General features: G+C 38.1%; 4 protein-coding genes across 13 annotated transcripts; 3 read left to right on the forward strand and 1 right to left on the reverse strand.

Annotated features, from left to right (window-relative positions):
- Positions 1-14,993: 14,993 nt before the first annotated feature.
- Positions 14,994-34,950, reverse strand: arhgef7a (Rho guanine nucleotide exchange factor (GEF) 7a). Of its 5 annotated transcripts, none has more exons than XM_079427800.1 (22): positions 34,441-34,950; positions 30,551-30,634; positions 26,821-26,905; positions 26,426-26,574; positions 25,393-25,594; positions 25,209-25,297; positions 24,951-25,045; positions 24,602-24,697; positions 23,371-23,493; positions 23,150-23,288; positions 22,995-23,054; positions 22,720-22,866; positions 21,049-21,135; positions 20,805-20,883; positions 20,566-20,705; positions 19,337-19,558; positions 18,981-19,074; positions 18,809-18,898; positions 18,207-18,377; positions 16,477-16,576; positions 16,285-16,339; positions 14,995-16,175 (listed from the first exon to the last, which is right to left on the reverse strand). In XM_079427800.1, exons 1-22 carry the CDS (start codon positions 34,603-34,605, stop codon positions 16,053-16,055), a joined length of 2,595 nt encoding a protein of 864 aa, XP_079283926.1. In that variant the 5' UTR covers positions 34,606-34,950; the 3' UTR covers positions 14,995-16,052. The 5 variants fall into 5 exon arrangements, 4 of the variants coding, with proteins under 4 accessions (XP_079283924.1, XP_079283926.1, XP_079283923.1 ...); XR_013784837.1 differs by lacking the exon at positions 18,207-18,377 and adding an exon at positions 16,698-16,757 and having other exon boundaries at positions 15,007-16,175; XM_079427798.1 differs by lacking the exon at positions 18,207-18,377 and having other exon boundaries at positions 14,994-16,175; positions 26,441-26,574; positions 34,441-34,799.
- A 7,742-nt stretch (positions 34,951-42,692) lies between these two features.
- On the forward strand, positions 42,693-62,990 carry aff3 (AF4/FMR2 family, member 3; the record flags this gene model as incomplete). The annotated part of the gene is made up of 18 exons (XM_079426415.1): positions 42,693-42,761; positions 49,262-49,372; positions 49,799-49,832; positions 50,808-50,865; positions 51,443-51,494; positions 52,973-53,010; positions 53,371-53,563; positions 55,405-57,456; positions 57,581-57,690; positions 58,108-58,267; positions 58,492-58,625; positions 60,077-60,140; positions 60,586-60,722; positions 61,046-61,117; positions 61,218-61,311; positions 61,416-61,465; positions 61,559-61,752; positions 62,015-62,990. 18 exons carry the CDS (start codon positions 42,693-42,695, stop codon positions 62,134-62,136), a joined length of 3,744 nt encoding a protein of 1,247 aa, XP_079282541.1. The 3' UTR covers positions 62,137-62,990.
- Positions 62,991-64,191: 1,201 nt separating this feature from the next.
- LOC306875723 (uncharacterized protein) lies at positions 64,192-95,411 on the forward strand. 2 transcript variants are annotated; one of them, XM_079426431.1, is made up of 14 exons: positions 64,192-64,538; positions 84,388-84,537; positions 84,661-85,689; positions 86,359-86,449; positions 86,534-87,016; positions 88,862-88,984; positions 89,140-89,228; positions 89,632-89,772; positions 89,890-89,976; positions 90,981-91,135; positions 91,255-91,412; positions 91,502-91,626; positions 91,730-91,813; positions 94,139-95,411. In XM_079426431.1, exons 1-14 carry the CDS (start codon positions 64,440-64,442, stop codon positions 94,178-94,180), a joined length of 2,856 nt encoding a protein of 951 aa, XP_079282557.1. In that variant the 5' UTR covers positions 64,192-64,439; the 3' UTR covers positions 94,181-95,411. The 2 variants fall into 2 exon arrangements, with proteins under 2 accessions (XP_079282557.1, XP_079282558.1); XM_079426432.1 differs by having other exon boundaries at positions 64,253-64,538; positions 84,664-85,689.
- A 2,166-nt stretch (positions 95,412-97,577) lies between these two features.
- On the forward strand, positions 97,578-119,505 carry zmym2 (zinc finger, MYM-type 2). 5 transcript variants are annotated; one of them, XM_079427275.1, is made up of 23 exons: positions 97,578-97,726; positions 101,829-102,675; positions 104,274-104,562; positions 104,698-104,863; positions 107,817-108,029; positions 108,503-108,650; positions 108,971-109,086; positions 109,250-109,372; positions 109,631-109,781; positions 109,991-110,163; positions 110,435-110,600; positions 110,683-110,714; positions 110,832-110,961; positions 111,053-111,180; positions 111,954-112,116; positions 112,353-112,487; positions 112,683-112,792; positions 112,979-113,165; positions 113,541-113,671; positions 114,122-114,236; positions 114,468-114,710; positions 116,396-116,531; positions 118,238-119,505. In XM_079427275.1, exons 2-23 carry the CDS (start codon positions 101,844-101,846, stop codon positions 118,422-118,424), a joined length of 4,074 nt encoding a protein of 1,357 aa, XP_079283401.1. In that variant the 5' UTR covers positions 97,578-97,726; positions 101,829-101,843; the 3' UTR covers positions 118,425-119,505. The 5 variants fall into 5 exon arrangements, with proteins under 5 accessions (XP_079283401.1, XP_079283398.1, XP_079283399.1 ...); XM_079427272.1 differs by having other exon boundaries at positions 97,587-97,726; positions 110,820-110,961; XM_079427273.1 differs by having other exon boundaries at positions 97,721-97,990; positions 110,820-110,961.
- The last annotated feature ends 2,391 nt before the right edge of the window (positions 119,506-121,896 follow it).

The following is a 121,896-nucleotide window of genomic DNA, read 5'->3' on the forward strand; positions in this document are numbered from 1 at the left end:
ACACACAGCAATGTTGTTCCATTCACTGAGCTCACAATAGAGCATGAACAATGGCAAAAAATCTACAGAAAAGAAAGAGGACAAAATTGCCAGAAAACATTTCTAGTGTACTGTAGAAACCAAGGTAAAAGACAGACAGCGGCTGAGCATTGCAGCAAGGTTACTGTTGATGTTTATTATATGTAGAGAACATGCTTTCAGTTGTAGATGTGTGGCAAATCAAATAACGGTCATTAATAGTTCACTGAACTGCAAACAACCTGTATTTCTAAGGATGGGGCAGCAAGGTGCTCGGTTCAAACTCTGTGCCGGTCAAGGTGAAACTGTTCCTCATGAGGCAATGTGTGTTGAGATGAAGGGAGAGATACTGTGCGCTATTGAAAAACAAGGAGAAAGAGAAAGCATTCAAGGACCAGATGAGTGTGCCCCGTGACAGGATCTCCCCAGGGTCAGGAAACAATGTCACCTCCCACACAAAAACACTCTTGGGGTCAGCAGAAAATACACCAGGCTGGCCAACATTTGTCTGACAAATACAAGATGATGGTGGGAGAATGTAAGTGAAAGTTGAACAAATTAGAAAATGGGAACAGAAATGGTGTACAGAAATGAGCAAAGCATCATGTGGCGTATGAAAACACCAGATTTCCATGAATTGCCATGCTGGTTTATGGATCAACTGAGCGTCCACAATAATAATAAGGGAAACTTTTTGAAAATCAGATTAGAAACTTCCATTCTAACATATATGCACACACACACCTATATACAGTATATATATATATATATATATATATATATATATATCAGATTTTATGACCCTCAATATATATGGAAGTGAAATTTAATTTTCAATTTAAAAAAAAAAAAACTTGCTCACTTGCTCACTTGCTCATGGTGTTTTATGCTGTTTTGAATACATTAATATAAGCATACAAAAAAGTGAGCATGATGTTATACTTAGTGGACTAAAAAAGCATGGCTGACCATGCTTAGAAGTCAGTCTAGAGAAGTCATCTTGGCAGAGCTAAAGTCTGAGAGGACTGAAGGAAACGGAGATGATGGAAATGAGAAAGGGTGGAGATGAATAGGTGGGACGGAGAGGGCAGAGAAAATGAACTTCGGAGATGGAGAGAAAGAGGGACAGGTGTGCTGCGGAGAATAAAATGACAATGATGGAGCCACAGAGTGATGGAGGGAAACGCTAGATAAAAAAGGGAGTGAAAGGAGAAAAGAGTGATGGGTAGAAAGCTGATTTACATCAAGATGGGCATGACTGTAAATGAGAGGCTCCTCTAGGGATTGTGACTAATTAAAGTGTCCTCTTTTAAAGGGACTGAGATCAGACTGACAGGCAGCTGTTGGGAAATGCTCAGTGTCAGAGGAAACATCCCATTATGCATTGCTTTCAAAGACCATCCAACCCGATCCCTAATTACAGTCTGGCCCAGTCAATGTCACTCAGATTCATAAGTGCCAGCACTAATGTGCCATACACACATACATTTATACATATAAACACGCAAACATATATACTCTATATGTGCACTCAGACACTTGTCACTCAACTCATGGGAAATCAATTTAAAAACGACCACAGCTAAACAAACACACACCGGCATACAAACACAGGGTTGTTATGATACGTTATGGTTCTTCATCTCTTTCTGCTGACCTCCGAGCGGAGCGGGTTCAAAAGGACCTGCACACAATCTCGCACAATCTAGAAAAGCTGAAACTAGAGGGGAATTGGATCACCTCTGAGCTGACCCAACCACGGTGACCTCCAGCTCTGTGTGCCCTCTGGCGTTTCAGGGCATCCAATCCTGACCCCTCGTCGTCACCTCACTCGCTCCCCTGTCTGGTCTGTGCCCGAATCTCCATAAGATCCTGTCAGATCCCCAGTGCTGATGAACCATCTCTAGCGGCTTCCTAAATGCTCAAATAGGCAGAAAACATCCTGTCTCTTGGGCCACACACCGAAAAGTCATTACGTGTAGTTATATTGTCTTTCACCTAAATACACTCTCATACACGCACACACACCTCCTCTTAGTATGCAGCCAACAACAACATCATTTTCATCTGCATGCCAACGCAACAATCAATATGCATGAGAGGACTTTTTGATCAGCATGCTAGCTAATACTTCACATAGCCCATGTCGTCCTTCACAGTATCAAGCAGATGTTTTGTCAATCAGATACTGTTACAAACTTATCAGATTGCACACATATGGAGCTATGAATATTCAAAAGGCTTTAAGAGAGGATTACCTTATATAGCATACAGTATGATTAGATATGCATAATGCTGTTTCATTTCAACACTTGCATGGGCAGGGAAATGGAATCCATATATATATATATATATGCTTCAGATGTGCTTCAGATTATTAACATAACAGTAACTAAGAAAAAGGAATATTCAATTACAATACTAGTGAAACTTAATCAATAACATAATGCTGATTAGCGCAAAAATCTAACAAAATTAGATTTTGTCCCTCGTTTTCTTAAAAAAAATAAAAAATAAAATAGGTTTCAGTGAGGCATTTACCACAGAAGTGAATGGGGGCATTTTTTGAGGATTTAAACAAAAATTTGAAGCTTAACTTAATATAAGCACTTACATTCATTCTTCTGTTATGCAAGCTCATTTTTAAGGTTGTTTTAAGGTTTTAGGCAATGGGTTGCCATGTCAACAAAGTTGTAGAATGTAATATACTGATTTTGTAATGTAGTTCTTTTTTTCACACTAAAATATGTAAGCATGAATATTGGTTCCGTGTGTGTCTATACTGTTGAAATGGAGCATTTTAACATTTATGGACTGGCCCCATTCACTTCCATTGTATGTGTTTCACTGTAACCCAGATTTTAGCTCCTTCTTCTCTTCCTTTTTTTTAAAGAAAATGAGAGATGTCAAAATTATGCGGAGGATTGAGCGCAACTTCGAACATTCATCTAAGAGTCAATTTTCAAAACTTTAGAAAAGAAGCCCCCCAAAAATCATTTGTCCCACCATGGACCCTTTCAGAGCAACTCGCAACTCTCCAAGCGACCGAAAGCTCCCTCTGTACTCACATGCTTGCCTTTAATAATCCGAATGAATGGTAGGCTGGTAATAAAACGGGATAGGTGCAATACATGGAGATACAGTCACCTCGAAGGTCAGAGCGCTAATATGTTTTCTGCGCTGCTCTACATATTCAACAAACCTCATAAAATGAAAGAGAGATGGAAGATAAAGGGCCGAGCACAGGCAGTTCAGCATTCATCCCGTCATTAACGCCGGCGCTTTGAATGCGAGCTTTCGCACAGAAAGATGGATCCTCTCGAAAAATCTGGCAAAAACTAATTCCATTAAAAAAACAATTACAGAACTGAATCCATGTCCCGCTCTGAGGTCATAACTGCCGCTCACCTCTCCATGGTTACTGTTTGTCTGCACGTTGAGGTAATTATGGGCTGTTTAGGCGAGACCCCAGTGTTTGTGTAGCAGGCCTCAGTCTCTGCATCTGCATGTTACCACGGCTACCCCTGCGGCTTTGTCTCACCATGACCTGTATAATGAGTGTCACATTAGCAACACAACAAATCAAAACCCACAGCTGTCAGCCATATTGTGTCATCCTCTTTTAATTAATATGATAAGTAATGCTTATTAGACGAGTCTGCTTCTTTATCGCTTTTCAATTTGCTCAAATTTAGGCAAGGCTCGAAAAAAGGGGAAGCAGGGCTTTAGGAAAAAGAGCGTCAATACGTGCTGATGTTTTACACCATCCATTACCCTCCACAAACACACGCGTAACGCCAGCATTAGCGCTCATTCAGAGCCATCCCTCAATGAAAACTTCCCATTTCCTGCAAATTGGGAATTCTTGTTTTTCATGCGGCAGGAAAAGTTGCTGGAGCTAATCGCGCCTCATTTTTCTGGATGACATCCTGATGTCTTTGAGGAGACGGAAACGTAATCACTGGCCTGTGTCACCTCCACGCTGACACCCGAACCTTTGCTCCTCGAAAAGGAGTGGAGAGCAAGCCCCAGCTGACAGCGGCACATGAGCTTATGAGAGACTGTGATTAAGCGAACGCTGCTAATCAATGGAACATTCACTTGGTTTCCTGCTCCACGGCTCATTCCCGACTCGGCCTTAATTGTCCTATTCTCTGGTAAATAAGATGAGTTTGTATCCCACTTCAGCAATTGGCAAAATCACTCACATCTCTGTCTCCCCACCCCATGCGTGCACGTCGAAACATACAAACATTGGTCTATATACTGGATCTGCATCAGTTCTTCGCAGAGAAACTTCCTAGCGTGGAGGGAAAGAGGGAGAAAATGAGAGCTAAAATAAAGTGTATATTTACTTTGGAGGTCAAATTGAATTTGATTATTGATCAAAAACTAAGGGCCGCTTCATATGGCAACGTTTGTGCAAACAATAGAGAGAAAATGTGATCTGAGGTAAGGACGAAATGAAGTTAAATTAAGGCCTCCTTGAAATTAGATTTCAGCTGGCAAAGGCTCTGAAAATATTCCATAATGGAGTCTACTGTAAATTCTCTTCCAGGCCAAATGCACAGCTAAAGCACCACCTACAAACAGAAATAAGAACTGCACAACTGCACATGGCTTATCATCTTCATATATTTCCCTTACTACTTCAATTAATCCTCATGGTCCAACTAGTGCACTTGCAGCTTTATCTAATCACTGACAAATTCCTTACACACTTAGATTGTCCTGATTTATTCATTTATTTAAAAAAAACTTTAAAATACAACCCATACATACAATGACTTAAATATGCCTATTCTATTAAGAGCTTGTTTTAAATTTCTATATAAAAAAATCAATTTTATATTATTAGGGGACATAAAATTTAAAATTGTCAAGACCATCTTAATAATGAAAAATAATAATTAAAAGAATATTAGGTCTCACTTTATATTAAGTGGCCTTAACTACTATGTACTTACAGCACTTTTGCTACTACTGAGGTGGGATACAGGTAAGGTTAGGGACAGGTTTGGTGGTATGGGTAGGTTTAAGGGTGGGTTAAGGTGTAAGGGATGGGTCAACAGTGCATGTAACTATAAATATAATTAATCACAGATTTAGTATAAGTGCAATGTAAATACATGCATGTACATAATAAGTGCATTGTATCAAATGATTTATTTGAATGTAAGTACATTGTAGTTAAGGCCACTTAATACATAGTGGGACTGAATATTATTTTTGAAACGAAAACCTTATGAAGTATTTTGGCATCATATTTTGTTATGATTTCTAAATAAATAAAATATTTGACTGTGTCAAGCTCAATAAGTGTCTTACAATATCAGACAATTTGACCTTTTTATGACAAGGAAGTTAGATCAGGTTTTAAAATGTGATATGGTGCAACTCATGAATAAATGAATAAATCATTTGGGATACTTAATTATTAAGATGTGTACACTCCATGTATTCATTGTGTAAGGAAAATGCATTATTATTACATATTACTTAGACACAAAACACAGTTGTTTTAGAGTCACTGAAACTCTTCTTGAAAACAATATAAAAGTTTTTCAAAACCAACATAAACACAAAAAAATACATTTCTAAGAAGCATTTTAAATTACTTTTTCTTTTTCTTTATCTGGGCACTGTCATTATGTGCCACTGACCCTTTGACCAAAACAATTTGGTTTAAGACTGACTCAAAAGTTCTTCAACCAAATAAAACCATTTAGCTTAATGTGAGCAAAACGTCCAAGCCATCAATTAAACTCCATGTTGTTAAACCAGTTTTGAGATAAACAAATAAATGAAGCGACAGTCACCGAATCCTTTAAATTGCACTGTCTGTGCTGCAGTGACAGAAATGTAAGTGTCACTCAATTTAAGAGAACAGCACTTGTGTCGAAATAGACGCCATTACAGGCCTCTCCATGTAGCACCATTGACTCAAAGCGTCCTCTCTGACAGGTTTGTGTGTGTGCATGTGTGTGGATGTGTGTATTCGCACTGACAGGTAAAGTGATGGCAGCGCACACCTCCCCTCTCACTGTCAACAACCCTCAGTATTCAAGAGCACACTAAACACCATTACAGATAAAACACACGTAAATATTAGTGCAGTGAGTGTGAGTATATGTGGGGTGCCCAGCGCACTGAGCCGAAACAAAACACTGGCAGACTGGAAGGTCCACGCAAGTAAAACCCCTCTGTTAAATATCTTACTGAGCTTAGTTTCTTTAAGCAGGTCAGTGTCAAACTCTATAGCAGAGCTTCAGTGGAAGTTGTGGGTGTTGATATAGTGATATTATTCCAAATAATAAGATAGCTTCAGCTAAACATGTTATGAACAATTTTGGACCATTTTCCATCGATTTCCTCTTTTCAGCTCTTTGATATGGGCTTTGCTGAATTTCTGCCACTTGCACTTAATAAAGGCTTTCTCCGTTTTCACTCTCATACGCAAAAGGCAAGCCGACAAAAAAAGAAATAACTTTTCAAATTTATAAAGCCACATTTGTATTAAAACATACCTTTTCAAATTTGCTGAATGATATCTAATTTCAGAAGAGGAAAGAAAACATTACAGCACATTCAGAAAAATAAAGCAAAGGACATCCAGGTTGACCATCTGTAAAACTTGCCTAATGATCAGATTGTGAACTCCAGGCTGATTTCAAAATGCTTAATTGACTGTACTTTGAATGCCAGATTCAGTGTTCATGTGAATGAACAGAAGACAGATTTTAGTAAGAAAAACACTTACACTGGTGTCAGACTGCTGTAATATTTTCTAGCATGAATAACAAAGCAGAGCAGGTATTTGCCTGAAATAGCATGAATAACACTGGGGGAAAACATGATTAATATTAACACCTTTGTGTGAGCTCTTATTAAAATGACTGTCCTTGAAAAATAAATAAATTATTTAAAAACGGCAAAGGCAAGTGCCATTCAAAAACTAAAAGAGAAATGTACCACTCTTGTTCTCACTCTTTCGTGTTAAAAAACATTTTGCTTGAACTCTCTGATCTCTCACCATATATATAATATACACATACTACTGTATGTGGGTGCGTTGTAAATTTATACAATTTATCAGCTTTAATATTTTTTATCTTTTACATTTTGCTGTTTCATAAGTTCAACTGCGACAAATCACCCCATAGAGTGACAACATGCACCTGCTATGTCAACATGTTTGTATATATATATATATATATATATATAAAACTGCCTTCCTAGGCAATAACAGTGGAAATATTTGATAGCTTCTTTTTGTAGACAAAATATATGCAAGAAAATTACAAATCTATCCTGAGTGAGATATATCTTTGTTACATATATTTACCTACTTAAGTACATTTTAATATATCGATCAATTTGAATGCACAAATTATCGTGTATTAGAAAGAATCAAAAAGAGTTAACATTATGTCTACGATTATGCCATTATAGATAGAAAAATTATATTGCACACTGAAAAAAAAATCTTAAAAACACTAAATGGAAAAAAAAAGGAACATGGAATGTGTGGCTGAAACAGATAAACCTGTAACTCATTGTGTTAACAGACAGAAGAAAAAGTACTAATACACCTCATCCCATACCATCTCAACCACAAGAGAAGAGACAAATTAAGGAACCAATTCACACAAACTGGCAAATAATGCTATCAAAATCACATCAGAAAGTCAGCAGACCTCCACTAATTCTTTCCCTAAATACGAAAAGACAGACAAAAGGAGATAAATGTTAGCGAGGTAATAGTCATACATCATCTCCTTTGCGTACACACGCCGTCAATAGGACTGCAAGGACTTGACACTAATCACTACTGTTAGATAAAACTGTGAGGGTTAATGGTCCATATGGCCCTGCAGCACATGAAGGATCAAGATAGCAGCCAAGCCTCTGTATCACTGCCCTCAACAAATCCATCACACGCTCTCTCAGTGTTGGAGGACAGAGGACTTGTTAGGTGGGGGCAATCGATTCAAGCAGAGAGCACTCTTTTACAGCCTAACATTCAAAGCTGCAAAACTTATTGTAAAGTCAGCGGGTGAAAGGGAGGGAGTCTCGCCCTAAAGCGCTCCCTTTTGTAACCCTGTCACCTTCGTTCCAGATTTATAATGCTCTATTACAAAAGTGTGCATCGAAGCCCTATTCAATTAGCCTATCAAATTCTTTATGGCCAGATTGTGAATGGGTTATCAGAGCTGGAGATAAGAGAATTTACAGAGCTTGTAATGATTCACAACAAAAGGGTTTACGCACGCTGTGTGCTGCCTGCGTCTATATTAAAAAAAACAAATAACCTGCCCAAAATAAAATCATGCATAATATGCTTTAAAGCATAATAAAGCCACATTACGTAACGGTTACATACAAATTTGACCTCCTTCATTTGAGCTGCAAATTAGAAGTCTTCAATATAAAATACACACACACATATGTAAAATGTATAGAATTTCTACAATACTATGTATATAAATATATAAAATACTAAAAATAAAATTTTATATATATAATATACCCTCAAAATCATTATGTAAAGATATTATTAATAAAATACACACACAAAGTTATATATATTGAATGTATATAAGTATATACAATACTTATTCTGTCATTCAAATTATGTAAAGATAAATAAAACACACACACAATTTAAACATGTATATTAAATTCTAATATGCTATTTAATATCAGATACTATATATCAGATATTAAGGTAAATAACAATTTAATATACATTATTAACTGACCTTCTTAATTTGAACAGCATATTAGATGTCCTGTGTGTGTCTGTTTATGTACTGTATATTCAATAATACATATACAAGATGCATAAATATCAAGTATTTTATATATTATAAATATTTTATTATTTAGTATTTTATAATATGTGTGTGTGTGTGTGTGTGTGTGTGTCTGTGTGTGTGTGTGTGTGTGTGTGTCTGTGTGTGTGTGTGTGTCTGTGTGTGTTTCTGTACACAAACACACACACACAATTTATATATGTATATACTATACTTAATTCTAATATGCTATTTGAATTACAATGTAAGCATATCAATAAAACTTAATAGCATATAGTGTCATAGTATATTATGCTGAATATCGTACATGGAATTCTCTCTCTCCAATAATACAAAAATACGTACTCTGGGCTACTTAGAATATACATACACATACACATTCATAAATAACTGCTCCAAATATTCTTATATATATACACACACACAGATATATGGCCAGCTTTGACATACATAATTCAAACCATAGACCTGCATATCTCAATTCTGAATGACAAATAGATTGTGACGACTAGAAAATAGCACTCAATTTCCTTTTCACTAATGCAGCCAATACACTGTCCCCTGGATCGATGGAGATGCGCTGTGAGACGCTGACCATTACTGTGATTGAATCTCCACTTTGACGCTCTAATATGGAAGAGACTGTGGTACTTTAAGTACAGCGCCTCTTTTAGGCCGAGGAGATGGATTAATACAGTCCTTTTGCTATAAAAGATGGCCCAGCTCTGTATAGTGGATCTGTCTCTGCTAATGCGAATCACATATAAAAATACACTCGCTAAGTAAAGCAGCGAGCTGGCAGTCAGAGCCGATGTCAATTCAAAAAGAAGTAAAAGCACATACAAACACTCATGCCAAAAAAAAAAGTGTGCATGACCTGTGACCCTGCCAAGCTGCATACGGTGTGTGCAAGTGAAGGATAAAAAATGAAAACGCAAAACGCCTGGACTGTTTACCTGAGAGGGAGTGGCTGACATTTGGACATCTGTCAATCAAATATTCAATAGTAGAGGTTGGTAGTGGGCATGGGACTTTGTTGTCATGGATACGGCTGAAGGTAAAAATGTGCAGCCTGCTGGGTCATTCCCTTTGACTGCAGAGGCCCTGCGTCCTCATTCAGGTAGCAGCCAGGGCCATGTTCCCATGCCAACGCCCATCTATTTGTGAAATGTAAAACCAGGTGGTAAGAAATAAGACGATTCTTTCCTTTCACCCACGTCTGTAAGTCACGTCCTGTGTTCAGCATTTTTTTTTTTATATCTATGAGTGTGTGATGAGAAGCCATGTCGCAGACAGAGATAAAAGGGAGGTGGCAGTGAACAATTGTGCATATAATGGTGAGAGAATTTTCTATCATTATACTTGTTATTTTTGAATAAATATAATCTAGAGTTAAACATATATTAAGATTATTGTTCAGCTAATGCATGGCTGAATGTTGGGAAATTTAAGGAGCTTTAATTAAATCTGTTTTCTCCTGATAGTCTATTCATTTGTTTTAAGGCACAGTGTTTGTTTGCGGGATTATTGATTCCGCTTTTGATGTTTAATTGTAAAATAAATCTCATTTTAATTAAACACAGTGATGACATTTGCACTTTTGGTAATGTTTGTTGTGTTATTTTTGCTGGATAAACAAAGTGAAACAGTGTTTGTACCTGGGTTGATGTATTAATTATAGTGCAACAATGTTTATTTTTACAGGCTTTTTCTATATAAAAATACAATTAAATCTGAGTTTTAATTAATTACTCTGTGTTTAAAGTGTATATGCAGTCCATTTTAAAATGAGCATTTGCCAAATATAAACTGTTCAAGCTTTGTAAAGCGAGTTTGTTCAGCGCGCAGCTCGGATATGTGAACAATGTTATAACGGTCTCGCGCGCCCTCTAGAGGACAAAGACAGCTACTGCACATTACTAGTTCACAACAACAACAACAACAACAACAAAAAGACAATTCTGACAATTTACTCACTCACATGCTGTTCCAAACCTTGACTTTCTTCCCAGCTCAAAAGGATAATTCACTTTCGCTGTGTGGAAAATAGATGCAATGAAAATTAACGATGACTGAGGGAGCCAGTGCATAAGATCTGTATTTGTGTTTAGGTTTGAAACTGCATGAGGGTAACAAATCATGGCAGAATAATCATTTGTGTGAGCTGTCCCTTTAACATATAGACATAGATGTAGATTTTAAAAAGTACTATATTTCTTTAAAAAGCGCCATTTGTAGTAGGCCGAGAGGCAGACAAAAATGTTAGTTTTTATGAAACTCAGAAGTCTACATAGATATAAGTAAAGTTCAAATGTCAGGACAAAAAATGTATAAATTCATGTAAAAAGTCTAAAACATGCTTTACTACTTAGTTTGAGGGCTACAGCGGTGGCACAAATGCATTTACAGACATTTAATTTGCACAAAACTGCACAAAAATATGAAAAGATTCGTGAAATATAAAATTACATCTTTGCACTGTATCTGGAGAGGGTGCAGTATTAACTTGCCTGTGTCAAACTATTACTATTTTCCAACCTGCTGCTGTTTGCATCCTCTACTGTCTGATGGAGTAACGCTGCCACCTGCTGTTGAGCTGCAGTACTGCCTCTGACTCTGCGCCTATATTCATTACAATTTATGGATTTCACGAGAAAACAAGTAATGGACGGTTGAAAATCATATTTAATTATTGATGTTAATGATGTACAATGTATATAACTTAGTTATGTCTGCCTTGTATCTACAACTGTGTTTTTATATATATATATATATATAATATATGTCTTAATATTGTTCATTTAAAGCCTGCTTTGTTTTTTTGTTTTTTTCATTAATAAAAAAAATAAATTATAAAAAATAAAATAAATTGTTATAAAACATTATGTAAATAAAGATTAATGACAGTTAAATCACACCAACTGACATGCTATTCTAGGATATAATTAAGAGAGAGGTTCAGAAAATACAACGTGTGGTCGTCAGACATACAGGTTATGGTCTGACAGGAAAATTACCTTCGAGACGTCTCGGTCTTAATCATCGTTAACTTCACGTAATTACGCAAAGTCAGATATTTATCTGAACTTGAAATAACCATCCTTAATTTTTAAATTGTTAAATTTGTACCTAAAGTTTGCAAAGTTGTAAAATAAACTACTTGAAAACTAGACGAGTGGGCGGAGAAATGACGCTTCGCTTGAAGAACTGCTGTCAATAAAGGAAATTAGCTGGCGCTTATTTCAATGCCTCAGCGTCATTGAAGTATTCAATGGCGTAAAGAGGTACCTTTGATTAAGAGTAAACCAACTTCACAGATTTTCTTCCGTCATTTTTAACCTCTAAATCAAATGAAGTTGCCAAACTCTTTTGAAAACTCAGGTAATTAGCTTTTTAAGTACGCACAAATCGAGAAAACTCTCAATATCACCACAAAAGGCTGAAAGACTCACGTACTGTTGATAGCTGATGATTTATTTGAGTGTCATCAAGCAGCATCATCAGAAGTTCTTCACCAGTTGCACTGCAGTAGCTGCTCTCAATTTTAAGCAGTTAACAGCTGAAAACTTGATAAATGTTTGTGCCACACGGACATCCCACTGAGTTCTTGTTTTTTTTTTTTTAAGTATCCAAGATGGAAACAGCCTTGACAAAATCTGCCATAAACATTTATCTCCACGACTAATAACTAAGTAGAAAAGCAAGTGATGATAGCAAATTCACGTTGAAAAATGTCCAAATGACACGACAGATGTCCAGGTCCACCGACAATATAAAACTAATCCTTAATAATCAAGTAGACACTTTATGTTTTGGTCAACGGCAATCCTCTCCTGGTCCTGAGGTTCAAGATCAAACTCGCTGGTGTCCAGTTGCCCTCTGACCGCAACTCTTCACGCACATACATCGAATAATCCACTACTTTTCCCAAGAGAGAAGAGTTTGGGAGCAGAATCCAACACCGTCCAGAAGTTCTCAAGAATATATAGCTTTGCTCAGATTAAAGAAGAGGGGAGGGGAATGTGAGAGCAAACGAAAACCTGACAGGAGGAACATAGGGGAAGAGCGAGAGGCCTTTGAGAAAGGTCGAAACGAGCCAGCAACTGCAGGAAGGAGAAAGATGGAAACGAAAGAATCGTTGAAGAAATGAGGAGCATGAGAGAAATGGAGAGAGACTGAGTGAAACTGGTGGTTACCAGTACCACCCACTGTGCAGACTGCAAATGAAGAGTCCAGGACCAATCCTTCCCTCCCCTCAATCACAGAGCCATAGTCCTGCACTGCCTTCTAGCCTTTCCACAGCATGAATATATTACTAGCTACACAATGACGTTGCTTATTGTTTATGAATTACTGGCCTGCCTGACAACAAAGGCTATTTTCATAAGAAAACTCTAATTCATTTCAGTTCCTATTTGATTAGAGGCAGAAGAAAAGAAGCCCTTCGGTCATGGCCCCCAGAGGACTGTTTTTATTCAGTCCGTATGAATAGGGCTTTATTGCTCTTCTTTTCAAAAGCTGACGGGGAAAAGCTTTTAGAGTTAAACATTGACGAAAAATTATTGGGCGGCTGTTTTTTGTGCAATAACAAACCCCTTCAAAAGGACACTGAGCTCTTATCCTTCCACCACTCACTCACTCTTTTCTCTTTCTTTTTTGGCAAATTGTAAAGCCTGGAAATTAATGACAGACAGTAGCAAAAGAGGGGGAGAGAGAGCGCAAAAGAGAGAGACCAGCTCAGCCACAATGCATGTCAAATCTAAATGATCACAGGCTACTGAATAGACCAAAGGAGAGAAAGAAAGGGAAAGACAGGGTCTTAGACAAGCGACTGTGTGTGCGTGTGTATGTGTGTATAGACTGGTCAAAAGCTAATTGATTCCATGTCCACAGAGTCCTGCCGTCCCTTTTGCATTTCAGCGACAGGTTGTGTGCTTTAGCCGTTACTGTGAAGAGGCTGTTAGTACCTGGGAGTCAAACTTTTTAACAGTAACAGATTGTTAAACTGCACAGCTGTTGTGTTGGGCTTCAGACCGATAATGAAGGTCTAAGGCATTTTAAGTGACAAATTGTGATATATTATACTGATGATGGCAAGGCAGCGCTAGATGTGTCCTTTCCACAAAACCAAAGCGCCACTAAAAGCGACACCAATCTTCCAAACTCGATATGCTGTAAAAGGGGAAGCGAACCTCAGAGAACAAAAATGAAAAGGCCAACCTGGCATTTATCTGCAGGTTTTATCTATACACTAAAGGATAAATCGGGATAAATCAGGGCTTCCTTTTATCAGGAGGGCATTATGCTCCTTTGTATTTATGCAGGAATATTTAACAGGAGACAAAAGGTGACTTTCTCCTTATTCATCTGCGAACAAGGCAATGCTGGCATTCTGAAAAGCCTGACATTTGAGCTTTTTGCCAACACCAGCAAAATTATATCCTTTCCATTGTAAATCAATGAAGTAGAATCATCGCCCACAAAGGGACTTGATTGCCTTGTCACTGTAATAGAGCCTGGCGCATGCACAACCTTCACCCAGAACTGTTGTGTGCAGACGAAAGACAAGGGCATAAAGTCACCCTTGTCGTTGTGCCCTTCCCCTTGACAGAGTACAGAAACTTAAAGCTTAAACTCCTGAGTTGGCCTAGAGGCTCAACTTTTTCTCAGTGGAAAAAACGCCTACGGTTATAATTATAGTGAAGTATAAATGAAAAATAAATGTGAGGATGCATTAAATTGATCAAAACAGTGAAAGTAAAGACATTTTTTGAACTTTCTATTCATCACAGAAAACTGAAATATTAAGCAGCAACTGTTTTTACCATTGCCAATAAAAATAAATGTTTCTTGAGCAGCAAATCAGAATAAGCGAATGATTTCTGAATGAAAATGTGAAGACTGGAGTAATGGCTGCTGAAAATTCAGCTTTGCCATCACTAGAAAAAAAAACTACTACTTGTTTTTAAGTACATTAAAATAGAAGAGTTAGTTTAAAAATTTATATTATTTCACAGTATTATAATTAAAAGATTTGACTGATTAAAACAAATAAATGCAGCCTTGGTGAGCATAACAGACTTCTTTCAAAAACAAAAAATATCTTTAAAAAAAATTGTATTATGGTGTAATTTTAAAGCCCAACTGATGCCAACAAAGTAGAGAAGCAAATAAACAACTGTCTTTATTTACAGAATTAATTTACAGTAACATGGAGCTGAGGTAAAGAACGCTAAATAAATATCCAACATGAATTCTGATGAGGCTATTCTATTAGTGTTGTGTAAGAGCTATAGAAATAAATGTCAAGTACAGTAATAAGTCACAGACAGTAAAGTCCATAAATAAGTGTTTGGCTTTTGTTTTGGTCTCACTAAGTAAGTGACACTGAAATATATATAGACATAACTTGCATGATTAAAAAAATAATCCTGGGAATCATAAAATTTAACTTCTGTCACAGCTTGAATTACAAGGGCACATAAAACATGTACTAAACATACTGACATATAAGCATAAGCGTCAAGTCCCGCATTCAACATTTAGCTTGACATGTGCTATGCTTGTACACTCACTCTGTTGATTTAATGATTAAGTATCAACATTTGAGTCATTTGTAAACGATAATTAAATGGAATGAAAAAGTTCTCGGTAACACATCATGGAAATATTCACAGATTCAACATCTTAAAGCAGAGAGCATCTGAATAAAATGTATTTTAAAATGAAACGTAACAGTAAAATATGATGATCTCTTGAACCTTTGTAATGACAAAGGTAATACAGAAAAACAGGACACTCAAAATCCCAAACATTAGTGGGATGTGTAGACTGAGGTACTGTCTATCTCAACACCTTAACATCAGGGAAATTCACAGGTTACACTCATGCCACCCAACCAGATTTAGCTACGACTTCAAGCAAGCAAGTCTCGTCATGATTGTTCAGCTAGAAACTAGTGGTTTTAAATTTCTTTGGAATTTTGCGAGCCAAATAAAAAAAATGAAATAAAAATCTGCTTGGTGTAGATGCACTAAAAGACCATCTTTTAGAGTTTGGACATCAGAATGAGACATATACGGTCAAATATGTAACATTATGTTAGTACAGACTCCTTACTCACAAACATCAAAAGTGGTTTCAATGTAAGAAAAGGTTCTGGATGAACTTCAAGGTCATTTTAACCATTAATGTAAAAGAACGAAAACTAATAAGTTATCATAAATTGGTCTCATCCCAAGAAGGATCGTTTACATTCTTTAACATTTTTCTAACTATCCTCTCCAGATCTTTCCGGGCTCTCTGTTCTTCCTCCAGGGATTTCTTCATTTTTTTATAGTCCTGTTAGAATGGTAAAATCACGTAAGCAGGAAATGGGGAAATATTAAATATAGTTTTTTATGAATTTAACTATTAGGAAAAACCTCCTCCGACCCTCACAGACACTCACCTGTTTAAGTTCTTGTACCTCATCTCTCAGAGCATAAACAACATCCACAAGGCTCCTAGGAAACATTGAATATCAAATATGTCAGTAAATATCTTTTTAATCCATATCGTAGCTCTATTCATTTTACTCTATTCATCCTTTTTATTCCCATTATAAACCCTGCTCTGGGAATGGACAAATATGTGGTCTTACTTTTCCTCCGGAAGAGTCTGACCATTGCTCTTCAACTCGTCTACACTGAACTTCTCCTCCCCAGGAACTATCAGTGCTGGACTGGCATCTTTCCACTGTCCTGTTTCAAAAGAGAAGCCCCGCAGATTGATTTCAGGAGGTTTAGTTAAGTTGGACTAATTGATTAGGTCAGTACAGGACCACTGTGCCTCAGAAAATGGTTTGGACTGGATCAAACTTACACAGGACTGTGCGTGAGTGAGACAGGAGTTAGTCATGCAGAGAGGGATCATCCAAGAAAACTAAAAGCATTCAAAAAGCAGAGGATCAACAGTTTCCTGAAGGGCCGTAAAACTAACCACAAAACAAAACCCGAACAAGACAAAACAAGAAACAAAACCCATTCATTGAAAATAAGCAGTAAATTTATACAAAATCAAACAAAAACCAAACTTTTTGTTATAAGAGATCAATTTTTGAAAAGATAAACATACTGTACAAAACAACCCAAGATTTATTCAAAATGTATATTACAATGTTTGTGGTATTTTGTCATATATTTGACTCTGCATATATATAACAAACACAATGTCTTAATTTCAAACCACGTAAACATCACTGAATTATCTCTGTTGAACGGTTTTAAGAATAACTGAATGAAACGACCGACAAAAAGGTAGTAAATTCATATTTTCTTGTTCTTTTTTTAACCACAGAATAGAACTTGGTCACAAGAAATCACATAACATGAGGAATTATACTCTTTGTCATTATTGAAATAATTGGCAAGTCGATTTTCTTGTTTGTCTCATAAACACGTCATACATAAAAGAGGAAAAGCATCAAACACTGAGGCTTTGACAGAGTCTCGATGAACGGCGAAGAACTCTTGACTATTACATCCACACACCTGATTTGAATGGATCCTAATAGAATTTAAACCAACATTAAAATTCAACTTTTTTTGTAAACTTCCATACGTTTTTAACCATAGACACCACTATAAACTTACATGTTAGATACAAGCATACAAAAAGTCCAAAATCATTCAAAATACATTTACAAATTGAAAATAAATACATTTATATCACATAAGTATGAACAAAACGTTCCCAGTAATACTGTCCGTGGTGCCATCTGAGAACCATAGTTATGAATTCCTCTCATTCATGAAGCTCTCTGGTAAAAGACCCAACTTCTCATTTCAATCTAATGTTCACATTCAGTAAACAAAGTCCAAGTTAATACCACACATTTCAGATGAATACAATACTCTAATATTTACAGAAACATTAAGAGATTTTAGCATCTTTTTTCTTTTACAGCAGAACCTGTCCTTGTTGCCTTCGGAGTGCATCGTACCTTCAACAGCATTAATAATTCAACACATTCAGGAATGAGGCAATGAACATCATTTTTTTAAAGGACACTTAAATAAATACCAAATGCGAGGTAAACAAATAAAATAAAACACAAACTCAGTTAGGTGAGGTTGGTGGTTTTAGGGGGAGTTAAGATGTCAAGGCAACAGGGAACTGCTTTGGGAAAGTGCATATATATATGCAGAAAATAACGATGAGGTGCGATTAATACAACACTAAAAAAATCAATAAATTAAAATGAATCAAATAAATAGGCATTACAGTGACAGATCATTAAATAAATAAATACTCTCAAATAAATATAAAGTCACATGAAATAAGAGGAGTGAGGGGTAGTTTAATTTTGGTGGGAGATGTAGGAGCTCTTACGGGAAACAGAGCCCATCCTGTAACTGTGGGCCGTCCATATACTGTCATAGTCAGAGTCCTCTGAGAGGTCCGAGGTGGCCTCGGGCCTTGAGATGCTGCTACGGCGGCCCAGAGAGTCCACACTGGATTGATCCAAAACGTGGTTATGCATGAGATCAGTGCCTTGCCATGCTGAAGAGGCCATCCGTTCGCAGATGATGAGAGGGGGATCAAATCATATGAATGAAGGGACGGAGGGAGAATTGCAAATGGAAAGAATGGATGTGGATTGTGCAACCACACAGATGGGAGAAGCAATTATACCCCAAGACAGTAAATGAGTTTTATTAATAAATGATTAAATAAAACATTATGTGTGAAGATGTCAAAATCAAAATATGGGGAGGAGGGGGGTCATGAAAAATAAATGAACATTAAGTATGATGAGGAAAAAAGAGAGAGGATATTGTTATAAGAGATCCCAGAATTATTGTTAATCTTGTTAAGATCAACAGGCTTTAGTTTATTTCTATGTTACACACAGAAAAGTAGGTATGAATGAAGAATGTCTTAAGACTAGAGGAAACGAGACGGAGGTGAACAGGCCCGCATACGAGACTTACTTGAATTCAGAGTCTGTCTGGTTTTGGCACTCGTGCAGTAGGCCTCGATCACTTTCAGGATCTGAGCATCTTCCTCCAAAGCTACAGTACCTGCACAGGTCAGAGGTTACATCAGACGCACAATCTTTCACAAACTCTTAATATCAGTAACAATTTAAATCAGCTGACTTACTCTTCCTCAGTGCAAACTCCTCATCGGACGGCTTCCTCTCTGGCTTCCTCTTGGGCAGCAGCTTTTTCATAGTTTTGGGGCTTTTACTGAGGTCCTGGAAGAAGAGAAGAAACAGAAATAATAGAAAAGGGACACAGAAGCTGGTAATACTTAGACTTACAGAGCCATGAGAAAGTGTATGATGTTATTTAGTTGTGTTAGTGTTCATATATTATTATCAAAATAATAGTGACCACAATATCAAGGGAAATAATCAACAGTTACGATGTTTGTATTATGTTAAACTACATTTAATATTTTTACAATATTTTATTTAGAAGACCAGCATTCTGCATAATCTGCTTTAATCTGAATACCTCTTTATAGCAGAGAGCAGCTGAGGGCCTGAGTGGGGGTGCTGGACGCAAGCAGCTCAGGCTCCAGGGCTTCTGGGTTTTGGGGGGCTCCAGGGGGCCCCACATCATGGTGCTGTGAGGGGCCCCATGAGAGGAGGGGTGTGGTAAGGTGTGGTAGGCAGGAGCAACTGTCAGGCCCCGGCTTTCTGCATGTCTGGACGGCGTCAGAGGGTGAGACGGGAGCTGGAGGGGTAAAAATTAACTTAACCTTTAAGTTGAAGATAATGGACAGGTAAAACCTAAACCCTAAATAAATTAATCAATTAATTTAGTGTGTTCTATTAGACTTGAATATATTTTGTGTTCTTCATGTCTGTGTTTACAAATCTGTTTTTACTTTTTTGCAAAGCTCTTTGTGCACCTTTAAAAGCGTAAAATAAAGACAGACAGACAGACAGACAGACAGACAGACAGACAGACAGACAGACAGACAGACAGACAGACAGACAGACAGACAGACAGACAGACAGACAGACAGACAGACAGACAGACAGACAGACAGACAGACAGACAGACAGACAGATAGATAGATAGATAGATAGATAGATAGATAGATAGATAGATAGATAGATAGATAGATAGATAGATAGATAGACAGACAGACAGACAGACAGACAGACAGACAGACAAGGGTTAGATGACATAGCGTAAACTCCAGTGAGAATATGCTAGTCTCGCGAGAACCAAGTTTTGTTTACAGGAGCAAAGGAAGCAAAGATTCCTTGTTTTGCTCTCTCCGCTGCGCTTCCACATTCATCACTTCTCAGCGGACCTTATGCAATGCTTACATCCTATGTCATCTGCTGGAGCGTGCATAAGAGTTAGCGGAAGCTAAAGATTACATTTCTAAAGTTTTATATATGGATATTTCTCTTACAAAAATGCATCGATTCACTTCAGGAGGCCTTTATTAACCCCCAGGAGCACTTTTTTATGATGGACAAATGCGCTTTGTTGGACTTCTATTGGACTATAAAATATCAACATCCATTCACTTCCATTATAAAGCTTGGAAGAGCGAAGACATTTTTTTAATACAACTCCGATTGAATTTGTCTGAAAGAAGAAAATCATTTACACCTAAAATGATGAAAATCACCCCAAGGGGTAATTTTCTTTTTTGGGTGAACTATCCCTTTAAATACTATATATGTGGTTTTCTAAGATGTGATGTTAAACAGGTGACTCACTGTGTGGCAGGGAACAGTGAGGGGCTTCATGCTGGGAGCCGCCATGGTGGTGTGCTTAGTCTGTCGGTTCAGATGCTCGAGCCAGTCCTGCAGATCCTGTTTGTTATAGCAGATCACCTGAAGTCTCTCAAACATGCTTCCTGTTGAATGGACACAAAGCAGAGTCAATGAATGACTAAGAATGATCAAAAACACTTGACTGTGTCCTGAACACAAAAGATCTGTCAGTTTGTCCTTACCTGAGAGTTCAAAAGCATTTTTATGACTTTCACAGTCTTCTAATGGGGTCACCGTCATCCCGCTCAAAGGCAGCTTGCCCTGAGAGAAACAAAGCAGACATTTTCTCTTTGTGTTAGAGCCGCAAGTGCCATTTTAATGTTTGAAAAGCTGCGGTTTGAGTGGATTTTAGGGGGTGGTGGAGCGAGGACAGTGAGAATTATTTGGCTGTGTACTAATCATTTCTGACAGCAGCTGGTTTCTGACCTGGTAGATGAAGCCACTCATCCTTGGACTGGCAGACAGGATGAGCAAAACATGAGGAAACAGCAGAAGGTAACGTTCATGCTTATCCTAAAAAAAAAAAAAAAACAATATGAAAAAAATTGTAATACCACACAGCCATTATAACTGTAAGACTGAAATCACAGAGAAAAACTATTGTCATTTTTGTCAATATGAGTCAGCAACAGGTCTTATTGAAACATGTTATTTACTTGTAATGCACTTGTGCTGTAAATAACATGTTTCCACGACTCAGGGCAACTCTTTTTTTTTTTTTTTATACAGAAAATGAAACATGATTGATTCGTACGGAATTCTGAGCCATAAAAACCCACTGCACAAACACATCACTACTTACCGAGTCAGTGTTTACAAATGTGCGGAAGGAGGACCATATACACATATTCAAATGTCTTTGTGTCAGTTTATCGTTTAAAATGCCCATTTGTCCGTATCCTGGGTGTTTTAATATTAAAAAGCCTACTGACTCGGTACTTCCGCCTACCTCAACCGTGACCTTTTCAACGTCATTGCGTATTACGTGACTTCGCGAACGCGCATCACAGAACAGAGCAAGGCGAGCATTTGTGCTTATAAAACAAACTTTTTTATTTATTTTTGAAATGACCGATCGTTTCGCTAGATAAGACCCTTATTCATCGTCTGGTGTCGTTTAAAGCCCTTTGAAGCTGCACTGAAACTGTCATTTGGACCTTGAACCGTTTGGGTCCCAATGAAGTCCATTATATGGAGAAATGTTTTCATCAAAAACCTTAATTTCTTTTCGACTGAAGAAAGAAAGACATGGACATCTTGGATGACATGGGGGTGAGTAAATTATCAGCAAAAGTTTTTTAAAAAGTGAACTAATCCTTTAAAGTGTTAGTTCACCCCAAAATGAAAATTCTGTCATTAATTACTCACCCTCATGTCGTTTCAAACCCTCAAGACCTTCATTCATCTTCAGAACACAAATTAAGATATTTTTGATGAAATCTGAAGTTGCATTTATTTGTAAAAAAAAAAAAACAGTAATATTGTGAAATATTATTGCAATTTCTAATATTGGTATTGGTAATATACTTTAAAATATAAATTTTCTAAAGGCTGAATTTTCATTAGCCTTTACTCCTTATTTATCAAAGAATCCTGGAAAAGAAGTATCACAGGTCCCAAAAAATATTAAGCAGCACAAGTTTCCAACACTGATTATAAATCATCATATTAGAATGATTTCTGAAGGATCATGTGACACTAAAGACTGGAGTAATGATGCTGAAAATTTAGCTTTCCTTCACAGGAGTAAATTATTTTGTAAAGTATATTAAAATAGAAAACTGTTACTTTAAATTGCAATAATGTTTCACAAAATTACTGTATTTTTGATCAAATAAATGCAGCCTTGATGAGCATAAGAAACTTATTTAAAAAAAAAAAAACATTACAAATCTTACTTTTACATTTTTGAATAGCACTGTGACCAAAGAGAACTCTGATGTTTCACTGGAAGATTGATTTATGACATTTTTATTAAACATTGTCAAAAAAATTTAATCAAAACCTGCATGAATTAAACATTCACAATATGATTAATAACATGCACTTAGAAAAGGGTGAATTTTCATTTCATGCACTGAGCTACTGAGACCTCACCTCACAGCCGTGGTTCTGAACCATGGCCTGGCTCATATACAGCACTGAACCCAGGGTCTTAATGTCTTCCCCTTCCCACAGGCGAATGGCCTCAGTCAGGATCTGAAGCTCGAGCTCCTTGCGCTTCCGCACCTCCTGACATTGTGCCTGTAACCACAGAAACACAATACGGTAAGAAGGCTGGTTGCTATGAGAGTGATCCACACCTAACTGCAGCAGCAAAGCCACGGGACGCCAGTCTGCTTTAGCATATTAACTAGGCATTTAACACTCACAGAGAGATTCTTGAAAGCCGCCATACATTTCTGAATTTCTGTCCTGTCTGGATGACCCTGCTGAAGAGGAAAGAAGACAGTGTCACATTGAAATGCCACCAACCATTAAAATATTAACAGAAATCACATAAATTCAATCTCTCTCTCTCTCCTACCTCCATGTGTCTCTCCAGTTCCTTAAGTAATGTGGGATATTTGTCAAGTCTCATGAAGGGTTTGCTGAGGCCAGAGGTCAGCGTGAGAATACCTGGTATCGACGCACCCCTCCCCTCCATGAACTCCCCGAGTTCCTCACTGCAGGGACAGAAATGAGAAGTTATCACAGTTATCAGTGTAGAGTTTCTCTGTGAAAACAGGACACAGTGTGGTGATGTACCTGTGATCGGTGAGAATACTGACTGTCGATGGGTGGTTGGAGCAGTAAGACACATAAAGAGACCTCATCTGGGGCATGAGATTCAGGAAGAACCCTCCCACTTTCTGCTGTAGCTCTGGAAGCCTTAAATCACAGAACATTTAGGAGAATAATTACACAAATATTGTGCTAATATTCTTCAAATATTCTACTTAGGATTTTTCCGAACCTAGGATATAAATCTAAATTCCCAATATTAACAACACATTCTGCAATTAATTAATCCCAAACATCTTAAATTTAAAGTCTCCAATTATTTTGTAGATAATTCACCAGTCCAAAGTTTGGAGTCAGTAGGAGTTTTTGAAAGAAAGAAATTAATACTTTTATTCAGCAAGGATGCATTAAATTGATCAAAAGTGGCAGCAAAGATATGTATAACATTACAAAAGATTTATATTTCAAATGCATGCTGATAAACTTTCTATTCATCAAAAAAAATTATCTTGCAATTTATAATCAATGCATTTTAATATATTCAAATAGAAAACCTATTTTAAATTGCAGCAATGTTTCATAATTTTACTCTATCTCTGATCAAAATAAATGCAGCCTTGGTGAGCATATGATAATTCTTTCAAAAACATTAAAAAATTATTACTGTCCCCACATTTTTGAATGGTAGTGTACTTTCGGTCTCAGTTTTGATATCTATATTTGGTTTTTGCAAACAGGACTCAACAGGGCATGGTAAAATTTAGAATAATATAATAATGTAAAGTTAAAATTAATATAACATCTAATTTTTATTCATGCATTTTAATAGTTATATGTATTATTTTACATGTTATTTTTTCTTTGATCTTAGACAAAATCATTAAGTCTAAATTTTCTACCAAAAAAAAAGCCTAACATTAATTTACTTTAATATGCTCAATTTACTTTCTTTGAGAGGTATAAATTCATAAATAGTTTTGCTGGTAAACTCAGTTAGCATTTTCCAAACTTATTGAAGGATTTACCACTAGAGGTCAGTGTAAACATTAAAAACCTCTAGTGATATTCAAATCCTTTTAATGGACCTCAGGTTACTGCCCAGGTCTATTTTCATCATCTAAGAGTCGAAACTTGATGCATTTGATTGAGTCTCAGTTTCACTAAGTGCTTCAGCCCTCCTGTCGTAAATTACTCAGGGGCTATTAAGAGAGGGGCCGGGAATCACATGGCTGCTCACGGTTAGCACAATACTCACTTGGTAGTGTCCTCCAGTGACTGGACCAGAGTCTGCTGGAAAGTGCTGATTTCCTCCAGGTTCCCGAGAATGATGCTTACATCTGAGGGGCTCAGTCTATGAGAAACAATAAGAACTATAAATTTGTGCTCAAACATTACTTTACGCAAATGCTAAGAAAACTTCAGAGGGCATGATTACATTTTTTTTAATCACATTACTTTCTTAATTAATTACACTAAATTAACACTTTACACCCAAAGGCCAGTCAGAGAACACAGAATAAACATGAATTTTAAAAATAAATTTTGATAAAATCTTATGTTTTATTGGTTGTGTGTTTCTTCAGGGGAAAAGCAAAGCTTTTTACTTTTCTGCCATCTGTAGAGGTCTCAGGTAGTTGGTCAAAAGGGTCTGGAGCTCCTTTGAATACTCTGTTTCAGTTTCTAAAATGTTCTGTAGCACCTGAAGACAAACAATCAGCAGCTATTTTTAGATAAGATATTTTTAACACAATCATTACAAATCAACTGCGCTCATTCACAAATCAATTGAGTCTGATTACTGTTTATGCACAAAATTAAGCCTGGTGAGCCTTGAAAATGGTAAGTGATGGAAATGTGCTTACCAGGTTGTAGTAGGTTTTACTGATGGATGTGGTATCAAAACCTTTGGGAGGGCTTTTAAGAGTTCCAGATTTAGGGGACACTTGTTTGTCTGTAAAGACAGAGAGTTTTAATAATGGTTCACTGTGGATCGAGAGAGGACCGTGTTTATATATTTATAATGGTCCACAGCAAACTGACACTTACCAGACCCTTTAACCTCTCTGACATAATTACTTGGAAACCAGCCTGTCTTGCCATTGAGGGATCCTTCCCACCAACCCCCTTCTTCTGTGCGAGTAACATTGATGATGTCACCCTTACTGAAAGAAAGCTCGTCCTCATTGGTCTGCTGGAAGTTGAAGCGAGCTTTAACCACTAACTGAGCATTACTGTTCTCCGTCATGTCCTATGAGAGAGAGAGTACTTATGTTTACATGATGCAGACTTATAGTGTGCTGACAAGTTCCAGAAATCAAAACTGACCCATTTACATGAATTAATATGTTTACGCAAGACACTGGTTTCTGGACACTGTCACCTCAACGCCAACTATTTAATTTAGAAACATCAAACGAAAGACATCTTTGCTTTTCTACTGTAGTTAAAAATACAGCAACAAGACAATTACGCACTGGGGTGTCAAGCTGCTCTCAGAAATGTGATTTACTATTGTTCAAATTTTGGGATCAATAATTATTTTTGAAAGAAATGAGTAAGAATTAAATTGATCAAAAGGAACAGTAAAGACTTTTATAATGTTACAAAAGATTTCTATTTGAATAACTTTCTATTCATCAAGGAATCCTGAGAAAAAAAAAATTATCAAATGTGTCCAAAAAAAATATTAAGCAGCACAGCAGAGCTGTTTTCAATATTGATAATAATAAGAAATGTTTCTTGAGCACCAAATTAACATATTAGAATGATTCATGAAGGATCATGTCACTCTGAAGACTGGAGTAATGGCAGCTAAAAATTCAGCTTTGCATTAGAGGAATAAATTACATTTTAAAACAAATTCAGATAGATGATGTTATTTGAAATTGTAATAATATTTTACAATATTACTGTTTATCCTGTATTTTTAAGCAAATAAATGCAGCCCTGGTCAGTATAAGACACTTCTTTCAAAATATTTAAAAATTGTATTGACCCCTAACTTTGGTAGGGTAGATGTAACGCACATGTAAATTAATATTTTGATTGAGATCCACTGTGGCTGGTTAAGTGTTCTCACCCCAGTTTTACTCACAAGGCTGCGGAACTGGTTATGGAGCAATTTAGAAGATCGGCCCAGTGAGGACTGGGAGGCCAGTGATTCGAACGACTTGATCCGGTGGGCAGAAGAGTGACGGGTACATACAGAGTCGCTGCCTATGCCAATATCTACACCAACAGAGAGAACACAGAGGAGAATAATAACCAATGGGAACATCTGTAACACTGCCACACACTATAAGAGCAGCACATTAGCAACTTTGAACACATTTGAAACTGTTGATAACACTGCGATTTTAGGCTTTAAAGTCAGAGTTTATTGTTTCTTTGTTTTTTTGTGTTTTGTTTTTTAATATCATGTCTTTTAAAATGACTCAATTTATATTATGAAAATCTAAATAGGATAATTCTTACCTGCAGTAACTTTATTGAGGGCAACCAGTGTAGTAAGGACTCTGCTGAAGTTGTGGCCCTGAAACAGGTCACCAGCCTCAAAAGGCTACAGAGAGAGAAAAACATTATATAACATCATTAATGAAGACCATCTATGTGTCAGTTAAAACCGTGAGAGAACCATATAGGACTCTAGCCTATTTCAAGCACTTAAAGCTTATGGGAAATTTCTTTAGTTGTGCTACATACACTTTACAAGTTTGACACACTATTTAAGCCATGCGCACACTTTATTTACAAGGGCAGGGCCATTTAGAAAAAGGAAAATACATCAACACTGTACTCTAAAACACAATATCAAAGAACAAGGAAAAATCTAGTTTTAAATAATATATGTTTTTCACTATATGGACACAATAGCGATCTTTATTCTTACCAATATATCAAACCCGTTGTAAGCATAAATACCAAATTTACCAATGTATGTTTTTATAAAAACATTTAATTTTAAGAAAAATTCTTGAGAAGGATCCCAAAACTAATCTAGACTTCCAAAACATAATGGACAAATAAAAGTCAATTTGTGATAAAATTGTCATATTCACAATATTGCTTGCCAGTGAAAATGATGAATATTTCATATATATCATCCAGACCTGTTATGAACAATAAAAGAGTCCATTGCATCTATTGGAAGCAATCATCTTTGTGTGTGCCGTTTGGCCTCTGAGCAGGTGGTGTGGTTAGCTAGAGGTCACTGAAGTCTCTTTGCTCATGAAGTGAGAAATCTGATTTGTTCAGCTCTATATGGGCTGTCCTGTGTTGATCTTTGCCAGTATTATAACTGTTTGATGGACAGTTATGTGTACTTCTATCAGTGGCAGTGTGCATGAGAACTTCAGGAGAAAATATCAGCTTCTGCTCTGATTACAGTTTATGCCCTGAGAGAAGCAAAAACAAGTGTGTGTGGATGTGAATAAGAGGACAATGCCTCATCTTGAGCGCTTTGCCTTTCAAAGTAATACTGCTCCTTCAGTGATTTACTAAATCACTGTAGGAATATATCTGTTTTAGACAATGACCTACTTCTTCAGCTAACATATAAGAACATCCATCATAGGTTTCACCACCATAAACCAATGAAAAACGTGCAGTTCCAATTATTTTGGTAATTGTAATCAGAAACAAGTTTGGGGTCAGTAACTTTGAAAAAAACAAAACTAATACTTTTATTTAGTAAGCATGCATTAAATTGATTAAAAGTTACATTATCAAAATTTATAATGTTACAACATATTCATATAAATATACTTTTTTATAAATGCTGTTCTTCAGACATTTGTATTTATCGATCCTGAAAAAAAATGTGTCACAGCTTCCACAAAAATATAAAGTATCACAATTGTTATCAATATATTAATAATAAGATAACAATAGGAATCAGTATATTAGACAGATTTATGAAGGATTGTGTGACACAGAAGACTAATGGCTGCTGAAAATTCACCCTCACATGAATGAATTATATTTTAAAATCTGTTAAAATAGAAAACATTTATTTTTGACTTGTAATAATATTTCACAATATTCCAGTTTGTAATGTTTTTTTTTTTAAATGCAGACTTCAAAAACATCAACAAAAAAAAAATGCAACCAAACCCAAACCTTTGAACAGTATTGTGTATGACACAATAAGAGCCTTTTATCATATTTTTCACATTTATAATACATTACAGTTTCAAATGTGAAGGCGGACTTATTCATTTCACATCACACATGCTTGTTTGTTTCCAATAAATTCCAAGACAAACAAACACAAACAAAGAATTAATTAAAATCTCTCTTATGTATTGCATATAACTCACTAGATTAAAGAATTATATATTTTGATATCACTGTGCATCATTTAATTCCAGCAAAAACTATACGATTTTAGCCCTACTGTGGCGTGATCGCATTAAGAGTGAAATCAAACATTAACAACAGTGGGAGTTGCGTGATAGAGTCTGAGCAAAATTTACAGCCAGACTGGAGATCTGAAAATGCCATCATGTAGTTAAGCTTGAGATCACATCATCACAGCTGAATGAGCTCAGTGCTTCATGGTGAAGGAGCTTCAGAAGAGGCTGCTCATAAGGCAGAGCGAACTGGACACAGATTAGCGAAAATCCTGTAAACCACAAATATGGAGCAAGAGGATAAGCTTTCATCCCCAGAGGTCAAAGAGTCTTACTTTAATACAAAAAAAGTACAAAAACTCAATTAAAAAAGCCATTCAATCAGGCCTAGTTATATCACATAACATGTAAGGTTACATTTGGGAATGTGCATACAAATCATGGGCTGGAGGCATGACAACAATAACACGTCCTTGCAATATCTGTGACAAGCACACATAAGACTAAAAATAAGTATTTACTAACAGCTCATTTCTATTCCAAAATTTAGCACACTGTGATGGTGCAGCGTTGAACCCCAATGGAGCCTTGGGCACTGCCAGGTCAAACGAATACCTTTAAACAGGTCAGAGAGGAGCAAATTACTGTTACAGAGGTGCAACCGCAAACTCAAAAGCAAGAATGCTCCATATGAGAAAACTCAAACCTAAACCCACACAAAGCGAACTGTGGGAAAGTATACAAATGCGAACAAACCCTGAGATGAATTCATTAACACAATCTCCAGCAGAACAAACAGCCCAGAGATCACAGAGTAGAAGCAGACTTAGAGGCACACCAGGCACAGCATTAATCTTAAAGATGGAGTAATGATATCCACTGAACTTGAGAAAAGGGTATCTTTTCCCAAGATATTGTCAGTACTTGTTTAGATAAAGCATCACACATTATGCGGCTACCAAGAGCTCCATATGTGACATGGGCCTCAACCTCACCACATCTAGATACACTTGACAATAAATTAGCATTACCCTGAACCATCTGTTCCTTAATAAATGCGCATTGATCAAAATCCCACTAGCCCTTTGTATGTCTTTATGTCCACATTTGTGAAATTGTAAACAATTAGGCCATTAAGTTTCTAACAGTGGACAGAAAAATACTGTAAAAAATGGAGTTAACATAATTCACATTATAATACGATCAATAATAAAGTATAACTTAATATTATAATTAGTTTTATCGTACAACAGCACTGACAAATAAAACTCAAATGTTTAATTTTGCAAGCAACATGTCTATAACACAACGCTTAATATTTTTCCCATACTGTATAGACCTAAAAATATCTGTATGCATTAAAATATATATTTGCCTTTATATTTTTGGAAGGACATGCCTCACAAAATGATCATAATACTGGGGGTACAAAAAAGTTGAAACACATTATTAGTCACTTTTGTTGAAGTTAACCAAGCAGAAAACAAAGCTTGAATCTATACCACAGCTTCAAATTCATGCAGACTCAAATTAAACAAACTGTAACTTACATGAAAGGACAAAGCCACGCCATTCATAGATGCTGTAGCGCACAAACTCGCCAGCAAAATCACAATATTGACAAAATTAAAACCACAATCAAATAAACCCTAGCGACATTTTCATAACATTATCGCGCTTTTCTCCCATCAGACTGTGACAATGAACCGATGTGCAGGGCATGATCTCGCTCACATCGGTCCAGAGTTGCGTCTCCTGTGTCTACTGCATGTCTCTTTTGTTGATTGTTTTCATTGTGGCGCCAATGCAGCAACATACAGTAGAGTTAGAGGACCATAAATACACCAACTTACCTCGACGCGAAACACCGCGCAGCCCTTGAGAAACTCCGTGATGTTGCTCAAGCACTCGCTGTCGTTCTTGGGATCTTGGTAGATCTAAGGGAAGAGCAGTTGAAAAGTGTGAAAGCTTTGGGAGTGAAGGACTGGCTCCACTATCCTGTATTAGAGTCCACGGGCTGACTGCCTGCCTGACTACAACCTCCACATCTCGAAACAGATCTGCAGCACCGTGGAGATGGACAGCAGGAAGCGGGAGGAAGTGACGTCTGCAGATGGACGCCGAACACAATGGGACGTGATCAACACACCCCTGCTCTGGCGGGGGAAATTAAAACGGGTCCGTCAGTCAGAGCAGGTGCTTTGAGAGGTAAATGAGGGGAATGTATTCTGATATACACAGCAGGCATTTGTATGTGTGACCCTGGACCACAAAACCAGTCATAAGGGTCAATTTTTTTAAATTGAGATTTATACATCATCTGAAAGCTGAATAAATAAGCTTTCCATTGACGTATGGTTTGTTAGAATAGGGCAATACTTGGCTGAGGTACAACTATTTGAAAATCTGGAATCTGAGGGTGCCAAAAAATCTAAATATTCAGAAAATCGCCTTTAAAATTGTCCAAATGAAGTTTTTAGCAATGCATATCCTACTAGTCAAAAATTAAGTTTTTTATAGTTGGAAATTTACAAAATATCTTAACGGAAAATATCTTGACTTGTACTTAATATCCTAATGATTTTTGGCATAAAAGAAGAATGGATAATTTTGACCCGAGCGACTTATGACTGGTTTTGTGGTCCAGGGTCACATATCACATTTTGGGTTCTGACAGTGTATTTGCTGCTCTGTGAAGCATTTTTTTAAAGGAAAATGTCTGGTCGTCAAATTTAAAATAGACAAAACTCCAGCGTGCTTGTCAGTGACTACATTTTTTGTATACTGCAGCATTAAAAGGCGTATGACATATGTTGACAATATGTTGTGAGCTGACCAACATACACTACAGAAAGGAAAACACGTGGTGGATTGGCCCTGAAATGTGTCTGGGTGGAACCAGAAAGAATTAAGTCAATATATTATTTTATCTCTGTAAAAAAAAAAAAAGTAACCATTTGGGTTGTCAGATTGAAACCTATAGGCACTGAGGATCACTATAGGCACCTTTTAAACTAGCTAGCTTGGATATCTTAATGTGCTTGATAATGAACTTCAAAGACATATTTTAAGTGCCTCAAAGTCTTTCCCTTTTACTGGGGGTTACAGTTTTTAAGTTCTTTCAGGAACTGCAGTGTGCTCCATTTTGTAGGCTCCCCAGAGACGTGTGCCTAGAGGTTCTCCAGAGGGTTCTGCCAGTGTGGCAATCTGTTTCTCTTTTTTTCACTACAAAATTATCAGACCGGGATAAAATGAATTCTTGTACATTTTTAATGGAAGGTGCCTGACAACCCACTCATTTAACACATACATATAACAAACGTGTTTTGTAGATTTTAACATTTACATGTGCAGTGTGAGTTAAACACAGTTCATCATATCATTTAAGAAGGGGCAGTTCACCAAAACCTAAAAGTCTGTCATCCCTTACTCACCCTCATGTCGTCCAAACCCATATGTCTGTTTTTCGTCTTTGAATCCCAAATTAAGATATTTGTAGGCCTATGAAACCTGAGGGGTATCTGTCCTACTATTGAAAGTCCATTCAACCTAACATTTTGATGGTTTAAAAATTTCATACAGTCATTATAAAAGAGATGCATATGAATCAAGTAATTTCATCAAGTCTACTGAAAGTCTCAGGTTTCATTAAAAATATCTTCATCTGCATTCTGAAAATGAACAAATGTTTTATGGGTTATGGGTTTTGACATGCGGGAGAGTTATTGATGACAAAATTTTCATTTTGGGTGAACATCTCTTTAACATAAGATACATAACATGTCATTCTACATGTAGGCCAAACCTCAAATGCTTCCACTAACTTGGATGGCATGAAGCAAAAGTATGGTTTTAAGTTATTGTTATGGCAATAAGATACATTACAAGCTGATTTGCTGAGAGATGTTCAAGAATGAAAGTATCAGCAAATCAATTTGCAATGTCAATAAAGCTTTCCTTCTTTGCAGTGTCATCGTATTAGGAGCTGCAAATGATACCTAAGACTGTGTAGCTAGGAAACGGATGCTTCATTTTAAGTCAGTGGGCCTTGAATTATAGTGAATCGTCAGGATCCTTATATGTCTGAACACCATCATATTTTCTTTAAAATATTTTCTATTCTTTTAGAGATACAACATGGACGAATCTAGTAATGGCAGTAACTGCATTGATTGCAGGAGACAAATCTGCCTTATAGATGAAAGCAAGTATCAAACAGACTTGCTCTCATTATTGCACAGAGCATGTACAGAAGAATTAAGTGCGTATGACAGTTTTGTTCAATTATTGCTTAATTTCACATTTTGATAGTCAAAAATACTATGACAGATATGTGGGTCAAAACATCGATGTTTATGTGCTGATGATAGTAAAAGAAGTGACATGAGCACACAAGTAATATTTATTTATTTTTATGTTGCATTAAATGACAGTTGCATAACAGGTTAGTTTTGTTGCACTCTGACTGATCATGTGGACAGTCCCAACAGAAACATGATGCTTCTGCCCACATGGTCTAAAAAAATGTCAAGTGCACTATTATTTCTTTTTCCACTTTAAATATGCAAACTTAATTTTTTTATTTTTTTTACTTCCACATATCTCTCTTGTCAGGATATACACCTGCTGTAAACATCCTATTGTTATGTTCACAGTGAGAGTGTGAAATTTGATAAGCAAACCAGATGGAGCTTGAAAAGAGGTTATTGCTGTCATAGACTGTTAGTCATTGTCAGAGCTGACCCTGAATATGACTGATTTCTTACAACGCATCCCCTCTGTATACACCAAACCAAGAAGGACAAACTCCATGCATTATTTATGGAAAAGAAGAACTGCTTCAGAAAACATGTTGGATATCATTATACCTGAGTGGTCATGTGCTGCTTTAATTATAGAAAAAAAAATGCATTTCTAATTTGAATTCTGTTCCCTCTGAGAGGCATATTAAAATCTTTATGCCTTTCGTAGATTTGCATTTACCCTCAGGTATCTTGGTCAGTGGAATATATTGTTTTCGCTCTGATACTATGAATTGCGTTATCGTGCGATTTAATGTTATTGCATTCTGATTATTTCTGTGCAATTTAATTTAAGAAAATAACGTGTGTTGAACTGCAGTTGAATGTCATTTGTTATGCCTTTCCAGTTTGCATTGCATTACATTGGACAGAAGCAGGGGCTTATGGGAATAAAAAAAAACAGTTTCTTTCAACGAGAGCGCATCTGCTTTTTGTCTATTTACTGTCTATGGCGGCCCATTTCCAGTGTAGGCAATATAAGCAAGGGTTCATAGCTAACCTTGATAATACCTAACAGATTAATGCTATGTAATATGATTTGCACGCGCTTATCCTCAGGTTTCCATAGCGTATACTAAGTAGGTTATCATTTACATCTCACATACAGTCGGTTAATATATATGTTTTACTGGTTTTCTATTAAATGTGAATCAAAGTCAAATACGTTCAGCTTGGTACAGATCTCACAATAAAATCGACGACTGCCAATGTTGTTGCCTGGAGCAACAGCAGCACTAGCGCGCACTCAACGCCTCTACAGACTTGCTGCTGCTGCAAGGGCTGCGTTTACATTCATACAGAGGATTAAACATCTGTTGTGACCTATATATAAACTATATATGCCACTTGTGTTACAATAAATATCAAAGCGCGTGTAGTGTGAAGATTACAGGAAAATGAACAGTGAAACACGGTGCGCCAAAGGGAGGAGGTGCGCTTACTTTATCAGTAGTGCCTGGACGCAGCCGCTCCAGCAACCTGCACAGGACGACCCCATCCTTTAGCGAAGACTGCAGAAATCCATCGGGGTCCGAAATGGTCTTTTTTGGTGATTCCAAAACGCCGAGCGTAATGAGCCAAGTAACCGTTTGCTCCGCCGGATTCATGGCCACACCAGCAAGGTCGATGCTCTCAGTATACCGATTGTAATGGGGAAAGAATTAGGCGGTCTGTTACTAACCAGTCGTTGAACTGGGCACCATTTTCCTCTAAAGCGTGTTGTTTTAGGGATGGCGCATTATATGGCGCTCCATGGAGATGAATAATGCTATCGCTTCGCTCCCATTTCCTTTATTACGACAAGCTGTCAAACGCCTTTCACTGGAATACAGTCAGCGCACTAAACCTGCATCTTCCGGCAGATGACATCACAGCATAGACACTGCATATGTGACCAGTCGGCTTCGCATCCTGCTTTGCATGTGGACTGCATGGGTTCACCTGTTCTTTGCATGACTAATGTGTCGTAACAGAAAGATCTAGTGTACATTTATTACAAGACCTATTTTTAGAGATTAGTGACAAGGAGCATTTGGTTAACGACTTTAATAAATGGACGTTGTGAAGTAGCCTATTTCTGTACATTGTGAGAGTGTGAATGCATGCATGGATACATTATACATACAGTATAGGGGATTTTAAATATGCAGACTTCAACTCTCCCGTTATTGGACAGTTTATACGATAGCCTGCTGTTGTTTTTATCAGAATAGTGTAGTTTATATGTGGTCCGCAGGGTGGCGTTCTTTGACATAGCACAGTGGTTCTCAAACCTCTCCATGAAGTACCCCCAGCCCTGCACATTTTGAATGTCTCCCTATATCTGACACACCCACTTCTGCCCTGCGTCCCAATGTGCATACTATCCACCCTATCTGCCCTAAATAGTATTGAAAATGACTACTGTCATACTATCAAATGATAGTATGCACAATGGGACGCATTGTAGTCTCCTGGCCTTGTAGTCTCCACTAAAGAGCTGATGAGCTGAATCAGGTGTGATAGATGAGGGAGACATATAAAAAGTGCAGGGTTCTCCAGGACAGGTTTGCGAACCACTGACATAGCATGTATACCACTGAACCAGCCTAAAATGGTTTAATGATTTTGAGCTGGTTTAGACTGGCCTTGTTGTTCTCTCAGTCTCACCAGTCCTCAAAAGAGATGAGAGTGGGAAACCAGTATTTTTAAAAGCAATGTAGTCATAGGAATGTGTAAGAAGTTTGTGTAATTTGTTGTTCTTTGTTAATCTGTTTTCTTTTATCCATTTCTGAATAGTACTATGTAAGTAGGAGTAAGTTTTTTTTTCCCCAACAGCCAGTAGTCTTCGGTATCACTTGATCCTTCAGAAATCATTCTAATATGCTGTATTGGTGCTCAAGAAACATTTCTTCGTATTATCAATATTGAAATGTGTTGTTCTGCTATCTGCTCATTATTTTTTGGGGTGACTGAGAGACTGAGACTGAGAGAAGGCTGAGCATGTTTATTGCTGTACATAGCTGTCTGTGTGTGTGTGTAATTATTTATTTGTTTATTTTTATTAATAGGAAATCCAAAAGAACAGATTTTTAAAAATGGAAATCTTTCTAAATGCATTTACTGTCACTTAACTCATTAAAAAAAATGCTGACCCCATACATTTCAACAGTTGTGTAGCTTAAATACACTAGTCAACATTTGAAGTGGATCAAAACCTTACATCAAGTTGTCCTAAAACCTAAAACCAAATTGAGTTCTTGTCTTGACTTTGATGAGCTTTTTCGATCCATTTCAAATATTGACTACTGTATTTCCATGTGTGACTGCAGGAACTAAGATGAGGATTTCCCATAAGCCACCAACCTTATAAATGACTCTCAACCATCACCTCTCCCCACTAATCCCACCAACCACTAAACACTGTGATAACTTTCCATCCAAAAGCCATCCTCCTGTTGCACAACATAGACCTTGAACACACATGTTATACAACTTGCATTATAAGTACTGCGAATGTATTGCACATACATCACATGACATTGCTATTTGCATTACACACTTCCATACGTCTACAATATAAAACCAAACATAGAGTACATTAGTTATGTGTTATAGTTAGTTTCCTGTTGTAATTTCCCAGTGGGTCACCATGGATACCGGTAGAGGTTCAGTGCTCGTCTCAAGAGTCAGCTGAAGGAGAGAAGCAACCCCTCTGTGGCTGGGAGGGCAGAACGTCATGTTTTAACAGGCCTGACATGGGACTACTCACAATCCCCCAGACCCACCATCTCTAGTAGCTGTAACCAAGGATGCCCTTGCAATATTTCCTCCAAGAGAACTCTCTAGGTGGACCCTCGCCCGTTTTTAATTTTTTTTAAACATTTTGATTCAATTTTACATTGAAGTATACTGTCTTAATCACTCTAGTTTTCTAACCCCCGGTTTCACAGACAAGTCTTAAGGCTAGTCCTAGACTAAAATGCATGTTTAAGCTGTCTCAACTAAAGATATCTTACAACATGTCAGTCACATTGTTCTGTCTCAAGATGCACACCTGTAACGTTTTCTTCAAAGGCATTTTTATAAAAGTTGCTTAAATGTCTTAATTTAACTAAGGCCTAGTCCTGGCTTAAGCTAAGCCCCGTCTGTGAAACTGGGCCTAAGTGCCCCTTTTATTTGTCTTTGCTTATTTAAAAAAAAAAGATCAGCGTGTCTGCTTGTAAAATACATTAGTGCCTTACACCATCTGAGCAAAGAGTGTCTATATTCTCAATAGTTCTGCATTATATGTAAATGTTCAAGTTCAAGTTCAAGTCAGCTTTATTGTCAATTCTTCCACATGTACAGTACATACATACAGAGAATTGAAATTGCATTACTCTCAGACCCTTGGTGCATACAGTTAACATTAAACACGTTCAGATACAGATAAATACAGTTTAAACATATGTACATACAACTAAACAATTATACAAATGAGGATATTGTAGAAAAAAAATAATTAGATCGATAAAGTGGCATAAGGCGCATGGCAGATAGAGTGCAAAACCAGTTAAATAAACAACACTGTGTAGATATATTTGTAGTGCAAAAGAGCTTATCAGTCTGAGGACATTGTAGAAAATAAAAACAAGAGAGATAGATAAAGTGCATAAGGCACATGGCAGAATAGATGGAGTGCAAACCAGTTGAATGTACAAAAAACAAAAACAAAACTGTGCAGATGTTTTGTTTTGTTATGAGTGTAGTGCAAGAAGAGCTTATCAGTCTGTTAAAGTGACAAGTCGAAGTGACTGTTCGGATAGTTTTTGTCAGACTATCCGAAGAGGTAATTTGCAGTCAATGTTGGATGGGTAGTGATCAGCCAATGCTGCACAAGTGACAGGTGCCGGTCACAGTTTGTTGGTCGGTGGGGGGGTTGTCACAGAGTCAGAGTTCCTAGTGTGTTGCTGTGTTAAATGGGGGTGAAAGAGGGGAGGGGGGGCAAGGACGGGAGGGAGTTCAGCTTCCTGACAGCCTGATGTATGAAGCTGTCCTTCAGTCTGCTGGTCCTCGCCTGGAGACTCCGCAGTCTCCTCCCTGATGGCAGCAGACTGAAGAAGCTGTGTGTCGGGTGGGTGGGATCGCCTGCAATGCGGAGGGCTTTGCGGGTGAGACGGGTGCTGTAGATGTCCTGGAGGGAGGGGAGAGAGACACCAACGATCTTCTCAGCTGCTCTCACTATGCGCTGAAGTGACTTGCGGCAGGATGCGTTGCAAGCGCCATACCACACAGTGATGCAGCTAGTCAGGATGCTCTCGATGGTGCCTCTGTAGAAGGTGCACATGATGGGGGCCGGGGCTCTGGCTCTTCTGAGTTTGCGGAGGAAGTAGAGACGCTGCTGTGCTTTCTTGGCCAGTGCTACAGTGTTGTTAGTCCAGGAGAGGTCCTCAGTGATGTGCACACCCAGGAACTTGGTGCTGCTCACTCTCTCCACAGTCGCACCGTTGATCGTCAGAGGGGCATGCTGAGTGTGTACTCTCCTGAAGTCAACAACAATCTCCTTCGTCTTCTTCACGTTCAGAGAGAGATTGTTGTCACTGCACCATCCGGCCAGGCGGCTCACCTCGCTCCTGTAGTTTGTCTCATCTCTGTTGCTGATGAGACCCACCACAGTCGTGTCATCCGCAAACTTAATGAAAAGGTTGGAGTTGTGTGATGGTGCGCAGTCGTGGGTCAGCAGAGTGAAGAGGAGGGGGCTCAGCACACATCCTTGGGGGGCCCCAGTGTTCAGTGTGATGGTGCTGGATGTGTTACTGCCGACCCGTACTGCTTGAGGTCTCCCGGTCAGGAAGTCCAACAGCCAGTTGCACAGAGAGGTGCTGAGCCCCAGCTGGACCAGTTTGTGAGTGAGCTGTTGAGGGATGATTGTGTTGAATGCTGAACTGAAGTCTATGAACAGCATCCTGACATATGAGTAATACTATATGTGTAAAAGACACAAAAATAAGGCTGTGCCTGTTTATTGTTATACATTACAGTTTTATGATTACAGTTTAAATTATGACAGCAGTGTGTGTGTGTTATGCATCTGTTCCGTTTTGTGTATAAGGAACAGCTAAAACTCAAGAAAATATTCTGCCTGTACAAAAAATTCCCCACTCATTATTCATGAAACTCTCAAACACAGGCATAATCTTTTGTCAAACATTTGTAAGTGCTTTAGATTTAAACAAGCTTCACGGATTCATTTTAGTTCAATTTTTCCACTTCTCTGTGATTTTTGTTTTTTAATACTGCATGCTATAAAACTTATCTTTCTATCACACTGCATCTCTCTGACACGGTGCATTCGCTTTCTCTGTTTCAATCTATTTTTTATTATTTTTGTCCTCCAGGTGTGGTTCTCTACTCATGAGGGTGAGTAATGACTGCGAGGTTATAAGAAGAGCGCTCTCAGTAATGAAACCACAACTGTGAGAAAGAAGGATCAGCAGCACATCTGGGGTATTCTTGTCACTACCATGCACACAAACACTGTTTGTGCAAGATGAGTTGCAAATCACCTTAAATCATGCAGACAGATTGGTACATTATTACTCTTCTTAGTGATCAGACTTATTTTATCTGGTGCACATATAATGGATGAAAATGTCCCTTAGACTTAACAATAAAGCAGCAACCTGAACCAAATCTAGCCACAGTATAGAGATCAGAGGGTTGACTAGTTTTGGCTTTTTGGGCCAGTAGGACAGAAATCTACACCCTAGTAGAAACCCATGGCATTATGTGTGTGTGTATGTGTATATATATATATATATATATATATATATATATACACACACAACCCGAATCGAAACGAAAATGTTGGGACGTTTTTTTTAAATTTGAATAAAATGAAACCTAAAATAATTTCAAATCACGAGCCAGTATTTTATTCACAATAGAACATGGATAACATAACAAGTGTTTAAACTGAGAAATTTTACAATTTTATGCACAAAATGAGCTAATTTCAAATTTGATGCCTGCTACAGGTCTCAAAATAGTTGGGACGGGGGCATATTTACCATGGTGTAGCATCTCCTCTTCTTTTCAAAACAGTTTGAAGACGTCTGGGCATCGAGGTTATGAGTTTTTGGAGTTTTGGTGTTGGAATTTGGTCCCATTCTTGCCTGAAATAGGTTTCCAGCTGCTGAAGAGTTTGTGGTCGTCATTGACGTATTTTTAATTTAATGATGCACCAAATGTTCTCTATGGTGAAAGAGCTGAACTGCAGGCAGGTCAATTCAGCACCTGGACTCTTCTACTATGAAGCCATGCTGTTGTAATAGCCGCAGTATGTGGTTTTGCATTTTCTTGCTGAAATACATAAGGCCTTCACTGAAATAGATGTCGTCTGGAGGGGAGCATATGTTGCTCTAAAACCTTTACCTTCATAGTGCCTTCCAAAACATGCAAGCTGCCCATACCATATGCACTTATGCACCCCCATACCATCAGAGATGCTGGCTTTTGAACTGAACACTGATGGCATGCTGGAAGGTCTCCCTCCTCTTTAGCCCGGAGGACACGGCATCCATGATTTCCAACAAAAATGTCAAATTTGGACTCGTCTGACAATTTGAAACAGTCAATTTTAAATGAGCCTTGGCCCACAGGACACAACGGCGCTTCTGGTCTATGTTCACATTTGGCTTCCTTTTCCTTGAAAGAGCTTTAGTTGGCATCTGCAGATGGCACGGCAGATTGTGTTTACCGACAGTGGTTTCTGGAAGTATTCCTGGGCCCATTTAGTAATGTCAATGACAGAATCATGCCGATGAGTGACGCAGTGTCATCTGAGTGCCTGAAGACCATGGGAATCCAACAAAGGTCTTCGGCCTTGTCGCTTACGCACAGAGATTTCTCCAGTTTCTCTGAACCTTCTGATGATGTTATGCACTGTAGATGATGAGATTTGCAAAGACTTTGCAATCTGATGTTGAGGAACATTGTTTTTAAAGTATTCCACAATATTTTTACACACTCTTTGACAGATTGGAGAGCCTCAGCCCATCTTTACTTCTGAGAGACTCTGCCTCTCTAAGACATCCCTTTTATCGCTAATCATGTTACAGACCTGATTTCAATTAACTTAATTAGTTGCTAGATGTTCTCCCAGCTGAATCTTTTCAAAATGTCTTGCTTTTCCAGCCCTTTGTTAACCCAGTGCCAACTTTTTTGAGACCTGTAGCAGGCAACAAATTTGAAATGAGCTCATTTAGTGCATAAAAGTGTAACATTTCTCCGTTTAAGCATTTATTATGTTCTCCATGTTCTACTGTGAATAAAATATTGGCTCATGTGATTTGAAAGTCTTTTAGTTTTCATTTTATACAAATTTAAAAATGTCCCAACATTTCTGGAATTCGGGTTGTGTGTGTGTGTGTGTGTGTGAGTGTGTGTGTGTGTGTGTGTGTGTGTGTATATATATATATATATATATATATATATATAGTAGTCAACCTTTGAAGTGGATCAGAAAAGTTCATCAAAGTTGTCCTAAGACAAGAACGAGTGTTGTTTTGGTATTAGGACAACTTTCATGAAAGGTTTTGATCCACTTCAAATGTTGACTACTGTATAATGATGGGGCTGTCTTTTAATGTGTCAAAAAAATGGTCAAATTTATCTTAATTCATTCTAGTTGTTTTAGATGTTATGTGTACATATGTTTTATAATAATGTAAATAGCTGTAGTTTCTATAAACAGGCCACAAATGAGTCAAGCTGATCAACCTCAAAAACATCCAGTGTAAATACATCATAAATCGTAAATACAAACAAATGTCATAATGCACTGATGTCTCTTTTTTGGCGCAGCTACAACAGAATGAAAAATCAGTTCACAGACAGAGAGAGTGCATGTCTCTATGCATCACCGTAAACTGTATCATGGCTTTCATGATGCATTTATATCCTTAAAGATGTTAGGCTCTGTTTGCATTCTTTATTTTCAGTGAAATGTATGAAGCAATGTGGGGGGGAAATGGACTCCAACAGATCTGGGAGTCGGCAGTGAGTAACACAAGGTTATCTCTCTATCTCAGCACACATTTAGACACATCTGGAAATTCATGGAAATAATTTCTTCCCTAATCCTTTTCTGTGGGCATGTAAAAGGTTGCATTCCATTATTCCTTCGTCTTCACAGATGTAAGCTAGGCCCCATAGGCCTATGTCTTGTATATTTTAAAAGATATATGCGTTTTCTTTGTTAAAATCTTCACTGAATGTATAGGTGAGGTCTTCCATAGATAGATAGATAGATAGATAGATAGATAGATAGATAGATAGATAGATAGATAGATAGATAGATAGATAGATAGATAGATAGATAGATAGATAGATAGATAGATAGATAGATAGATAGATAGATAGATACTTTTTTTTGTTCGCTTTCCCAGAGGAATTCATGCTTCAGTTTCTCGGTGACTATTTCCCTCCTCCCCGCTTGCTTACGCAGGAGTGTATCTACGAGCATCTCCGTTTATCGCCGTCATAGTGCTCTGACGCGATGTTTGGGTGACAACGCTGAGCCTCCGGTACATCAGCCTCCGCCCATCGCGTGCTTCCACAGGAACACCGACAGTGTCTCTGATGCGTGACCCGTTGACGCTCGTTCTCCTGCGGTGCGCGGTGCTGCGCTTCTGTACCTGCCAAAATGGACAACTGAACAATCGACCTCAACATGCCCACCATTAATGAAAGTAAGGGAAAACTTGCAAGTGTTTGTTTCATCCTTCATCACACATCCCAGGTCAGTGTCATACAAACCTAATGCGTTTAATTCCATTGTTTTTCAAGGAGAGACCAAAACATGATGATAACCACCATTTTTGTTTGTTGTTGATTTTTTTTCTTGTTAGGCTATTAATGATTAATTTCTACCGAACATTTAGGAGTGCAGTCTCGCGCAACCCTTTATTTTTATTTTTTTATTTTTTTCAAAATTTAGACAAACGTCAATTTCTTTAAACATCTTTAAAGTTTTTAAACAAAACACAAACATTTTTGTGAGATACCTGTGGTGTGCAAGTATATAAACAAGTGGCTGTTGTTTATTGTTTATGTTTTGTCAATGTTCCGTCCGATGTCGATCCTCACGAAATGTACACGAGTTGCGTACTGTTGCCATAGTTACCTCCTCAGGCGAACACGATTCCTCATCGCCAGAGTCTTTTTAACGTTAGGTACAAATAGGCGCCCTAACTAACTTCCTTTCTAACTTTTGTTCCCGAAATGTTTGAAAATGCTGATTATTGCTGTGTATTTGAGTTTTAATGGGGGGCGGGGGTCAGTAGACTAGAAGTATCATGCGTTGTCACATCTCTATAGTCTACACTGACAGAACATCTTAGATGTGATGCTTTATGGTTTTGTCAGTTGAACTGTTTTCCGGTGTGAATACCTTTGAGCGCAGCTTGGTGTTTTCGGTTTTACTGTTTGGCGCGCGCAGCTTTGATTAGGTGGTGAAACAAAACATTCAAATTCAAATTTTTAAAAAGCGACTTCCTCTTCTGTCACTCCGGAGAGCTTGTTCGCTCTATCAAGGCAATCATCATCTGCCTCTCCTGCCGTTACATCATGTTTATCTCTGCGCTTTAGTATCTCGGTTTGGACTTCTCCACAGAGACCCGATGGTATCTTGGGGATTTTGCGCGCTGTCTGACTAGGTTCGCTTGTAATAATATTTACTGACGCATATTTGAGTACAATAGTCTTTTTAAAAACAATCCTGGGAGAAGATTGAAGATCAGCTGAGGGCGCAAAGAGGACCAGTGCTAAGTGAGTAGGCTAAGGTTAAATACACCTAGTTTAGCTTTTGAACTTTGGGAATTTCTCCCTCTCTCACTCTCTCTCACACACACACACACACTTATTCACTGCTGCACTCATGCAAACACACTGGCTTCACAGATGACTCATTCTCAGTCATTTTGAGGGTAATCAAACAGGTGCTGTGAAGAAGGCTTATTAAAAAAGGGATCATCAAAAAAAAAAAAAAAAGTAATTCCTCCAGCTTTGTGTGAGTCAGCCCCTACACTGAGAGCTTTTGAGGAGACTTATGTATATTTCAGTTCAGACAAGTGCATGTGTGCAGACAACCATATGGCATCCGAATCACCTGCAGATATATGCAGATGTCACCTGTGCAGCATTGTATTCAGCTGCAGTGTATTCCTAAAGTTTGATTACAAATATGGAGCTCAGCTTATAATAAGTGGTGTTATATTGATTAGTACTGATTGGAAATGACCTGACTGTTCCAGGGTTGCACTGCACATTATTTTCGATAGATAGATATCTGTGACATCTTTCTATAAATATACAGTAAAAAGGCCTTAAATTGAATTCTTTAATCCAAACTGTATTGCAATGTCATAAAATGTGCACTACAGTACAAAATAATATTCATTATTACTGTAACTGGTCAATCTCATAATTTTAAATTAAATTATTTTTGTATATTATGGATGAGTAAGTGTGTAATTATATAATAAAATACTTTTGGTAACACTTTACTTTACAGTGTCTTTTTTACACATACACACTCAGAAAGAAAGGTACAAACACTGTCACTGGAGTAGTACCTTTTGAAAAAAGACCCCCTAATGTATTTATCCATAAAGAGTCCATTTTGGTACCTAAATGGTTACATATTAATACCTTTTGAATGGGTACCGTCCCAGTGAGAGCTTTTGTACCTTTTTTCTGAGAAAGGTACGAACAGTAAATTATGCATAATTACATGAAACTAACCCTAAATCAAACCCGTATCCTAACCCTAACGTATAGTAACAAGGACACCTTAAAATAAAGTGTAACCATAATTTTAAACCAGTATTTCATGTAAGTATGATAATGCACAGTCAGCCTGTCATTACTACAAAATAAACCCCCTGCATACTGGGTAAAACCCTTCAGACACACCAGCTCTTTGTATATTATTTTGTACTTGTTTCTATTTGATTTGAGCTGCAGGTTTTTCCTCCAACACGTCAGTTCTACTGCAAATGCTTTTGTGACTCCCATTCAAAATACATTCTTAAATGCTAATGGTTTATTCAAATCAAATAATCCCATCAGCTCTGATCCAGACTGGGGACAAATTGTCTTTAGAGTCATGCTTTATGCATAACTGCACTTAAGTATTGGTTAAAAGCACCGTGTCTCTTCATTGCAAAACAAAAAAAACTACAAGACACTTTCACTCTGACACTGTAAATTAGCATTGGAAGATCGTATGAGAATCTCTACACAAAAGGGTTGGAGCCACTAAAGATGAGTTTTTTTTAGCTGAATTGTGTGTTTACAAAAGATATTATGCAGTTTAGCCCATATGGTTGGGATATTAATGAGGCTGCTTGATCATTTACTGAATGAAATGGGGGAGGATTATTCTATAGATTAATTACTAACATATCTAGGTGAGTAATCCAAGTGCTATCTAAATGAACAATAATTCATGTGTGATGTCTGCTCAGAACAAATCCACTTACCCTAAAAGGACAGATATGAAATGCAGCGGAACTGATTTTTGGAGGGAAATACTTATGCAGATTCAAATCTTTGGTTCTAGTCAGTAGTTTCCAGACATCTGATTCAGATGTAAAATGCGTTTCTGTATGTTAAGGTGAAGAAATCAAAGAAATCTTTTTTTTTTTTTTTGTAGTTTTCTGTTGAAAGCATTTTAAAATCTAAGGAAAGATTTGCTACATGCATCTTTTTTTATTAAGATCTTGTTTCATGATCATTTAATATATCAAACAGTTTGTGTGTTCACGCACATGACACTTTGCCCCAGTTTTGCATGGGCTGAATGTTTTGGAAAATGTAAATGCAGTCTTCGATATCACAGTTTTGATAAGCAGAAGTCCATGTGCATTGTCCTGTACTGTATGTGTGGGATCATAGCAGTACAGTACAATACAGCACTGGATTTCTCATATTAGCACATTATAGTCTGTTACCATAAGTCTGAAATCTGTGTAGGTGAACAAGCACATAGCATAGATGTGTAAGTCTTCCCAGGGCTGGTGTTGTGGTCATAGGTATTTTTAGAAAGAGCACAACAGGTGTCTCTGTAAGCATTAGTGTGTGAGTCTGTCTGTGCCTTTTTAAAATGGTGTTTTAGTTTTACTCTTTCAGTTGTAGAAATGCCAAATCAGCAGTATGCTATGATTAAATATTCCTCAACAGAAAATTGCCAATAACGTAGGAGTTCTTGAAAAAAAAAAATAATAATATACTTGGGTGGTTAAATGGTCTTAATGTGGTAACACACAAGTCATCTCAGCGCCACGTAAAATATAACAGCTTTTATTAGACTTATGTGGCTTACATTAGACTTATTAGCTCATGTAACTGTGCACTGTGATTTTAATCTTTTAATCAAATTAAGTTTAATCTTTGATTTAGTTTTTTTGATATTTTAAATTAGGAAAAAATCAAGGTGGAAAAGAGAGTGAGTTGTTTTTAATGTGTTGTAGACTGGCTCTGGCCATTTCAAAGCCTCTAAAGAGTGAGAGGGACATACATAGAGAGACAGAGAAGCATTTGTAGGTTCACCTGGGAAGCCTTGTTGTTGGTGAGGAGAGATGGGTCCTTAGTGACTAAAGGCAGCGAGAGAGATAATGAAGCAGGTGGACGAGAGGGAAGGGGGAAGAGTTATGCTCTGGAGGGAGGAGTGTGTCCTCGAAATATTGCTACAGGCTAGGAAGAACGATTGATGTGTATAATGTATGTTTACAATATCTGTTCTGCAGTTTGACTTTAGAAGACTGTTGAAGACATGGTGGAGTTCAAAAATGAAAGGCCGCTGTTGTTATCACTTACAAATCCAGTACAGTTTGTGTGTGTAGAGTGTTAAGGCATCTTTAATTTTGTACTAATTTCTAAAGATGAAGAGGAGACCAAGGATTGATAAATAAGTTTGCCTAAAGTGGAAATGGAAATTGCTGTAGCATCTGCAATGTAATGTAAATTAGACATTCTTTCTCTTTTCCAAGTTTAAAGAAATAGTTCACCCAAAAATGAAAAAAATATGTCGTCATTTACTCACCATGAAGTTATTTCAAACCTGTAGGACTTTCTTTTTTCTGTTGAATACTGTATGCACAGACAGCTACAAAGGTGTGGTCACACTGTTGTTTGGCTAATTTTCTTGAGCCAAATCCAGTCATTTCAATTGGAGTCTACGCCATCAGGAATTCCCCATGAGGCCAAACAATTTTGTAGCAGGTTCGCACAGATTCACCACAGATTTGCTACTTCTGTGTGAACTTGTGCTTCATGGATACACTCTTTTGCCCACAAAATTACACCAAAGGTCGCTAATGTGACCGTTATTAGGTTGAGTTCCCCAAAACGGTAAGAATCACCATCCTGATACATGAAACATTGGCTCATCCATTGACCATCTCTATGTATGACCAAAGGCAGAACATGAAAGTGTAAACAGTATTTTCTTATTATTATTGGAATTAGGCAAAATTGCAGTTGTGTTCAGCTTAGCAGCATGAATGCTAAACAGTCATTTGTACTATTGCATACATTTTTAATTAGTAGTCAACCATGTATAATTAATTTATTGCAAAAAAAAAAAAACTGAAAAAAACTACTGTGTACACCTTTTTTGAAACAGTTCTGACTCAATGTTTTACACTTAGGTAAATGACCGTCAGTCCATGAGCATTTAATTTGAGCTTGTAATTAGTCAAATACTGCACATCTGTTTTCCTATAGCAACTATTAGAGTAGATAGCTCATGACCTTTTCACAGACTGCTTCCTGCTCTGTACCACACATGCATGCTCTAACAAAAACAGCTCCAAGCACAGATTACACAATAAACATTTTACTGAGGAATTAATTTAATCATACATATTATCAGAAATGCCAGAAACTTCCTCAATCCCACAAATACCGTAAGTTCTTTATCAAAAGGTCATGAACTCTTGCTGGTGTATGTTAGTCATTAAGTGGATTAACAGTTGTTCTTTAGTAACACAGAATCTACAGTAAATGAAGCATTACTTCTGCAAAACCTGCTAATATTATGAGCAACATGCAGAAAGTCTTTTTTTTGTTTTGTTTTTTACTGGAATTTAAAATCAATACAGCAGCCAGGTTAAAAGCAATATACCTCTTGAAAAGCATCAGCTAAATGGAGGAACTGCTACTAAAATCCTAATTAATTGATAGTTTTATTCAAGTTTTTTATGTTTTATTGTGGATTTTATGTGTTTTTCATTTATGTCTTTTTTGGAATATATTTATGTGAATGTGATGTGATGTAATGTGAAGTGACATTCAGCCAAGTATGGTGACCCATACTCGGAATTCGTGCTCTGCATTTAACCCATCCAACGTGCACACACACAGCAGTGAACACACACACACCGTGAACACACACCCGGAGCAGTGGGCAGCCATTTATACTGCGGCGCCCGGGGAGCAGTTGTGGGTTCGGTGCCTTGCTCAAGGGCACCTCAGTCGTGGTATTGATGGTGGAGAGAGCGCTGGACATTCACTCCCCCCACCTACAATCCCTGCCGGCCGGAGACTCGAACCCGCAACCTTTGGATTACAAGGCCGACTCACTAACCATTAGGCCACGACTTCCCCATTTATGTAATATATTCTGGAAAAAAAATGAGAAGGTCATCTATCATGCTATTACAGAAGGTGTGATCATAGGGGCATTTCAACCAAAAATGAAAATTCATTCAGTCATTTAGTCATTTACTCACCCTCATGTAATTCCAAACCTGTATAAACTTTCTTATGTGGAACATTGATAACCAAACAGTTTTGGTGACCATTGACTTCCATTGTATGGACAAAAAATACTGAGGCATTTCTCAAAATATTTTCTTTTGTGTTCAGAAAAAAGTCGTACTGTTTTGTAATGACATGAGGCTGAGTAAATGATGACAGGATATTAATTAACTAACTATCCCTTTCATTTAAGAGTTCCTAAAAATGGCATATAGAAGAAGGTTGTAAAGTTTTGATGCTTCAAAACACAACACAACCATCCCAGCCAGTGCAAATCCCCCAATGTAATGGCCAAAAAAAAGTAGATTTCTTTCAGAGATAGATCAGTAGATAGATACATTTCAGGAGTCCATTAAAAATACACATTACATCTGAGGACATCTCTGTCAGTTGCATATAATAATGACTTTAAAAGTTGATTTTCCAAACATGTAAGTCATTTTGACTTTTAGTTTCTGTCCTCACATCTCTCCGTAGGACATGACCCAGTCCTGGCCTTACCAGCAGCCCCCAGGGGAAGGGGGCACTCAGCATTTCCTGTACTCACACTCTAAGGTACGCACAGGGTTTATTACAGACTGCAGGCAAGTGTGATAAATTCACCAATATAATGCACCAACTCTGCTCTGTCTCTGTATGTTTATCTCTTTCTTTCTTTCTCCTCTCTTTCCCTGCCGGGTATTATGCTTGCATTGTTTATTTGCACACACTCATAAATCTGTTGTTTTAGACACTACAGAAATTATGCAAATCGGGTTGCAATGCCCCAAGCACAATGCAGGCCAGTTCTAGGGTTTGTAGAGTATCTTTCTACAATACGATCAAGAGACGATTTTTTTTAATGCCGAAAATATGATTTAATTTAATGACACCTGGTTCAACTGGATTTCAGGTGCTTGAGGTAATAAGGTTAGGTGCTAAGTTTAGTGAATTTACCCCTCTGTAAAGAAAAAACACACAAAAAAAATGCTGTTTGTGTGTGTTGATTTGATTTATTCTGTTTATCTGTTTTAGGAGGGAAAGCAGCCCAATTCACGACACAGACATGGTAAACATTGCTGTTCAAACCATTCTAACTGATACCGTTAAGCTTATTTTTAAGTTATGGCCAATAACCGTTACCTGACTGATAATTATATTGTTTCCTTTTTTTTTTTTTTTTTGTGATCCTTTTGAATGTAACAAGTGAATTTAGGCACCACAACATTGTAATATACAATATAAAAAATGGATATTTATTTTGACATTACATTTAACAGTGTTGTGAAATTATTGTTTTAAAGAATAACTTTAAATGAGTGTTAAATGATGTAAAAACGGGATAAATGTACATTACCTTTCAAATGTTTGGAGTAGGTAAGATTTTTAAATTGTTTTAGTCTCTAATGCTCACCATGGCTGCATTTATTTGATCCAATACAGTAAAAACATAAATATTATGAAATATTATTACAATTTAAAACAACTGTTTTTAATACATTTTAAAAAGTTTATTTCAGTAATGTCTTCAGTCTTCAGTGTCCTTCATAAATCATTCTAATATCCTGATTTTTTTAATATTATCAATGTTAAAAACAGTTTTTGTGGCAGTTAAACAGTTAGGCCTCTTTGACGAATAGAAAGTTCAAAAGAACAACTATTATTTTATATAGACATCTTTTGTAACTTGTCTTGAATCAGTTTTGATCAATATAATGTGTCCTTGCTGAATAAAATTATTAATATCATTAAAAAAAAGTCTTACTGACCCCAAACTTCTGAACAGTGGTGTAAAATCAAACATTTAATGTTGACCAATACTTGATAAATATCATTTAATAGCAACCCGATATGGTATAGATATATTGTGCATGCCTGATATGTGTAATAAGAAGCTGGCTCGTCATCACCTGCTTTGTTTACTTTGAGATAGATCTATACATAGATCACATCTGTATATGTATACACAGCTGTACTAATATAGCAGTGTTTTTACATTCTGCTCCATAATGCTGATGTATTTCTCTCCCTGTGGCTCTCTCAGTGAGGGATGGTGTCTCTATGAGGATGCCCTCACGTCCACTCGTGGCCCCTCATAAATCGTAAGTGGGGTGCACAGCACCCAGTCGGTCCACGGTAACCAAGCACCAGGTTGTGGCTGAAGTGCTTCTGCCTTTTCACTTTATTACACCATAAAAAACTGACGTTACAGAATTCAGTGTTGAACGTCTGTGCATATTGGTGTGTATAATTAGATTGGGCTTCCTGGAATTTAACTGCTTTGGACCAACTGCTGTGTAAAACCAGCTTCACATGGAGGGTTAGGCCAGTGTTATATCTCCACCGTCTCGAACCACCGTACCAACTTCACTGACCTCATAAACTTTACTGAGTTAGTATCTAATTACAGAGCAGGTTAACACAGTAGGGTAGAGCCCAGAAGCACACTACCGTCACATAACATCACTGTTCAACATTAGAGCACTGTGTTTATGACTTTTTTCTTTGAAGCTTGTAATGTGATATAATCTCATATGGTTAGACTGTTTGAGGCAAACTCACTCACACATTTAATACACACATACACACAGATGTGCTGCAGATTGGCAGAACGAATAAGTCTCTTTGTCAAGTGAGTGTGACATTCTCTCATGTTTGACTCTCTCTTTGCCCTCCCAGCATGCTCGCTGATGACCTGAAGCTCACCAGTGACGAAGATGACAAGGACGAGGTAGGGCGCCTGTTAAGATTGTTGAAGGAATGGACGGAAAAAGCAGATATCATAGTATCAATAACTCTTGCACTGCTTGTGCTAACTGTTTGCTTTGAGCACAGTCCAGCTTATTTGTTCATTCATCACAAAATGCATTTACACACAGTCACCTGGCTGCTGTGGCATTTGTGTTTGCATTGCTCTCTCATTGCAGCACTACAGTATATTAACACATTACCATTCTTCTCTTTGGAGAGCTCAGTGAGCCAGAGTATACTAATACTAAAATACTGTTTTGTTTATCTTAGCATACTGCTTTTTTATTATAATTAAATATTCTAAATTATTTAATGTACAATACTGTTCAAAAGTTTGGGCTTTTAGGAATTTTATAAGAAGTCTCTTAAGCTCACCAAGGCTGCATTTATTATATGAAAAATGCAGTAAAAACATTAATATTGTGTAATATAACACTTAAAAATAACTCTTTAGCAAAAAAAAACGTTTAGCATTTTAATATATTTTAAAATGTATTTTAGTCCTGTTATGGCAAAACTGAATTTTCAGCATCATTACTCCAGTCCTCAGTGTCACATGATCCTTCAGAAATTTTGTTGAAACATTTTTCAGGATCTTTTGAGTATAAAAATTTAAAAGAAAAGTATTTATTTGGAATAAAAATCTTTTGTAACTTTGTAAATGTCTTCGTTGTTACAAATGCTGAAAAATCCTTGCTGAATAAAAGTATGAATTTCTTTCAAATTATCTTACTGACCCCAAACTTTTGAAAGGTAGTGTCAATCCTTTTGTTTAAAATTACTCACTATTGTTTGCATCATATAATTATGAGTCAATAACTATTCATCATCAAATCATCTGTAAACGCTACCTTTATAAACATTAAAAGAGGTGACATTTAATTTACCCAAGCTGAGGGGTTACTAAAAAAACAACATCTCACTTTCAGAAAATTCCATGTGGGTGAGATATTTACTGTATAATTAGTTTGACCAGTTGAACCGATTCAGGTTCATTTGTGGTGCTACATGAGAGAACTGTACATACAGTATTTAGCTGCTCCTCCCACATTCACTTCAGTAGGAGTTCTATTAAAAATAAATTATGATCTCATGTTACACAATTTTTTTAGGAGGCACTGCCTTCTTGCCTCCTTGGGAAAAACGCCACTGCTCCATATCTGTGCTGCTGAACTGACATGGTTTTCTGAAACTGAAAAGTTCAATATTTGACTCTAACTTTAACCTACAACACCAGCTCCTTGTGTGTGCGTGTATCTCATCACAGCAGTCCAGGTTTATGAGTCATAACAGTCTGAGTTATAAAATACACCAGACTCATGGCCTTTCTGTCGTTACTGCAGGACTATGGCTTTTGCTTTGGTTAAGATGCAAATAATGACCATGAAGTTGAAGATTCCAAGCTAAAAGGCTCTCATTTATTAAAATCTTGTTTTTTTGTTCTTATCTGTTAAACAGGGCAGTGAGCAAACAACTTCCTGGGCTGACAATGACCGGTAAGTCTGTGCTTGTGATGTTTTGTTTGCTTTATGTTTGTAACTATACCAGGTCTCATTATTATCCCATGTTTGTCTCTGTATGTGTGAGTGTGTATTACATATTGAAGAGGTCAGAATATGTAGAATGTGACAGCTGGATGATAGACCAGCCTCTGTTTCTTTTGGCCTTTCAACATATTCAGCCCCCAAAAACACACACACATACCATTTGTAGTGTTTAGTCTGCATACTTTTTGGAATTGAGGAATTTCTTTGAACTTGATAGTCAAGATTGTTGTACATGTAAATGTGTGTGGCCTAAGAGGAGCCTCTACACTTCTCAATCCCTCTCCATTGTTTGTATGTATTGACTGACAGCTTGTCAGGCCAACAGCACCACACACACACACATGTCGGAAGAGTGAGACATTCTAGCTCAGGGTCTTCAGGATCAGACCCCTCCAGTGAGTGGGAAAGCGATCACAGCCAGCTATCACGCAGCCCGAGCCCAGGGACGCACAACCGGTGCAGGACACCGACCCAGCAGCGGACCCTGAACTGCAGCACAGAGGTATGCTGTAGCATTTTTTTGCCATGCAATCTGCTATTTCTCATTGCCTCACGTTCTGTTTCCCAGTAGTTGTTTTTAGCGGGTGAGGTAAAAAGGGATGGTGGGGGGTGGAGAGAGGAATGTGGAAGGGCGGCCGCTGAGACTTTAGAATCTGGGTGTCATGTCAACATGTGGTGCCCCAGATGACTAACTAGATAGGAAGTAGTACATGTCAACATTGATTTTGTCACAAAAAGCAGAACCTAAAGGGATTGGTTAACCAAAACAATGAAAATTATGCCATCATTTACTCGCCCTCATGTAGTTCCAAACCTGTATTATTTTATAAAACAATGTTAGACCTCACTAACTTTCAATGTATGGACGAAGTACATAGACATCTTTCAAAATATCTTCTTTTGTGTTCCACAGAAGAAAGAGAGTCATACAGGTTTGGAACAATGTGAGGGTGAGTAAATGATAACATAATATTCCATCATCAAAGAATCCTGAGCTGATAACAGCTACATTTGAAGGATTTAATGCTCTGGCAAGTCTTAAATTTTTCAAGAGAAGGAGGGATTAAAAGCTCTAGTAGCATAGCATAGGGCTACACCACCATATGAATGAAGGTGTCTGTGTGACACAGCTGGCTCTATTACTGAACATGCCATCTATTTGGAACCTGTGGAGAAGGGAGGAGGGAACACCATGTGTTTTTCATCTACGTGTAGTCATGTAGTGTCTCTGAGGAGGACAGCTTGGAAACGCCACACGGTTCCAGGTAGAGGGGGGTTTGTGGGGAGGGGCAGTGGTAAAAGGGCACAAGAGATGCAGTGTCTTTGCTGGAAAGAGAGAGAGAGGGGAAGGGGGAATGTTTGAGTGGAGGAGTAAAAGTTTAAATTAGCTCTCGTCAGCTACTGGAGGCGAGCGAGGAAAGCTACGTCTGCCCTGCAGCTCAAGTGTGCTATCAAGTGAGTATTTGCTATGATTTTGTGGCGTTAATTAAAATGTTTTGTAAAGTCAAAAGTGAGTATAGCTTATTTTATTACTCTATAAAATGTGATTATGTTGTAATACAGTATTTATTTTCAATGCCGCTTATTTATTTCGGGTTTGTAATAGTTTGGAGTAAGTGAACTGAAGAGGCATTGTAATGGTTAAAGCAGTGTGAAATTAAAAGAAAGTGTTTGTTAGGGTTTAAGGAATCTCCACAGTTTTCTGGCTTCTCTCTCTCTCTCTCTCTCTCTCTCTCTCTCTCTCGGTTACCCTCTCACCTCCATTTTTTATTTTCCTCTCTCTCCCACTGACACTCTGGCCTGTTTACATAAATACAGATATTTCCTATTCATTTATTCTAATAATTTCTCATTGCCATTTTTCAGTAATTTTTCCGACCATACTTTCTTAGCATCACATTGTTGAGTAAATACACTGTCATGGAGTCAGATATTGGTTTATGCAATCTTCTACTCACATACAGTGGTTACTTTACATCAGTAGGGTAAAGGATTGAGACATTTAATTGGTAGAAGTTCTATCCAATATTCCTACGATTAGCCTATAAATGCCATGACTATGATTTTAAATGTGATGTTCACTTTGTTAAACTGTCAGCTACACACGTCTTTGTTAAAGAGGTTCTGGAATGTATTCATGTATTATACTGTTGTCATCCTCAGTGGTCAAGAGTTTATAGTCAAGAGCAGATTCACTCATAATCATAATCTTGTCAAGTATTTTTTGTAATACAGATCACTCTGGATTTTTTCATACGAAATTCATACTTAGAGTAAAATTATTTTACCAGTTTTAGCATTGATACATTCTCTGTCTTGAACTCATGTCCTTTCTCTGTTCAGACGGAGAGTCCACCAACCACACAGTGGCAGCTGGACAGGTGGCTTGAGAAAATCCCTAAAAATCATCAGTCATCTGACCACGATCCAGGTGGAGGACAGCGACGGACTGCGAAATCTGACTGTGGCCGAGGACCATCACCTGGAAGATATTGGAACAGAGACTCTGAATCCAGACGGGATTACAGTCCATGTGAAAGTCCGGTCCCAAGTCCAAAATTTGACTACAGCCCCAGAAACAGTCCTCGCCCCAGCCCAGAATACAGTCCATGCCCCAGTCCAGGAATTAGCCTTGTGCCGAGCCCAGTGCCAAGTGTGTGCCCAAGTCCAGGAGACAGCTTCCAAGGGAGTCGAAGTCCCAGCCCTTTACCTTTACACCCTCCCAGAAGCCCTAGTCCAAGTCTCTCATCCACCGCAGTACCTAGCCAAGGTACATATCCTCAGGTCCAGCCACCTCAACAAGAAAATCCCAGGCATATTGCACAGCCAACCGTTGCCTCTAATCCAGGACATCGTCCCAAAGTAAGGCCATGGGTGCCTCCGGACCATAGTGCCAACCAGAGAAAAGAGTTTAGACCCAAAGACTCTAGATCCAGAGACTCTCGATCCAAAGACTCCAGACCTGGTCCACCCCAACAACCCCATCATTCCGTGCACAGCTCAATAGAAAAGTCACACAAAGATCTCACACACAAGCTTGAAGCCAAAAACTCTGAATCCACAAGCAAGCAAAGGTTTAACTCACCTTCGAACCCCATTTCAAAGCATTCATCAAAGAAAAGACCAAGCGTTAGCCCAAAACCACAAGTCAGACACTCATCTACAACTGACCATAGTATTGAACATAATCACAGAAGCAATGAAACTACAGGAGTATCAATACACAGTTCACACTCCAAATCGGGCCATTCATCTCATTCTAATACTCTAAAGAGTTCCGACCGTGGTCCCTCGTCAAAGTCCAGGGACTCGTCCCGAAGCGAAGTCAACAGTCGATCTTGTCACAGCTTGAAGACTAAATCTTTCCCAGATACAAAGCAGTTCAGCGCTAAACAGACTTCCCAAAAGAGTTCCAGCCCAAAGCCCAAGGTCAAACTAGGGGACGCCCTAGTGCCCAGAACCGGGCATTCCCAAAGAGACCCAAAGCCCAGAGAGAGAGAGCGAGAGGTGGACAGCCGAGGTAAGGTACAGGGAGCAACCCTGGTGCAGACTGGCAAGGAGCAGAGACAAAGAAGACTGGCGGAGGAGCAAGTGATAAGGCGTCGCTGGGTTCGGAGTTCTGAGGAAGAGGAAGACAAGGAAGATAGGAGAACAGAGGAAGGGGAAAGAGACAGGAAACGGAGGAGGAGGAGGGAACAGGAAGTTGAATGGAAGGCAGTGCAGCCCAAGCAAAGACCTCACACCAACAGCCAACACGCTCAAAAGGAATACAATGGACACAACCTTGAGGAGCAGAGAAGGAAGAAGAGAAGGTGGAGCAATGAGGACATTTCCTCAGGTCCACATGTGACTGACACTAGCCCTTCTCCTCCACTTTCTCCACCTTCGCCTACTCCTGTAATCAAGCCCACTCACCCATCATCTTCCTCGTCCTCATCCTCCTCATCATCCTCTTCTTCCTCATCATCTTCCTCTGATTCAGACTCTGAGTCTAGTCCACCCCGGAATGTTGCCAAAGTCCCTGCAGATTCAACATCAAACCAAAAAACTGTGTCAAAAAGGAGGCTTAACAAACAGGTTTCAGGCACTGATGCTCACCCCCATGGGTCGAGCTTAAGCACCCCTGAGACACAAGGTCGGGGGAGACACAAACTCTACACATTGGTGCCTTTTGGCCGAACCGAAAAGTCCCCCAATGTTGCACATCGAGGCCTGAAAAAACTTGTTGTGAGGATAGACCTCTCGCTTCTGGGTAGAGTCCCTAGTGCAGATGAGATTACGGAGAGACAGTCCTCGTCTTCAGCTTTGTCAACGGGAAAGGCAAAAGAAAAGACATCGATGAAACACTTGCACCACTTAGACCAACTGCCTGGAGATGGCAGAAGTAAAAGAAAAGTGAGGAAGAAAAAAAGCATCTTTATATTTAATTAATGCATACAAATCTGCAATTCTTTAATGTTCTTTGGAATATGAGATGTTTTTGCATACATGTAAGTTTTTTGTGTTTTACTTTTATCAGGCTGAAAATGGAGATGCTCAAAGAGAGAATAAGAGAAATCACTCTCGTGCAGATAAACTACCGGTGTCAGTCCACAATACGACAGAGGAAACCATCAGCAAGCAAAATGGGTATATTTAGAACTAATCACTTAATTTGTTTGTAATGAGGAACTTTTTCTTTTATGCATCAGTGCTTTTTCTTTGCAGAGACAGTTTAGGTAATATTAAATAAGCTGTTATATTGCTCTGAAAGTATTTTTTTCTCCAATGTTATTTTGTTGATTCAGAGATTCTGAATGTATATGCTATTGCAAGTTCATATGATAAGGGGATGTCCACGAGTAATTACCACTGTAAATGTATTGTTGTTCTACAGTGCTGCTTTAGTACATTGAAAGATATCATGGGAAGCCCTTATGACAAAATGCAAACATGAAAAAGGTCAATTCATTGTTGTTCTTCTTGTCCACTGGGACACAATGGCGTAATGTTTACTGCCTGGCTCATGCTCACTGGATGATGTCCTTTTTATTGCGGTGTATGCAGATGTCAGGATGATTACTTTTATTCCAAGAGGCCTGTATCCCCATTGTCTCCTCCATCCGGCATACTGGAGCTCTCAAAACCCTCAGTAAAAGCTCAGCATGCAGAGAAGTACCACACATCTCCAGAAAAAGACAAAGATTCAACAGCACAGAAAACACAGGTTCTTAAAATTATGCTTCTTTCTTTCTGTCTTTTTCTTTCTTTCTTTCTTTCTTTCTTTCTTTCTTTCTTTCTTTCTTTCTTTCTTGTCTTCAAAGAGCCATATAGAAAATCAAGAACCTTATGTGGCCAGTACTGGAAGAAGATTCTCTACTGGACTACAAGGAATGTAACAATTGTTATAATATAATATATATTAATGAAACAGGACCATTGTCTCAGCAGGTTCAGAAGACGCAGCCCAAGGTAGAGGTGGAGTGTGTTGGGGTGTCAGGACACCTCCAGTCTCTCTCTGGATCGCTGGTTCCTCCCTCAACCCTTCCGCTACACTACAGAGGAACTGTACCTATCAGTGATGTGTGAGTTAATGTCTGTTAATGCCTCTGTTTCATTTAACAATGCTGCGGCATTTAAAGGCTTAGTTGACCCAAAAATGAAAATTGTGTTATTTACTCACCCTCAAGCCAACCTACACTCTTAAAAATAAAGGTACTTCACGATGCCATAGAAGAACCTTTTTGTCTAAATGGTTCCATAAAGAACCTTTAACATCTGAAGAACCTTTCTGTTTCACAAAAGGTTCTTTATGGTGAAAGAAGGTGGAATCTTAGAAAGAAAGAGATGGGTCTTTAAAGAACCTTTGACTGAATGTTTCGTTGTGGAACCAAAAATGGTTCTTCTATGGCATCGCTTGAAGAACCTTTTGAAGCACCTTTATTTTTAAGAGTGTAGGTGTATATGACTTTCTTCTTTCAGACGAATCCAATCTTGAGTTATTTAAAAAATTGTCCTGGCTCTTCTAAGCTCTATCATTGCAGTCAGCAGTTGTTTCTGTTGAACAGTCCAAAACACGTAAAATAAAGTGTGCAAATCTATTAAAAAACATGCCCCACACAGCTCCGGGGGATGAATAAAGGCCTCCTATTGTGAATTCATGCGTTTTTGTAAGAAAAACATCCATATTTTAAATGTAATAAACACATCTTTCTCACTTCATCTAACTGTCATAAGCAGAAGCCCTTCCGGCGGATGATGTAGGACGTATGCATCGTGTGGTTAGTGATGTACATAGAGAGAGAACAAAACAAAACACCGGTCACGAATTAGAAGCACAAAACGAGGATTTGTAAAGAAAAATGTTGGAGGATTTCGATATAAGCCAAGAGGAGACTGATTTTCCTTTGCTAAAGGAAACTTTGCTTCCTTTGCTCCTATAAACAAACGTTGGTCTTTGCGAGACTCATACGCGCATGCGCTGCGCAGGCGTCCTACGTCATCTGCCGGAAAGGCAGCCTGCGATACTATCCTAAATTCTATGTGATATTAGTAATTTTCAATACTATTTAGGGCAGATAGGGTGGATAGTATGCACATTGGGATGCAGGGCAAGACTCTCGTGAACACGCGTACGACAGATAGCGGAAGTTACACAAAACTGTTTATATCATTTTAAATATGTTTTTTTTATTTTTTTACAAAAACGCATCGATTTGCTACAGGAGGCCTTTATTCACCCCCCAGAGCCATGTGAGGCACGTCTTTTTATGGATTCGTGCACTTTATTTTTCTTGTTTTGGACTGTGCAACAGAAACACCCACTGACTGCAATGATAGAGCTTAGAAGAGCCAGGACAATTTTGAATATTACTCTGATTGGATTCATCTGAAAGAAGAAAGTCATATACACCTAGGATGCCTTGAGGGTGAGTAAAACATGGACTAATTTTCACTTTTGGGTGAACTAACCCTCTAATGTCAAATACCTTCCCATAGTTCTCACCTAATCTCTCCTTACTTCCTTCCATGTTAGCTCTCATCATGCTGAGTTCTACATGCATGAGGCCAAGAGGTTAAAACATCGAGCAGACGCTATGGTAAGACAGCATTGTGAACATACACATTATTGAATATTACCACTAGACAAGACTATTACAGAGGTCAGAGGTTTGCAACCTTTGGGTCACGACCCCACATGCACTCAGGAAAAAAAAAAGGTACAAAATCTGTCACTGGGGCAGTACCTTTTACAAAAGGTACAAAGATTTACCATTTAGGTACACGTGTGTGCCTTTTAAAAAAGTGGCAGCTTTTGTCTTTTTTTTTCTGAGAGTGTGGAGTTGCCTGAGATTATTTTTTTTATGCTGTAAAATTAACTTTTGTTAAAAAGATGCTTTTTCAATTGCTATATGACAGAGAGTGGAGTCCCAAGGTTTATAGTCACAGACCAAAGCATGGATGAAAATCTCTGGTCTAAATCCTATATAACTAATTCATCAACTGCTTTCTTTTACACGTTTGTCTCTCTATCCCTGTTTGCAGGTGGATAAGCTAGGAAAAGCTGTGAATTATGTGGATGCTGCTTTGTCCTTCATGGAGTGCGGTAAAGCCATGGAAGAGGGACCGCTGGAGTCCAAGTCCCCCTACACCATGTATGCTGAAACTGTGGAGCTCATAAGGTGTTTAAGAGTTTTATTTTCTCTTTCACCCTCTCTGTTGCTCTTTTTTTCCAGCATTTTGCATAGGCCAGATATTACATGACTGGGTAGCTCGTTGTGACAGGCTTCATACTGACAGTATTTTACCTACAGCAGATGTGGGCTTTGATTAAATGCTGTGACAGGATCAACAACAGGCCACAAAACATGCAAATACAATCTATTGAGATTTGATGTTTTCACAATGACTGATATTGATAGATGCCAAAATAGAAATGGCCAGAAAAGGCCCTATGTTTGTCAGACGTTCTGTATTGATTTGTCATGTTCTATGTGTTGGATAGATACGCTATGAAACTCAAGAGTCACGCTGGCCCTGGAGCCAGCCAGGAAGACAAACAGCTAGCTGTACTATGGTAAATACAACACTGCCAAGTTCTTCTGTATTATCGTTTTGATTTTCATGATTACGTCAAAGTCTGTTTACAAAACAAAAATTTTGTTTCTGGGTTTCAGTTTCCGCTGTCTTGCTCTTCTTTACTGGCAAATGTTCAGACTTAAAAAGGACAACGCTCTAAAATATTCCAAAGTCCTGCTGGACTACTTCAAGGTAGGCAGTTATCAATTATTATACATCAGTATGTAAAAAAATACCTGCCAGTATAGTTTGTTCAATGATTTACTCATTCTTGTAACTGTTTTTACTTTGAATAGAGCTCTCCAAAAGGACCTCACAAACCCCCTGCTTGGAGCAATGCTGGAAAGTAAGAGTTGATCATAGTTAGGCCTTACACAGCCACTGTGAGACCTTTATGTTGTGTTTGGGTGTCAGTACATGTGTGTTTGTGCTTTTACAGGGGAGCTGTAGCTCCTGCCTCTATTTGCTCTGTCAATATAATGGGATCTCACACAGGCAGCTCACAGAGCAGTGTCATCAGCATTCCCAATCGCATCCACCAGATGGCAGCAAATCACCTCAACATTACCAACAGTGTCCTGTACAGTTATGAGTACTGGGAGGTAGCTGATACCCTGGCCAAAGAAAATAAAGGTGAGTTTTGATTCAGTTCTATCTCATGGGGGCCATTTTAATCATTTAGAGAGAAAAAAAAAAGCTATTTTTTCACGTATTTTCTTATTTTATTCTTACTTTATTCTGTGTATTATCATAATATTTACTGTTATGTATTCAATTTTTATATAAAAATACCCTTTCTCACAGTGTGTATTTATTTATTTATTGATGATAAATGACAATTCACTGATAATTCAACTAATGGCAATTTATTTATTCTCTCTCACTCCCACACCAGAATTTTTTAACTATCTGAACACACTGACTGGGCCCTTGACTCTACATAGCAGCATGGCTCATATCGTCCAGTACACCAGGCAAGGGCTGCAGTGGATCCGGATCAGTGCTAATCTATCATAATACCATGTACAGACATTCTCAAACTTCACAAATCACTTGTGGAAACAATGTTCTGAATTAGCAAAACATTTTACAGTTACCTGCACTCTGTGACCAAGGAGTCTGGGTTTTGGGTCAAGACTGTTTTTAAGCCCAGACAGTAACAAAGAAAATCGTCTGCCATAGTTTCATGACAAATCACGTGGCATCATATTATCATAAGGTATTAAGGAACAGACATATTTAATGTTACTGAGCATTAAATGTCAAAATATCTTAAAGACACCGTGTCAGAAATAATCATGTTTTTTTATGCAATTAAGCAGGTCAAATCAAAAGAATCTTTGTCATTCAATTCTTAGCACTTCTTAAAAAAGGCTTACTGAACATTTGAAAAGAAACCATTGTCAGCTAATTCATCAGATGCTGCTCTTCCAAAATGTGCCACATTTTTATATAAGAAATTAATTTAAAAAAGGTTTTATTTTCTGTATGAATTAAATTGCCGTTACAAACCTCTTTACTGGATTAAAATGATGTTTTTATGACGGGGTGTTGCATTATCTAACTTTCATCAAAAACTTTTCTTTTCTTTTTTTTTTACATGAGGCATTTTTAACTTCTTATGTCAAAAACCGTGCATGCACAAAGTCTCTTTAAGATCTGTGGATGTGATTCATGTTTTTTCTTTGTGCAATAAGTCTGAGATTTTTTTACAATATGTGTCATGTAGATGTTTTGGTGCTGTTTTTCAATAGCCAGCATAAAGTCATGTCAGTCTATGCAAGACTTCTTATGGCATTGAGAAGTTGTTGTAAAGTTTAAACTGTAAGAAAAAAAAATCAGGACTTTTGTAAATTAAAGTGTTTTTACAGAAGATGGTAGTGGTGTTGTTCATATAATTAATGATGATGATGATGAAGCGCAGCAATCCATTAGTGACTTTTCAAACCTTAGCAGAAGATTATTTTTTGAAACAACATGCAAAACCAGCAATAATAAGGGGGGTATCTAATTAATTGAGGAAATAATTGACAGATGAAACAATTCTTAAAACAACCGTTAGTTGCAGCCCTAAATAAATCAATCTAAAATTCGAAATCTGAAAAATGTCTCAATTCTCAATGAGAATTCCAACTCTGTTGATTCAGGGCTGCAACTATCAATTTATTTATTTATTTTTTAAATGATGAACATTACATATAAAATTAAATAAACAATAAATTCAAAATTATCTGTAAATAAGTAGGCCTACTTAGAGAATAATAAAAAATGCCAATTTCATCTATGCATAAACATTTATGTATTTAAGTGTTGTGGATCCATATGCATCTTTTAATGAATAAGATGAATTAGCTCATAATGCATGAACTAATTATTAACCTGTTCAAATACATTTTAACAATCAAAGTCAGACACGTTGAATTTGTAAAAGTAGGCTACTGTTCATTGTTAATTCTGGTTAATAACTATTGCGTTAACTCATGTTAACATTTAACATCCTTACTAAAATGTGATACCGAAAATGCTATTTTATTTATAAACAAATAGGCCTATATTATTTTAAGTTATTAGGCTTTTTTAAAAAATATTTGATTTCATTCATTATGTAAATGAAATATTTATTTTAAATGTTTAACATCTTGAAAAGTAAAAAGATCTACTTTAGCGAAAGTCACTTTGCCTAATTTTTCTGTCGCCTGTGATAAATTGAGCCCTGGGAGTAGATAACCTCAGTCATATCATGTCACGGTTTACACACACACACACACACACACACGTTGGTTTTTGTGGTTTATGGGGACTCTCCATAGGCGTAATGGTTTTTATACTGAACAAACTGTGTGTGCTATTGCCCTACACCAACCCTACACCTAAACTTAGCCCTCACAGGAGACTTTGTGCATTTTTAGAGTTTCAAAAAAATACAATTTAGTATGTTTTTTAAACCTTTTGAATTACGGGGACATAGGCAGTGTCCTCATAAACCACCTTCATATTGTAATACCTCTGTCATACCCATGTCATTATACAAATTTGTGTCCTCATAAACCACATAAACATGCACACACACACAAACAGAGAGGGATCCTCCTCCGGTTGTAGTACTCCCCATGTTGCCACGTCCGCTCACCATACGCACCCTTGGGGGTGTTTATTCCAGGCCATATTGTGCGTCTTTCTTGCGCGATCTGGCAACACCGAGTACTATCACCGACTGTGCTGCTGCTGTATCAGTGTGAATGTGCAATAGTTCGGCTGCATACTATTAGCACGCATCTATACAACACATAGCGCCAATATTTTGCTTAGTTAAAGCATAGATGGCTTCCGGAGCCGAGAGAGCGGAGCCTGGAGACAGCGAACAGGATGAAGAAGATGTATATGAAGTGGAAAGGATTATTGACATGCGAGTGGAGGAGGTGAGAGAGTGTTTGTAGCAGAGCTGCGGATGCCATCTTGCTAGCGACGTAGCATTTCGCTATTACTGTCTTTAATAAATACTGCACACACGTGTATAATTCATAGGATAAGGCCAAAGAAATAGTCCCAAGGGTGATTTTACGGCATGTTCGCCTTAAAACACCAACTTCCCGCTGGACAGAGAAGGCTGTATTCACTCGTTGTAACTTTCTGACGGCTAAGTTAGCTCAGGTTGAGCCACGGGCAAAGGCGCGAGTCAAATTCAGTGTCAACGGCTTCAAATCGGCTTAAAATCTAGATAAATTTCCACTTTAAATCCCGTACTAAATCTATCCACGGCCAAAATGAGTGCCGAACACTACAGTGGCGTTTTATGCGGAGCTGAACGCTGTTGACAGCAGTGACAGTCATTCAATATATGCTTATATGCGCCTTGTTTACAGCATCCATATACGCGCTATTATATCTGGTATGGCATATTATTAGTGTTCTTTATAGAAACGAATAGAAAGCAGAGAAACTTATGGATGACTAAATCTTATGTGCATGATTCTGATCACAACGTGCAAGTTCACAAGTGTAAACTTAAAAAATAAATAAATCTCTGCCGAACATATAAGTTAATGCTTTACTTACTTTTTCTTATTTGTAAGTCGCTTTGGATAAAAGCGTCTGCTAAATTACTAAAAGTAACTAAAACTAAAGGTTAACACTCTGTAAATACTCTATACACACCCATTTATGAAAATACAGAAATTAAATAAAATTGACAAATGCATACAACAGCATTTCAATAGTAAACAAATAAGGGAAAAAAAATAATAATAAATATAGCTGCAAGCAGCGATTAACCGGGGTTCGTGCAATTGACGCCCTTTAAGGTTGGCCAACCTGGATGTATGGCTGACAGTTAAAAACATCCAAAATGGAGAGCAGGCTCACAGACACACAACTCTCATGCACACACAGTGAAACACTGCTTGTTAAGAGTCATCTGACATACGTTATCAACATATTTTGAGTTTTCGTTTAGGCTTCATAAGTTTTTGGGTATATGTGGCAAAGTCCCTTTTCTAAATGACCCATTATAGCTAACCAGAGGACAAAATTCAACATGTTTTTGATAATTATAGATCTAGAGACTCCAGAGAATATCATTGCTGTGGTTTGATCGAGATTGAGTGAAAAACCAGGGACTAGTTCGCAAAAGTAGGTTTTTAACAAATTTCTAAATAATTAATGAACGATTTGATTGACAGCAATGGTTTTGGAGGCAAAGTTGCTCATTGTGAGGAGATCTATCAAACGATGTGCATATTGTGTGCATATGTAAAACACCACGTGATTACAGAGCCAAACAAATCTCGTTAGCGCCAACTAGTGGCCGATTTCTTTCAAAATTCTTACAGACCTTTAGGGCTCTGAGTCGAACATGCCTACCGAGTCTCGTTCCGATTGACCTCCGTTAACCTTGTTTAATAGGTGCTTAAATTATTTGGCCAATGGCGGCCATGTTTTTTTAGATACACCATTGTCCTCATAGATGCTTGTGCCCCTTCAGACGAAGACGCTGCATACCAATTTTGAAGTCGATCAGAGCAACGATTGCCTAGTTATAGCCATTTACAAGTTTTTTCTGTCTTATAGCGCCCCTAAGTGGCAGAGCTTCGCAATTTTTTTTATTTGACCAAAGATTGAGCTCGTACATACTTGTACCGAGTTTGGTGAATATAGCTCATTCCGTTCCAGAGCTATACTTCCAACAACATTTGGCTAACGTTAGCATAGACGCTAATTGATGTACCGTTTCGGTCGAAAATCGAAATTTCAACTTTTTTTTGATAATTATTGATATTCAGTGTCCACAGAATATTTCTGCACTGGTTTGGTTCCGATCGGGCGAAAAACCTAGGACTAGTTCGCAAAAGTAGGTCTGGGATTTAGGTCAATTTTAGGGCAAGAAGGAAGCGTCGTAGCTCAAAAATTTCGGACTCCACTTTTGTTCGGGCTAACCCAAGGATTGCAACGATGTAAAGTTTTTGAGTCTACGACACACGGTTTACGACTGTGGGCCAAAAATGTCTGAAATTTTATGTTTTTGCGCTGTAGCGCCCCCGTTTGGCCGATTGGGCTGAGACTTTGATACGTTCTCCCCAAATTGAGCTCTACGATCTGACCAAGTTTCAAGTCTCTAGGCCTTACGGTTTGGGCTGCACGATTCGTTTTAGGGTAGAAAAAAAAAAAAATGGGCAATTATAATTACCAATATAGCTGCAAGCAGCGATTAACCGGGGTTCGTGAAATTGACACCCTTTAAGGTTGGCCAACCTGGATGTATGGCTGACAGTTAAAAACATCCAAAATGGAGAGCAGGCTCACAGACACACAACACTCATGCACACACATTGAAATTAAACGATTAAACTGGCCTATTAATGCTCTATAAGCATATTCACACACACACAGAAACACACATAAATGAAATGGTCAGACTATCACAGTAATAATCATTAAGCCTGCTAACACACACACAGTTGTTTGATATTTAAAATAAGTGATAGGTAACAAAGATTATTGCACATATTCACTTTTTAAGAGTTTAGATGTCATTTTTAGGTTCAACTGTAATCATAATCTGGCAAAATTATAAAAACTGATATGTCTGTATGAACAAAATGGTAAACTTTGACCCAATGAGATTTAAAATGTTATAACAGTGATTTTATAATGTTTCATCATGAATTCTTCAGTAACCATTGAACAGTGCTGTTTTACAGCTTAATAAGGCCATTAGTGGTCTTCCGCTGCCATCTAGTGGTTATAAAAGCCAATTTTTCATACAACACTGTGTTTTTAAGCTTTTTACCTATAATAGTTTTATTTATTGCCCAATCTCTATTAAATTATAAAAAAAAAATTGATAATCATTGACCCAGGGAGTCTAGAGAACAGTACTGCAATGATTTGATTCATTTTGAGTTAAAAACTGAAGGCTAGTTGACAAAAGCATGTTTTTTAAGTAATCTTAAATACTTAACAGTTTGATTGACAGCACTGATCCTAGAGGCAAAGTTGATCAGAATGAGAATTAAAATAAGTGATAGGTAACAAACCTTATTGCACCTATTCACTTTTTAAGAGTTTAGATGTCATTTTCAGGTTTCACTGTAATCATAATCTGGCAAAATTATAAAAACTGATATGTCTGTATGAACAAAATGGTAAACTTTGACTCAATGAGGTTTAAAATGTTATAACAGTGATTTTATAATGTTTTATCTTGAATCATTCAGTAACCATTGAACAGTGCTGTTTTACAGCTTAATAAGGCCATTAGTGGTCTTCCGCTGCCATCTAGTGGTTATAAAAGCCAATTTCTCATACAACACTGTGTTTTTAAGCTTTATAACTATTATAGTGTTATTTTTTTGCCCAATCTCTCTTAAATTATCAACATTTTTTGATAATTATTGATCCAGAGAGTCTAGAGAACAGTACTGAAATGATTTCATTGATTCAGAGTTAAAAACTGAAGGCTAGTTGACAAAAGCATGTTTTTTAAGTAATCTCAAATACTTAAATAACAGTTTAATTGACAGCACTGATCCTAGAGGCAAAGTTGATCAGAATGGGGAGATCTATCATATTATTTGAAGATATAGTGTATAAATGAATATATATGAACATTTTATTACCAACCTGTATGGCTGACAGTTAAAAACATCCAAAATGGAGAGCAGGCTCACAGACACACAACATTCATGCACACACACTGAAATTAAATTATTAAACTGGCCTATTAATACTCTATGAACATATTCACACACACACAATTTTGTTGCAGATATTTGAAATAAGTGATAGGTAAGAAAGATTATTGCACCTATTCGCCATTAGTGGTCTTACGCTGCGATCTAGTGGTTATAAAAGCCAATTTTTCATACAACACTGTTTTTAAGCTTTTTTAACTATAATAGTTTTATTTCTTGCCCAATCTCTCTTAAATTATAAACATTTTTTGACAATTATTGATCTAGAGACTCCAGAGAATATCACTGCTGTGGTTTGATCGAGATTGAACAAAAAAAGAGACTATTTAGCAAAAGTAGGTTTTTAACACATTCGTAAATAATTAATGAACGATTTGATTGACAGCATTAGTCCAAGAGACAAACTTGTTCAGAATGAGGAGATCTATCAGATGATATGAAGATGTAGTGTATAAGTGAATGTTATTAATATTTTATTGCAATTTGAGGTCATTTCCCTTAGAAATACTGTTTCAGAAGCCCTTTTTCACTGTTAAAGCACCACCTATGGTCCGATCTCCATGAAACTTTTCATGCTTGTTAACGGTCATGTGTCACATGTTTTCACCAACATTCGTAAAGTTTCAAGTTTTTGTTTACATTTTATAGGCTGTTGGGTTTTTGTGGCCACGTGTCCTTTTTTAAATGAGCCAATTATAGCTAACCAAAGGACAAAATTCAACATTTTTTCGATAACTATTGATCTAGAGAGTCCAGAGATTATTACTGCAGTTGTTTGTTTGAGATTGACCAAAAAACCAGAGACTAGTTCGCAAAAGTAGGTTTTAGACATATTTCTGAATAATTAATGAACGATTTGATTGACATCTTTGGTCCAAGAGGCAAAGTTGTTCAGAATGAGGAGATCTATCATATGATATGCATTATTTGTGGATATGTAAAACACCACGTGATCACTAGGCCAAAAATCTCGTTAGCGCCAACTTGTGGCCGATTTCTTTCAAAATTCTTACAGACCTTTGGGGCCTTGAGTCAAACATGGCCACTGAGTTTCGTTCCGATCGACCTCCGTTAACCTTGTCTAATAAGTGCTCAAATTTTAATGGCCGATGGCGGCCATGTTTTTTTAGATACGCGAATGTCCTCATAGATTTTTCAGCCACGTCGGACAAAGACACAGCATACCAAGTTTCAAGTCGATCGGACTAACGGTTACCCATTTACAGTTTTTTCGATCTTATAGCGCCACCAAGTGGCAGATCAGTGGTATTTCTTGTTGTTTGACCAAAGTTCCTATTGCTATATATATGTACCAAGTTTGGTGAAGATATCTCATTTCGTTCACGAGTTATAGGATTTTTCGTAAAATAGGTCCTCGACTTTTAAACGTTTTTGGGCCCCATTACAAAAGTGAGTGGATGTTTCAAAGATTTTTTTGATAATTATTAATAAGCCCTAGACAGAGAACATTTCGGCAGTAGATTGGTTGCGATTGGGTGAAAAACCTACGACTAGTTCACCAAAGTAGGTTTTAAACCTAATTGCGAATAGTTAAATAACGGTTTGATTGACAGAAATGCTCCTAGAGACAAAGTTGTTCAGAATGATGAGATCTATCATGTGATATGAATGACTTATGTATTTGTGAATATCTAAGATGTTTTTTTTACAGTTAATTTCATGTACAGTTGAAATATTGTGTTTTTGATAGCTTTTCTGACTGTTATAGCGCCACCTATGGTCCGATCTTGATGAAACTTTTCTTGCTTGTTCACAGTCATGTGACACATGTTTTCACCAACTTTCGTAAAGTTTCAAGTTTTCGTTTAGGTTTTATAGGCTGTTGGGTATGTGTGGCCACGCCTCCTTTTTGAAATGAGCCAATTATGGCTAACCAAAGGACAAAATTCAACATTTTTTCGATAATTATTGATCTAGAGAGTCCAGAGATTATTACTGCAGTGGTTTGATCGAAATTGAGTGAAAAACCAGAGACTAGTTCGCAAAAGTAGGTTTTAGACATATTTCTGAATACTTAATGAACGATTTGATTGACAGCTTTGGTCCAAGAGGAAATGTTGTTCATTATGAGGAGATCTATCAGATGATATGCATTATGTGTGGATATGTAAAACACCACGTGATTACAGAGCCAAAAATCTCGTTAGCGCCAACTTGTGGCCGATTTCTTTCTAAATTCTTACAGACCTTTAGGGCCATGAGTCGAACATGCCCACCGAGTTTTGTTCCGATCGACCTCCGTTAACCTTGTCTAATTGGTGCTTGAAATGTTTTGGCCAATGGCGGCCATGTTTTTTGAGATACGTGAATGTCCTCATATACACTTGTGCCCCTTTGGACCAAGATGCTGCATACCAATTTTGAAGCCGATCGGACCAACGGTTGCCTAGTTATAACCATTTATATGTTTTTTCTGTCTTATAGCGCCCCTAAGTGGCAGAGCTTCGCAATTTTTTTTATTTGACCAAAGATTGAGCTCGTACATACTTGTACCGAGTTTGGTGAATATAGCTCATTCCGTTCCAGAGCTATACTTCCAACAACATTTGGCTAACGTTAGCATAGACGCTAATTGGAGTACTGTATCGCCCGAAAATCAAAATTTCAACTTTTTTTTGATAATTATTGATATTCAGTGTCCACAGAATATTTCTGCACTGGTTTGGTTCCGATCGGGCGAAAAACCTAGGACTAGTTCGCAAAAGTAGGTCTGGGATATAGGTCAATTTTAGGGCAAGAAGGAAGCGTCGTAGCTCAAAAATTTCGGACTCCACTTTTGTTCGGGCTAACCCAAGGATTGCAACGATGTAAAGTTTTTGAGTCTACGACACACGGTTTACGACTGTGGGCCAAAAATGTCTGAAATTTTAGGTTTTTGCGCTGTAGCGCCCCCGTTTGGCCGATTTGGCCGATTCTTTGTATCTGAGTAGCGAGCAAGACTACTACCTTCTGACCAAGTTTCAGCTCTCTAGCCCTTACGGTTTGGGCTGCACGATTCGTTTTAAGGCAGAATAATAATAATAATAATAATAATAATAATAATAATAATAATAAATATAGCTGCAAGCAGCGATTAACCGGGGTTCGTGAAATTGACACCCTTTAAGGTTGGCCAACCTGGATGTATGGCTGACAGTTAAAAACATCCAGAATGGAGAGCAGGCTCACAGACACACAACACTCATGCACACACAGTGAAATTAAATGATTAAACTGGCCTATTAATACTCTATGAACATATTCACACACACACACACATTTAAATGAAATGGTCAAACGGTCACAGTAATAATTATTAAGCCTGCTTACACACACACTCACACATACAAACACACACACACAGAAACACTCATACACGGACATACACGCACACACATTTTGTTGCAGATATTTGAAATAAGTGATAGGTAACAAAGCCTATTGCACCTATTCGCTTTTTAAGAGTTTAGATGTCATTTTCAGGTTCCACTGTAATCATAATCTGGCAAAATTATAAAAACTGATATGTCTGTATGAACAAAATGGTAAACTTTGACTCAATGAGGTTTAAAATGTTATAACAGTGATTTTATAGCATCTCCATAAGCAACTTATGAACAGTACTGTTTAAGAGTTTAATAAGCCCATTAGTGGTCTTACGCTGCCATCTAGTGGTTATAAATGCCTATTTCTCATACAACACTGTGTTTTTGAGCTTTTTAACTGTAATAGTGTTATTTTTTGCCCAGTCTCTGTGAAATTATCAAATTTTTTTGATAATTATTGACCTAGAGAGTCTAAAGAACAGCACTGCAATGATTTGATTGATTTTGAGTTAAAAACTGAAAGCTAGTTGACAAAAGCATGTTTTTCAAAATAATATCAATCTCAAAATTATTAAACTAGCCTATTAATACTCTATAAGCATATTTACATACACACAAAAACACACATGCACACACACATAGAAATGGTCAAACCATCACAATAACAATCATAAAGCCTGCTTACACACACACACACACACAAACACACTTGTATACACACACACACACACACACACACACAAACACACTTGTATACACACACACACAGAAACACTCATACACGGACATACATGCACACACATTTTGTTGCAGATGCAGATATTTCAAATAAGTGATAGGTAACAAAGCCTATTGCACTTATTGGCTTTTTAAGAGTTTAGATGTCATTTTCAGGTTTCACTGTAATCATAATCTGGCAAAATTATAAAAGCTGATATGTCTGTATGAACAAAATGGTAAACTTTGACTCAATGAGGTTTAAAATGTTATAACAGTGATTTTATAATGTTTTAACTTGAATCCTTCAGTAGCCATTGAACAGTGCTGTTTTACAGCTTAATAAGGCCATTAGTGGTCTTCCGCTGCCATCTAGTGGTTATAAAAGCCAATTTCTCATACAACACTGTGTTTTTAAGCTTTATAACTATTATAGTGTTATTTTTGGCCCAGTCTCTCTTAAATTATAAACATTTTTTGATAATTATTGATCCAGAGACTCCAGAGAACATCACTGCTGTGGTTTGATCGAGATTGAGCAAAAAAACAGAGACAAGTTAGCAAAAGTAGGTTTCTAACACATTTGTAAATAATTAATGAACGATTTGATTGACAGCATTAGTCCAAGAGGCAAAGTTGTTCAGAATGAGGAGATCTATCAGATGATATGAAGATGTAGTGTATAAGTGAATGTTATTAATATTTTATTGCAATTTGAGGTCATTTCCCTTAGAAATACTGTGTTTCAGAAGCCCTTTTTCACTGTTAAAGCACCACCTATGGTCCGATCTCCATGAAACTTTTCATGCTTGTTAACGGTCATGTGTCACATGTTTTCACCAACATTCGTAAAGTTTCAAGTTTTCGTTTACATTTTATAGGCTGTCGGGTATGTGTGGCCACGTGCCCTTTTTGAAATGAGCCATTTATAGCTAACCAAAGGACAAAATTCAAACTTTTTTCGATAACTATTGATCTAGACAGTCCAGAGATTATTACTGCAGTTGTTTGATCGAGATTGACCAAAAAACCAGAGACTAGTTCGCAAAAGTAGGTTTTAGACATATTTCTGAATAATTAATGAACGATTTGATTGACAGCTTTGGTCCAAGAGGCAAAGTTGTTCAGAATGAGGAGATCTATCATATGATATGCATTATTTGTGGATATGTAAAACACCACGTGATCACTAGGCCAAAGATCTCGTTAGCGCCAACTTGTGGCCGATTTCTTTCAAAATTCTTACAGACCTTTGGAGTCATGAGTCAAACATGGCCACTGAGTTTGGTTCCGATCGACCTCCGTTAACCTTGTCTAATAAGTGCTCAAATTTTAATGGCCGATGGCGGCCATGTTTTTTGAGATACGCGAATGTCCTCATAGATATTTAAGCCACTTCGGACAAAGTCACAGCATACCAAATTTCAAGTCGATCAGAAAAACAGTTACCCAGTTACAGTTTTTTTGATCTTATAGCGCCACCAAGTGGCAGATCAGTGGTATTTTTTGTTGTTTGACCAAAGTTCCTACTGCTATATATATGTACCAAGTTTGGTGAAGATATCTCATTTCGTTCACGAGTTATAGGATTTTTCGTAAAATAGGCCCTCGACTTTTAAATGTTTTTGGGCCCCATTACAAAAGTGAGTGGATGTTTCAAAGATTTTTTTGATAATTATTAATAAGCCCTAGACAGAGAACATTTCGGCAGTAGATTGGTTGCGATTGGGTGAAAAACCTACGACTAGTTCACCAAAGTAGGTTTTAAACCTAATTGCGAATAGTTAAATAACGGTTTGATTGACAGAAATGATCCTAGAGACAAAGTTGTTCAGAATGATGAGATCTATCATGTGATATGAATGACTTATGTATTTGTGAATATCTAAGATGTTTTTTTTACAGTTAATTTCATGTACAGTTGAAATATTGTGTTTTTGATGGCTTTTCTGACTGTTATAGCGCCACCTATGGTCCGATCTTGATGAAACTTTTCTTGCTTGTTCACAGTCATGTGACACATGTTTTCACCAACTTTCGTAAAGTTTCAAGTTTTCGTTTAGGTTTTATAGGCTGTTGGGTATGTGTGGCCACGCCTCTTTTTTGAAATTAGCCAATTATGGCTAACCAAAGGACAAAATTCAACATTTTTTCGATAACTATTGATCTAGAGAGTCCAGAGATTATTACTGCAGTGGTTTGATCGAAATTGAGTGAAAAACCAGAGACTAGTTCGCAAAAGTAGGTTTTAGACATATTTCTGAATAATTAATGAACGATTTGATTGACAGCTTTGGTCCAAGAGGAAAAGTCGTTCATTATGAGGAGATCTATCAGATGATATGCATTATGTGTGGATATGTAAAACACCACGTGATTACAGAGCCAAAAATCTCGTTAGCGCCAACTTGTGGCCGATTTCTTTCAAAATTCTTACAGACCTTTAGGGCCATGAGTCGAACATGCCCACCGAGTTTTGTTCCGATCGATCTCCGTTAACCTTGTCTAATTGGTGCTTGAAATGTTTTGGCCAATGGCGGCCATGTTTTTTGAGATACGTGAATGTCCTCATATACACTTGTGCCCCTTTGGACCAAGATGCTGCATACCAATTTTGAAGCCGATCGGACCAACGGTTGCCTAGTTATAACCATTTATATGTTTTTTCTGTCTTATAGCGCCCCTAAGTGGCAGAGCTTCGCAATTTTTTTTATTTGACCAAAGATTGAGCTCGTACATACTTGTACCGAGTTTGGTGAATATAGCTCATTCCGTTCCAGAGCTATACTTCCAACAACATTTGGCTAACGTTAGCATAGACGCTAATTGGAGTACTGTATCGCCCGAAAATCAAAATTTCAACTTTTTTTTGATAATTATTGATATTCAGTGTCCACAGAATATTTCTGCACTGGTTTGGTTCCGATCGGGCGAAAAACCTAGGACTAGTTCGCAAAAGTAGGTCTGGGATATAGGTCAATTTTAGGGCAAGAAGGAAGCGTCGCAGCTCAAAAATTTCGGACTCCACTTTTGTTCGGACTAACCCAAGGATTGCAACGATGTAAAGTTTTTGAGTCTACGACACACGGTTTACGACTGTGGGCCAAAAATGTCTGAAATTTTAGGTTTTTGCGCTGTAGCGCCCCCGTTTGGCCGATTTGGCCGATTCTTTGTATCTGAGTAGCGAGCAAGACTACTACCTTCTGACCAAGTTTCAGCTCTCTAGCCCTTACGGTTTGGGCTGCACGATTCGTTTTAAGGCAGAATAATAATAATAATAATAATAAATATAGCTGCAAGCAGCGATTAACCGGGGTTCGTGAAATTGACACCCTTTAAGGTTGGCCAACCTGGATGTATGGCTGACAGTTAAAAACATCCAGAATGGAGAGCAGGCTCACAGACACACAACACTCATGCACACACAGTGAAATTAAATGATTAAACTGGCCTATTAATACTCTATGAACATATTCACACACACACACACACACACACATTTAAATGAAATGGTCAAACGGTCACAGTAATAATTATTAAGCCTGCTTACACACACACTCACACATACACAAACACACACAGAAACACTCATACACGGACATACATGCACACACATTTTGTTGCAGATATTTGAAATAAGTGATAGGTAACAAAGCCTATTGCATCTATTCGCTTTTTAAGAGTTTAGATGTCATTTTCAGGTTCCACTGTAATCATAATCTGGCAAAATTATAAAAACTGATATGTCTGTATGAACAAAATGGTAAACTTTGACTCAATGAGGTTTAAAATGTTATAACAGTGATTTTATAGCATCTCCATAAGCAACTTATAAACAGTACTGTTTAAGAGTTTAATAAGCCCATTAGTGGTCTTACGCTGCCATCTAGTGGTTATAAATGCCTATTTCTCATACAACACTGTGTTTTTGAGCTTTTTAACTGTAATAGTGTTATTTTTTGGCCAGTCTCTGTTAAATTATCACATTTTTTTGATAATTATTGACCTAGAGAGTCTAAAGAACAGCACTGCAATGATTTGATTGATTTTGAGTTAAAAACTGAAAGCTAGTTGACAAAAGCATGTTTTTCAAAATAATATCAATCTCAAAATTATTAAACTAGCCTATTAATACTCTATAAGCATATTTACATACACACAAAAACACACATGCACACACACATAGAAATGAAATGGTCAAACCATCACAATAACAATCATAAAGCCTGCTTACACACATACACACACACACACACACACACACACAAACACACTTGTATACACACACACACACAGAAAAACACTTGTATACACACACACACACACACACACACACACACACAAACACATACACAAACACACACAGAAACACTCATACACAGACATACATGCACACACATTTTGTTGCAGATGCAGATATTTCAAATAAGTGATAGGTAACAAAGCCTATTGCACTTATTCAGTTTTTAAGAGTTTAGATGTCATTTTTAGGTTTCACTGTAATCATAATCTGGCAAAATTATAAAAGCTGATATGTCTGTATGAACAAAATGGTAAACTTTGACTCAATGAGGTTTAAAATGTTATAACAGTGATTTTATAATGTTTTAACTTGAATCCTTCAGTAGCCATTGAACAGTGCTGTTTTACAGTTTAATAAGGCCATTAGTGGTCTTCCGCTGCCATCTAGTGGTTATAAATGCCAATTTCTCATACAACACTGTGTTTTTAAGCTTTATAACTATTATAGTGTTATTTTTGGCCCAGTCTCTCTTAAATTATAAACATTTTTTGATAATTATTGATCCAGAGACTCCAGAGAACATCACTGCTGTGGTTTGATCGAGATTGAGCAAAAAAACAGAGACAAGTTAGCAAAAGTAGGTTTCTAACACATTTGTAAATAATTAATGAACGATTTGATTGACAGCATTAGTCCAAGAGGCAAAGTTGTTCAGAATGAGGAGATCTATCAGATGATATGAAGATGTAGTGTATAAGTGAATGTTATTAATATTTTATTGCAATTTGAGGTCATTTCCCTTAGAAATACTGTGTTTCAGAAGCCCTTTTTCACTGTTAAAGCACCACCTATGGTCCGATCTCCATGAAACTTTTCATGCTTGTTAACGGTCATGTGTCACATGTTTTCACCAACATTCGTAAAGTTTCAAGTGTTTGTTTACATTTTATAGGCTGTTGGGTTTTTGTGGCCACGTGTCCTTTTTTAAATGAGCCAATTATAGCTAACCAAAGGACAAAATTCAACATTTGTTCGATAACTATTGATCTAGAGAGTCCAGAGATTATTACTGCAGTGGTTTGATCGAGATTGACCAAAAAACCAGAGACTAGTTTGCAAAAGTAGGTTTTAGACATATTTCTGAATAATTAATGAACGATTTGATTGACATCTTTGGTCCAAGAGGCAAAGTTGTTCGGAATGAGGAGATCTATCATATGATATGCATTATTTGTGGATATGTAAAACACCACGTGATCACTAGGCCAAAAATCTCGTTAGCGCCAACTTGTGGCCGATTTCTTTCAAAATTCTTACAGACCTTTGGGGTCATGAGTCGAACATGTCCACTGAGTTTCGTTCCGATCGACCTCCGTTAACCTTGTCTAATAAGTGCTCAAATTTTAATGGCCGATGGCGGCCATGTTTTTTGAGATACGCGAATGTCCTCATAGATATTTCAGCCACGTCGGACAAAGACACTGCGTACCAAGTTTCAAGTCGATCGGACCAACGGTTACCCAGTTACAGTTTTTTCGATCTTATAGCGCCACCAAGTGGCAGATCAGTGGTATTTTTTGTTTTTTGACCAACGTTCCTACTGTTATATATATGTACCAAGTTTGGTGAAGATATCCCATTTCGTTCACGAGTTATAGGATTTTTCGTAAAATAGGTCCTCGACTTTTAAATGTTTTTGGGCCCCATTACAAAAATGAATTGACGTTTCAAAGATTTTTTTGATAATTATTAATAAGCCCTAGACAGAGAACATTTCGGCAGTAGTTTGGTTGCGATTGGGTGAAAAACCTACGACTAGTTCACCAAAGTAGGTTTTAAACCTAATTGCAAATAATTAAATAACAGTTTGATTGACAGAAATGATCCTAGAGACAAAGTTGTTCAGAATGATGAGATCTATCATGTGATATGAATGACTTATGTATTTGTGAATATCTAAGATGTTTTTTTTACAGTTAATTTCATGTACAGTTGAAATATTGTGTTTTTGATGGCTTTTCTGACTGTTATAGCGCCACCTATGGTCCGATCTTGATGAAACTTTTCTTGCTTGTTCACAGTCATGTGACACATGTTTTCACCAACTTTCGTAAAGTTTCAAGTTTTCGTTTAGGTTTTATAGGCTGTTGGGTATGTGTGGCCACACCTCTTTTTTGAAATGAGCCAATTATGGCTAACCAAAGGACAAAATTCAACATTTTTTCGATAACTATTGATCTAGAGAGTCCAGAGATTATTACTGCAGTGGTTTGATCGAAATTGAGTGAAAAACCAGAGACTAGTTCGCAAAAGTAGGTTTTAGACATATTTCTGAATAATTAATGAACGATTTGATTGACAGCTTTGGTCCAAGAGGAAAAGTTGTTCATTATGAGGAGATCTATCAGATGATATGCATTATGTGTGGATATGTAAAACACCACGTGATTACAGAGGCAAAAATCTCGTTAGCGCCAACTTGTGGCCGATTTCTTTCAAAATTCTTACAGACCTTTAGGGCCATGAGTCGAACATGCCCACCGAGTTTTGTTCCGATCGACCTCCGTTAACCTTGTCTAATTGGTGCTTGAAATGTTTTGGCCAATGGCGGCCATGTTTTTTCAGATACGTGAATGTCCTCATATACACTTGTGCCCCTTTGGACCAAGATGCTGCGTACCAATTTTGAAGCCGATCGGACCAACGGTTGCCTAGTTATAACCATTTATATGTTTTTTCTGTCTTATAGCGCCCCTAAGTGGCAGAGCTTCGCAATTTTTTTTATTTGACCAAAGATTGAGCTCGTACATACGTGTACCGAGTTTGGTGAATATAGCTCATTCCGTTCCAGAGCTATACTTCCAACAACATTTGGCTAACGTTAGCATAGACGCTAATTGGAGTACTGTATCGCCCGAAAATCAAAATTTCAACTTTTTTTGGATAATTATTGATATTCAGTGTCCACAGAATATTTCTGCACTGGTTTGGTTCCGATCGGGCGAAAAACCTAGGACTAGTTCGCAAAAGTAGGTCTGGGATATAGGTCAATTTTAGGGCAAGAAGGAAGCGTCGCAGCTCAAAAATTTCGGACTCCACTTTTGTTCGGGCTAACCCAAGGATTGCAACGATGTAAAGTTTTTGAGTCTACGACACACGGTTTACAACTGTGGGCCAAAAATGTCTGAAATTTTAGGTTTTTGCGCTGTAGCGCCCCCGTTTGGCCGATTTGGCCGATTCTTTGTATCTGAGTAGCGAGCAAGACTACTACCTTCTGACCAAGTTTCAGCTCTCTAGCCCTTACGGTTTGGGCTGCACGATTCGTTTTAAGGCAGAATAATAATAATAATAATAATAATAATAATAATAATAATAATAAAAATCTTAACAAATACAATAGGGTTTCTGCACTACGTGCACGAACCCCTAATAATAATAATAATAATAATAAAAATCCTAACAATTACAATAGGGTTTCTGCACTACGTGCACGAACCCCTAAAAATGCGTGATAGATGAATCGCGTTTGTCTTGTTAGCCCCTCATGCATGGTCCTACTGATGGGAATGCTTAACAGTGATTCAGCATTTTGCTTTATAAATCATTTATCTTCATTAGAATGGAACATTTATTTTCATTAGTTTAGATTATTTTAAGATATAGTTATAGCATTTAAATAGTGTTGCTGTACTGTAGGGAGCTGTTTTAGTCATGGATTTGCTCTGTGGAAGTGTGTATTGGACATGTGAGATGGGGTTGGGATCTGTTTGGAGTCTGTTTCCCTGTTCCTGTCTAGGTGCTTTATGCAAAGGCCTCTTGTGCTCTCATAATGAGAGAGAGAGGAATATCACATTACAGACCACTTTCGTCACCTTCAGGTCTGGAGATCCTGGGTTGCCCGAACAGATGTGAAATGTTGACTGAATGATTTCTGGAAGACTGTTTTATTACGGTTGTTCCAGCTATGTTAATTTCAAGAATGGCTGATCACTTCATGCCAGACAGCTTCAGTTTATTTTGGTGAAGCTACATTTAGCAGTGCCTAATCTAGAAATGTCATAAGGGTGTCATTAATGCTCAAAGAACAGGTGACAATGGGAGGTTTGTTTTTAAATAACTTAGAGGAAAAGGAAGACAGATAATGAAGTGGAGTGAGCAGAAAACAGTTTTAACTGACAAGTGATAGTTGTAGCTAAAACTCTGTTGGTGGAGATTGATAAAGTGTGTTGAGAAGGTCAGTGTTTAGAGGACAGATAACACGCAAGGCATGTAAAATCCAATTTTGTAGTGCTCAGTGTCCTTTGAACTAGAGTCAGATCTACAGCAGTCACTGATTTGCAGTATCTGTAATGTGTGAGGTGACTGGGTGTATTTGAATGAGAGAGGATCTTCCTCAGTGGGTCTTATAATAGTGTCTAGACGTGGGTGAAATTGCTTTTTAAAATCATTTAGATACATGGAGCCTAATGTCATATTTTAAGCGTATGTGTGCAACAATTACATTTTTTTCACTATTGTCACATTTCACTGCTGCCTCTTATATCTCCTTTTTTACCACAGCATTTTGTTTTTAAAATGTTACAGTGTCAGAAATAAGCTTTTTATTATTATTTATTTTGTTTTTTTTTTCTTGTGAGGGCATTTTTCCTTACTATATAAAAAAAAGGGCATCCATTTATTATCACATACTTCAGAACTTGCATGAAATTCTTAGGAACAGTTTCTTAGAAACAATTATGACTTGTATATTAAATTAAATTAAATTAAATCAATACTATATTCAAAACTACCTGTGATCAGTGCACAAGATGTCATAACACAATAATGGCTAATTTTTTTAAATGATTGGTTGATCGGTTTATATTATACAGCAGCAAACACATGTTAAATATACAATACTGTTCAAATGTATGGGGTCAGTAAGCTCAAAAAGAATGCATCACGGTTTTCACAAATACTGTTTTCAACATTATAAGAAACTTTATTTTTTACATCAAATCAGCACATTATAATGTTATATTTGATATTTGACAATATCTCTGTTCTACTGTATTTTTGAACTTTTGATCAAATAAATGCAGCTTTGGTGAGCATAAGAGAAAAAAAAATCTTCCAGACGCCTTCAATCAACTCGGAGAAAGCCGATACCAATTTCTGTGACTGCTGAAAGTCACTTTTATGTTGTCATTGGCATTAACCCCATAATTAGATAGCCACAGAAAGATATTTAATATTTGATTACATAGAAAAATTTGTCATTTGTTTGCCCTCACATTTTTAATATCTGCTACATTTTAGTCATTTCAATTGGTATTTTTGTATTGAGACCTTGTTCATTTGTGACCCTGCAAGAAGGCTGTAATAATATAGAACTTTTTGATTGAGAAATATTTCTATCTGTCTCTGTGTGTCAGTCTCAGCATCCAACACGACTTTATCCAAGTGGTGTCCATTCATACTGACTGCTACGCGAGACAGTCAGTGATGGCTGTGAGCCAGTAACAACCACTCTCAGATCAACTGGCAGTCTGTGCTTACTAGACTACTGCGCTTTGGCACACACACAGACAATCATGTCTTCAACTCACTTGTTTACATAAATATAGTGATTAACCGCTTCTCACTGAGGCAGTTGTACAGGAAACTAGAACTCTAATCTAAGCCAAGGCTCTCGAAATAGGTGCAAACCTACTAGCAGTATCTCACACTTAAAACAAAGACAGATTTGGGTTAACATACAACAGCCATAAAAGTATGCTGAGTTGCTCGCCAAAGTCGTTTTGAGATGTAAAAGAGGAAAGAGATCCCATCCACTCTGTCGAATGGGATTAAAACATATTATTTGGCTTTGATCAGCTATTATTAATCCTCCAGATAGAGTCACAGCAAATAAGAGGAGTAGGGAATCAGCTGTGTTTGTTACTTAGCAACGCAGCAGATAATGAGCTTCCCTATGAAACTAACCTGTGGTGCTTGGGATGTTGCTCCTAAGCATTAATTACTGCCTTAATGCCTCCTATAAACATCAGCCTTCTCATCGTTTTCACATGTAGTGCATGACACTAGTGATAATGTGAGGTAGACGTCTGACACTACAGCCTTAGTAGTATTTTTATATCATAAAAACAAAAAGTTCAATTACAAGATAAAATGTATTGCATGCTGTATCTTCTCCTCAATCTGTATTTTTGAAGTACTAGTCAGTGTGACTTTTGTATTATTTATATATTATTACAGTACTTATATTTTTAAATTAGCTTTTATTTGTATATCTTCCATTTTAATTAGTTTTAGTAGTTTTATGTTTGTCATCATCATTATTGTTGTTGTTATTTTATATTTGTATATATTTTTATATTTATTTAAAAAAAAAATTGTGCTTCAGATTTAATGTATTTTAAAAATCTTTTTTTTTAAACCAGTCTCCTTGACGTAACCGATCAAGCAGCTTATAAACATGGAAAAATAAGTATCAGAAGTTATTAAAAGTGCAGAGTACAAATACAAACTGCTGTGCATTTATTTGTGCATTAAACTGTAGCTGCCAAATTATGGCTTACAAAGCCTTATATAATGCATTTGTTCATTTTGTTGCATGTGCTCTAACTCTAGTGAGACTGAGGTAAAACTGACTGGATCAGAAGCCTTTTCTCACCACTCCGCAGCTTACCTTACACTTTTGTAGGATTTTTCAAACCTAAACTAACAGGTGCTAAAATAGGAGGTTTCATGACCCTTTAATGAGTGATTAAACCTGTATTTTTTTTTTTTTTTATGTCTGTATAGTTTTTTTTTGTTTTATTTAATTTGAGTTATTTTAGTACTTCAACAAACTAAATGGAAATTAAATAAGATATATATTGAATTTATAAATGTGTATATATGTATATGTTTGTGGTTGTACATACACATAAATGTAATTGTTTTTTGGTGTTTGGCTTAGTGTTATGTTAGAATCATTATTATACTCTTATACCTTTTGTTATTTTAATATTTTGAATCGTTTTTAGCTTTATTTTGTTTTCATTTAAATGTTAAGTTTTGAAATTTTGTTGTATGCATTTGTCATTTTTATTTAATTTCTTTTTTTTTTTTTTAAATGTGTATATATAATATTTATAAAGTTTTAGCTTTTAGTTTTGGATCTGTTTTGGTTGTTTTAATACTATAATTGATTGCTTCTGTTGTCCTCATTTGTAAGTCGCTTTGGATAAAAGCGTCTGCTAAATGACTAAATGACATCCCAATAGCAATCATTAAGTTGAGTGGTCTAAATGTATTTATATATTCTGTGGAAGGTGAGGACCAAGAAATGTTCGTCCAATCAAAATGCTCGGAACAACGAGCAGACTTTCCTACCTGTCAACATGTATTTGCATACCTCTGCGCACCCGGTTCGCGCAGACAGGATACGTCATCAGCATGTTCATGTACGCTATGCAGACAGAGTGAGAATAGAATTCAAACATCAACAACCTGACCTGCCGTCCTGGTATTGTTTTACTGTTACTAACTACTATAAAGTTTTCTCACTGGTGAATGACACATGATGTATTGTAGTAATGAAGTCTCTCGCCGTCTGGTCTGTTCGCGTTCATGCGTTCAGGAGGCGTGGCTTCGGGTGGTGATTTGCAGGGAGGGTGGGACGTACGCTTTCCGTGCTATCAGGCTAAAGTTATCATTTTCCAAGATGTCCTACTGCACCTTTAATGTACATTACTGTCAATACTGTCTGGAGATTGTAGATATCTCTCTGGCAGGCCATGATCTTTGACCTCTGACATTTTTACAGGAAGTGGTGCTGTACCGGGTGCGATGGAAGAACTATTCATCAGACGATGACACCTGGGAGCCTGAGGCACACTTGGACGACTGCAGGGAGGTGCTGCTTGCCTACAAGAAGGCCCTGGCTGAGATGAAGCCAAAGAAGGAAACTGGCATGGTGAGACTGTTTAGATGTGTGTTCCTATGATTGCAGTTTTTCTAAGAGCTTGTACAGACAATGCAATATCTGGTTTTCTTGATGCAGTCTTTGTGAATATTGATTGTGCTCCATTGTACCTAGAAGCTGCCCATGAAGAGTGATCTGTTCGATGCTGATTCTGAGAGTGAGAGTGATAAAGAAAAACACAAAGAATCACCTATAAAGAAGAAGAAGAAAAAGAAGAAGGTGGAGGAATCAGATGATGAGATGCCTGTGAAGGAAAAGAAGAAGAAGAAAAAGGAGAAATGGCGGGAAGATAAGCCTCTGCCTGCACCTGAGTCTGATGAGGAGGAGATGGAGAGCAGGGATCCTTCCCCTGCACCTCCTAAAAAAGACATAAAGAAGAGGCTCATTGAATCTGATGAGGACGATGCCCCAGTTACTCCCAAGAAACAAAAGAAGCTTGACAAATATAAAGATGGAGGAAAGCAGAAGAAAGAGAGTGGAGAGGACCACAAGAAAAAGAAAGTAAAGTCAAAAAAAGAGCTTGATACTTCGGATGAAGAGGATGAGAAGAGCGATGTGCCCTCTGAGTCCCACACGGATGATACGACGAACACAGAAACAAATGATTCCTTCAAAACCACTACAGCAAAAACCACAGACAAATCTGCGAGAAGTGAGAGTGGTGGTGATCTCAAGCAGGCCAAGCAGAAAAAGGCCAAGTCTGACCTGAAGCTGCAAGGTTTCAAAGACCTGATTCAAGAGAAGAAGCCTAAAAAAGTAGAGGTTTCAACAGCCACACCTAAAGAAAGTGGTGCAAGTAAGCACAAGAGCCTTACTAGTAGCAAGAGCACTAGCAAGTCTTCTCGCAGCGAGGAGGAGCCTGACTCCAGTGACACGGGGGCAGCTACGTCCGCACCCAAGTCAAAGGTCAAAAGCAAAGGGCAGGAAGCAGCCCCACCTTCTCAGAAGCTCTCATCTGCATCTTCCTCCTCGTCCTCCACAGCATCAACAGCCCCCATCAAGCCCAAAGAGGAGGAGTCGAAGGAAGAAGCTGGAGAGAAGGGAGGCGCCTCTAACTTGTTTGAGAAGTTCCTGTTGAACTGTGAAGCAAAAGATCGTGTACCAAGGAGACAAGCAGACCAGAACAAGAATGCAACTCCAAAAGTACAGTTCTAACACTCTGATGTAACCCATTCTCTTCCTTTATTTTTTTTGGCACTTTTGTTATATGGTACTACACCTGTTAAAACGCTAGTACCTGATTATTATGCTAATTCAAAGAAAAAACTGAAAGAGGTCTCTTATACTCACCAAGTGTTATTTGACCAAAATAAAGCAAAAAATTTAGTTTAAAAAAAATAATATATATATATATATATATATATATATATATATATATATATATTGTGAATCATTATTACAGTTTTTCAAATAAGTTTTCTCACTCGTTTTCTATTTGAATACATTTTATTTAATTTAGTCCTGTAGTTGAATTTTCAACAGTTATCCAGTCTTCAGTGTCAAGTGATCCTTCAGAAATCATTCTAATATGATTTGATGTTCATTTCTTATCAATATTGAACACAGTTGTGCTCCTTAATGTTTTTTGTGGAAATAGCTTTTTTCATGAATCTTTGTATTTACTGTCACTTTTAATCAATTTAACGTGTCCTCATTAAATCATAGTATTAATTTCTTTACATATCTTACTGGAACAAATTCAATGATAGTTTAAGTATTAACATTTTTTGTTACAGACATTAATGATTTTTTCCCTTCAAAATATTTAAGTTTTATGTTTGTGATTTGACTTTTTTTCCACTTGTTTTACAGGGTGCAGGGAAAAATGACAAGAAATCAAAATTTTCAAAGCAGTCTCCTGCACGGAAATCTGATACAGACAAGACAGAGAAGCCAAAAGATGGTAAAATAAACTTGTAGCTCAATTAAATTTTTTAATGGTCTTGTGTTTTTTGTTTGATTAATCACTACATTCTTCTTCTACCAGTGCCTCGACCTGGTCAGAGTCCCGTCTCTATGGAGATTGATGAGAAACAGGAGAAGGGAGCATCTGAGATGGAGAAAAGTGATAAATCAGACGAGCCGGCCCCCAAGTCTAAGGAGGAATTACAACGAGAGCAGAGAGAGGAAGAGCAAAGGAAGAGGAAAGAAAAGTTGGAAGAAGAGGAGAGAAAGAGGAAAGAAAGGATTGAAGAAGAGGAGAGAAAGAAGAAAGAGAGAATAGAGGAAGCCCAACGGGAGAGAAAAGCGCGAATGGAGGAGGCACAGAGGCTTGCAGAGGAGGCCCGGCAAGAGCGGCTGGAAAGAAAGTCCATGACTGAGTCAATAGCATCTCCTGACTCAACAGAAGACTCCAGATGGAAGGACAAGAAGAGGAGAAGGAGGGATGACAGTGAATCACGGATCTTTACCGCCTGCGATGACAATCAGGACTCTCAGGAGACCATGGAGCGCTCAGACAAAACTCCTGGTTTGTATTGGCAAAAAGAGATTCAACTTTTGAAACATGTCTTGAGACCCCTGCAATTCTCTTCATTTGCACTTGGGATGCACGGTTAATTGAAATAAAACTAAAATCGATTTTAGTGAGATTATCAAACTGCCAAGGTTGCATTTTAATTAAATATGTGCAGTGTGTTTTAGAGTGAAGGGTGGCATTGTGTTCTTTTGCACGTGAGCAGCTCATGATCTGCTGTTTTCAGTGTCTCAGAGCAGCTCAGTTCACAGTAGAGGTCTTCACGGAAGACCCGGGATCCGGGTTCGGGTCTATATTTTAAATGGTCAGCCGGGTCGGGTCCCAATCTATTACTTCGGGTCTGTTTAACATTGTATGTAATACCTGAGTCGATCTGAGAATACCGCACCCGCCAGTGATCAGTGTCAGTCAGCATGCATAACTTAAAGTTTGTAAAATTAGGATGAGAAAAGTGTGAGTGGGAAATAAGGTGAAAAAAAAAAAAAACACGTGTTACCTCAGCCGCCAGAAGCAGAGCGCGGGCAGAGTTAATGTAGTACTGCAAGCGGACAGTGATCATGGATTCCTTCATGAGTGATGTGAAAAAAGAGATGCACCTGTTATCGAACACGCACGCAGTAGTGTTCTGTGCGCACTTCTTGTTCTGTGCGTTTTTTTTTTTTTTTTGCAAAAATAATTGCTCCGAGCCTTTATTACAACCAACAAAAAGTTATTGTAGGTTAAACGCAACAGTTGAAGTTGACTCCAGATAAAAAAAAAAAAAAACTGCAAAGTTGCATTCGTCATCCGTCACCGACCGTAACAGCAAGTAGACTTTTACAGCTGGAATGAGTGGATTAAGAAGGCTCTCTCCGTCGACAAGAGAGAGAAACAACCTAAAAATGGATGGAAATTTATTGGCAAGGAGGATTGTAGCCATCACAGTCAGGGAGAAGGCTAACGGTTAAGGGATTTTTATTTATTTTTTTCGCAAATAGTTTATTGACTTAATAGCAGTTTGCTGTGCGATCGGGTGTTGTGTCTGTCTTCCCAGCCGGGTTCGGGTCCAACTTTCGAGTAATGGTCGGGTCCGGGTAGTACGTTAAAGGCATTTCTCTGCAGCACATTTACAGGTCTCTTCGGGTTCGGGTATGAATTTTTGGACCCGTAAAGACCTCTAGTTCACAGTAAATGCTTCACATGAACCCATCTCTGCATCTGCTCTGAGTTCAGGTTGATGACAATGCTCATTTCAAACCACGACAAGCTCCAACCATCTTTACATACTTTTGATGAAAAGTACTCACTTATCAACAGGCAGTGTCAAAAAAAAAAAGCTTAAAATTAAAGCTTGATGGTATAACATGTAAAACAAAACTAAGACCATCCATGATGATGATATGTTTAAAGTTGTATGTAAAATTATATTTTAAATAATGTATGTAATATTTTTCTTAAATACTCTTAATTAACAGTGAAATCTTACAATCGTATTTTTTCTTATTTCTTGTTTCTTTTTAAATGTATTTATTAAAAATAATCATAATAGAAATAATAGTATTTAATAATGTAATCTCCATTTTTGGCCAATTTGTAAGCCTACTAACAAGCACAGCAAACTAGGTTTTTAAATCGCAATAACTATATCAGAAAAATTGCAATTTGATTGGGGGGGGGAGCGGGGTGATTTGCCCCAAATCAGTAGCTGTTTTCGAACGGAAAACTTCTATTTCTATTTGATCAATTGGCGTTTTTCTATTATATATGTATTATAGGCTATGCATATGGTAGCTGATATAGTGGGGAACCAAAGCTGTTTTTGAGTCCCTGGATGCTAATTACAGTGTTTCTTTATGACAGACAGGGGACCGCCATCTCTTAATCTTGGGGTGGAGCTCAAGCTGGACTGGATGACACTGGAGGACTTTCAGAAACACTTGAATGGAGAGAATGAGAATCTCTCTCCGCTGGCCTTAACTCCCGGTGAGTGATACCCACACAGAAAACCAACAGCACAAATCCCTCCTGAATGGCATATTCAGGCCCATCTTTCATTTATTGTAACATTTCAATTGATTTCAGTTTTCATAATTTTTCTCTCCTCTTCTCCCTTGCTCTGCTTACCATGTAACTTCCAGCTGAGCTGCGAGAAGCAGTGAAGAATGGGAATTACCTGTCGGTAAAACGTGCACTTAGTTCCAAAGAGGACTACAATCTGGACCAGGAGGTATGTTACTTAATTCCTTTTCGCTCTTTTTTTTTTTTTTTTTATCTCTGCCTGTCTCTGTCTTGAATCTTTATTAATCACCCATCAGAGAACTGGGTCATGTTGCTGTTGTTCATCATGGGTTAACCATTACTGAGTCAGTGTTTTCAGTCAGACATACTTGTCAATAGTACCTGCAGAAAGTTATCTGTTAACATTTATTAAAACATTTAATATAATGTAGTTAAAATTTTGTATTGAATCAATAAAGAAACATACCTTTTGTATCAAGATGATGTAATTAGAGCATCTACTAGCTCAGACTAACTGGGCCTTTTGCAGGGCAGCCATACCTTTAAGTGCTGTTTGGGAGGATGCCATGTGAACATCTTCGAATATTTTGTGTTTATGATGCCACCTGCAGGATTCTAGCGGCATGTCCTTAACACTGCTGGCTGCTGCAGGCGGTCAGGATGACATCCTCAGGCTGCTCATTAAGAAAGGAGTGAAGGTCAACTCTAGACAGAAGAATGGCACCACTGCTCTGATGCATGCTGCTGAAAAGGTGCAGAACAACACTGCTCTGTTCAAGAACTCTCTTGATCACTGTTTTCAGTTCTATCACTAATACATGAGAGTATTAGCATATTTATTTAATTACTCACTGTTGTGTTTGGTGCAGAACTTCTTGACAACAGTGGCCATTCTCCTAGAGGCAGGAGCATCTGTAAATGCCCAAACTCTGGGTGGAGAAACGGCTCTCATGAAGGTGAGAAGGTGTTATATTGACCTGGGAGTTAGATCTCTACAAACAGAAACTGGTTTGTTAATGAGCCTATGATTGATACTCTATCATTCAAAAGTCTGGGTTCATTTTTTGTGTTCAAAATATAAGTGTTTATATTTGGACTATTTAGACTGGTTCGGGTAGGTACTGCTACGGCGTAGCCCGTTACCTGCGTGATTTGTCATAGACATGAACAGAGAGAAGTAGCTCCGGCTGCAATGTTCATCTGCAACACACATGCAGTTCTGTTTATTAACCGCTAGAACGCCAAAACTTACGGACTGCAGTTTTAACATTGTTAAAAATGTTTTTGAAAGAAAAAATAACGACTTTTAAGCTCATCGAACTGCATGTATTTGATACAAAATATAGTAATAATATGAAATATTGTTACAATTTAAAATTACTTGTATCTTATTCCTGTGATGCAAAGCTGAATTTTCAGCAGTCATTACTCCAGTCTTCAGTGTCACATGATCCTTCGGAAGTCATTCTAATATGCTGATTTGGTGCTTGAGAAACAGTTATCAATGTTGAAAACCGTTGTGTTGCCTAATATTTTTTTGAAAACTGATGCTTTTTTTGAGGTATTTTAATAATAGCATTTACTTGAAGTTGAAATTTTTTGTAACATTATAAATGTCATTGCTGTGACTTCTAACAGTTTCTCAATTTAAAGCATCCTTGCTGAATAATAGTATATATATATATATATATATATATATATATATATATATATATATATATATATATATATATATATATATATATATATAATAGTATTAAATTATATTTAAAAAAAAAGAATAAATATAACAAATTATCCTGACCCCAAACTTTTGTATGGTACTATATATTGTTTGTTTAGTTGAGATTAAGTTAATAAATTCTGATTAAGTAATACTTTAGCTATCAGACAGTTTGCACTTTTAGGTTATAACATTTGATATGTACTGAGTGCTGATTGTTGAATTACTCTTTCTAAGGCTTGTAAGAGGGGCAATGCAGATGTGGTTCGCCTCTTGTTGGAATATGGCGCTGACTGCAACATCTTGTCTAAACACAAGAACACTGCCTTGTACTATGCCAAACTTAGCAACAATTTGATGGTGTATGATCTCATCAAAGACCACATGCAAACGTGAGTGTTTAATTGCTGCATTGTTCAAACACCTCCACATATATTTAAAGATACAGAAGAAGGGCAGGATAAAAATCTCACTATTAAAATAAAGGGCATATGTGAAATGCATCTTGTAGGTTATCAACTGTTGCGGAGGAGACAATCAGAGCTTATTTTGAAACGCGACTGGCCCTGCTGGAACCTGTATTCCCTTTGGCTTGCCACAGATTGTGCGAGGGACCACATTTTTCACTGGAATTCAACTACAAACCCCCTCAACACACACCCGGAGAAGGTGAAATACTCGCTTCAAATTTTTCTGTTCTCAATTACTGCAATTTTATTTTCCGAATTAGTGTGCCATTTTTGTGTTTTCTGTCTCAGGATCTGGCATCCTGCTTTTTATCTTCCATGCAAACTTCCTTAATGAGATCACAGCTAGACTCTGCGGGCCCTGTAGTGTCCATGCTGTTGTCCTGAATGATAAGTTTCAGCTGCCCATCTTCTTGGTAAGATGCTGATGTCACAATCGATCCTTATTTAAATGTATTGTCTCTTTGTTCTGTTGAATGTCTACAGTCTCTCTTACACGGTGTGCTGCTCCCCCTGCAGGACAGCCATTTCATATACTCTTTCAGTCCTGTTCAGGGAACCAACAAACTGTTCATCCGTCTGGCAGAGTCACCCACAGCAAAGGTACCTAGGATTGTAACACACTATTATTTATACAGTTGTGTTCAAAATAATAGCAGTGTGTTTAAAAAATCAAGTAAAGCTCAAAATCCTTATAATACCTTTTACTTCAGTACACACAAATGCATTGGGAACATTGCACATTCTATTCTAAATCAAAACATGAAGAAAAATTGAGCAAATTTGTTATTACTTTATAGAAAGTGAAAAAAAGGAATATTAGGCTGTTCAAAAAAATAGCATTGTCTGCAGTTTTCTTTACAAAGTCAAACATTTACTGTACAAACTGAAAAATGCATGAAGATTTAGCTTTCTTGTGAATCACTGAACTAACATTTAGTTGTATAGCCATGGTTTCTGAGAACTGCTTCACATCTGTGTTGCATGTGAACAGGTATTCCAGCCCAGGACGATTGCACTACATACCACAATTCCTCTGCATTTCTTGGTTTTGCCTCAGAAACAACATTTTTGATGTCACCCCACAAGTTTTCTATTGGATTAAGGTCTGGAGGTTGGGCTGGCCACTCCGTAACGTTAATCTTGTTGGTCTGGAACCAAAATGCTGCTCGCTTACTGGTGTGTTGGCATAAGGCAACAAAACCTCTTTTAGTGTTTTAATGTACTCAAACTGATCCATGATCCCTCAAATGCGATAAATAGACCCAACACGTAGTATGAGAAACATCTCCATATCATGATTCTTGCGCCACTATGCTTCACTGTTTTCACAGTGTACTGTGGCTTGAATTCAGTGTATGGGGGTCGTCTCACAAACTGTCTGCGGCCCCTAGACCCAAAAAGAACAATCTTGCTTCATCAGTCCACAAAATATTGCACCATTTCTCTTTAGGCCAGTCAATGTGTTCTTTGGTAAATTGTAACCTCTTCATTTGTTTTCAACAATGGGACTTTCTGGGGGCTTCTTGCCAAAAGCTTGGCTTCACATTGGCGTCTTCTAATTGTTACAGTACTGACAGGTAACTTTAGACTTTCTTTGATCACCATGGAGCTAATCATTGGCTGAGTCTTTGCCGTTTTGGCTATTCTTCGATCCATTTGAATGGTACTTTTCCGTTTTCTTCCATATCTTTCTGGTTTTTGTTGCCATTTTAAAGAATTTGATATCATTTTAGCTGAGCAGCCTATCATTTTCTGCTCTTCTTTATATGTTTTCCTCTCTCTAATCAAATTTTTAATCAAAGAAGACTATTTTGAACCATGTCTGGAACGACCCATTTTACTCAGATTTTCAGAGAGAAATGCACAGTACAACATTTGCTGCCTTTGTCCTTAAATAAGGGCCACTTGTTTGACACCAGTTTTTTCACAGAATGATTTACCTCTAAACTCCACACTGCTATTATTTTGAACAGAATCAACAGCATGCATGTCATGACTGTTGGGTCTGTTGGTTTTCTATTACTCTACCACACCTACTAGTAAAATATTTGCCATGTAGAAATATAATTTCTACCAAAAACAGTGATTGATCTGGTTAGTGATGTTGGACTGCTATTATTTTGAACATAACTGTATGAGATGGTTTAAATACTGCTTTATAAATGCCTGAACATGCACCAAAGTAGGGCGCGCTGCGTTTTGATTTTTAAATGTGCAGTGCTCATGTTTATGCAACAAAGTCAACTGCCACAAATAAATCAATGTATGGGAAACACTGGTAATGTATATTGCAATATATATTAATATTGAATAATTTTTCAGCCCTACACCAAAGCAAGCGTGAATAATTGAGATAGGGCTCTGTAAAATAATATCTACTTGTCGCTAACTAGGTTTCCGTGGTTCTTTGAAAATATCAGGGAAGTTAAAATTCTAGTTTTTAAATGCATGTTATTGTGAACATTTTATCCTTATGTTCATTTTTGACCTGGTTATTCTTTATAAAAATATCACAACTTGACCTTTCAGTGAAATGACAGACATTTCTAATCATTTAGACCAGTTAATTACATTCAGATCTGCCTCCATCCAAACAACAACTGACAGATAGAACCAAGTCCTGCCCTACATTTGTTTCCTTTTTGATAGTCAGTTTCCCTCAGTTGTACATCAGTATAGAAGAAAATATCTTATGCTACTTCCATTAAAATGCAACTGGAATGCTGTTTTATTTTTAAAAAATCTGCCTCAAAGTCATGTTTGGTTCTTTTTAATGATCCATTCTGAATAATTCTTTCATTTGATTTTTAAATATCCTTAAGTAATTCAGACTGGAAAGGTCATGGAAAAGTGGGAACTGAGCTAAGCAAGCTTTATGATATTTAAAATGTAGTAATTAGGACATGTGTTTCACTTTTTCCACAGGTTAAACTACTAATTTGTGCATACAGAGTCCAACTACAGTGATGCCACAGTCCTCCCTTCCAGGTCAAAGGTCATTGCAGAAGCTCGGCCTCCCCAAGAGCTGAGACTTTTCCTACACTTGACACATGCTGAGCAGGAGACAGTTTAGAAATGGTTATGTTTTACTTTGGAGAAAGACTGTAGTACTAATAGTTCAATAACAGCAGTCACAAATCTCAGTGTGACTTTTAATACATGTTTGGTTAAGTGTTGCAAGTGTTTGAGTTTCCGGAGGTCTGATTTTGGATAGCAACTGCATCACACATGAAGGTCAGCAAATGTGACAAATTGGGTTTGTATCCGAAGGTCATTTGTAAATCTTGTTTGTAAAGTGTTCCTTTTATTATTATTTTTTCTCTTTTTAAATAGAATAATTTATCACTCCAGATTCGCCTACTGTTTTGTTTTATGTTCTGTTCTGTTTAACCCGACCACACGCTCATCTGATGTGCTTCTGTCTTCATTGCTTGTCCAGAGTGAGTGATGGAATGAATGAGCAGTTCTTGTCCCCCTGTTGCTTTGTGCTCGTGGGACTGTAACTAAACTGGACCCAAGTGTGACTTTGAACTCCAGAGTGGGTGCTTTAAAATACAAGTTTCCATATTTTGTTTCCTGAGAATGTGATGTTTTTATAAAGGCATGAACTAGTGGCATGAATCCTAAATTGGACAAAATGAAGCCATTATAGTTGAAGAAATATTTGAATGTATACATTTGGGTTGTGAGCTATTTTAAGGGCTAATTCATTTTTGCATTGAGAGGAGGAAGATTGAAGTCATCCAAGAACGAGTGATCAGTATAAAAGGTTCGTTTAATACTGATTTGTAGGGAACGTGCCCCTTTTCGTGTATGTACCAATGTGTTGTCAGGAAGGTTGTACATCAACTCAGTTTAATTTCTTATTAGATTTCACATTAGAGTGTAGTTATGTAACTTCAACATGCAGCACATGAGCTCAGGTCATCTTCTGGTACTGATCATACAGATTACATGAGTGTAGTTTTCACAAGCATTATGTAAAGTTATTAATGACTGAACTAAGAGTCCGATCGGGAATGCACAGCTGGGCTCATCTCGAAAGAGCTTTGAAGCGCAGTGACGTTCTTTTATTCTGTTGCTCATGGCCTACCTCTCTTTGTCCCGTCATTGTATTATTAGTAAGTGAGAGACTGCTCATTGGTTCACTTCCCCTTTTGACTACAGTAAATAAACTACATATATTTCCATAACAATCAATATATTGCCTTCTCTCCTATTTACTATAGCAACAATAAATAAACCGTTGTTCTCTTAATTGGTGCAGCACTAGAGACTTCTATCCCTCTAATTTATATACACATTCAGTGTAACAAAGGAGACTGTTTCAGATGAATTTACGTTAGAATGTGTTTAGATGGGAAAGATGGCTCATTGCCAACATGGATGTGATTGAACTGTCTTCAGCAAGGGTGTCCAATCTTGCTCATGGGGGGCCGAATGTGTAGCTCCAACCAGCTCCAACACACTTGCCTGGAAGTTTCTAGTAGGTCTGAAGACCTTGATTAGCTTCTTCATGTGTTTAATTGGGTTTGGAGCTAAACTCTGCAGGACTGGATACCCCTGCTATAAGGGCAGCAACAAAAAGATGATCTGGATTTTTGACATTTTCCAGTTCACTGGATTACCAGCCAACAGCTTTAAGGACTAAAAATGTCCAAAGTTTATATAGGAAAATATAACAAACATTTCTGAAAACACTTGACAAGCTGGGTTATTCAGATTAATCGTAATTCTGATAAATATGTACATGTTTCATATCTGGCACATGCATCGCAATATGTACACCTTAACATTTTTGCTGTATATTTTCCTTGGACTAGAAGCAGAGACTTTAAAGTGTCTTAAAACAAGCCAAAAAAGGCAAAGTGGGTCGACAGAAAATCAACAATGGATAAACAAAACGGAGCTGAGTGGATTCACTACTGATACCTTAAAAAACAAAAATACAAACGTTGGACAAAATCAAATATGTTTGTTGTATCTGTCATAAAGTTTTGAAATGTAATTAACGTTTAACTCCCGATTACCTCAAATTGTAAAACAACAGGCCTATTTAGTGTCTGTTTTGTCCAAATAAATCTGCACTCTAGACCTGATGGTCTTACCTAATGTTCATTTTAATACACACATAGTATAATGTCGGCTCTAAAGATAATTTTTGACCAATATTAATAACGACGAGTCTCGTGTGATTTCACGAGTCACGATGACAAACTGGGTCAGTCGATTCTCATCTTTCTTCGACCCCATCAGTGCCAACTTGTGTTGGGCAAGAGGGTGTTTTATTTTAATCGGGCTTTAAAGACACATGTTTTATTAAGCAGCTGAAGTCCGAAAAGTTGCATTTGCATTTCACCCCAGTGAACGTGCTGTATAGTGTTTACCTCTCACTTTTATTTAATTTTTTTAATAAACACTGCTTTAGTGTGTATAATTACAACAAAATAAATTAAGTGGCATTTAGCAATGTTGCTTTTCACTCTGTATTGCTGGATACATTCTGTATTGCTTTCTTATAAGACAATATACATATCCATTATTTGTCGTTCATTTATATTCTATTAGGATGAAATCGGCATCGAATTCTTTCACCAAAACAACTTTAAAATCTAATTTACAAATCTTGCATGATTTAGATTATCGAATAATACAAAGCTTCATCGAGATATGTAAATGTGTGTCATCCTGTACCTGCTAATCTCAAACAACCATTCTAAATGTTTGATGGGTTAAATGTAAATCCCAATTGTAAGTTGCTTTGGATAAAAGCGTCTGCCAAATGACTAAATGTAAATGTAAAATGTTTTTCGCGTGCCAGCGACGTCTGCTTCGTAAAGGAATCGTTATTTGAGTCGATTCTTTTAACGATTCAGCTGAATGATTCGATCAGATCTGTTCTCGAGTCAACGACTCACCGACTCGTTAAGCCGAGAACCGTCTCTTTTGAACATGTCTGATTCATAATGAGCCACGAAACGATAAGATAATTTCGAGGGAACTGGGGATTTGACCGATAAACCGTAAGTTACTTTAATGGCAAGAAATAAAACGTACTTGAAAGGTGTTCAAATTTGTAAATCATTATGTAGCATACAAACGACAACGTTTCAGGAACTGAATCATAGCTATAATTCACGTAGATTGAACACGTAATCACTATAAAACACTTTTAATATTCAAAAACGTAACGAGCATAAGGTGCCTTTATATGAAACGTTTTGTTACGCTGGCCTTTCAAGGACCACGTGGTGGCGATATTGCGTCATGGCGTAAAAAGAATAACCGAATCGTGTTTTGAACCGAGTCTTTGATAGGAACTGTTCGAAAGAACCGATTCTTCTAAACGAGTCGGACTTCCCATAACCAGCGCGCGCACGATCCTGTGTGAGTAGCGCGAAGAGCTCGTTTCTCCTCCCACGCGCCTGGAACGTCCTTACGTTTACACGCATGCGCGCCAGGATTTATGTCAAGGCACAAAAGTGGCGCTCTATCGTCTCCAGCTCTACTCCGGTAAGAATTTCTCTGGCGTTTTGATGCAGAACTGCGCGTAATTGGCCAAAGTTTTCACAACTATGTCCGCGGCGGAGCTCGAACCGAGAAAACCATCGGGGTCACCTGTGTTTGTACGCGAGGGTAATTTAACGTGCAATTTTACCCCGCCTGAGATTTCCCCCCTTTCGCCGTGGCAGGGTGCTATTGCCTATGCTGTCGCGCATTGTTTCGCTCGCTCTCTAATGGCGGACATGAGGCAGTGCTACCCGCTGACTGAAGGGGGCAAGTGATTTCCCAATTAGTAAATATCTCTTGTTTTTGTAGCTGAATACTAGATGTGCATTTAGTCCCTTGTTAAATAGACAAGCTTGGAATATGCAGTGAAATATTTGTGGCTAGTCGCCTATAGGCGTTATAGTTGATGTTTCTTAACCGTGCAGCGCCCCCACAGGGCACCACATGTATTGCCTTTTGATTGCCAGGGCTAAACGCTCTTGGGTAACTTCAATTAAACCTTCACTCAAGTGTAAAACCAGCAAGGAATCGCAGTTCTCGTAGAAATCCGAAAACGAGTCATAAGTATAGACAAAAACAGACGTATTTTCTGTATAAATGTGCTAGAAGTGTGTTTAATGCCTGATAGCAAGATTCGAAATTGGTCGCAGTGTTCTATATGTGTTGTTATTCAAAAAAATGCGCGCTGTTACGCATCTATTCTAATAACGTTACATGAAATTCAAATTTAGTTTCCCTCCAGTTTTCTCGCGGGGATTATTTGCCTATAACTACTTCTGACTATTTTTTTCACTACAATAACAATGGCGCAGTCTCGGAGGCTCTCCTCCCTCCAGTTCGCCGCTAATCCAATGGCTGCATGCGCCAGAGAGGCCAGGGGTGGGAGCACAAGCGACACATGGGTTTTTGCTTGAAAAGGGGCTGTTGGGGTAGATTTCGAGGCTCCTCCCGCCAGGGTCTCGCCTAGCACGTTTGCGGACCCGTTGGCTCTTGAGTTTCCTGAATATAATGAAAGCCTATGAAGCACAGCGTGTTGACGTCGTCACCCGGTTGCCTTGACAGCGCACGGATCGCTGTCGGGTGTGTGTTTGTGTGGGGGACACGGAGGGGCCGGAGTCAAGGGCACGGCCCAGGGGTGAATGCTAGGTATAGCCCCAAAAATGACTTGATTATGTTGATAAATTACACAATTGGTGCTAGAGAAGTGCAGCTATATGGGGGCCATGCAACTGTGATGCGTTTTAGTAGGGTCCTTTGGAAAACAGTTGCGTTGTTGCTCATAATGCAGACTTGGCACGGGCATGGCGCATATGCATGTGATTATATCACGTCTGAGAGGTGGATCAGTAACACTGCATATACTTTCCTCTCTCCAGCATCCTGATCATGACATCAGCCTGCAGGGAAAGCCCACATATTCAAAATTCTAACTTGTTTTTGAGCAGTGTTTTTGTATGTGCTGCTTGGCGTTGCTACCATAAGGAGTCTGCCGGCATTGCATCAACATTAGGATCTCAGCTGAAATGAGGCATTCAGTGTCAAAGCCTGGGAATGGAGGGAGATACACTCCAAGCTCTGCATTGCAGTCCTGATGTATTAAAGTTCAACCAAAAGTCTTTACAATGGATAGATTGTCATAGTAGATACAGATTTCCAAATGCAAAGTTGTAGCACATTGATATTTGTGTTCTACATTTGTCATCACTGTTTCTTCAGAAAGACCAAAAGATTTGATGTCATTGTTTCTTTTTTAAATTATTTTTGTACTTTAAAAGACATGTTGATTGAAATTGATTTAGTTTTTATATGACAACAAAGATAGTCAAATGGTGTTTGTTGAGCTCTGTATTGAAAGCCTAAATAGGTAATCTGTTAAAGGGGTCATATGACGTTGCTAAAAATAACAATATTTTGTGTATTTGGTATAATGCAATGTGTTTGTGGTTTAAAGTAAAAAAAAACAAAAAAAACATTATTTTCCACATACTGTACATTATTGTTGCTCCTCTATGCTCTGCCTTTCTCAAACGCATCGATTTTTACAAAGCTCATAGTTCTGAGAAGCGATGTGTGCTCTGATTGGCCGAATACCTCAAGCGTGTGACGGAAATGTTACGCCCCTTACTGTATTGTGATGGCATTTCCCAGCGCGACGAGACTAAAACAATAAAACGAGGCATTTGTTGCATCCAGTGGGGACATAATTACTGATCATAATGACTTATACCAGGGCCGTTCAAACTCGGTCCTGGAGGGCCGGTGTCCTGCAGAGTTTAGCTCCAACTTGCCTCAACACACCTGCATGGAAGCTTCTAGTATGCCTAGTAAGAGCTTGATTAGCTGCTTCAGGTGTGTTTAATTAGGATTGGAGCTAAACTCTGCAGGACACCAGCCCTCCAGGACCGAGTTTGGACAGCCCTGACTTATACTGTCTTTTTACGCGTCGCGTTGCATCGCGCTGTGTAAACATTACCATGTCTGCATTTGTGATCGGAGAAACGACAAACAACAAGCACTACTCTATACTTCTCAAAATTCGCGTTTGAATAGTGTGAAGTGACATTCAGTGAATAGTGAAGTGACATTCAGCCAAGTATGGTGACCCATACTCGGAATTCGTGCTCTGCATTTAACCCATCCAACGTGCACACACACACACAGCAGTGAACACACACACACCGTGAACACACACCCGGAGCAGTGGGCAGCCATTTTATGCTGCAGCGCCTGGGGAGCAGTTGGGGGTTTGGTGCCTTGCTCAAGGGCACCTCAGTCGTGGTATTGAGGGTGGAGAGAGCGCTGGACATTCACTCCCCCCACCTACAATTCCTGCCGGCCCGAGACTCGAACCCGCAACCTTTGGATTACAAGGCCGACTCTCTAACCATTAGGCCACGACTTCCCCAAGTCAGTAGTAGAAACATACTTAAAGGCTGTGAGTCAGAAGCGTCAGACTGTCCTTGTAAAGTTGGAATTGCCCCACTTTATAGAAACAGCCTTTGTGCACAGCTATCATTGTAGGCTACTGTGCCGCACACACTCGAATATTTGGGTTGAACTGCTCTGGGACAGTGTTGTAAATACAACTTAACCACTGATTTCTAGTTGTGTCCTCTTTTGGAAGCCCAAACAAAGTAGTTTCACTTTCACAACGAAACACAGCGTCTCCAGGACATGGCACCGGCGGCAGTAACAATACTAGAGCCAGAATAAAAATCACGCCCCCTTTCTTTGCTTAAACATTTGGGCGGTGTTATGAAAATCTCCCCACATCTTGACGTAGATGTGGGGGTGTGTTTAAATAAGCCGTTTTATGGGGGCGTGGACAAGTCTTAACTTTTATAAAGAATATCTCTTTGGTTTTGAGACTTTAGTCTTTGCAACTTCAGGGATCTTATCTATGCATGAACAGTTTGTAACACTCCAAAGACAAAGGAAAACTTGAAATCGCATCATATGACCCCTTTAATGATATGAGTTACTGCTCATTTACTGGCCTGTGAATAATTTTGGTTGCTTAGTGATGATCATTTTATGATGATGTCATGGATACTTGGTGACTCAAGAGTTCATAATTTGAAGTTCTATAAACAATAATGTGACGTTCCAGATCTTTTTCACTGTCTCGTATTCCAAATAATTTTTACTTTCTTGTTTTTACATAATTTGAAGTTCTTTAATAATAATATAATTTGATGTTCCAAATCTTGTTTGCTTTCTTGCATTTTGGAATTTTAAAACTCCAAATCTAGAGTTCCAAATCATTTTACACTTTGTTTTTCATAAATTGGAGTTTTAGAGTTCCAAATGATTTTCACTTTATTGCATTTCAGAATTTAAACTTCACCTCTTATTTTTAGACATCCTTTTGTTGTAATTTGAGTTTGTAATAATCCCTTGACATCTGTCATTATTAAAATGAGACTGACTTGGTAAATTTTGGTAGGCTGTAGCTGGATTGGTCATATATTGTTAATCAATTTAGGATCTTTATGAAATAAAGGGATTATTGATCAACAAGACAATTTTCTTTTGTATTCATCATTCATGGCTCTTTTTTTGCTTACTCAGGTAATTGTTGACCTCATTGTGTTTGTGTCAACAGGTGGTTGCCTAAGCGATGGATGGAGATTTGGAAGCCAGAGCAGATGTTGAGGAGGCAGGTACAGTCACAGGGGAGGAGGAGGGGGAAGGACATATGGAAACCACACCCAAAACAGAGCAGACTCCATCTGCAGAAGAGCCACAGACAGCAACAGACCTGCCCAAGGCCTCAGAAGACAATGATGATGATGTAGTATTGGTGGAAGAGCCTCCTGCTTACTCTCAGGGGAGAGTCCAGCCCCCCAGTCCCACACCTGCAGAGACCCTCGCTGCTGCCAAAGACTGTGCGGAGTCGGCTACCACGGCAACAGCTTCCTCCAAGGCGCCCAGTCCTCCTGCCTCTGCAGCTACCACCGACACAGCCGCATCCGCAACGGCCAAAAGCCAGAGCGAGCCAATCGTTATCGACGATGAGGAAGATTCGGAGTTCAAGGGGGCTGCCTCTTCCTCGCTGCCGCCCCCTGAGGCAGAGGATGCCCTGAGTAGCACTGAGCCTGACTCTGAAATCAAAATCGCTAGCGTTACCACGCTGGGAACGGACTCTTCGGCAGTGGCCATGGCAACGTCAACGGCAACACCACTGGCGCTGTGTGCTCAAGAGGATATAAACCTCATGATCACAAACGTGACGTCGCTGAAAGGCGAGGACAGTCCAGCAGCTGCCCAGTTGGAGGGTTTGGAGGGGGCTGAGAACGGTTTGCAGATCAGTAGTGCGTTCAGCCTGAATCCAGAGGCCCAGCAGAACCAGGGTACAGCCGGCAGACCTTCATCCACGTTCAACCCGGGACGCATCGGTGCTGCGAGCCAGCCTGTGCAGAATGGAGAAACGGGGACACACCAAAGATCTGGTAATTCATCCACATGTATCTGCTGTGTCATCCTTTGCACAAAATACGTGCACATATGGTTTGCATTGACTTGCTTCTCTAGTACTAGGGCCCTATGAAAGCCGTTTTATTTTTCCCTAAATTAATTTTTTTTTATGTTTTAATTTCTGGATTTATTTTTTTATTTTTTCTATTTTAATTTTTCTAGACGTTTTTTTAATAGTTAAATTAAATTTTATTAATCAAAAAGCATGTCTAATTAAAGTCATGAAACTTATTATATTAAACAGCAATTGATTAAAAGTTTAACAAAAATTACATTTAAGACCTTATGAAGTATGTTTTAATATTCTGCTAAATAAATTTTGGTAAATATTTTTTCTGGTAAATATCCCTTTAAATATAGTGTTTTAATAATAATTTTATTAGTAGTAATAGTACTATAATTACATTAATATTTCTGTCATGGTTTCTTCAATTTAAACACAACTTTTATTTTGACGGTTGTTTTATATGATGATGGTTGTTTGATAGTTTTACGCTAAAGAAATGGTGATATGCTTATGAAGTGACTGAGCAGTTCTACAGATTGTGTTCATGTACTTCTATATTTTAGGAGGCAGACACTGTCTCACCGCGAGCGTCACACACGCTTCAGTGTAGTAAACGCAACCGTGCATCTGCTACATTCATCCACACGGAGACGCGCAGAACATGCAGGATTAATATTAAAATGATAATTTTGCAGCTTAATATTCACAGACACTAGTCCATGTCATGTTTTAATTTAAGTGTACTGACCTACTTTTGATATATCATTCCAAAATTTGGCAAATTTATGACATTTGGCGTTATTCAGTAAATTCCGTTTTTATGACTGGATTTCGTGATTCTGTCTGCGTTTTCAGCATCACTGAAATCATAGGGCCCTAGTACTGATGAAACAATACTACATCTGTATTGGAGCTTTCAGTTTCCAAAAGCAGTGCACCATTATCCATAATGCATGTAGTGCAAAGATGAAGAGTTTAGTAGGAAAGATGGTATACTGACAGACTTCTGGCTCTGCATCTGTTGTTTTTGTTGTTTAAAATCACTATGTTACAGAAGTAGTGACAGATCTTTTTCTCTCGTATTGTGACATATATCAGAGTGTAACTGTTTATTGGATTAGGAAAAATATCGGACAGGGACTTCTATGCGTCAGTTGTTGATTGGTTTTTGAGATGTGGGTGTTGCATTTAAAAGTGGATGCAGATGAGCACAAACTTGTAGGGGTGGGGTGGGTTTACTGTTTAAGAATGACACATGATTGGAGAAGTCCTGCATACATGATCAGAAGAGAAGTCTGTCGTTTTCAAAGGAAGGCCCAGTTATGACATTTTGATTAAACATTGTGAGGTCAGGAAATTAAAAATATATATATATATGAAACACATAAACTGATGAATTGTTCACAATAAAATCTGTAATGTGCGTTTAGAAAATAGAAAAGCCATTCATGTGCTTATTTGACAGTAGTTCAAGGTTGTATTCTTTGTTACCAAGATTCCCAAACAAGAAGTTTTTGTGGTAGTCTTGTCATAACATGAGATTTAAATCCTTTTTTGCTTCTTTAGATTCATGGATCTCCCAGTCGGCCTCTTTTCCCCGTAACCAGAAGCAGCCTGGAGTGGACTCACCATCTCCTGCAGCTCCTCTGCCCAAACCACCCTGCCAGTCGTCCTCAGGATCCCAGCAGCCGCAGCGCACCATGAAAGTCACATGCGCCAACTGTAAGAAGCCTTTGAAGAAAGGCCAGACTGCGTACCAGCGCAAGGGCTCATCCCACCTGTTCTGTTCGACAACCTGCCTGTCTGCCTTCTCCCACAAGCCCGCTCCCAAGAAGAGCTGCACCATGTGCAAGAAGTATGACTTTTAAATGAGTTTGAGAGCGTAATCTCATGTCTGAAAGAGCTAACTTAACCACTCTTGTTTGTACAAACTCATTGGTTTGATGTTTTGTTTGTTTGTTTGTTTTTTTCATTTTTTTCTCCCAATCAGAGACATTACCAATATGAAAGGAGGCACCATAGTGGCCCAGGTGGACTCCAGTGAATCATTTCAGGAGTTCTGTAGCACAGGCTGCTTGGCAGCTTATGAAAACAAACAGAATCCTCAGAAGAACCAGCTCAAAACAAAGTGCACCGTCTGTGGAAAGCTCACTGAGGTCAGACAATTTACATTCTGCTACATTTTTTATTTAGTTTGAACCTCTCATACAGCCATAATCACCAGATGAAAACATAACTGTATCTGCAAATTTCTTCAATTCTTTGATTTTTGTCAAACATTTTCTTGACATATATCTTCTATAAGAAATATTGTTGAGCGTGGTTAGGCAGATTGCCAGGTCAGGAATCCAGGACTCTGTGCTTGCATTTTTGTGTAATATGCGCAGACAAACCTTTAGACACAAGTGAAGCTGCTTGATTCATAACAAAGGTCATTAGACCCTTTCAATTGCACTGACAAGAACAACATCTCTCTCTCTCTCTCTCTCTCTCTCTTTATCTATCTATTTTTTCATTCTACCATTCAAATGTTGAGGTCAGTAATATTTTATAAGAAATTACAGTAAATTGATGGTAAGGAAGGTACATTCATAATATTTAAAAGATTTTTATGTAACTTTCTTAAAGGTGCCATAGAATGAAAAACTGTCTTTACCCTGGCATATTTAAATAATAACAGTTCTGTACATGGAAATGACATACAGTGAGCCTCAAACACCATAGTTTTCTCCTTCATATGTAAATCTCGTGATTAAAAAAGACCACTGAAAAAGGCGAATCAGAACATAACACCGACTGTGACGCAACAGTCAGGATCACTACGCCCCCAACATTTGCATAAACCCGCACTTGTTCTAAGCCGGCCGAACCATCAGAAGCTCTGCAGGTATTGTAAATAAACAAGCGCGGACAACAGCGAAAATAACACAATAAATGTTATGTTCCAGGCCGTGCAGGGGCAGGGTGTGAAGTGCAGGGATGGGTTGGTGTCTGTATTCAGAAAGGCACAGAAAGCAAATAACGCGAGCCACTAAAGGGACATGGTTAGCTCCTAGCTAGCGGTAGCCTGTTACAGTACATACGATTTCACTCTCAGTAAGGAGAGATGAGGATGATGGCGAATGACTTACAGATCCTGAGCACCACTGACAAGCATCTGATCTTGTGAAATGTGTGGTAAGTACTGTTGCTCCATAATGTAAACATAGTTTGTGTGATCGCGTCTCTTGAAAGTGAACTATAACGCGATCGATGGATCGTTCAAAAGCAGTTTCAATGCCTCGCATATTAATAACGGCTCCCTGATGCCCGCGTTTTATATACAGTATAATTACCCGACGATATAACTGCGAGAGAAAGTATTTAAATATATATTTTCCTCCCTGTGCTTCCTTCTTGCTGATGAGCAGCACTGTGAAACAGCCAATCAGAGCAGAGCTCATTATTATTCATGACCCTGCCAAATAAGCCAATAACAGACCGTTTCATTCTAGGGAGAAATCCTAGGGTTGTAAATGGACATGTAAAATCGTTTCTGGAGATTTTTTGCCCTTACCTAAGCCACATACCTTCTGTGTAGATATCAGAGAACAATTTAAAATACTGTATCAATGCATTCTATGGCACCTTTAAAACAATCCACCAACTGTTTTCATCATTGATAATAGTTAGAAAAGCTTCTTGAGCTCCAAATCAGCATATTAGAATAATTTTAAATATTTTCATTTTTTTATTATTAATTTTTATTATTTTAAACTTTTCAATATAAAATAACATTAAAAAAAGTTGCTCTGTATTTTACCGTATGTGTACTTTTGTGTACTAGCAATGTAATTACCTAAGAAAGTACTGGATAATGCAGTATAACTGTACTGTATGTAAGATAACTGCATGGGACTGTAAAATAAAGTGCTACCAAAATTTATATGCTAAATATACAAAATATTTTGATCAAATAAATGCAGCCTTGGTGAGATCAAGATACGTCTTTGAAAAACAAAAAAATATACTGACCCCAAGCTTTTGAAGAGTAGTGTATGAATCATATTTTTATAACTGTTTGAATGTATTTGTACACTAATGATGTAATGGTTGTTGAAGTTGGCAGTAAATGAAAATTTGTCTATTTTCTAAATGCATGTTATAGATAATTGTAAACAAATCATCTGTGAATGTTTCTTTTTTTATTTTTATGTTTTGACCCTGTAATGTCTAATGTAAATGTCATGACTGGACCTCCGTTTGAAAATGACAGATCATTTAGGCCACAAACCCTGCTCTTACAATAATCTGCAATGCCCACATCTCCAAAAAGAGTGTTTGTGCACTCCTTATTTTTTTTTTAAATTAATATGCCTGTACACGGAAATTTACCAATCCTACTTAGAAAGCTTTGATCATTAATAATAAATTTTGTTACATGGTGTTCGCCCAGTAGGCCTAACTAATAAGAACTGCACCGATGATGGCTGAAAGTCAGTCATTGTGAATTGGGTGATAATGGTGAATTAATGAATTCTACAATGGTGAAGACTCATTTAATATTTTTTATGTGAATATTAAATAATTGTGACTAGTGTGACGTCAAGATAGAGCTGGATTATTCCCATTAAAGTCAGCTAGGTTGTATACACTGTAAGTGATTGCAATCTGCTTTATCCTGATGGTATTATGCAGATAAATTAGTTGTTTTGATTGCATTAGAGCTTGTTCGCCTTAATAATTTTTGTTCACAGTAGAGCACTGGAATCTTGCATTTGGATGTGCTTCCATTGAGGAAGGATGCTCAGAATCAGTGCACACATTCAGTATTGCACCTGGATGAAAAACCCAAGTACTGTCATTTTCACCCACCTTTCATTGTTGTCCATTGTAGAATATCTTTTTTAAGCACTATCAAGCCTCCATCCTTGTAGCCATGGTTACTGCCATCCTTGACTGTATTTGTGGTGTATCCATGCTGATCACCTTGGAAGCAGCAGGGAACAACCATTACACCAATTTAGTTGTCAATGTGATGATTTTGTAATGTTATGCTGATCTATTACTTTTAAATGCGCATTGAATACAATGCATTTTTTGATGTACGCCTTTTTGTATCTTCTCCAGATTCGACATGAGGTGAGCTTTAAGAACGTGACCCACAAGATCTGCAGTGACGCGTGCTTTAATCGTTACCGTATGGCTAACGGGCTCATCATGAACTGCTGCGAACAGTGTGGGAACTACCTGCCTAGTCGTGCAACAGCGAACCAATTTTTACTCATCGATGGTCAGCAGAAACGCTTTTGCTGTCAAAATTGCATCAGGGACTATAAACAGGTCAGTGTTTGTGTTTGGTTCAGCATCTGTTAGCATGCTTTAGTAGTAAAAATCCAATTTTGTTTTATTAAAAATAGTAATATTGTCACAAAATAAAAAATGTCAAAGAAGTATTACTATTATAATATTTCATTGCAAAATAAAATGTAAATATAATTTTATTTTTTTTGGAACTGTAATATTAATATTTATAGCTGTTTTTTACTTTGTACTCAAATGTGCGTTGTAAGCGAGCTAAACTTTGTGTGGAGCCGTTTTGAGACACCGGCTCATGTAAATGAACACAGTGGAGCGATTCACTCTGGAAACGCAGCATCTATTTAATTAAATCCCAGGCTTTGTGATTTGATAATTGCACTAATTTCATCATTTCAATTTTATTTTGATTAATCGTACAGCTCTAGTTTTGATGATGTTTTTAGTGCTTACTCTCAATTATTATTTTTTTTTTATTTTTTATTTTTTTACCACAGACTCATGGGAAGATAGTGCAGTGTAGTGGCTGTAAGGTGATGTGCAGATCATTTGATGCCACTCAGTGTATTGGGTCAAATGGAGCCATGGAGTCTTACTGCACTACAGCCTGTATGACCAAGAGCAAATTCACAGCTGCTGCACAGAGTGAGTAGATAATCACCCAGAGCTGATGCTGTCACTCTCACTCCATGGGTGACATACGGCCTACATTTGTGTTCTCGTAATGCCCAAGTTTTATGTGGTTTCATAACACATGTTGAATATGCAAAATGTTGTCCTTATTTGTTCTGCAGTACATATAATGTGCACATAATGTCAATATTAGCTCCTTTCACAGGCAGGCAGTTTGATTCCTGCTTTAAGATATGTACTTATTACAAACTCTGAGTCAGAGATTTGAGGTCAGGAGAACTGAGTATCTGTTATAAATGTCAGCTCATGTTCGATCTTGTTTGTATTTGTAGATTCTGAGCCCTCATGCCACTTCTGTAAGAGAAATGCATTACCTCAGTACCAGGCAACTCTACCTGAAGGGAAGGTTTTGAGCTTCTGCAGTTCACAATGTGTCACCAAGTTCCAGGTACTTCAGATGCCGTTAAAGCTTGTTATATCTGAAATCTCTGTAGAACCTTGAGTAGAAGAACTCATGCTAGTAAATGTGTCATTAAACGTAAGGAATGTATATGTTTGTACAAAATGATAATGTTCTACTGGTGGCCTTATTATCCAAATGTCCCCTGCAGAATGCCACCATCCAAACATCAGCCAATGGGCAATTTCCTGCTTCAGCTTCTGAGAACATCCAGCTGAAATGTAACTACTGTCGTGGTTCCTTCAACCTGAAGCCAGAGATTCTGGAGTGGGAGGTGAGATCTCGCACATACATTTCAACTATTTTTTTAATTCAAAATCAAATTAAAGATCATATAACAACATGGTATCACCATATAACTGCAGATTTGAAAGATCTGGACACAAAGGGCACAAAAGTCCTATCTAAGCACTATTAATCCAAGAAAATGTTGATGTTGATTGAGGGCAAGCATATTATGGTGTAATTAATTTTTGGACGAACTGTTCTTTTAAGGATTTGAGTAGCCTAAGATTATATCTGATCCCTGCAGGATAAGGTGTATCAGTTCTGCAGTAAGGCCTGTTGTGAGGACTACAAGAAACTCCACTGCATAGTGACGTTCTGTGAATACTGTCAGGAAGAGAAGACTCTGCATGAGACTGTGAAGTTTTCGGGTGTGAAGAGGCCCTTTTGTAGTGAAGGTCATTATTCTGTTCTGAATTTCTGTTCTGGAGTTTAACAGTACATTGTCCTGTGATTAAATCTACTGCTGTTCACATCATGACATGTTATGATTTTATCTTCAGGTTCTGAGGACAGTGTTCTAGTGAATTTGATGTATTAAACTTTACTACATTTATCCATCATGATAGGAGTGATATTTCAGGCAGTGTTTTTGTTTGCTCTGCAGGTTGTAAGTTACTGTTCAAGCAGGATTTCGCCAGGCGTCTGGGCCTAAAGTGTGTCACTTGCAACCACTGCACTCAGATGTGTAAGAAATCTCTCACCAAACAAATAGACGGAGTCAGCAGGGACTTCTGCAGTGAAACCTGTGCTAACAAGTTTCACGACTGGTACTACAAGGTACACTGATCTTCTTGCCTATTTTGATCATTCATAACTTTGGGATCATGTGATCAAGCCCTGGTGGTGGTGCTGTTTCACAGACTGCTGACACAAATGGCTTCCTCTAGATTAAAATACACCCATTCAATGTATGTCTATTATGAGGGATTAATTTATATCTTATCAGAGATCCTGCATATTTTGAATTATTTCTGTTGTAAACTATTGGTTATAATCATCTGTGCTGCAGTACTTTGAAATCCCTGCATTTCTGTGCCGTGTCCACTAGGCGGCGCGCTGCGACTGCTGTAAGGTACAGGGGAACCTGACGGAGTCTGTGCAGTGGCGTGCAGAGATGAAGCATTTCTGTGACCAACAGTGTCTTTTGCGCTTCTACTGCCAACAGAACGAGCCCAACATGGCCACGCAGAAAGGCCCAGAAAACACAGCTTTAGGTACAATTTAAAACCCCCTGCAAAAGTGCATGTCTGAATCATGCTGTCATGTTTAAAATGAAATCCTTTGGTCCATTTACAGGGTTTGGAGGAGCAACCCAAGCATCTAAGATGGTGAGGGTGTTGTCAGTTTTGACTGAATCATTGTATAAACACAAGAAGCTATAAAGTGGCATGTTGCATAGTAGTTTAGATTGATTCTTGTTGTGACTGTTGCAGTCGTTTACTCAGGGGCCTGTATCGTATGCTGGGGGAGGGATCCTGAAGGATGTGAAGAATAAAGCTGTGCTCTGTAAGCCCCTCACCATGACCAAGGCCACCTACTGCAAACCCCACATGCAGAGCAAACCACTGCAGACAGGTGAGCACCTTCTGTTCTGCGACAGTAAAACTGCACAAACATTTCTGGAAAAGATTGAGGTTTATGTGCTTCTGCCTTTGCTTCTCTTCAGATGAGGCAGGTGTGGAGGGCTCAAGAAAGGAGTATATTCCTGTTCCAGTCCCTGTTCCCATTTACGTCCCAGTTCCCATGAACCTCTATGCTCAGGCCACACCCACTCCTATTGCAATACCTGTACCGGTAAAAGCTCCCTCACAGAATCAAAGTGTTTGTAATTGCATTATGTTTTGATACATGTACATATAGTTTCAGTAAGGTTATGTCAGTCAGGTTTCTCTTCCAGTTGAAAATACAGTACAATTCGTAGTCAAGCCAATTCGTGAAAATGGTTCATATTGTGTATATAATGCATATTGGGAAGTCGTGGCCTAATGGTTAGAGAGTCGGACTCGTAATTCAAAGGTTGCGGGTTAGAGTCTTGGGCCGGCAGGGATTGTAGGTGGGGGGAGTGAATGTCCAGCGCTCTCTCCACCCTCAATACCACGACTGAGGTGCCCTTGAGCAAGGCACCGAACCCCCAACTGCTCCCCGGGCGCCGCAGCATAAATGGCTGCCCACTGCTCCGGGTGTGTGTTCACGGTGTGTGTGCGCGTTCACTGCTGTGTGTGTGCACGTTGGATGGGTTAAATGCAGAGCACGAATTCCAAATATGGGTCACCATACTTGGAAGTATGTCACTTCACTTCACATAATATTAATATTATTTTATTAATTCATGTTTTTTGTACATTTATTTAAATTAAATTTCTGTATAAAACGTAAATGTTTTATTGTAACGTATTGAATTTGTCTCCTTTTTTTATAAATATTAATTTAATTGATGTATTTTATTATTCCCCTGTTTATTTTATGTTACTCAAACATGAGAATGTTCTGAAAATACATAATGGCAGCATTTCTTACCTCACAGAAATGACCCTCATTGCCTCTGTGGCTTGTTTTGGTTCTTTCAGGTGCCTGTGCCAGTGTTTCTACCAACCACGCTGCAGAACGCTGAGCAGATTGTGAAGACCATCAGTGAGCTCAAAGCCAAAGTCCCCTCTGACCCTCTGGAAGCTGATCTAATAGCGATGGCTGAAGTGATTGCACAAGAAGATGAGAAACCCAAATGCTCAAGTAAGAGCATGTTAGGAGTCGTCTGCCTATGACAGGACTCTACTTGTGTTTGTAACATCACTGCCTTCACCTCAGCAATTAGCTGCTGTTGGTTCTCATTTCTCAGCTTTGTGACACTCTCTAGTGTCAATTTTACACTTCTACCCTCATAAGCCTGTCATTCCCCTCCATTCATTCTGCAACATTTTGAAATGATTCAACATTTGTAAATCCAAAAGCCTCTTCTCTTTTTCTAGACATCAAATGTGAAAAGAGCAGTAGAGAAGTGAAGATGGAAAGTGTAAAACATGAAAATGGCAGTGGCAGCTCAGAAGAGGAGGAAGAAGACAAGTATGAACCAGATTTGGACCTGGAGAAGGACCTGCCCTTAGGTACAGTAAAAGAACTTGCATGTTATTGCAAAAGATTAATGACCTTTTTATAATATTTTGCCTTTTGCAATCTTGACAGTGCCTACCTTAAATAGTAAAAGTGTATTTCTCTGTTAAACTCTCTGAATATATAATCACTGTTTCCAAACAATATAATTATATATAGTAAAGAAGTGTTGCTCTGGTCTGTTTCAGCATCCGAGCCCATCCAGGTTGAGCATCTGGATTCAGACACACTCTATTCATTGCCTCCAGTTCTGTCTGAGGAGAAAGAGAAGATGCCTCGGCCCAGAACCAGGAGGAGGGTAATGAACGCATCTACCCCTATATCAATTCATCCAGTGCTGTCCTGTGATTAGAAATCCATTTGCTGTTCACATGCTGATGTGTCGTGATTGTTGAGGTTCTATATGAGGCTTGTGGCATCACAGAGGGTGATTGTTAACAATGACTGTGTGTATGCTGATGTTTCTGACCTACTGTTGCTGCAGGGCCAGAAGAGGCGGGCAGTAGAGGAAGAGTCTTCGTCCTCGTTATCCTTGTCACCAACGGTAGAATCTTCAGCAGCAGACAGCTCTTTCTCCTTGAACACCAGATACGGTTTAAATGCATGGAGGAGATGGGCCACATCTGAAGCCTCACCGTCCAGCCAGTCCAAAGGAAAGGAGAGGAAACAAGGTATTAGTCATGAATGATCTTCTTACTAACTTACTAAGTTCATTCAGTGTGATTTGTAGATGTTGTAATGCCAGATAGACCCAGGGGCATTTTCAAGCTTGGATGGTTTGCTGAGAGACTTTTGTTTGGTTTGAATGTGCTCAATGATTACAACTTCTCTGCTGTTCACATTCTGAAACGGTTTTGTTGATCACTTTGAGTTATGAGGGCACTTTTATTCCATCCAACTGAATTGAACATGTAATCAGACTTTTGTAAAAACAGGCTTTATATCATGTTTGTATAAACAAGCTTCTTAAAAATCCTCAAGATAATCTTAAATGTTTTTGTATGCTGTACTGATATTGTTTAAGGGTTTTTTTGTCTGTTGAACAGTTAGTCTCCTGTCGCTGAGCCCAGCCGAGCTGAATCTGTCTTTGTCTCACTTTGTCAAAGAGGTGCGTCGACCCAATGGGGAGCGCTATACTCCAGACAGCCTCCTTTACCTCTGTCTCGGCATCCAGAAGGTGAGACTGTCTACAGCCTTTATGCACTTGATTGTTGTCCATTAACGCTATTAATGGGGATCCTTAAGGCCAAAGTATAGCCTACTTCTTTTTTTGTTCAGCCTTGCAAAGTATACTTCATTTGACTTGTACACGTAAACAGATGTTCGACGCATGCACTTTGCGCCAAATTGCAATACCGAGCTGACAAGACCAGGATTAAGTAGTTAAGCTGTAGTTAAAACTAAACTCCGATGCAAACTAGGTCTTCGCTTGAGCTCTCCTGATCGAAGCAGTGTCCAGTGATTTAAATATCATTTGCTGTTCACATCCTGAAACATGCTGTTGATGCTTTTGCTATGAGGACACATCAAACTGCTTATTGGAGTCTGACCTGTCAACTGTTATTAAAAGCATTTGTCTTGCAATCAAGGTGTTGTATTGTTTGTGTCCTAATATTTTGTTTTCTAGCATTTACAAGATAAAGGAAGGACAGATGACCTCTTCGGTGACCCGCAGTACCACATGTTTGGGGAAGAACTGAACAAGCTCATCAAAGACTGGCAACCCAGTGTCCTTCCTGATGGTAAAAGCACTAATATGTTTAAAAGTGTGAAAAGATTATTGTAATGTGACTGACGTTTTGAAATGTCCAGTGATTATAACTTGTTCACATTCTGAAGTGCTGTTGACTCAATCCAACTATGAAGACATTTCACATAAATTATCTTTCTTTAGCCTGATTTTGAATGTTGTCTAATTTTATTCCTGATTCTAAATATCATCAGTTTGTAACTTTGAGTGGTTTTCTGTTGAGGTTCTCGGTGGGGTCGTGTTGAAGAGCTGCATCTGTGGAGCAGCAGGCAGATTGGGGAGCAGACACCCTCTGTCCTGCTGAGATCTCTCCTTTATCTCAACACCAAATACTTTGGTCTTCGAACCACTGAACAGCACTTACGCCTCGCGTTTGGAAATGTCTACGGCCCAAGCAGTTCCAAACCGCACAGCCACGAGACCGCCGTCTGTATACGCATCCCCTCCATCTCGCAGGAGCAGCACGGTGCGTTCATCTGAAGCATTATACATAGCATAATTCATACATTATTCATTAGTATTGCTCAGGGATGGGCAACTTTGATAGTGATGAGGGGCAACATTTTTTTCTCCTTTATATCAAGGGACCAGATTACTAATCCACATCCACACACCTTTACAACTAAATTGTCTAACTCAATTTCCTTTTTATTGAAGAAAATTAAAGTATAATGTAATTTTTTTTCAATATTTTACTAACTATAAAACGTGTGCAGTTATGCTAATTCAGAAGGGAAACTTTGTTGTCAGTTGACAGCAATATTACCCCAACAAGCCAATGTAAACATCTCAATTGAATTGTCTGTAAATTTGCAACAAACAAATGTACAGAGGTCGTTTTTTTTAATTAGTGGCCTACAGAACATTATCAAAACAACGAGAGGACAGTTAAAAAGGGATTATTCAAAAAAAAAAGTAGAAAAATTATTGCAATTGGTACCATAATATAACCAGGTATCTGCAGGATTTTTAAAATCAAATTTAAGACATTTAAAGACCTTTTTAAGACCTGCACTTCATTTCAGCCTTTAAACATTTTTTAAGAAAAGGGATGAGTCAAAATTATGAATTATTATATTAATTTAAACAATTATTATCAATCAAATATTATATTATATAACAAATATATCTTAGTATTTTATTTGTTTAGATTTTTATCATGCATTCGCTTCTTGACAGTTCATATTTAACAAATATGTAGCGCAAATAGCAGACCCGGTCTTATTGAAAATTCAAATTCGTTCTCTGCCAGCAGGTTTCGCTTTTGAACGGCAGAAATATAGCGTTTTCCCCGGTAACCGCATTTCAAAAAGCCGCAGTGCCTGACTTTGAAACATGTAGCGTTCATATTTATTCAGTGAAATCATAGCCTTTTTAAGTTTAATTGTCATATTAATCTATATAGCAATTCTTGTCTTTCTGTCCCAAATTTAAGGCCGCTAATAATTAAAGACTTTTTGTACCAGGAGTTTTCATGGCCTTAAATGTAAACAATTAAACTGAAGACTTTTTAAAGACCCGCGGAAACCCTAAGAACATAGTTAAGTGCATACATTTCTGTCATGCATTTAGCAAAAAGGTTTTGTTGACTATGCAATTTACCTTTAAAATTTGAGGCAAGTGCAACTCTGGCGTCCCCGTTGTTCGGTGTGATGGCGATTTAAATTTCCAAACATATGGGTATCCACTTGAACTTGGTAAAAAGATAATCTGTTTACCATCTTGACTGGAAAATACTGCTTTCATGGTCAGTTTTTCATTTATTATTTGCTAATGTTAGTGAATGTTAACATTAGAGTGCACGTCTTACTACGTTTAAATTAATTCAGGGAGCGGCTGGAAACTAGCGATCTCTCCTGGTTGGAGATAGTATTAACATCATAAACTGAAAGCAATCTTTACGTGACTATTCCAAATGTTTTAAAATTTATTATCCGAGTCTAATATGATCCAGCGGGCTGTACTACAAGACACTATACGGCCCACGGGCCGCCAGTTGCCCGTCCCTGGTATTGCAATTATTCTGCAACCAATTTTTGTTGTCATGCTTTTGTGTATAGTAATACATTTCTGTTTGAGCTGTTTGCTTGGGACAGTTTTGTCTTTTGTCGGTTCTGTACCTGATGATGAACCTCGTCTCTTCTTCCATAGAGCAATCAGGAAGTAAGAGGAGGCGTAAAGACGACTGTGACTCAAACTTTGAGGCGGACAGTGGTTCAGGAGGATCTGCTCACTGTCCTGTTAAGAAACATGAATGCCGACTGTATGAGCTTTACCTTTCGAAGTGGTAAGTAATATATAACAATTTCTTGTTCATGCATTTGAAGAACTTAATGTAAAAGAGAAGTGCAGATCCCCTGCCCAGCACCAGCACTATTTTGGTGGGAAAGTGCAACCCAAGACCATGATTAGCTAGTTCAAATTGTTTTGAACTAAGCAGTGTCCAATGATTATAACATTTGCTGTTCACATCCTGAAACATGGTGTTGACACTTGTACTATGAGGACACGCAAAGCTAACTGTATAGAGCTGTGCCTGTAATAATATTTCAGAATTTTTATGGTTTTCACTGCATTAGATACTTCAATACATAAAAATATCTTACTGACCCGAAACGTTTCAGCAGTAGTCTATATCTAATTATCATGCAGTGGAGATCATAATTATGTTTTATATTATACATTTTTTTTTTTTTTTTTTAGAATTATGCATTTAATCGGTCTTATCCGTAGATTTAATAATGTACAATAACGTACAATATTTTAATAATTTAAAATATTGTATATTTAATTATGTTGCTCATTTTGCATTTAGATTGGATTATTTTTGATTAGTGGTCGACTGATATTGGTTTTTTGACAGCCAATGCTGATATCTTGGAAAGCAGGGTGACCGATGGCCGATAGAATTTTATTTATTTTAATATTTAAGAAATTTTAAATAATTTGAAAATGGATTAAAAAAATAAATGTGTAAAATAAACACAATTATACTTTAGATGACAAAGTATTTTTCACAAAGAAATAAATATTTAATAAAAATATAATTACAAAGGAAATAAACGCTAACCAACAGGGCACTCAGTATTCTGGGATTGTTTGTGCGCTTTGGGAATCATATTTTTTTCAAATAAAGCCAAGGTAACACACATTTTACAAACAGCACACAGTGAAAATGACATGAATATGGCAGTGGGCAAAAACATAAAGCGCAGCATAATTTAAAATCACGAGTTTAAAGTTTGTCGATCGCTCTTCTCCAGTGAAGCTGAACTCTCTTCCTGTCCGCATTCAATTCACATGGACCGTCCGTCACACAGCTGGATTCGACTAGTCTGCAAGGTTCGAGAAAGTATTATGTTTGCCTTTCTTTTACTAATAATATAAAAGCAATCATTATAATACATTTTTATATACCTTTTTAATTCAATTGTTTAACAGTTCTATCTGATTATTAGACAGACTTCTATCCATATTAGACAGAACTGTTAACGACGGCAGCGAACAAGAGGGTGAATGTGAGCACTGTGTGCTCGGGCGCTGCTTTTCTCAGCACCGTCAAAATATAGTCCGTCGTGCCATCAAAATAAAAGTCCCATCTCGAACACATCGGCCAAACAGAAAATCTAATCGGCCAATGCCGATATTTGACAAATGCCAGATATCGGCCGACCACTATTTTTGACATCACTCAAAGTTAATGATGATAAAAATGTAATAACGCTTTTAAATGTATTAAATCTTGAGCCAGTTTCAAAATGAATATCTGTTTTTCATACACTACATGCTGTTTTATGAAATTACTTTTTAAAGATACTGATTTTGTTTTGTTTGTGGTGTGTGTGTGTGTGTGTGTGTGTGTGTGTGTGCATGTGTGTTTTAAGTAGTAATTGTCTTTTTGGTATCAGCCAGTTTCTAATATCACTGAATCTCTATTCCTGTTAAATGGACCCTAAGGGATCTGACATCATCTCTCCTCTCCTCTCTTCTCAGCCCAGAGTCTGTGAGACAGAGGACAGATTTTTTGTACATGAAGCCAGAGGTCTCTGCTTCCTCGGACAGTCCGCTGTGGTTCAGCTCGACGCCTCTAGAGAAGAGCGCTTTGGCTAGGCTCCTGACTCGAGTGCTGCTGGTCAGAGATATCTATAAGGACAACCAGCACGAAGAGGAGGGAGTCTAGAAGCAGATGCACTGAAGACTTCTTACTATGCTGTCATGACACCCTGTGCATCACTGACAAGCTGCTTTCCATGTCACACCCTGTCACTCTCCCTTTAAACACACTGATCCCAATATTGCTAAGAGATGATGTCAGGATGGATATTGATATTGGTGGGATTATGCTGATTCAGATCAGTCTTCCCAAAGACCCCTGACCCTGAGGAGTTGAGGTTTTCTCCAGAAACGTGACCTACAGGATGCTGCTTTCTTCTTACCCCAACCCACCCTCCCCTCCCCCCATTTAATTTTTTGGAAACTTTGGTTCATGTAGCATTATTTGTGAGGCCGCTGTGGTAAATATTTCTGCTAAGAGTCTAGTCTGTTAGCAGACAGAAGACAGGAACTTTGGTCCTGTGAAGTAATGGATTCAAGGAGGATGGCGTTTTATCTTTTTTCTTCCTGCCCAACAAAGCCTTCTAAAGATAAAATTTATTTATTACTGTTGATTGACATCTGTTAAAGAGAGAGTCCAAGATTTTCTAACAGCAGGGCAGGGTGCGTGTGTTGGACTCTGTGCCATGTGTGCAATTTCTCTGGCCTTCCATAAGAGCATTAAAACCTGCTGCAGCCCTGGACCTCTTTGTGCGAGTGGTATGAGTGTGTTTGTGAATGTGTGTGTCTATTTCCCTCCCCTTTCTTGTTGTTTTGAAGTGGATTGGACAGGAGTTAGTGCTGCGCAGCCAATACGTTACTGGCATTGGACCTTTAAGTGTGAAACTATTCCTCTGAACAATCAAGTATATGAAATTTGACTTTGAATTTCATCCACAGCGTTACGCTGATTACACAGATAAGCAGAGACATGTTATCAGTGTTTAAACATTGTCATAAAATTTGCTCTGTACCCTTCCTGGAGTCGAGTAATTTGAAGGATGTGCGTGTGCACAAAGCTCATTAAACTTTGTTCAAAACGCTTGGCTTATGCAAGAGTAAAAGTGATTTATTTATAAGGTACAAATCAGTGGGGTTTGTTTTCATGGTTTTTACAATTATTTCCTTGACCTTTTTCTACCAATAAATTACAAGCTAATTTCTTGGTCTCATAATGGTTTACCTTAAGACCCTTTTAAAAATCTGTTTTCTGTTTAATTAGGACCATGAAATGTGAATTTTCAGTTTGTCATTTTGTTTGCATCCTTTGCCTTCCATTGGATTGTAAGGGTCAGAAGTGTATAATTTGAAAGATGCGAGTGAAGATGTTTTGTACTTGTTAAGCCAAGCTCATCATTAGGTGTATGGGGTTTAGAAAATTATTACACTTCGGCACTTAACTCATCCTGCATCTTTTTTTGTAGTAATAATAATTTAAACCATGCAGTTTAAAGAAAAAGTTAATGGAGAGGTGAAAAGATCCACTAGATTAATACACAGAACGATTTATACTGCATGCAAAATTTTGGATATTCTTTGTTTTAATATAACTTTTTTTTGTTTTAAAACGAGTAGTGTACAAAAAGTTATTCAAAAAAGCCCCTGTAGGTTCCAACTCTGAATATTGCAAACTTTACAAGGTACATCCTGCTATTTAAGAAATTTTTTACTTTTTCTGTTGGTTTTTTTTTTTTTTTTCCTCCACAATTTATTTTAGTTTTACAAAGACATTCAGACAGGGGAATAATTTATATTTGCCTCAACAACAAAAAAACGCTTCAGGTTAATTTTTTTTTTTTTTTTCATAGCAAAATGCTTTTTCCTATGCCAGCACAATATACAGTAAGCTGTATATTGATTACCCTATCAAGCTGTTCATATCAAGTTGTTCAGAAGTTGATTAAAACCCCATTTACACCAAGAACGGTAACTACAACAATAATTCTATTAGTGTCTACACCGACGCTTGGTAACATTGTTTATTATATACAATATAAGCACACGTTGCAGTTCCTTTTCAATACTTCACTCGTACTTACATCGCTAGACGCTAATGGGGGAAAACTCCTTTTTCTCCAAGGACTGAAGACTATTTTCAATCACGCAGGAACCAATGGCTCGGCAGCAGTGCTACATGAGCCTATTGCGGTGAAGCCCGCCAGAATTGAAGGGGCCATCTGGCTATATAAGCGGGCATTTCACCATAAGATCTCCAATCAATTCTCCTTCAACGACAACGATCTTCCCTTCGCTGACACTTGTGACTTGAAGACGCTCGCCGTAGAAACGCCTCGCAGTGGATAGAAGCTGCCTTTTTTTCTGCGATCTCTCGCTGCTTCTGCCTGCTTTTCGATCTTGCTTCAGCGACCAGCGCAGACGCCAGCCTGTCCCCTGCTGCCGTCCGGCAAGCCTAAAATGGCAAATTTTTCTCTCTAAAAGAGAAGTGGCGTTGTTGCAAATCATTGCGCATCTTGCATTATTGCACTGCACGATGGTGACGTCCACTCAGAGTGCGTTTCCTGCCCAGTCCCACGCGGATGCCGCTCTGACCGAGATTGATTGTTCATACTGCGTGAACATGAGTCTCGCCACTCTGCGCGTTCTGATCGTTTTCTTGTTAGAGAGCGAATCCGCCCCTCACGCCCTCCCGTTTTCTTCCTCCCAGGGATCTGTGAGGAAAAAACAGCGGGGCAAGGGGACTAAGCACTCTGCCATGAGCGAACGAACGCTGGCCCAGATCCCACGTGCCTCGATTGTTAATTCTCCCGCCCACTTTGAGCACATGGACCAGCGACCCTCGGCTGATGCGAGTGACATGGTCTCGTTCGGTGCCGTTGAAGACAAGCTATTAGATGACCAGCATGTCTCTAATAGCATCAGACGTGGAGGAGATGTCGCACTTTACTGCTGAACCCCGCCCCTTCATCGTCTGCCGAGCCCAGCGACTCCAAGCCAGGGATGGATGCAGAACGTTTCTGCATCCTCTCTAAGGCAGTTGAGGAGCTGGGATGGGAGTGGTCCACGCCGAAGGAGCCCACTCGGAGCCGTCTGGACGAATGGTTCCTGCCGGGGCACTGTCAGGCCCCTCATCAGCGAGCCTTTCCGTTTTTTTCTGGAGGTCCATGACCGAGATTGGTCCAAGCTTACAAATTTGGCCCGCCTTCACTCTAACTCTTCTTCTGCTCTCTTGTCAGTGGACGTCGTTGAAGAAAAAGGTTACGAGAGGATGCCTCCTCTCGACGAGGCATTGGCTGCACACCTTTGCCCGCCCACTGCCATTGGATGAAAGAGAAGGTCGCTCACCCCTCCAAGCCATGCAGGACAACTTCTGCCCTTGCTGGACGAGCTTACTCCTCCGCCAGGCAGGCCACCTCATCTCTACATACTATGGCTGTGTGGTCTTTCAGGCCAAACTCCTCCAGGCTATGGATGAGTCAGGACCTGATGCCACAGCTTTCAAGGAGCTGCGCAGCATTACAGATCTGGCTCTAAGGCAGGGATCTTCAACCCTGCTCCTGGAGAGCTACCATCCTGCAGATCTCAATTCCAACCCTGCTCCA

The sequence above is a fragment of the Barbus barbus genome (assembly GCF_936440315.1).
Source record: "Barbus barbus genome assembly, chromosome: 10".
NCBI lineage: Eukaryota > Metazoa > Chordata > Actinopteri > Cypriniformes > Cyprinidae > Barbus > Barbus barbus.

Excerpts from the sequence above, each read along its gene's own strand:
- arhgef7a (XM_079427800.1), bottom strand. The coding sequence starts at position 34,605 with ATGAATCCGGCGGAGCAAACGGTTACTTGGCTCATTACGCTCGGCGTT. Across the intron at positions 23,055-23,149 it reads AACTGGAGAGACACATGGAG|CAGGGTCATCCAGACAGGAC; the intron begins GTAGGAGAGAGA and ends TTTCCTCTTCAG. Across the intron at positions 19,559-20,565 it reads TCACTGTTCCCTGCCACACA|CTCCCGTCTCACCCTCTGAC; the intron begins GTGAGTCACCTG and ends TTACCCCTCCAG.
- zmym2 (XM_079427272.1), top strand. The coding sequence starts at position 101,844 with ATGGATGGAGATTTGGAAGCCAGAGCAGATGTTGAGGAGGCAGGTACA. Across the intron at positions 110,164-110,434 it reads TTCACGACTGGTACTACAAG|GCGGCGCGCTGCGACTGCTG; the intron begins GTACACTGATCT and ends CGTGTCCACTAG. Across the intron at positions 111,181-111,953 it reads CTATTGCAATACCTGTACCG|GTGCCTGTGCCAGTGTTTCT; the intron begins GTAAAAGCTCCC and ends TGGTTCTTTCAG.
- LOC306875723 (XM_079426431.1), top strand. The coding sequence starts at position 64,440 with ATGGCTTCCGGAGCCGAGAGAGCGGAGCCTGGAGACAGCGAACAGGAT. Across the intron at positions 84,538-84,660 it reads CAAAGAAGGAAACTGGCATG|AAGCTGCCCATGAAGAGTGA; the intron begins GTGAGACTGTTT and ends CATTGTACCTAG. Across the intron at positions 85,690-86,358 it reads ACAAGAATGCAACTCCAAAA|GGTGCAGGGAAAAATGACAA; the intron begins GTACAGTTCTAA and ends CTTGTTTTACAG.